Source organism: Phaseolus vulgaris, chromosome 4, assembly GCF_051622355.1.
Source record: "Phaseolus vulgaris cultivar YP4 chromosome 4, ASM5162235v1, whole genome shotgun sequence".
Lineage (NCBI taxonomy): Eukaryota > Viridiplantae > Streptophyta > Magnoliopsida > Fabales > Fabaceae > Phaseolus > Phaseolus vulgaris.
In genome coordinates this window covers 39,020,757-39,164,935 of record NC_143501.1, presented here as the reverse complement: position 1 = coordinate 39,164,935, position 144,179 = coordinate 39,020,757, and the positions used below count along the sequence as shown (strand labels likewise).

General features: G+C 30.4%; 13 protein-coding genes, 2 non-coding genes and 1 pseudogene across 24 annotated transcripts; 13 read left to right on the top strand and 3 right to left on the bottom strand.

Moving 5' to 3' along the window:
• The first annotated feature begins 1,905 nt into the window (after positions 1-1,905).
• On the top strand, positions 1,906-3,101 carry LOC137837571 (heavy metal-associated isoprenylated plant protein 12-like). The gene is made up of 2 exons (XM_090301699.1): positions 1,906-2,554; positions 2,645-3,101. Exons 1-2 carry the CDS (start codon positions 2,494-2,496, stop codon positions 2,878-2,880), a joined length of 297 nt encoding a protein of 98 aa, XP_090157825.1. The 5' UTR covers positions 1,906-2,493; the 3' UTR covers positions 2,881-3,101.
• A 4,584-nt stretch (positions 3,102-7,685) lies between these two features.
• On the top strand, positions 7,686-8,717 carry LOC137837570 (heavy metal-associated isoprenylated plant protein 39). Of its 2 annotated transcripts, XM_068646596.2 has the most exons (3): positions 7,686-7,817; positions 7,994-8,069; positions 8,178-8,717. In XM_068646596.2, exons 1-3 carry the CDS (start codon positions 7,812-7,814, stop codon positions 8,417-8,419), a joined length of 324 nt encoding a protein of 107 aa, XP_068502697.1. In that variant the 5' UTR covers positions 7,686-7,811; the 3' UTR covers positions 8,420-8,717. The 2 variants fall into 2 exon arrangements, with proteins under 2 accessions (XP_068502697.1, XP_090157824.1); XM_090301698.1 differs by lacking the exon at positions 7,686-7,817 and having other exon boundaries at positions 7,830-8,069.
• A 24,182-nt stretch (positions 8,718-32,899) lies between these two features.
• Positions 32,900-33,801, top strand: LOC137837569 (heavy metal-associated isoprenylated plant protein 12). Its single transcript, XM_068646595.2, has 3 exons — positions 32,900-33,030; positions 33,141-33,216; positions 33,341-33,801. The coding sequence occupies exons 1-3, from the start codon at positions 33,025-33,027 to the stop codon at positions 33,625-33,627; spliced, it is 369 nt and encodes a 122-aa protein (XP_068502696.1). The 5' UTR covers positions 32,900-33,024; the 3' UTR covers positions 33,628-33,801.
• Positions 33,802-40,336: 6,535 nt separating this feature from the next.
• On the top strand, positions 40,337-41,843 carry LOC137837568 (heavy metal-associated isoprenylated plant protein 12). Its single transcript, XM_068646594.1, has 3 exons — positions 40,337-40,734; positions 41,087-41,162; positions 41,274-41,843. The coding sequence occupies exons 1-3, from the start codon at positions 40,729-40,731 to the stop codon at positions 41,576-41,578; spliced, it is 387 nt and encodes a 128-aa protein (XP_068502695.1). The 5' UTR covers positions 40,337-40,728; the 3' UTR covers positions 41,579-41,843.
• A 472-nt stretch (positions 41,844-42,315) lies between these two features.
• On the top strand, positions 42,316-57,096 carry LOC150028054 (uncharacterized; annotated as a pseudogene).
• Positions 57,097-60,899: 3,803 nt separating this feature from the next.
• On the bottom strand, positions 60,900-61,751 carry LOC137837567 (transmembrane protein, putative (DUF3464)). The gene has a single exon (XM_068646593.2). It carries the CDS (start codon positions 61,677-61,679, stop codon positions 61,155-61,157), a length of 525 nt encoding a protein of 174 aa, XP_068502694.1. The 5' UTR covers positions 61,680-61,751; the 3' UTR covers positions 60,900-61,154.
• Positions 61,752-61,875: 124 nt separating this feature from the next.
• Positions 61,876-65,656, bottom strand: LOC137836488 (DUF21 domain-containing protein At5g52790). Its single transcript, XM_068645177.2, has 12 exons — positions 65,313-65,656; positions 65,151-65,227; positions 64,748-64,831; positions 64,545-64,658; positions 64,210-64,296; positions 63,990-64,129; positions 63,812-63,899; positions 63,484-63,557; positions 62,868-63,049; positions 62,483-62,724; positions 62,248-62,294; positions 61,876-62,139 (listed from the first exon to the last, which is right to left on the bottom strand). Exons 1-12 carry the CDS (start codon positions 65,491-65,493, stop codon positions 62,061-62,063), a joined length of 1,395 nt encoding a protein of 464 aa, XP_068501278.1. The 5' UTR covers positions 65,494-65,656; the 3' UTR covers positions 61,876-62,060.
• A 768-nt stretch (positions 65,657-66,424) lies between these two features.
• Positions 66,425-68,293, top strand: LOC137836487 (F-box/LRR-repeat protein 25). The gene is made up of 2 exons (XM_068645176.2): positions 66,425-67,555; positions 67,704-68,293. Exons 1-2 carry the CDS (start codon positions 66,650-66,652, stop codon positions 67,878-67,880), a joined length of 1,083 nt encoding a protein of 360 aa, XP_068501277.1. The 5' UTR covers positions 66,425-66,649; the 3' UTR covers positions 67,881-68,293.
• Positions 68,294-72,996: 4,703 nt separating this feature from the next.
• TRNAK-UUU (transfer RNA lysine (anticodon UUU)) lies at positions 72,997-73,068 on the top strand. The gene has a single exon. It is a non-coding gene; the product is annotated as a tRNA-Lys (tRNA).
• Positions 73,069-78,094: 5,026 nt separating this feature from the next.
• Positions 78,095-78,166, top strand: TRNAK-UUU (transfer RNA lysine (anticodon UUU)). Its single transcript has one exon. It is a non-coding gene; the product is annotated as a tRNA-Lys (tRNA).
• Positions 78,167-81,123: 2,957 nt separating this feature from the next.
• Positions 81,124-82,267, top strand: LOC137836486 (uncharacterized). The gene has a single exon (XM_068645175.2). The coding sequence runs from the start codon at positions 81,339-81,341 to the stop codon at positions 82,047-82,049; it is 711 nt and encodes a 236-aa protein (XP_068501276.1). The 5' UTR covers positions 81,124-81,338; the 3' UTR covers positions 82,050-82,267.
• A 4,759-nt stretch (positions 82,268-87,026) lies between these two features.
• LOC137837566 (DUF21 domain-containing protein At5g52790) lies at positions 87,027-92,242 on the top strand. 3 transcript variants are annotated; one of them, XM_068646591.2, is made up of 12 exons: positions 87,179-87,434; positions 88,025-88,101; positions 88,377-88,460; positions 88,557-88,670; positions 89,163-89,249; positions 89,318-89,457; positions 89,528-89,615; positions 89,926-89,999; positions 90,251-90,381; positions 91,089-91,348; positions 91,765-91,811; positions 91,889-92,242. In XM_068646591.2, exons 1-12 carry the CDS (start codon positions 87,245-87,247, stop codon positions 92,031-92,033), a joined length of 1,437 nt encoding a protein of 478 aa, XP_068502692.1. In that variant the 5' UTR covers positions 87,179-87,244; the 3' UTR covers positions 92,034-92,242. The 3 variants fall into 3 exon arrangements, with proteins under 3 accessions (XP_068502693.1, XP_068502692.1, XP_090157973.1); XM_068646592.2 differs by lacking the exon at positions 88,025-88,101 and having other exon boundaries at positions 87,027-87,434; XM_090301847.1 differs by lacking the exon at positions 91,089-91,348 and having other exon boundaries at positions 91,889-92,180.
• A 3,066-nt stretch (positions 92,243-95,308) lies between these two features.
• Positions 95,309-103,381, top strand: LOC137837565 (DNA primase). 7 transcript variants are annotated; one of them, XR_011085488.2, is made up of 14 exons: positions 95,309-95,442; positions 95,576-95,721; positions 96,596-96,771; positions 96,900-97,046; positions 97,149-97,200; positions 97,314-97,488; positions 98,247-98,329; positions 98,556-98,768; positions 99,221-99,337; positions 100,143-100,299; positions 100,750-100,857; positions 101,050-101,152; positions 101,249-101,493; positions 102,791-103,381. XR_011085488.2 is itself a non-coding variant. In XM_068646590.2 (14 exons), exons 1-14 carry the CDS (start codon positions 95,355-95,357, stop codon positions 102,893-102,895), a joined length of 1,878 nt encoding a protein of 625 aa, XP_068502691.1. In that variant the 5' UTR covers positions 95,309-95,354; the 3' UTR covers positions 102,896-103,381. The 7 variants fall into 7 exon arrangements, 2 of the variants coding, with proteins under 2 accessions (XP_068502691.1, XP_068502690.1); XR_011085487.2 differs by having other exon boundaries at positions 101,087-101,167; positions 102,791-103,257; XR_016520415.1 differs by having other exon boundaries at positions 99,215-99,337; positions 102,788-103,257.
• A 2,141-nt stretch (positions 103,382-105,522) lies between these two features.
• Positions 105,523-111,338, bottom strand: LOC137837564 (uncharacterized protein At3g49140). The gene is made up of 11 exons (XM_068646588.1): positions 111,057-111,338; positions 110,559-110,655; positions 109,641-109,863; positions 108,645-108,747; positions 108,482-108,549; positions 107,841-108,008; positions 107,616-107,738; positions 107,142-107,474; positions 106,164-106,316; positions 105,930-106,025; positions 105,523-105,797 (listed from the first exon to the last, which is right to left on the bottom strand). Exons 1-11 carry the CDS (start codon positions 111,115-111,117, stop codon positions 105,693-105,695), a joined length of 1,530 nt encoding a protein of 509 aa, XP_068502689.1. The 5' UTR covers positions 111,118-111,338; the 3' UTR covers positions 105,523-105,692.
• Positions 111,339-112,191: 853 nt separating this feature from the next.
• Positions 112,192-116,436, top strand: EMB1417 (Pentatricopeptide repeat (PPR) superfamily protein). The gene is made up of 6 exons (XM_068646587.2): positions 112,192-112,362; positions 113,256-113,358; positions 113,496-113,594; positions 114,653-114,796; positions 114,979-115,191; positions 115,361-116,436. Exons 2-6 carry the CDS (start codon positions 113,275-113,277, stop codon positions 115,853-115,855), a joined length of 1,035 nt encoding a protein of 344 aa, XP_068502688.1. The 5' UTR covers positions 112,192-112,362; positions 113,256-113,274; the 3' UTR covers positions 115,856-116,436.
• Positions 116,437-121,093: 4,657 nt separating this feature from the next.
• On the top strand, positions 121,094-130,406 carry LOC137837562 (Tic22-like family protein). The gene is made up of 8 exons (XM_068646586.2): positions 121,094-121,612; positions 122,663-122,757; positions 123,650-123,729; positions 123,928-123,969; positions 124,048-124,175; positions 124,595-124,775; positions 127,474-127,652; positions 129,572-130,406. The coding sequence occupies exons 1-8, from the start codon at positions 121,221-121,223 to the stop codon at positions 130,086-130,088; spliced, it is 1,614 nt and encodes a 537-aa protein (XP_068502687.1). The 5' UTR covers positions 121,094-121,220; the 3' UTR covers positions 130,089-130,406.
• The last annotated feature ends 13,773 nt before the right edge of the window (positions 130,407-144,179 follow it).

Below are 144,179 nucleotides of genomic sequence, written 5' to 3'. Positions count from 1 at the left end.
CATATATGGTTATAATTGTTTGAATGACAAATATTCAATAATCAATCACATCTCTTATTTATTTTTAATATCTTTTTAATACTTCAACTCAAGTCCAAAGGCCTATAAATACAAACAGATCACACAGGAAGTACTCACCCAAATCTCTAATTCACTTTTATACTCATATATTTTATAATTTGTTTTGCTCTTATTGACTTGAGTGTTGGAGAATCTTCTACAAGTGGATCTTTCATCGGTCTTCATAAACAACTCGACAATCAATTCTCAGAGGTACAACTCAGCTTCCTACGAATATAACTTTTTTCACCTTGAGAGATCCGCACTCATCTCCGATATGAACATTATGAAAAAAATTATAATATATAATCAACATTTTGTTAGAGACATGACAAAGTTATAATATATAAGTAAATACAAACATCACTTTATCAAGTTGGTTTTATATGGCCGAGCTAGACTTAAATTCCACTATTTACTACTATGTATCGGAGTCTTTTATGTGAGGTTGAGTTATACTTCCATTACTTTAATACGACCAACTTAATAAAATAAGGTTTGTACTACCTATATATCATAATTTGACCATATCTACCAATTTATAATATATAGGTTGATGCAAACCTTACCTTAATGAGTTGGTTTTATAAAATTGAATTAAACTTAAATTTCACTACTTACTATTATGGTATGAAAGTAAGTTTTGTAAAGTTAAATTATACTTAAATTTCACTACTTTAATATGATCGAATCATTAAGATAAGGTTTACACTCATCTATATAGTATAATTTGTATGTAAAACCACTTTAATAAATGAGCTTTATAAGATTGAATTTGTAATACCTCAAAAATATCCTCCAACCCTACGTTATAAATCTACTAAAGGGTCTATACAAAACTTATAGTAATTAAAATTAAAATTTAAACATACACATTATATAAGTATAAATACAAATATTTACACAACAAGAGTAAAAAAAAATATTATTCTTTCTAGATGTCACTACTCATCCTGCACCTGTAAAAATAGTATATTTTACTTTTATTTTTTAAAGTTGATCAAAATGATATTGAGATAAAACAAAAATGATTTAGTTTATTTAGAACACGAAATCAAACAAACATTACTTTATTAGATATCCGTCAAATTGAGTTAAACCGATGTACTCTATAGCTCTATCCACATCTCAGATCATTGTGCTTCAACCATATACCATCATTGACTTCTGCAACAACACATGACATAGTTTGGTCTATTGATTAAAAAAATTATGATAGTTGAACTATTATTTTATTTAAGTGTTAATAATTAATGTTTTCATTTTTGAAAGTTGAGTTGTCAGGCTACATTAAATTTTAAATTAAATACTCGTAAGTTAATAAAATTGTTGAGAAAAAAAGACTTTCATTGATTTATGATGTAGATCCCACGTCGACAAGAGATGAGGACAATTCATTGTATATAAGTGGGTGCAATATACACAAAAGTCCCAACTGCAAATTAAAGAAATAAAGAAAATGAAGTGTTTGATAACAATATTTCTAAATAGAACGCAATTATTGATTGCACATACTTTCTTCGAAGGAATAGTGTGAACTTGAAATTTCAAAGATGACACGGTCGCACGGCGTGAATAATTGTATGAACAACAAACTTATACTAATGTTTTGTAGGCGTAATTATAACTATGTTCCAAACTATACTATATACAGTTGACTTGACTTGCTTAGTCTCTGACAACACGTTATCATTGGTCTAAAAATGATGCTGAAAAACTTATCCATGATATTCCAACTCAGCTTCACCTCTTCGCCTCTTCACCTACCTTTGCAATTCTCACAAACAGTGTTCTTGTTTAGTTAGCTCTCATCACTATCAAGCTTCAAAAACAATGAAGGTCAGAACTATACTCTCATATATGAGATCAAACCAGTCTCATTTATTTCCTTTTTCTTTCCATTTCTCTACCTTTCTCCCGGATTTTGTTTCTTTCACTAATCTCATATCGTAGAGATAAATAACATTTTATAATATATAAATGAGTGCAAACCTGATTTTGTAAATCGATTTTATAAGATTGATTAAACTTAAAGTTCATTTCTTAATATGGTATCAGAATCATTTAGAGTTTATTCTAATGAGAGTTGATGGTCTCATCAGATCACCCATAAATATATAGTCTTATATACGAGTTAACAGTCTCGGTGTGAGGAGTGTGTGTTGGAAATCCTACATCGACTAAAGATAAAGATATTTTATAGTATATAAATAAGTGTAAACCTCATTTTATTATAAATCAGTTTTATAGGTAAATTTTATAAGATTGAGTTATTATTAAAGTCTAATTCTTAATAATACTCGAGTATCAAACCAATATCTTTTATTTTGTTTTTCTTTCCATATCTTGACTTTTTTACTTTATCGATGTAAAAGTAGTTGGGTCTGAATTAACATTTCTTTGATGTTTGTGTGACAGAAAGTGGTGTTAAAGATGGACTTGCACGATGACAAAATCAAACGAAAAGCTATGAAGACAGCATCAGGCATTTCAGGTATATATCAGTTTTCACTCTAATAAAACTTGCTTAACTTTTGTTAAGAATTGAATAATAATTTAAATGTATTTGCAATTATTTTTGCAGGGGTTGAATCAATTTCTGTTGACTTGAAAGACATGAAGTTGGTGCTACTGGGTGAGATTGATCCAGTGAGAACAGTGTCGAAGCTACGAAAATGGTGCCACACAGAATTAGTTTCAGTTGGACCAGCCAAAGAGGAGAAAGAAAAGGAGGAGCCACCAAAAGTACCTGTTCCTGTCTATGAACCCTACCCCATTTATTATTATCATTATTCTATGACACCACCATTGTATTCTTAAAATTAATTTTTAACTAGGTTACAAGTTTTGGAGGGAATCCTATGCAGTGGATCTGTGTTACTTATGCTAAAATTTTAGTGTTCGAAAGTTTGTTACGAAGAGAGTCCTAGTATTTTTTTTTGGTTTTACTTATATTTTTTTGTGGTCTAGTAGATTCAAGACCATTGGGTGTATTTTGCCAATTGATGTGTTCATCATATAAAAAAGATTTGATTGGAAAACGATTTCTTCCTAATAGTTCTTGTATTGTTGGAAATTTTAGTAGTCTGTTTTATTAATTTATTGTCTATATACAACCCTCGAAGCTTAGAACAGAGTGTATGATTCGTGAAATTTTGTTGATGGCTAAGAGTAAGAATGGACAAAGTTTTTCTAATCATTACATTGGTACAAATTAATAATTTAAATAAAAATAATCAAATGTTCGGGTCAACAAAATAATATACCATACATGACCGAAATTGTAAAATTGATATCACCTCCACACATCCAGAAGTGAATAAACATATGGATCGGTTGTCACCAATGATATCTTGAAAAACCCATAAAAATAGAATAATTAAGGATTAATCTTAAATTAACTTAATAAATATATATGTTGTGGAACTAATACGAGGTTAATCACAATATTGATACGGATCCAAACTCATTTGTGTTGAGTCTAATACATATCTTAAATATGTTTGTTTGGGACATGTAAATATTACATTTTAATACTATTTATTATTCTCAACTATCCAAGTAGATTGATTTGAGTGTTGAAACATATTTTGTAAGTACATTCACGTCCTGCACCAAGAAGATCATTAGTATTGTGAGGATGACATCTCCGAAGATACAGAGTACTAGATAAGTAAGGAGAGATTTCTTGGTTCATACAAGAACAATTATCCTCTTCACATATTGATGATCTTCTTTGGTATGAGCGACGTTGTGTACCTACAAAAGGCACTTTGACGCACAAGTTAATCTTCTTAAATAGTTGAGTGTGATAAATGTTATCAAAACGTAACATTTACCTCTCTCAAACAAACTTATTTATATTGGGCCTCAATACAGATGGACCTAGATTAGTATAAATATTTTTTTAGCAAATTCTTCCTACACCTTATAAAGTGTCACATGATCCTAAGGCACTTTAAAATTTCAAAAATTGTCGTTCATTCCAGAATTGAAAATCCAGATTTTAAAAAATACATTCTAAAAAAAATTCAAAATAGATTATTGTGTTCCAAAAATAGAATTTTAGAATAGAATTACACAATCAAAATCCTATTCCGGAAAAACAATTTCGGAGTAAAAAAAAGTGTTATGAAAAAAAAATTCCAAAAAAACAAAATCTAAAAATGTATTATAGAAAAGAGATTCTGAAATCCAAAAAAGTGTTTGAGAAATCTAAATCTGTAAATATATTCTAGAAAAGAGATTCTGCAAATGCATTTTGATATGCACCCCTTTTAATTAAGGATATTTTTATAATTTTGCATAAAAACTATATGCGAATTCAAATTTCATCGAATGGGAAGTAATTGTCATCTCGGAAAAAAAGTATGATATATTTATTAAGTTGATTTTAAAATATCGACATGATGAATGATTCTATTTTTATCAATTTCCTCACATGTTTGTTTCAATAGTGCACCCCATATAAATATGTTTATTTACTGCTAGATGTGCATAAATTATCTCAATTATGGGATTTTAGACCTATATGTTACAATAACCTTATTTTTAATACATGATTTTTTTAATTTCTTCGTAACAAAGAATTAAAAATGCATGAAAAACAAAATAAGTAAAAGTTTTAATGTTTGCACCTTTTGGGCTTTTTCTCTTTCTCTTATTTCACTCAAACCCATCAGGCCCATGGATGTCTTGCTCTTGTATATATATTGTTTCGTCTTTCTTGTTTCCTTTTTATCTCATGGCTACCGCACAACAAGACTCCAAAGAATAAATCAAGAATGATCAACTAAATCCAACAAGTGTCGACTACCTACCCAGGTGAGAACCCAACCATGGCCCTTATCACACCGCATCTTGATGGGTCAAACTATCACTCTTGGAGTAGAGCGATGAAGCGCGCGTTGGTCTCCAAAAACAAATTTAAATTTGTTACTGGAGAGATGTCGAAGCCTTTGAGAAATGAAAGTCAGTATGAAGCATGGGAAAGGTGCAACATAATGGTGATCATGGATCACAGGTAGTCTCGCAACACAAATAGCACACAGTATAGTGATATTGATAATGCTAGGGAACTTTGGGAAGATCTTAAGGAGAAATTTGCAAAAAGCAATCATTTTCGTGTCTCAGATCTTTTACAAGAAATCAACTCCATTAAACAAGGAGAAAGAAATGTTACAAATTACTAAACTGATTCCAAGATCTTGTGGGATGAGCTTGATTCTTTACGACCCTTGCCTGTTTGTGTTTGTAAAGCAAAGTGTAGGTGCGACCTGATGAAGATCATGGGAAACTACCGAGAATATCTAAGCGTGTCATGTGTTTCTTAAAGGGTCTTGGAGAAATGTATAAGACTATTAAGACATAAATTTTGTTGACTGGGTCATTGCCAAGTGGCAATCGCGTCTTTTCTTTGGTTTTTCAACAAGAAAGACACCTCAGTGAGAATATTGGAGTTAACACAAAGGTTCTAATCAACAATGTGAACCAACAAAAAGTTAGCAATAAACCCAGTGGTATTAACTATGGATGGCGAAGTTATGGAAGAGGGAGAAGTAAAATTTTTGGAAAGAAATGTTCTTATTGCAACAAGATGAACCATATTGTTGATGAATGTTACTCAAAACATGGCTTTCCACCATGAATGAAACAAAAAAGGGAGTATACTGCGAACACTTTTGAGAAAGAAAAGGAAGACGAAACTAAGAAGAACAAAGTTGTGCATGATGAGACTCTGAGTGAACAAATTATTAGAACCTTTGGATCAAATAAATTACAACAACTTATAGATATAATGCAAGTCTCCAAGAATAGAGAAAAACTTATCAACACCACTGTGACAGGTGGCTCAAGAACTAGTAGCAATGTAGGTAAAGAAGGTAATGGGCATTAGATTCTTGATACGGGTGCCACTGATCACGTAACTTGTTCTATTTCATCTTTTATAAATTAGTATTGTTTAGCTTTATTTCATCTACAACCAAGCTTGTTTGTGCTAAATCCAATATATCATTGATTTCCCCCTTTGTCATCATAAATTGCCTCCTAGACTTCTCATTTGTCCCTGTTCAGTTTTTCTAACCACTAATGTCCCCTCATTTTGAGCTTAATTATCTTTTGAATTTCTAGTTGGATACATATTTGCCTAATCTTTCCTATTGCCTCTGATTTACTCAGCTAGAAATTGTTGCATCCTACATTCCTACTTACTCACTACTGCAATATCTATGTATTCCTCTTTTGCATAACCAACCAACATACTTTGATATATACAACATTTTGTATTACAATCATCCTGATTCCAACTTGAGATTTACACTTGCAATTTTCTTCATGTTATACTACTATTCTCATGCATTTTGAGTGTTTCAAAAAATAACAAGTTGCTTAGTTTTTTCACTTTCAAAGAAGTTATATGTGACATAAAGTAATTGTGTTCGGATGCTTGTTCTGATACGTCTAATAGTCTCATATTACGTAAAAATCAAAGTTTTTTTTATCACCAAAAATAAATGAATGAAAGGGGACACTTTAGGGGTGTCCCAACCCTTATACAAGTACCAAAACTCACTACCTAAGATCCAAACCAAAAGTAGTATACAATAACAGAAGTCGAAGTTAAAGGTAATTTAAATACACATTTCAACCATCTTTTAAGGGAAGAACCGGGTTAAAACTCTGAGTTTCATAGGGACAATACGTCAAATATGGTAATTGACCCTAATAGTGTTATCTCAATGGACACATTGGCAGGGATGGAAAAGTGATTCCAAAGACGAACTCTCTTTTCCTTTGCCCTCGACTTGGAGGCTTTGACAATTTAAATATACATTTCTCTCCTTAACTTTCCAATGCTTTCTGACGGGAGTTCTGAGCTTTAAAACGGACATTACTCAATACTTTAGATGCAATGATTGGTTCTAATGATGTTATCTCAACGAACTTGAAAATGAAACATTTACGTCGTATGTGACGCAATGGAAAAGTGATTCCAAATACAAACTCACTGGAGGATTTGTGCAATTTAAACACGCATTCCTCTTTTATCCCTTCAAGATATTTTTAAGGACAAAACTATGAGAAATGATTATGAATTCCAAAACAAACAATACCTCTAATACAATGATTGAGTCTAAATATGCTATTTCAACAAAGTTAAGTTTAGGGCATTTAGTAAACATCATTTTGCAATAGTTTAAACATTTGAAATATGATATATGAAACAAAATTTGATGTAATAACTATTAATCGCTTTATAATTATAAAATAAAAATAAGCAATCATATAAATAACTAATAAAATGGTATGATATAAAAAGACTTTTATAACTGAACATGGAGGGAAGTTTCTGTGTGCTATATGTTGATTCAACTTGCAGCAGTCATCATTCATCGTATTAATCATTTTGAGACATAACCACGAAGCAACATGTTCAATCGTTTTCCAACCCAACCTGACATAAAGCAATAAAAAACTTCAATTATTACAGTTCTTATAATATTTCATTGCTGCACTTTCCGTGAAGGATCAGAAAAGGAAGATAAATTTGAAGAACACGGTTTGACTTCATTTGACTTGACTCCACTTTTACTATGTCTATGGCTCCCACCTATTAGTGCTGCTATAAACACTCCTCATTTCACCCATATTTCTCACAACTTCCTTCAATTTGAAAAATATATAAAAAACCATCTCTTCTAATATTCCTTCACCAAGCTTAGCTCTCATCACAAGCAAGTTTTGAAACAATGAAGGTCAGAATATGAACCATTCTCTTTTATTTCCTCACCATTTCTTGACTTTTCTCTTATTACTCTGTGTTGTTTCCACTTGGGCTTGCATATATTATTTCCTTTCACTTTCATGTTTTGGATGCAAAAGTAATTTCTGGGTCTTAATTATCACTTCTTTGATGTTTGTTATGTCACAGAAAGTAGTGTTAAAGATGGACTTACATGATGATAAGATCAAGCGAAAAGCTATGAAGACAGCATCTGGCCTTTCTGGTATATATATCAAACTTTTCACTCTATACTACAACTTATACTTTTGTTTCAAGATCATTCTCTTCATGATTTTTTTTAAAATTAACTGTAATTTGAATTATTATGCAGGGATTGAATCAATTTCTGTTGACTTGAAAGACATGAAACTGGTGCTATTCGGTGAGATTGATCCAGTTAGTGCAGTGTCAAAGCTACGAAAATGGTGTCACACAGAATTAGTTTCAGTTGGACCAGCAAAAGAGGAGAAAGAGAAAGAGAAGGTGGATCCACCAAAAGCACCTGTTCCTGTTTACCAAACCTATCCCTTTTATTATTATCCTTATCAAATGGCACCACCACTGTATAATTAAAAGTAATAATTAGATTACATGTTTTGAAGAGCATCCTGTGTATACACTTGCTGTGTGTCATCATCCACTTAAATTTTAGAGTATTAGAAAGTTTGATGGAAAGTAATCCTTTTTGGTGTTATTGGTTTCACTCATGATTTTTGTGGTCTAGTAGACTCAAGACCATTGTGTGTCCAAGGTAGCAAAATGCAGTACTGTGATTAGTGTGTATGGTTAGACTATGTCATTTTGTAACAAATTTTTTATGCTTTGTTCATCATGTTGAATAAGATTTGAGCAGAAAATCTTTTCTTTTTAATACTTCTTTGAATCATTGGATTAAAAATCATCCTATAAGGTTTATTAGTACTTAGTAATTAATTATTATTGTTGAATATTCTGATTCATAATCTTTTCTTCCATTACTTTTTTTCATTCCAAAGGTCTTTTTATTAACAATAATAAAGAGATGATATATATATATACTAAATCCTTACGAATAAAAGAAATTAAGAGGATTCCTACCCTTATACAAGAATCAATTTCTGCATTAAAAGGAGAGGCAACCAAAAACAACAAAAACACAGACAAAAAAAATAAAATTATGAGTTGCCAAGTTGCTGCCAAATTATGCAGAAAAATCCTGCACGTAACCTTTTTGACAGCAAAGCAAAGGATGACCGTGTGCTAAGCTCTTTTAGTTCCCTGATGAAAGACTTTACCATGCATAAACCAGCAGTTGCTCAAAGTTTATCACCACAAAAAAGAGAGGAAACTTCCCAGATGTGCAGGTTGCTGGTCTAAAATGCTGCTGCTTCCTTTACATAGCTCCAGTAACCTGCAGATACCAAACAGAAACCAGATAAACTGCTCGAACCACCAGCAGCATCAACCAGCCTTCAAACACCATTCTACCATTTTCTCACGAACACAGTTGATTTGGCTCACCCTTCAATCTAGTTTTGCACCAACAACATTTCTGCTGCCAGTTCTTCTTTCAAGACCCCTTCCTCTTGGCTATAGAAAGTTCTGCATACACGGCACTTTATGCTACTCAACACAGCAGAAAAATTATTCAGAATTCTACTTGCACATTCTGCATAAATCACTTGGCTTAGTTCCCTACTTCACATAAGCTATGCCACGTTTCATTCCAACAGACCTGCTCCTTCCATTCTGCTCAGACTATGTTCACAACACTGATAAGATTCCACCCTGCATCAAAACTCCCATAGGAAAAAAACCTGTGTTGGTATATACGGTCCAATTATCACTGCTGCCTCCACATTGATTAAAGAAGATTCTTGTCTCCACTCGGTGCTACACTACTGCCCATCCTGATGACAAGAATTCTGCTAGATAGATTTGACCTTCTGCTGCACTAACCAGGCTCAACAAGATTATTTTCCTTTTGACAGCATCAGCACTACAAAATTAACAGCACCAGATTCTGCTGGAGGCACCAGTAATAACTGCAAAGATAGGTGCTGGAGGGCATTGCACCAGTTCTTTCTGCCAAGGAATAATACTCCCTAGCTCCACTTTTACCCCTTCACAAAGACAGATTGCACTCAGCGTAACCTACGCTACTGACGTTTCTAATTTCCACCCTCTTCAATATCTGCTGCCATCCCCTGCATCACTTAAATTGCTTCAAAACCACAGAACCTGTACCCTTCTAATTTACTTCCCTGTGACAGATCCTGATGGTCCACCTGCAGCTCTAGAATAAGACCAATGGCTTGGTCTTTTTTTATTTCTCCCACAGCTAACATCCAATTACTTATAGCTACTAATACATAGTAGTGGGTTCAGGACCCAATCCACAAATGAGAAGTTGAAGGTGTGTACCTTATACTTCATCCATAACCACGACTTTAGCTGGACCATCTGAAATATCTCTTCCGCATCTACCACCCCTTTTTAAAATAACAGAGTTTCTTTACTTCCAAATACATTTCACTATAGCTTCCCAAACACCTTTCCATACCAAATTTTGTTGATTTTGGCTTAATCTCAAGTCCCACATCGGTGGGTTCATTGTTTGGGAAGGAGGTTTGAGGGTTATAAATTAAACTTTCCTCCTTCACTGTTATATATTCCAATTTGTAATATCTTCTCCCATAATAATAAAAGTGGGTTGTTTCAGCTGTGCTCGGAGATTAGTCTAAATTGGCCGAACACCGTTAACAATTTTCTGGTGTGTTTTTTTCTCTTTATCTCTTTTATTATTCTGCTCTGTTTATTCAATATTATTTGTCGGGTAGCTCTGTTAGGGTTAGTGGGAAAATTACCCGTTTTTTCCAACAAGTGGTATCAAGAGCCGAAGGTTCACCTTGGGTTGTTTGAAATTATTTGTAATATTGAATACTATATTTTGAGTTTGTAATGACAAATCAAGAAGAAGAAGCGAAGGATGTATCCAGAGTGTCGGGTTCCTTGTCATCATGGTCGAGGTTCCCGGTGTCCACTTTGAAATTGGCGGTGGAAATATTTGATGGCACTAGACATTTTGGTATGTGGCAAGGAGAGGTCTTGGACTCTCTTTTTCAGCAGGGTCTTGATATTGCTATTGAAGGAGAGAAACCAGAAGAGGTAGAGGAGAAAGACTGGAGCATCATCAACCGGTTGGCATGCAGAACTATTCGATTCTGCCTGTCCAGAGAGCAGAAGTATGCTGTAAAAAATGAGACTTCTGTACACAAATTGTGGAAGGCATTGGAGGACAAGTTTCTGAAGAAGAGTGGTCAGAACAAGCTCCTGATGAAGAAAAGGTTGTTCCGATTTGACTACCAACAAGGTACTACTATGAATGCACACATCACTATGTTTAATCAATTAGTAGCAGACCTATTGAATTTAGATGTGAAGTTTGAGGATGAGGATTTGGCTTTGATGTTGTTATCATCTCTTCCTGATGAATTTGAACATTTGGAGACTACGCTCCTTCACGGGAAGGAGAATATGTCGTTAGATGCTGTTTGTTCTGCTTTATATAGTCATGAATTGAGAAAGCAGGATAAGATGAAAACCAAATCAACGACATCAGAAGAAGCATTGGTGGCAAGAGGTCGTCAGCAAAGCCAAACAAAGGGGAGAAGAGGGAGGTCTAAGTCTAAAGGTCGAGCCGTTGCCAAAGATGAGTGTGCTTTCTGTCATGAGAAAGGACACTGGAAGAAAGACTGTCCAAAACTGCAGAAGAAAGGGAAGACTCCGCAAGATGCAAATGTTGCAGAATGCAAAAATGATGTGGAATCAGATATCTCTTTAATTGTCTCGCTTTCAGCATCATCGTATCCAGATGAGTTGATATTGGATTCAGGTTGTACCTATCATATGTGTCCCATTCGGGAATGGTTCTTTGAATTTCAAGAACTCAATGGCGGGGTTGTTTACATTGGTAATGATAATCCATGTAAGACAGCTGGGATAGGTTCAATCAAGCTGCGGAATCATGATAGATCCACCAGAATTTTTGCGGGATGTACGGTACGTGCCAAAGTTGAAGAAGAATCTCATCTCATTGGGGGCTTTAGAATCTAAAGGCCTAGTTGTGACGATGCGAGATGGAATTCTTAAAGCAACTTCAGGAGCACTGGTGATGTTGAAAGGCGTGAGGAAGAACAATCTATATTACTATCAAGGTAGTGCAGTGGTGGGGACAGTAGCAGTAGCAACTTCTAGCACTAAGAAGGATGTCGAGGCAACGAAGTTGTGGCATATGAGGTTGGGACATGCTGGAGAGAAATCCTTGCAAATTCTTACCAAGCAGGGACTGTTGAAAGGTACGAAGGCTTGCAAACTTGAATTTTGTGAGCATTGTGTTCTGGGAAAACAACGAAGAGTGAAGTTTGGCACTGCAATTCACAATACCAAGGGTATTCTGGATTATGTGCATTCAGATGTGTGGGGACCTGCCAAGACTCCGTCAATTGGAGGTAGGCATTATTTTGTCACTTTTGTGAATGATTTTTCCAGGAGAGTTTGGGTGTTTATTATGAAGAACAAAAATGATGTGCTTGAAATTTTCCTTAAGTGGAAAGCTCAAGTTGAAAAGCAGACAAGAAGGAAGATTAAGGTTCTCCGACCAGACAATGGAGGAGAATACAAGAGTGATCTGTTCCTGAAGGTATGTCAAGATTGTGGCATAGTTCAGCACTTCACTGTTAGAAAAACACCACAACAGAATGGGGTGTCAGAGCGTATGAACAAGACACTTGTGGATAAAGTTCGTTGTATGTTTTCTAATGCTAAGTTAGGCAGAGAGTTTTGGGCTGAGGTTGTGACATACGCTCAACATCTCGTCAATCGTTTGCCATCATCTGCTATAAATGGCAAAACCCCGTTAGAGGTATGGTCTGGAAAACCTGCAACTGATTATGATTCTTTGCATGTTTTTGGTTCTATTGCATATTATCATGTGATTGAATCAAAGTTGGATCCACGGGCAAAGAAGGCTTTTTTCATGGGCTTTAGTCCTGGAGTGAAGGGATACCGTTTGTGGTGTCTAGAGGCAAAGAAGACGATTATCAGCAGGGATGTTACCTTTGATGAATCTTCCATGTTAAAGAAGGTAAATCCAGAAGGAGCTAATAGTACTCCACAACAGGTGGAGTGTGCCCGGCAGCAGGTGGAGTTTGAGCCGACAATGGTGATCCCAACACGAAATACCACAAGTGACTCTCCTATGGCAGAAGAAGAGTCAGATGAAGAAGAGGTTCCTACCCAAGAATCTCAACAGCAATCAGCGCCAATTGCAGTTAGAAGACAGAGACGAGATATTCAGAAGCCTGCTCGTTTTATGGATATGGTTGCCTATGCACTTCCAGTTGTTGATGACATTCCATCCACTTACCCAGAAGCCATTCTGAGTTCAGAGAGTGGTAATTGGGCAGGTGCGATGGAAAAGGAGATGCAGTCTTTGAAGAAGAACAAAACGTGGAAGCTGGCACAATTACCAAAAGGTAAGAAGGCAATTGGGTGCAAATGGGTATTTGCAAAGAAAGAAGGATTTCCTAATAAAGATGTTCGCTACAAGGCAAGGTTGGTTGCTAAAGGCTTTGCTTAGAGGGAGGGAATTGATTATAATGAGGTATTTTCTCCAGTTGTTAAACATTCCTCCATTCGAATTTTGTTGGCCTTGGTAGCACAGTTGAATTTGGAGCTTGCTCAACTTGATGTAAAGACCGCGTTCCTACATGGTGATTTGAAGGAGGAAATCTATATGACTCAACTAGAAGGATACAAGGTTGATGGTAAAGAAGATTGGGTTTGTAAACTTAGCAAATCGTTGTACGCACTGAAACAATCTCTGAGACAGTGGTACAAACGATTTGATAAGTTCATGAAGGATCAAAAGTACAAGAGAAGCAAATATGATCACTGTGTGTATTTGCGCAGACTTGAAGATGGTTCCTACATTTACTTACTCTTATATGTTGATGATATGCTGATTGCAACAAAGAGCCAAGTTGAGATTGACAGGTTAAAGGCTCAGTTGAGTAAAGAGTTCGAGATGAAGGATTTGGGGGAAGCCAAGAAGATTCTCGGCATGGAGATAAACAGGGACAGGGAGAGGGGAAAACTTTGGTTGTCACAGAAGCAGTATTTGTAGAAGGTACTACAACGTTTTGGTATACACGAAGATACAAAACCTGTAAGTACCCCACTTGCTCCTCCTTTGAAATTGAGTAGTTGTTTATCTCCGACGACTGATGAAGAACGAGAATACATGGCGAAAGTCCCATATGCAAATGCAGTTGGAAGCTTGATGTATGCAATGGTGTGTACAAAACCAGATATTTCACAAGCTGTGAGTGTTGTTAGCAGGTACATGCATAATCCAGGCAAGGGTCATTGGCAAGCTGTGAGATGGATTCTACGGTACCTCCAAAATACCTTAGATGTTGGATTGGCATTTGAGCAAGATGAATCACTTGGTCAATGCATAGTTGGATATTGTGATTCTGATTATGTAGGTGATTTGTATAAACGACGGTCTACAACTGGCTATTTGTTCACTTTAGCAAAAGCGCCAGTTAGTTGGAAGTCTATCTTGCAGTCTACGGTGGCTTTGTCTACGACAGAGACAGAGTATATGGCGATTACAGAGGCTGTGAAGGAAGCAATTTGGCTTCATGGGTTGCTTAAAGACTTGGGAGTTGGTCAGAAACAACTTGAGTTATATTCTGACAGTCAGAGTGCTATTCATTTAGCAAAGAATTAAGTCTTTCATGCACGGACGAAGCACATTGATGTTCGCTATCACTTTGTGCGTGAGATTCTCGAAGAATAGGAGATTGTTCTCCAGAAGATTCACGCTATGGAGAATCCTGCATATATCCTCACCAAGGTGGTTTCAAGGACCAAGTTTGAACACTGTTTAGACTTGGTTAATATCTTGCACATTTGAAGTTGGCGCCCGGAGGCGCAAATTTGAAGCACTGCAAAGTTTGTTTTTGTTATGTTTTGAGAATATTTGTTTTAGGTGGAACTTAAAATTAAGCCAAGGTGGAGATTTGTTGATTTTGGCTTAATCCCAAGTCCCACATCGGTGGGTTCATTGTTTGGGAAGGAGGTTTGAGGGTTATAAATTAAACTCTCCTCCTTCACTGTTATATATCCCAATTTGTAATATCTTCTTCCATAATAATAAAAGTGGGTTGTTTCAACTGTGCTCGGAGATTAGGCTAAATTGGCTGAACTCCTTTAACAATTTTCTTGTGTGTTTTTTTCTCTTTATTTCTTTTACTATTCCGCTCTGTTTATTCAATATTATTTGTCGGGTAGCTCTGTTAGGGTTCTGTTTTAGTGGGAAAATTACCCGTTTTTCCCAACAAATTTTGCTTACTACTTACCTTCGCCAAATGGAAATTCTCAAAGTGGGGCACAATGACCAAACACGCCGAGCATATTTGCACTCTAAAAATAGATGCTGACATGATTCTTCCATTGTCTGACACAATGCACATAAAGTTGTGTTCACTCCTCTCTTACTCAAACCCTCTCTTGTTGGGATTCTACCCAACAGTGCTGATATGAAATCAATAGCAAGATAGAGATGATTCTTTGACATTCTATGGAATCATCTTGAGTTGGATATGAGATAGGCACTTTAAGATAGAATTGGATCAATGTTCTATGTTTCAAGAACTCACCAAAACTTGCACCAAACACCAAACTCACATGGAAGACCCATTTCTTGCCAATTGAACCGATTAAAAGATGTAAAAATGCAAATGAACCGATTAAATTGCATAACAAATGAAATGAACCGATTAAAATGCTTCAAAACTGAAATGCACCGAACAAATCCAAGGAGAAAGAAGATGAACCGATTGAAACATGAAAAATAAGCAAGAACACCGAATAGAAAGCAAGAAAGGAACCTAAGACATGTTTAGGAATTCAAATAGGCACGGAAATGGAATGAGAAGATGGAGAAGAAAGAGGACTTATGTGGTTGCAGTTCTTGGTTGATGAACACGCCACTTGAAGTGTGAATGCTCCAAGATAAGTGTGCAATGCCGCCACTTGAGAGAACCAACGCACTCAAGATGAGACTAGGAAGAGGAGAAGACAAGTTCTCACTGCACTCAATCACCAATTTGGGAGAGTTTTGATACTACAAATTCCAAATCTGCATTATGAAGGACCTAAGCCCTCCTTTTATAGGAGCAAGGGCTGGTCATGAAGCTTACAAAACAAGCTAACCAAAAGTCCCTTCCATGCTATTCACTTCTAGCACCTAAAGTGAAGCATGAAGAGTCACCTTCTAGAAAATTCTAAACTAATGCCTAAAGATGCTTTTACAAAAGAGGTATCTAAGGTTTCCCTCTAAGCACCTTTCCTAAAAACTATGTATTTAAACATTCTATATTATTTACAAATTTATAAAAGAAACTATAAAGAGAGATATTTAAATGAAGCCTATTCTTGAAAGCTTGTAGACTTCTTTGGCTTTATGGCTTGATCCTCTCTTTATTTTATGTCTTCTTTTTAATTTTGAAAAGACTAGAAGGAAGAACTTCAAATGTGTAGGTGAATGACCTCTCCCTTCATTAATAAAAGGCTCCTTTATTTGATTCTCATCAAGTGCCCTCCATGCAGTAGTCGTTACATTGGGAAATGCTTTAGCCTTCCATAGGTTCTTAAACGCATCATGATAGGTACCTCTAACATGTTTAGTTAGGCTTTCATATGCTGAGTTCACAATGAACAACCATGATTCTTCAGACCTCCACATCTGGATATCCTTCTCTTCCCTATACATATTGGCCCTTGATATGTACATTAGAAGTTCTGATTCCATCAAGGATTCTCACTCAAATCTGACACGCCTCCACCTTAGACTCCACCGCCATACCGGATCTTCCCACTCACCTACAAATCCCACCTTTTGACCTTGATTTAATGACATAGAGAACAACCTAGGAAACATAGTTTTGAGGTTGATATTGTCGACCCACATATCCTCCCAGAATCTAGCCTTGTCTCCACCTCCTTGTTTCCAACTTAAGTCTTCTTAAAACCACCCATCTCCTCCTCCTTCCCTATATACTTTTGATAAGTTTCTCCACCACCAAGACTGATATTTCACTTGTTCTTGATAGTTTTGAAAATAATTTAAGAATTACGTAGAACTCTGTTTTAAGAAGTGAATTTTAAGCCTAATTCAAACTTACAAAACCAAAAGGTGAAGTTTACACTCACTTGTATACTATGAATTGGTCTTATCTCACACTGAGACCAGTCAACTTGTGGGTGGGGTAATATATTTATAGATGACGCAAACTCATTTATATACTATGAATTGAGCTTATCTCACACTAAGACCAGTCAACTCGTGGGTGAAGTAATATATTTGTAGGTGATATAAGTTTTGATACCATCTTAAGAAATAAACTTTAAGTCTAATCAAACCTTACAAAATTGACTTGTAAGTTGAGGTTTACACCTACTTATATATTATGAATTGGTCTTATCTCCAATTAGGAGTTGCAAAACGGGTTAGTCCAGCTCGCCCTGCCTATGACCCACCAGGTTGACAAATTAGACGGGTCAGACCAATACGGATTAGGGATTCAAAAAAGTGAACCGACCTCATCTAAGTGATGGGCTAATATGTTTTGCCATTCTCCAAGTGGGATCTTCAACACTACAAATTATTTGAATTTTTAAGTAAATCCGTAAACATTTTCCGCGTCCATAATAAATTAAAGAGGAGGACTCGATTAGAGATTAAATACAAGTTCAGAAATTCAATTTGAAAAAAAAAATAGATCAATTTAGAGAGATACGTTGTATTTCTTAATAAATTTTAAAGTATATGATCTGTTGAGCATGAGTATAAGAGAAAAATTAATCGTACTACGTCTGGTAACAATACTTAATCTACATAGGAATGTTAAATAATGTAAACTAATAATACACCTACATATACTACATTGGTAGAAATGGCAAAGCCTTGGTTTTCAAAATTAAAAAATGGTGAATGAAAAAACTTTCACTAATTCGCATAAGCGCATATAATGTAAAAAGAAACTCGGAATCAACTGGTGCGCATAGGCCATACTAATAACTTTGCAAATTGGATAAATGAAGAGGACTCAACAGGACATAGGAGCATCATGCAGCTGAAAAGGGGTGCAAATTTGAAAGTTATAGGTAAAGGAGAAAGTAGTACTATATTATGTTAAAAGGGAATATGTTTTTATTTATGTTATTTTTTCTAATGAAAATACAAATTCTCTAAATAATCTTATAATAAATTTATTAAATTTACATATTTTCTAATAATAACTATATTATAAATTACATTTAATTATTGGTCATTCAAATTTTTAAAACAAAACAAAAACGGATGACGATAATACCATGATTGTGATTTGGAATGAAATAATAACTATTACAGAAGTTAAGTTACATCAGCCAGCACTGAACGAAACAAAGCATGTCACTTGGTCTCAATGATCGATCGTTAGATAATTTTATAGAATTGAAATTATGTTTTAAATGTACTAAAAAAAATTAGCAGTACCAAAACCATCTCCAAAATTTGTCAATTACATCAATAATATTTATTATATTAAAAATATCATTAAATAAAAATTAATTTTAAATATAAAAATAATTATTTATTATATTAATTAAAATAAATATTATTTTAAAATTTAAAAAAAATATTAATATTTAAAATTATTGACTAAGTTTTAACTATCAACTATAAAATCTAAACTAAATGTAATTAATTAAATTTTAATTTAAAAAATAATTTATAAATTTTATTAATGATACAATTATTTTATATATTAATAATGTTTTTAATCTTTAAAATAATATCTAATTTAATTAATATAATAATTAATTATTTTTAATCTTTAAAATTAATTTTTATTTAATGAATAATTTTGATAGTGATTTAAGAGCATTTATGCGTGGAAGAAAAAATGGTGGAAAAGGGGAAGAAACAATACTAAAAGCAGAAATAATATTACTCCAACAGATTGAGAAATAATCCGTGGGAAGACAAAAAAAAAACTAGTATTTATCTTTGAGGGGTGTAACTAGGAAACACCACTATTTAATGTCATTTCCAGAACTGGGCCCTACGTTATGCACTTGTGCATTAAAAGTGAAAGAAAGGCTTCAACGACCACGAGTAAACGTCAAAAAGAAACCTTGACTAGACTGAAAGAATAGTCGTAATAAACATAACAAATTCTCTTACCACTTTCTAAGAAATATGAGTGAAGAAACTTTAGGGTTGTTAGAGGATGCAAAATTCATTGATCACACGCGGTTTGAGTTATAGCCTTTTTAAGTCATTGCGTCATTGCGCTTTTTCTCATATCATATTAAAGATGGAAAGGTTTTTTTTAATGATTAGAAAAAAAAACAAAGGGTTGTTAGAGGATTCAAACTCTTTTACATTCCTAAAAGCCTAAAAAAATATATATCCAAAAACACTTATTAATAGGTAAACTTTAAGTTTATCTCAACTTTAAAAAACCAACTTATAAGATGGGGTTTGCATTCGCTTATATACTATAAAATGTCATTATCACTAGTTGATGTGGGATCTTCAAAACATTCTTTTCATGTTGAGACTGTCAACTCAAGCATGAGACTATATACTTATAGATGGTCCAATAGCGGCTCGATAACTGGTGACCTGATAAGCCCTACAAACTTTCACTTGGATATGCTCTAAATGACTTTAATATCATATTAAGAAATGAACTTTTAAACTTAACTTAACCTTATAAAACTGGCTTATAAGGTGAGATTTACATCCACTTATATACTTGAAATGTCATAATCAATGGTTGATGTGAGATCTTCAACACTTATATCAAGTTTAAGCAACACATTTGGAGACCATATCAAAACCAGTTACATTTTAACCTCCCCTAAACCCCTCCAAAACTTAACTGAGCATTTAAAATAGTTGTTCCTGAATTTACCAAAATATGTTGTTTATCCTTTGTTCATCATAATTCATCCCCTAAAGTTGTTAAAGTCTTACGGCTTCTTATACACACCTCTTTCAAAGATTGTTTTTGTCACTAAAATTGTTTAGCCTTTAATAGAATCATAATTCAGCTTCACAAGAAATAATTTATCTCTATTTTGTAACAAAGATAGTTTTAATCTAAATTTGTTCACAATTTGTCCTAACCCTTGGTTCTCTTGTTATCCTCTTTAGACATTTGTGATCCATAATCCCACTGATAATTCATTGTTGATGATATTTTGTGAAATTCCTGCTTCAATGATAGCATGTGCTCTCCCATTGTTGTTGCAACTGAGACGCATCTCCTCCGATCACAAATATATACCAATACCACCAAATCATACTAGTTTAAATTGTTAGTTCTGGTTCTTAAATAAACCTCTACAAAATTGCACCAAATCATTTATATAACCTTTCTAGCAAGCACAATTACTATCATGCACATGTTTGTTTTATATCGCTAGTTATTCAATCTAATTTATCCATAAACAAAATCCTACCCTTATTCTTGTTTGCATCATAACTGCAATATTAACTTTTTATTGGTTTCAAACATGTTATCAATAAACCAATTCGAGAATGAAAATGACACTTTTGCATCTTCACCGGTTATCTAAGACCAAACATTTAATTGGGCTATTGAAAAAAAAAATCTTAGCATCTACTCTTTCATTTCTAAAAACAATTCAACTCCTTTCTCTTCATATACAAATGTCACCCGATACACCACCAGAGCATGTTTCCTTTTCTAATACCATCATAAGTGTAAATTGTTTAAGAATTATCACACTTATCCCCTGTAGTCCCAGTTACTCTGCAATTAAAAGAGAGATGGTTGATTGACTTGTCTTTTTTAAAACACTTCACACATAACTTACAACCTATTTTGATCTTCCTTTTGTACAAATTATCCTTTGAGGTCACTCTATTTTGTAACACTCTCCATGTCAAGATCTGAGTTGAAGGTAGGGCTCTTATTTTCCAAAATTTCTCATACATTTATCTTTCTCCCCCACTTACTTCATTTTATAATTTCTTCAAAGCAATCTTAACTGTATAACTAAATGTCTTGTCCTCTTTCCAACACCATTTATTCTCTCTCTTTCTATTCAAAGTTTGTTTTTGAATCTCTAGCATCAATGAAGTAACTTGACCCATTTTTCATTCAAATCACTCTCTTCTCCACTCTAATTTCCATTCTCATATATCCAACTTCTACAAAATCTATAAGTTGCTTCTTTACTATTTGTAATTGCATATAGTCTTGGGTACCTCTCTTTAAGCGGAATGTTTCATGCCCACCTATCTTCACAAAATCTTATGTCCTTTCCTGATCCTATTTTTCATACAATATTGTCATCAAGATAGTCTCTCATTCTCTCATAAGAAAAAAATTTCTAATATATATCATATGTAATGAGTCTTGTCTATCATCACTATTGTTATTTAAACTCTTCCAACTCCCATATTTAGACTTTAGTATCTAGTTCCACAATCCTTTTTTCTTCATTCCTAATCTCCATTTCCATTTACCTGACAGTTCCATAATAAACAAGCTTATATCTTTTACACCTAATCCTCCTTCCTCCTTTGGCTTACACACATTTTGCAATTAATTCATGCTATCCTCCTACCTTCACTCCCCCAACCCTATAAAAAGTTCCTTTGAATTTTCTTAATTGTTTTCTTTGTAACACCCAGAAATATAACTAATTATTATTATACAAGTTCTACAGGTTTCTATACAAGCTTAAAGTATTTCAAAAAGGTTCCTAATACATGATTATGACTTATATAAATACAATACTTACAATACAAAGCTCAAAATAACATCCTAAAGCCCTTCAGACTATCCTGCACCTGTATAATCATTTGCTCGTGTACATAATACATTCATTGCAGTTCACAACACAACAAGAAGAGCAAGGGTACGCCAGTGAAAATAAAATTTTATAATATATACAATTCAATCAAAAGAGCAAACCAAATTACATGGATCAATTTCTCAATTATTCAATCTTCTTCAAATCCCAATATAAAACAATCACACAGATCCCACATGGATCTACACATCCAGGATATTCAACAAACAAAATAACAATTGACGTCTTCCGAAAGACCCGTATTAAATAAGTCCTACCACAGACTAACACCTGATTCAATACTCAAAGCTTAGATTATGAGCGAATCCAAGAGAAAGGATCAGGGTAAATTCAATACAACCACCCAAGTCGTGCATCTCATATGTGCGTGAACTCCCCCATCAACTTCTCACCACTTGATATCTTAGTCTATGTGACTTAGATCGTCAGTGAAGCTATGAGATCTCTGTTACCACATAGGCAGTAATACTTAATACATAAACAAACATCAATTCATACATTATCCCAAATGTATGACTTCAATTTCATACAATTTTCATCATACAATATCATTCAAAACGTAATCCACAACATTCAAAAGCCTATTTAACATAAAAAAAAAACTTAAATACTAAACCATCAAAATCCAATATCTCTACAAGTTTAAACAATATATAAACAAACAACACAATATATAAACAAATAACATCCCAACAAGATAAATTGAATTTTGGGACCACGTCCCTCCACATCCAAATCTTTTAGCCTAGGTTACTATTGAAAGTTAAAGTTAACTTCTCTCACCTTAATTTTTTTATTTCCAAGCAACCTTTAGAATTTTATCCTCTTAGTCTGGATAAGCTTCAAGATATAAGGGCCTAATGCAAGTTATTCAAACAAAACAAAAATTCAGTGTATAGTATAATAAGTTGAAAGGATTACTTTTCTTAATTGATCCCATCAAGATTGGTGACTAAATCCTAAGAAAAAACAGAAAATAAAGGATCTTGAGAGCAAATATAAACTTACTCTGTTTGATAATCTATCGGGGAGGAATGTTCCTTAACTCCTCAACTACAGCATGGTGCGATCAGATTTTGAAATAGATGATGTATGGAATGAGAAAAGAAGAGAGAAGGGAGAGAGTTGGAGAGAGAGAAAAAAATAACTAAGTAGGGGGGCCTAGTGTGTCTTAAGGGGCTACATTCTCTGCGATTATAGGTAGTTTATAAAAAGGTAAAATAAAATAAAGGTAGAGAAGTAAGTACAAATTTTATTAGGCTAACTCTTACACCAAAGGAAAGATATTTTCCTTTTCACTTTACTAACCTATTCTTGATTTTGTTTATTATTCCTTTCCAAAATATGTTTTTTTTCTTTTGGTTTCCCCTTAGTATCATTCCCAAATAAGTGAATGGAATATTCATAATAACACAATTTAGTATTGATGCAAACCTATGTACCATATTTGTCTCCACTCACATCCCTCCAATCCTACTCTTAAGGTAGTTCACCTTAAGCCTATAAGTTAACTCAAAGCATCTCAAAACAGTTTTCAGCACCACGATGTTTTGAGTTATTGTTTTGAAAATAAAAGAGTGTCATATGAGCATTGTAGCATATCCATTATGACCTCTTTTCCTCCTACTTGTATACCTTCTAGTAATTGTTTTTTCTATGTTTGTCTTACATTTCCCACAAATCCTTCAGCTACTATTAGGTACAAAAATGGTGCTAAGGATCTTCTTGTTGTCTAATTCCTTTTTTTAGTTTAAATTTATCCATTGGACTACCATTTACAAGGACGAATATAGTTGAGGATTTCGGACATTCTTTCATCCATTAGATCCATTTTGGAGCAAAATCTTAATCTCCCTAACATGTAATATATGAAATTTCAACTCACAAAGTTGTTTTCTCATAATTTACCTTTACAAAGATACAACTTCTTTTTTTCGTCCCTTTCCTTTATTACTTCATTTTCTACTAAAACACTATTCATTAACTATTAAGGAAATAATAATTATCAAATTATATGCAATTATTGTATGCAATATTTGATGATATTGTACCCAATTATATGCAATTAATTTAATAATTATAGAATCTCATGATTAGTATCCTACCTAATTAGATTGTAATTTGGGAGAGAGACTATATATTTCCTATACATGAGTGATGTAATATACACATAAGAGAATAAGAAACATCTCTTCTTCTTACCATTTTTTATCATTTTCTTATATGGTATCAGAGCACCGATCTTGGTGCCCTGACAACCTCTCCATTTTTATTCCCTAAATAAAAAATCATGTCTGACAAAGAAGGCACCAGTAACGAGTCCGATAGAAACCTCGTACAACGCTTCAGTGCCGAGCAAATTCAGCAATTGGCAAGGGCTATTTACTCGCTCAACAATAACGGTAAAAGTGACACGTTTGTTATTACAAGGTATTTTGCCCACTATTGACATTGACTTACCCACTCCTGTCCAACATTCACTCGATCAACCTTCTTCTCTTACTCATCACAATGCACCTGAACCTCCATCAAACCAACCTTTTTCTCCTACTCGTCACAATACACCTGAACCTCCATCAAACCAACTCTCTTCTCCTACTCGTCACAATGCACCTGAACCTCCATCAAACCAACCTTCTTCTCCTACTCGTCATAATACACCTGAACCTCCAGTAGACCAACCTTCTTCTCCCATGCCAAGAAGTTTAGCACCCATTACCAAACCTTCTCCAACCGACCTTCCTGTTCGACGATCCAGTCGCACATCAACCCAACCTTCCTGGCTTCAAGACTACGTAACGGGATCCCAAGCCAATCATTCGACCACTGCCCAAGACCGACCGAATGGAACCAGGTATCCTATGCATCATTTTCTTTCTAATTCACGATTTTCTTCTACACATAGTGCATATCTTGCTAACATTACAGCCACCAAAGAACCTCACACTTATGCTCAAGCTATCCTTGATCCAAATTGGCAAAAAGCAATGGACGAAGAGCTTTCCGCCTTGCAGCTAAATCAAACGTGGACCTTGACACCGTTACCCGCTGGGCAGAAACCCATCGGATGCAAATGGGTCTATAAAATAAAGTACAACTCAAATGGTAGCGTCGACAGATATAAGGCGCGCCTTATCGCAAAGGGGTACACTCAAATTGAAGGTGTCGACTATTCTGAAACTTTTTCACCAACAGCAAAATTAACAACTTTGAGGTGTCTCCTCACCATTGCAGCAGCCAGAAATTGGTTTACTCACCAACTAGATGTGCAAAATGCCTTCTTACATGGCACATTGCATGAAATTATTTACATGGACTTGCCACCCGGACATCATCGACAGGGGGAGAACATTGTATGTCGACTCAACAAATCCCTTTATGGTCTCAAACAAGCATCTCGAACATGGTTTTCAACATTTTCTCATGTGATTAAATCTATAGGATTTCAACAATCCAAGACAGATTACTCTCTATTCACAAGACAGAATAACTCATCATTTACTGCCCTTTTGATTTATGTGGATGATATTCTTTTGACAGAAAATGATTTGACAGAAATTCAGCGTGTTAAAGATTGTTTATTACAACAATTTTGCATTAAAGATCTTGGAGACCTAAAATATTTTCTAGGGATTGAATTTTCTCGTTCCAAAGCTGGTATTTACATGTCCCAAAGAAAATATGCGCTTGATATTTTGCAGGATACGGGACTCACAGGTGCTCGTCCAGACAAATTTCAAATGGAACAATACCTAAAACTCACACCAAACGATGGAGAGTTATTAAAGGATCCAGTCAAATACAGGCGACTCGTGGGACGACTGATATACCTCACGGTTACTCGGCCTGACATAGCATTTTCGGTTCGGACCCTAAGTCAATATATACAGGATCCACGGAAACCTCATTGGGATGCCGCAATTCGAGTCCTAAAGTACATCTAAGGATCACCAGGACAAGGATTGTTATTGCCATCCGAAAACAATCTGACATTGACAGCTTATTGCGACTCAGACTGGGGAGGTTGTCAGACAACTCGGAGATCAGTATCTGGATATTGCATTTTTCTTGGTTCCTCTATTATCTCATGGAAATCAAAAAAACAGACAAACGTATCAAGATCATCAGCGGAAGCAGAATACCGCGCAATGGCCAATACTTGTTTGGAGATAGTTTGGTTGTGATATCTGTTGCAGGATTTAAAGGTGTCATGTAACTTGCCAGCTCAACTTTTCTGTGACAATCAAGCGGCATTACATATAGCAGCAAACCCAGTATTTCATGAACGCACAAAACACATTGAGATAGATTGCCACATTGTGCGAGAAAAATTACAAGCTGGGATAATCAGTCCTTCATATGTACCGACACAGTATCAGCTCGCATATATTTTTACGAAGGCATTGGGCAAGGAACGATTTTTGACGCTACGACAGAAGTTGGGGGTTCTTGATCTTCACCTACCAACTTGAGGGGAGTATTAAGGAAATAATAATTATCAAATTATATGCAATTATTGTATGCAATATTTGATGATATTGTACCCAATTATATGCAATTAATTTAATAATTATAGAATCTCATGATTAGTATCCTACCTAATTAGATTGTAATTTGGGAGAGAGAAACTCCCTATATATTTCCTATACATGAGTGATGTAATATACACATAAGAGAATAAGAAACATCTCTTCTTCTTACCATTTTTTATCATTTTCTTATATTAACCCCTACCCTCTCTAAAAGAAGACTGTTTTTTATCAATAACATTTTTCAACCTTAAGATAATTTCTTGGGTATTATCTTGTACATACATCCTACCAACAAAATAGGTATATAGTCATGTAGTTGTTGTGGGTTTTCTATATTGGGAATGGAAATAAGTGTTTAAAACCTTTGAGTTTAAAAATGAGATAAACTCAATCCAACTTAACAAGTAAATATTCTAAAATGATATTCATTATAAGTTGCACACTAGTGATATTGTGATGGAAATCAAGTTAAATTACAATTTAGCTTATTATTTTGTTGAGGAAAAAAAGTTACTAGTTATATTCTTTTTGTTTAGTGATAAATACTCAATCGGATAATCTTATACAAACTTGGTATGCTTGAGGAAAATTGACCTCAATCGTGAATATAAAAAAAACATAGAAGCAAACATTTATGGATAAGAAAGAATACCAAGCAACACAATAACTTGAATGCTCTAACTAGGCAATTTCAAACATAGAGAAAAACCTATATGTTGGTACAATTTTGAAAAATATATATTTTAAAACATGCACATATATTAGGTAAGCATATCTATCTATAAAAATTTGAACTTCAATTCATAGTTACATGACACTCGGTAATTTTGCTACAGACAAACACTATTATTGGGACGAAATGTAAGTATATTGCTCAATTTCAATAACTCTTATCACAATTCACTAGTAAAGGAAAATTAAAAACTATCTCCTACTATTTCAACTAAGCTTACCTCATTGGCTCCTACACGCCTTTCTGTGCAATTGTGACTAAACAATAATTGGTGAAATCTCAAACATTAACACAATGATGGTCAAAACTAGACTCTCACGATCAAACCAGTGTCTCTCTTTTTTACCCTAATAAATGCATGAATAGCATCATTGAGTTTTCGCGGAGTTTTACGGTTATAATTTGTTTCCACTTGAGCTTGTATATTTAACTACAATTTTATTTCATGTTTTAAAGGGAAAATTAAGTAATTAATTACAATGTTCTAACAGCTCTTTGATATGTTGTGTAACAAAGGTAATAATGTTAAAGGTGGATTTATATGATGATAGAATCATGCAAAAAGCTAAGAAGATAGTATATGTCCTTTGAGGTATCTAAATTTTAATCCTACTACAACTTCGCTCTTGTGTGGAGAAAGAAAATCCTTATCTACAGAGTTAAGGATTCATTGATTTTTTAACAAAAAATTCAAGAAGAAATATTCGTTATTGACAGAAAGACAAGAAATTGATCTTATCTAAGCTAAAGACTTCACATAGGTTTCAATTGGACCAGAAAAAGTGGACAAGGAGAAAGTTTCACCAAAAGTATAGCCTTCATTATTGTATGTGGCACCACAATAGTCAAGTTCATCAAGAACAAACATTATTATAAAAAATTATTAAATAAAAATTAATTTTAGAAATAAAATAATTAGTTATTGTTTGACTAAATTAAAAATTATTTTATAAATTAAAAATATTATTGGTAAAGTAGTTTTTATTATTAATAAAAAATTATAAACTAGTTTTTAAATCAGTATCTAATCATTAGTTACTAATTACTTTATATTATAAATTAGTGTGTATTAGTCTTTTAGAGACTAATCTAGAATATAAAATATTATTAGCTAAAATTTTAGTAGCTAATTTAGATATAATTTAGAAATCAGTTTAGAAATTTTTATTAATAATATAAATTACTTTATATACTAATAATTTTTTAATCTTTAAAATAATATTTAATTTAGTATAGTGACTAATTATTTTTTGTCTCTAAATTTGGTTGCTATTTAATGATTTTCTTGTAGTGCAAAAGAAAGTATTTTCCTTCCAACTTCTAAAAACATATCTTCGTTCTGTTCGAAGTTTTGGTCTTATTGAAGAAGTTTTACAAGGTCTAGAATTCCTACAAGATTTCTTTCTCACTATTTGAGAAACCCAAAATCGCTCCGATAAAGAAGACAAAGAGGTTGAATCGGGTGAAGACACCCAAAGCTTTGAAGAAGAAAGCCGCAAGAAGAAGAAATTTGTGGTGGTGGTGACAACCTCTAGAGGAGGGAAACTAAAACATTTGAGTCGGGTGAAAATCCTCAAGACCATGAAGAAGAAGCCCAATTTAACAATGTATAAAAAAAGCAAGAACACTCTTATATCCCAAGAGCACTCTAAAATTAGAAAATGAAATGAAATCAACATATTCTACACATGGACAATCCCAACTTTAACGTTATTTAGAGTCGTTTTGGTTAACACTACACAGACTACATATAATTGACCTTCAAAATCGACACTAGTAATTTAGTGTGTATAAATAATAAAATTCATTATCACTACAAGAAAATAATTAAATAACAAATAATTTTAAAAACAAAAAGTAATTAGTTACTAAGTTAGATATTATTTTATAAACTAAAATACTATTGGCATTTAAATTAGTTTCTATTAATAATAAAAATTTATAAATCAATTTCTAAATTGATATTTAACATATTTACTAAAGTTTTAGCTACTAATTTCTTTAGATTCTAAATTAATCACTATAAAGATTAATTTAGAATCTCAAATATATAGTAGTTAAACATTGATAGCTAATGTTAGATACAAATTTATAAACTAACTTATAAATTTTTTATTAATAATAGAAACTACTTTAGATACTAATAGTTTTTTAACTTATAAAAATAATATCTAACTTAATAAATATAGTAGCTAATTATTTTTTGTCTCTAAAACTAGTTGTTATTTAATAATTTTCTTGTAGGACATGTGTAGCACAAATTTAATATATATATCCATCAACGTTGATTTTTAGTAGTTTGAATCGATTTTTTAATATTGTTAATTTTCTTGGTATGATTAGAAATATACAATTATGTAAAATCTTTTAGAAAATTGATGGGTTAATCAAACCAATAATTACCAAAATTTGAATGAAGAATGTTCTCTTAATACTTATTACCATTAGAAATTAAAATCATCTATATTTTATCAATATTCCTGTCCAACGTATCTATATAACAATAATGTAAAATACAACTTCCACTTCAATAATTGATTATACTATTATAAATGGATTTGTCTAACTTTTCAAAAGAAACTAAAAAGAAGAATTGTCTTCGTCTTATAAGAAGTATTCATCACCACTCAAAGCCAGGTACATGATTGATTACTCTTTTTTTTTTCATCCAATACTAATATATTTGGTTTAAGAAAGAAAACATAGAGAGAGAAAGCATTAAAAAGAAAAAAGAAAATAGTTAAGATTTTAGAAAATGGTTTGATTGTGTATAAAAAGTGAAAGGATAAAGGAAATAAAAATGTTAATTATATACGCAAAATGACATAAATATTTGTTGTAGAAAATATAAAAAGCTAGGATAATTTACTCTATTTATTATGACTACAAATCTTTGATTTTTTTCTCTCTCAAGTTTGAGATGAATGCTATGTGAGTGGGAACTATGTTGTTTTTATTGTTTTTAGTCTTCTTTTTTTCTCTTCATTTTGAAACCAAAGGAATTGGTTTTCTTTCTTTCATTAATCAATATTAAATGCTAATTTAAATAAATATAAAAATCAATATGTGAGTGATATTTTCATCTTTTTCTGCATTAATCCTCATTCTCTTTTTATCCAGTTATATATATATATATTAAGTCATTCTTTATTTTTCCTAAAAGCAAAAAATTACAGTAGACTTGGTCTTTATTTCTTTTGGTATAAGACTCTCCCTTCTCACTACAAAATCATTTTTTTTTTTAAGAAAGCAAAGAAAAAAAAAATAGAGAAAAAAAAAATTAAAAGCGAGATGCTTTTAATGCTGTTTGGTCGTCTGGAGAGTGAAACAGAATAAAATATTAAAATATTAAAATATTAAAATATTAAAATATTAAAATATTAAAATATTAAAATATTAAAATATTAAAATATTAAAATATTAAAATATTAAAATATTAAAATATTAAAATATTAAAATATTTTCCCTACTAGAAAAGTATATCAAATGAGGATGTTTTCCTTTATTTTACCAACTCATCTCTCTCTTTCATTTTTTTTTTTAAATTTTGATCATTCTTTAATTTACTCAATTTTCTAAATCCTAAAGATTGCATTAGACATTGTTTTGTTTTCTTTCCCTAATTTTTATTTTTGTGAAATGTCTTCAAAAGAAAAGAAAGAAAACCTTAAAAAAATTAAGAATCGACGCATGGTATGAAATAGGAATATGACAACAGATTTTAAAAAAAACAAGAAATAACAAAAGCCTTCAATGATTACACTTTTTTGTAACATTCATGGATGGGTTCACTTTGCACTCTCGAAGTAGACAAGCACGCATTGGGACACAACAATAACACGCTTTCTGCCACGTCAATACTCTAACAAACTAACTTTCTATTATCACCAAAGACCATTTTATTTTATTTTACTTGGGTTAAAAAAACATACGTTCATTACTATTCCACTCAATTTTTTTATGTAAATATGATATTTTTATTTTTATTTCTCCATTTTTTATTTATTTATTTTCATTCATTTAAAAGAATCATTTTCTTATATCTCTCCACTAGTAAAATCTTTTATAATTTTAACAGTAATGGCCATGTTATGATGTGTTGCGTGTTATATAAATAAAATTATCAGATCAAAGATACTCACGTTGATGTTATTACAAGATAAAATAAAAAGAACAATATATTTATAGGAAATTATAAAATAAAACGTAACATAATTGCATAGACTAACAATAAAAAATAATATATTTATAAAAATAATAAATTTAAAGAGACTAAAACAATAATATATTTACAACTAATAAAATAAAAATACCATATTTATAAAAAGATAGAGTAAATGTTTTTACTTATTCTTTTGTTTCATCATCCTGTTTTTTTCATTCTACCCATTAAAACTAGTAAATGTTGACATCATTGCAGCAACTCAAAGGTTTAACAATCATCACATCATCATTATTTAATGTTTATCTTGTTGTTTTGTAAATGAAGCACCATGTACTGTCAGTTTCTCGAATGCTTTAGAAATTTTTTTAAAAAGGCCTTCAATTATTACACTCTTTATATGATATTAAGATTTATTTGATTTCCCACTTTCTTTGAAGGAACTATAGGGTAGGTAAAGTATGCAAATTTAGAAGTGTGTTTGAATGAACGAAGTACTGTTCCTTCGGATCAAAAAATGAGTTAGGGTAGTGATATGGGGTCCTTATTTGTCCACGCTCTATTTTTGTAATATAATTAAAAAATGGCTGAATTTTTAAAACATAATTTTTTATTATATATAATTAAAATATTAAATATATTTTTTTAGTTTTTAATACATTTAAATTATTGTGATTTCTTAATAAACCTTAAATAAATCAAAAAACTTTAATCGAAAAGTTAAAACAGAAAATGTTAAACAAACACATGTTTGAAAACACACAAATATAATAATTTAATTTAAAATTTACGTAATTTAATAACCTAAAGATAAACAAACTATCTACGAAATTTGGTAGACGTCTAAGTGGAGATGGACTATCATCGTCATTGTTTTCTTCATCATTATCGTCAGATGAAATATCAAACTTCATAGAAAGCATTGTGGATGATAACAATGTATGGTACAAATTTGATGAAATGCAGAGGGTGGTGTAATTATTGAAGTACCAAACATTTGTGATGGATCAAAGAAAAAATATTTCTGTATGATGAAAAATTGATGTAGATTGATAAAATTTGCTGTAAAAAAATTGAATAGACATATTGCAATGGTGGTCCATAAAGCTAAACATTTATGATGATTGATTGAGAGTGAATTGAAGTTGGACTTATTCAGTCAAAAAAATATTTTATAAAAAATTAATTTTATTTAAATATATAAAAAAAAATTATAAATAGTAAATTAAACTTATCTAGTTTCCTATTATTTTTAATTTTAAATATTAAAAACATATATTAAAATTATTACATATTAAAAATTATTATTATGAAATATATGAATTCTAGGTTTTGTATTTTTTAATTTTTTTTTAGTTTTATATATTATTATATATTATAAAATTAGAACACGTATACGAAATCGTATATTTCATGTACGATTTTTTTTTAAATCATAACTGTTATTGGCGATTTTAACATTCATTAAACGTATTTCATTCTGACAATTTACCAATTTCGGGAAAAAAAAATTATACTACTTTATCCTTGAAGTAATCTTGTTTTCTGCAAGAATTTGGTGACACGGTTTACTTCACCGTGTGTGGCCCAACAAATTGTTCTGTAATGATTTGACTCCACTTGACTTTGTCTCTCAGTGCCACCATATGCTACTATAAATATTACTCAATCTCAACCATTCTTATCACATCTTCATCTACAAAATAAAAATCACTTCCTACAATATTCCAACCCAGATACCCTTTTGGCCTTCCTTCGCCAAACAATTCTTGCTTTAACTCAGAAGAAAGCTTTAACAACAATGAAGGTCAGAAATAAACTCTCTTGCTTGTGATGATACGAATAACCCTCCTTTCATGTTTAGAACTTAGAAGTAATCATTGGATCTTAATAACTCTTTGATTTGTTCTTTCACAGAAAGTAGTGTTGAAGGTGGACTTACATGGTGATAGAATCAAGCAAAAAGCTATGCAGACAGCATCTGGTCTTTCAGGTCTCGAATTTCTATCCCTGCTACAATGATTTTGTTCCAAGAAAACAAAATCAATAACATCGTACTGTGTCAAGTATGCAATGATTTTTAGCAAAACTAATAATCTTAGTTGTTTTAACTGCAGGGATTGAATCAGTTTCTGTTGATGTGAAAGACATGAAATTGATCTTGTTGGGTGACATTGATCCAGTGAATGCAGTGTCGAAGCTGCGAAAGTTATGTCATACTGAAATAGTTTCTGTTGGACCAGCAAAAGAGGAGAAAGGTAAGGTAGAGCCACCAAAATTACCAGTTCCTCAGAAACTCAGTGAAGCTTATTATCCCATTTATTATCAGATGACACCACAGTATAGTCAAAGTTACTATGGCACAAGTTACGATGAAAATCCTAATGGTTGTGTAATTTGCTAAAGTAAACATAGAAAAGGTTGGTTTTATTAGTATTTTGCATGATCATAGATTGAAGATTATGGTGTGTACAAGGTAGTAATTAAATATTATGTACACTGTAATTGCTGTGTGGTGTATGATTAGACTTTGTCTTTTTGTATCTTATAATAAATTGTAAGAAAGCTTATGGAAGCAGACCCACAAAAAGTCTACAAAGTCTACACCTAACAAGGATCTAGATTCCTAACCTATTGGGATATGCTGGTGATATATTAACCCTCTCAAGAGATATACTTCTTAATAAATTAATATTTTATTTTATTTTTTAATTTAAAAACATTATTATATTATTACAAACCATGCCAAATATATGTATTTTAAACAGTATCAATAAAACTTTTCTCATTGGAATAGGATGAGGGGAAAAAAATTATGTTTATTAATTAACATGGTAAAAAAAAAGAAAATACCAATATATTATGTCTGTGATGATCGACAACGTGGGGAGTGTGGAAATTTTGACATCACAGCCACAGTAAAATTGAATAAAAAGGCCTTCAATTTCCGTTTTTTTTCAAAATTTCCGTTAATTCACTTTTGAATGACATGTTAGTTAGATGGTGCAAAATTAAAGATGAAACCGTCTTCGCCACCTTTTTTTAGTATAACCAATTCTATTACTGAGTCTTGAAGAAGATTTGGGTTGACTTGACTTCATTATATTATATAATAGCACTCGCAAAATAAAAAGTTGCGAATTGATTTAGAATAATTTGAAAAGAAATTTAATAGAGTGACATGATTTAAAAAAGTAATTAATATTACTAGAGAATTTATAGTATATTGAGTTAATTGAATTATAGAAGGTTAATAGTTTATTTTTTAATATAATGTTAAAATTATCGTTACGTATATTTTTTTTAACTTTTTTTTTTCAAATGTCACTATTTTTATTTTTATTGTTTTTAACTTTTCTTATCAGGTACTATTTCTACTTTTAAATATTTATAAAATTGTAGTGAATTTAAATATTTATAAAATTAAAATAAAATAAAATTTAAAAACATATAAAAAAATAATAGTAAAAATTAAATAAAATTGTTTGGATATTTTATAAAAAATATATATTAGCTGAATGGTTTAAAATATTATAAATAAAAATTAAGTTATGCATTGATGAATGTATGTAATAATAAAAAAAATTAAGTAAATAAATTTATTATTAGGTTTAATAAAAAAATGTATAAATTATAATTCTAAAATAAAAATTAAGAAAAAAATCATATTTAAATTGAAAAATTATGTAAATAATGAGTTATATATATATATGTCATAAATTATAATAACAAATATGTTTATATAATATTTTTTATAATTTCTTAGAGTTTAGGGTTTATATTTATTTTATCCATAATATTTACTTACATCAAAATACATACAAAATATTTTATTTCATTCTCTTTGTATTGATATTTCTTCATAAATTATATATTTAATTTTTAAATTTCACACTTTTTTCTATTTCAATTTTATAAATATTTAAATTCACTACAATTTTATAAATATTTAAAAGTGGAAATAGTGTTATCTGACGAAAAAAGTTAGAAACTGTGCTAGATAGAAAAAAAAAACAAAATGGTGTTGGATTGGAAAATAAAAGTGGAAATAGTGTTATTTGAGAAAAAAAATTCATATATTTTTACATATAAATATTGTTTATTAAACATAGTAATAAAAAAAATAAGATAAATTATTTATTAAAAAATTATTATTGATGTAAAAATATTATTTATTAATTGACAATAACCTATACCTATATATAAAGGAAATTCTCCTCTGCTCACAATTTCTTTCGACCTTAAGGATGTAGAGACAACGTACCAAAGACTGATGATGGATAAAATTTTCCATAACCAGGTCGAAAAAACATGGAGGTGTACGTGGACGACATGGTACTTAAACATTAAGTGAATATTATTTAGACATCAACTACAACATAACACATAATTGATTTAGTTGAAGCTTTCTCTCAACTAAAATAGACATGAGGCTAAACCCCAATAAGTGCATTCTGGGAGTCGAGGGGAAATTTTTTAGATTTATTCTTACTAATAAGGAATTGAGGCAAATCACAACAAGTACCAAGATATAATAGACTTGAAGAGTCCAAAAAATCTTAAGGAGGGTCCAAAGATTGGTGTAATACTCACATCATTTTCCATTTTCTCCCAGCACTAGCAGAAAAAATGAAGCCAATTGTAAAGTTGGTGAAGAAATCAAAAGTCTTTAAATGGGATGACAAGTTAGAAAAAAATTCATGGAATTCAAAATTTTCCTCTCTGCCCCACCCATACTCAGAAAAACAAACCCAGAAAATTAATTTATTTTATACCTAGTTGTTTCCGAGAAGTAATTTGTGCATCTATAGTCCAATAATTATTGGAGCACAAGTTGATATATTTCGTCAGTTGTGTGCTCCAGGACATCGAGACAAGATATTAGTTGGTGGAAAAGATCGCCCTAACACTCATCCACGTAACTCGAAGATTACAATCATATTTTCAAAGTCATAAAGTTATCATCAGGATGAACTACCTATTATAAAAAAAAATCCTCCAAAAGTCAAAATTCACAGGAAAAATGTTAGTTTGGTATGTTAAGTCGTCAAAGTTCCAACAAAATACAAATCAAGGATCCAATAAAAACACAATGAGTAATGGTTTTTACTGCCAATTTACAGAAAATCTCAATTCAAATAAATAACCTCTGATTTTATATATTGATGGATCCTCTTAGTTACCGAAGATCTTAGTTCAGATAAACAATCTTATGTTTTTAGATATTGATGGACCTTTTTAGTGTTTAGTAAGTATTTGATCATTATTGTTGTGGTTCTTGATCAATATCCAAAATTTACAAAGATTTTGGTGGTAACAAAAATTAACAAAAATAATACATAATAATAAATTCTTTTTATTTAAAAATATAATTAAAATTTGTATTATTTATGTTTGATCCACGAGAATCAAAATTTAAGCATTTTAGTGATTTATTTCTCTAAGTAATTATTTGGAATTTTGTTTTTTACATAGATTAAACAACAACTTACGGAAAATATTTTATTATTTCTATAAAACTGTTAGACATATTTTTTAAAATTGTTATTTGATAAACAAACAATATAAAAATCTAATATTGAATATGTTATATTTCATGTGATATAGTTATACAAATGTCATGAATTTTATAAAAAAAAAAATCCTTAAATTGACATTGAATCTCTAATTATAAATTGATTTATCCACTAGTACAAAATTTTAATACCACAATTTCATACAAAGACGGTTATTACAAAATCATCATTAAAAAAAGTGATGATAATTTTGTAATTATTTTGACTTTTTAACGACGATTCTAGAAAACCGTCGTTATAAGTTGGCCTAAGAGAAAAATAACAACAATTATTCATTGAACGCGCAATGAAGACCAATCCGCGAGCTAAACTAGAACATCCAATAGCAGACAAGCTTGCATATCCGTCTTGTCCCGAATCCTTATTTTATTTCTCCTACAAGCCAATCATGCAGTCTATAGCTTACTTTACTACGATATATCTTGTTATTGTTTTGTTTTATCACAAACAGTCAAACCAGCTACCAGAGATACTCAATTCGTTACCATGACTGATAGGATGATCAAGCAAGGCAGTCCATAGACAGTTCCGCTTCAGAATATACAATATTGAGAATTAATGACAGTTTGGAGAATTGTCGTTAAAACTCTTCTCGTATTGCTCCTCTTCACTCCGTTGCACAATCGCCCGTGCTGCCAAACCCGGTCGTTTGTGTCGCTGCACACACCCGCCATTCACGTCATTCGCACCTGCGCCCTTATGTCGCCACATCGCGACCACACGCTCAAGCTACTGCACCTCTCCTCCATTCAAGCACCGCTCACATCAACATTCTTCCATTGTGCTCCACTTGTGCTCTGCACCCCTTTTGAGGTTAGTGTTTTATTTATTATTTAATAATATATTAAATCTGATTATGTAAATGTTGAATGTGTTTATTTTGAGTGTGTTGGTATCCGACCTTCGACAATTTTGATTTAGTTTTTAATTATTAGATGTTATTTTTATATATTGAACACATTGATTCTGAGTTCGAAGGTGTATGACCTTCGATAATTTTGATTTATTTTAATGAATTAGATGATATTTGTATATATGGAACGTGTTCATGTTGAGTTTGGAGGTGTTCGATCTACGAAAATTTTGATTTAATTGTATATGATGAATTATATAGTATTTATATGTATTAAACACGTTTATACTCAATTTGGGAGTGTCCGATCTTCGACAATTTTGATTTAAGTTTTTTTAGTTTATCAGTTTTATAGATCGAAGTTGGATTAATACACCACGTATAGGTGATGGTTATGAAAGAGGAACGAAAAGGGTGCCGGTTAACCCACCTTTTTGGTAGCAAGTTCTGGGCTAGCATGCATTATCATTCTATATAATAACTAATTTTTAATTTTTTAATCAATGTTGATCATCTTTAAAGAGGTATATCTTCTCTAAAATTTTAGAGAATTATTTTCTTATTCTTATTCTCTTTATCTTGTTTATATGAATTCATAATCTAATGGTGATATGAAGAAAATATATAATATGATCATCGTAGCCTAATAGATGTACTTAAAGTTATTAAAATGGACCAACCCATCCCACTATAATTAAATTATATAAATATTTTATAGCAAACTAATGAGAAAAGGTAAAAATATAAGAAAATAATATCACTATAAGAAAATCATGAAATAGAAACCAATTTTTAATAAACAAAATAATTAGTTATAATAGGAACTAAAATAGAGACCATTTTAGAAACTAAAAAAAAAAACTGGTTTCTAAACTAGTTTCTATTATTTTTTATTATTGTTAAATAATTTCTAAATTTGTATCTAATTAGCAACTAAAGTTTTAACTACCAATTATTTAGTTTCTTTGGTAGCAAAAATCTTAGTTGCTAATTAGATACCAATTTAGAAACTATTTAACAATAATAGAAACTAATTTAGAAACCAAATTTCTTTTTAGTTTCTAAAATGGTCTCTAATTTAGTTACTATTGCAACTAATTATTTTGGTTTCTATAAATTGGTTTCTATTTCATGATTTTCTTGTAGTGTATTTAAACTTTATAAAATGAATTATAAATTTAAATGTTACTTTGTTTTATATAAAATAAGTACATTTTTTATTTTGGTTATAATAAAAGTTTTTGTTAGATGTTCATCCCCCACTAAAATAAAAATCAACACATTTAGTTCTTAGCATATAGAATAACAGTTAACTACTTATATCTAAAATTATATCTAAGTTTCACTTGAATAAAAATATATGTAATAGCATGAGATAACTCTCAAAATTATGTTTTAATCCTAAAATAAATACTATTTATCAGCTTCTAAAATGAACGTAAAAAGTATAAAAAATTGGAGAAATGAAAAAAATTATAAAGATTTATGAAATAGCATGACATAACTCTCAAAATTATGTTTTGATCCGAAAATAAATATTATTTATCAGCTACTAAAAGGAACGTTAAAAGGTAAAAATTTGGAGAAAAAAAATTATAAAGATTTATAAAAAAAATTGATTTATTATAGAGGATTAAAAAATCATAATTTATAATTTTAGAAGAAAAAATTACAGAAATATTTTTTAAAAAATCACTATTTTTAAAAATTTAAAAATACCAATATATATAATATTTTGTAAAAAGATCATTTAACCCTATGTTATATTATCAAAGTTATTTTACTTAGCGTTGGTGGTCACAAATGAGAAGCACTTGAATGTTCCACGTGGCATTGATCTGGTCAACATGTCAATGACCTGAAAATTAATTAAAAAGAAGGCGAAACCTCTAAGAGGGTGAACCTCAGAAGAAAATAAAAGGTATAATGATGTTAAATAGAATTAAAACCCAAAAATTTGACTTTGGTGGTATAAGAATTGACTTTAAAAATACTTTTGATATTTTTTTCATAATTTAATAATTTTAAATTAAAAATAAAAAAGTTAAGACTTCAAGCATCAATCTGAGTCTCACCACCTTAAAAATATAACAATTAAAAAATAGAAAAAAAAGAAAGAATCATAAATTTATTAGTTAAATTTCTAAATTTAAAAGATATAGATTCAAGAATGTAACCAAATAAGATTTAAAAAGATTACTTTGATATTAAAAAAAATATGTTAATAAAGAAAATTTTAGTGAGTCATAGATAAGTTCTAAAGATGTCTAATTCTGATCCGTTTAAATTTCTGTTTGGATATAGAATTGGAATACGAATTAATTACTCATGATTTTTACTGATCTATATAATTTTATCTCCTAATTATTAAAATAAATAAAACTATTAAAATAGATAAATCATATCAACATGATATAATTTTATTGAAAATAAGTTATATCAAAATGACCATAATTTTAATATATTTGAATAAAAAACAGAATTTTAATATAAATAAATTTTAACTAAAATTGTGTTAAGATAAATATAACTTACACATTTTTTTATCATTTTTAAAAAATTATTATTTTGATAATTAAGAAGTAAAATTGGATCAAATTAGTTAAAGTTCCTATGAATACATAATTCAATCACTTTTTGATGAGTTGAACTGTTCTAAAACAATGAACAAGCTCCAAAACTTTAATCATTGTAGTTCAATAGCATTGAAAGAACTGATGGTGCAGAGGCAGAATGAGAGCTTCAAAGAAATTGAGGGTCAGATTTTCAGGGACACTATCTTGAATTCGTCGATGATGTTTCTTTCGTGGCAATTACAAAACCGAGTATAGACCCGAAAATGACTTTTCGAGTCTAAAACGGGTGTACAATGCTGAATAAATGACCCGACCAAACACTACTTAAAGTTGACTTTGTCTGTATTACCAGTTCTCTTGCTACTATATAAACTACCTTCTGATCTTGAACTTTTCAACAGTTCAATTTGAACAATCTCTTCACCTTCTACAAAACTCCCTCATAAGCCTCTCTCTCCCCACTTTGATTTTCTCCAGAAAGCTCTCATCTTTGAATCACTATGATGGTAAGAATTAGTAACTCTTTCAAGTTTTCTATATTTTCTATAAAAACATTACCATATAAACACTGCATCTCAACTATCTTAGTAACCATGTAAATTCAATTCTTTAATTGTTTTGAGTTTTGCTCTGTTTCCATCCTCAATTTGCAAACATGATTTTCAAAACTGAGTTTAGCTCTCCTTAAGTACTGTTTGATAGTGAAAATTGGTGAGATCAAGTTTCAGAGTTCAAATTGCAAATCTTTCTATTCTTTTTTCCCTTCTACTATTTCAAGTCTTAACTTGTTTTGGAACTTCATGCTTAGAAATGATTACAACAGTATATCCTTAAAGTTGTCTGCATTTTGTCTGACAGAAAATAGTACTAAAGGTGGAACTCTATGATGACAAAATCAAGAAAAAGGCCATGAAAACAGTATCTGGTATTTCGGGTAAGGAATCTCAACATTCAACCATCTTTGCCATGTTAACAACTATCTGTTTTTTCATGCTTTGTTTGTTATTGAAGGGTAAAATTGAATTTTTTGGGGTGATTTTTTCAGGGGTTGAGTCAGTCTCTGTGGACATGAAGAACCAGAAAATGACCGTAACTGGGGATGTTGATTCTGTTAAAGTGGCGATTAAGCTTAAGAAATTTTGCCATGCTGACATACTTTCAGTTGGACCCGCGAAGGAGGAGAAAAAGCCAGACCCCCCGAAAGCACCTGAAAACAAAGATCAAAAGGAGGATTATGCTAAAGCTCTCAAGATGTATGAAGATTACTTTCGCCAACTTAGACAGCAACCATATCCACATTACTATTACAAAACAGTGGAAGAGAATCCAAATGGGTGTGTTATTTGCTAAGTATTGGAATATCATGGAGTTTAATGGATAATAAAAAGGATTAAGAAAAGAGGACAGTGGTTGGAGTTGAAGAAGGGGAGTCATGTTTCTTTTGGAATTTCCATTTTTCTTCTTTTCTCTGTTAAGTTTTGGCCTTAAAGGTTCACAAGAAAACAGAAGTCTGAAGTAGAGAAATATACTATGTACATTATTTTGTTGTGTAATACAGTGTATTCAAAACTTTAGCATGGCTGCTATAGAATTAAGAATTCAGAGTATTACTAAATTGAGGTAAACTGTGTAGAGCCCTTTAAGTCTGTGGTTGGTATTGTTCCTTTTGAGAATGGCAAGCTGTCACCAGAGCAAAAGAGTAGATAAGACAAAACAAAGGTTTTTGAAAGGACATGAGAAATGAAATTAAAATTTAATGGTTGTGTTAGAAATTGTTATTAAGAAGTGAACACTAAATTATAAATCACTTTGATATCATTTTAATCCTAATTAATATTGGAACACATTGAATGACTTTACCCTTTGTTGTTTTGTTGTATCAGTTTCACTGCAATGAAGGAAGAAGAGTACATATGAATGTATAGTAGAATCGAATAACAAAAACAGTGTACATGGTAAAAACAGTATACATGGTTCCTCAGAAAAAAATGAAAACCAAGATAAAGTACAACCTGTCACAATAATTTTTGACAATGACAACATAATTCCATATTTAGCACCATGAATTCTATTCTAAGCTGATTAGGATGAGTATAAAAGTTGAAGAAGACAATAAGACAACATATTTTAGTGGTGCGGGGCCTACAGAGACAAAGTCACAGATGCCGTTAGTGCACATTTTTCCATTCTATTCAATGTTCGTGGGGCAGACAACAGCAGAATTTCCACAGGTATAAAATCAGCGTCGAGTTAGCATTACTACATTAAACAAAAATAAGTGAGATAAATAAACATGTCTTTTTACTTTAGATGAAGAATCATTTAAATACACATTTTTTTTTAAAATCAAATTATGATAAAACTTTAAATTATGATAAAATTATTTTTAGTTTTTATTTTTATTATTATTATTATTATTATATATATATTTAAATATAAATTCATCTGTATTTGTATGAGAGAGACAAAAATTAAAAAACTTATCTACAATTAAAACTGTTTCTATAACTGTTTTAAAGGGAAGAATCAAAATTTTAAAATTAAAAAATTGTTTATTTAATAAAAAAGAATATTAGTTTAAAACAAAAAAAAAAGTAATCAATCTCTCAATTCTTTTCTCAATTCTTTTATCATTTAGATGACAACAAAACAAAATTAACTTATCAGTCTCTCCAATCTCCGGTCACTTAAGTGTGAACAAATAAAATAAAATTTTAAAATTAAAAAATGACTTTATTAACTTCTAAAATTATAAAATTTTCAAATAACCAAAATAAATTAATAAAATAAAATATTAAACAAGAATAAAATAAAATAAAAAACAATTTAAAATAGTTAAAGTGGAGAATTTCTATATAGGTATAAATGATTATATATAATGATTGAATTTAATTATATTATTTCAATAAATAAATTTGAAGTGGAAGTTATTCCAAATATCATAATTGATGTTGGAACCATTTATATAAAGAAAAACACCTAAATTTTCTTAAAAATTTGGATTAGAAATAGTGTTACATGATTTCCATGAGTTAACTCTAGTGAAACAACCCTACACAAATTTATTAAAAAGTGAGATCCCATGACGTGGACAAAAGAAGGAACCTTTGCATGTGACAATAAATCAAAAGCATGTTGATATGTGACCATGGATTTTTCTGATTATGGTATCTATATAGCTCCACCCTTCATCGATGATGAAACTGGTGAATGACAAAGCTTTTATTGGACGTTAACTGAAGAGATTATAAGATTGGAGTATTACAAAATAGCTTACGTCAATATGAGAAAAGGGTGTAGTATGAAGGAAGTGGTGTTCGTCTAAAACACTTAAGCATGAAAGGGACATTGATGGTGGTGCAAATATAAAATGGGTCCAAAGAGAAGTAACTGGACAAAATATCTACCAGATTCAGTTTTCTCATGTTAATTAATTACTTTTAAGATGTTAATATAGATGGGTAGAAACTTGTCCATTAAAAACCAAAAAATTATATTAAATAAAAAGGAAAATTAGCATTTTTTAACCATTGTTTTTTTTATCGACAATAAAAAATCATTGTGAACCACTTTATGGGTGATTCGCATAAAAAAAAAAACTCAAGTCAACTCACTTAACTGGATCCTGAAATCCCACCTAAAAGAATAAATCCTTGGAAAAAACATCAACAAATCAAGGGTCCAAAAAGCCACTTTAATTTGTTTTTTCAATTTTTATCTTCTTACAAAAATTCAGGAAAACTACTTATAAAAGATTACTAAAACTTGATGATGTTCCAAAATATTTATATTTATTAAAAAAAATAAGCGAGACCTATTTCAAGACAACATGCGAGTTTGAACATAAGATTACTAAGGCTGGCTGCAATAATTATATTATTTCAATACAATATATATATATATATATATATACATTTTATTTTCTTTTTATTATTCAAATTCTAGATATTACAAAATATTAAATCTATTTTTTTTCATAAATTAATAGTAATAAAGTGTTGTGGTCTTTTCACATACATTTATTCACCAATCACATGAAATCATAATAAACGCACATAAAAATCATAATAAAAACACATAAATAAGTGAGTTAATATTATAAGATTTACTATAAATTTATATATATATATATATATATAATATTTTTTATCTCACACTGGACACTCTTGAAAAATTAGTACTAAGCATATACTAATAGATTTAGTATCTAGAATTTAGGAATATGTCATTAGGTCCTCTATTCTAGATCACCTACTATATCACAATATAATGTAAGATTTTCTTCAACTTCTCCCTTCTACTAACCTTAATTTATGTGAGTAGGTTATTATTATAGTTAGGATATTATTTTTATTCGATAATGAGTATTAAGTTTAATTCTAATGGTCTCACCTACTATCTTCCTATGGGATTATGATATATTTCTAAGTATCTCACCACAACACCCATAAAAGGACAACAACATTCATAAAAGGGTCACATAAGTACCATATATAATTTGATATCATTTCATGTTCTCATACATATCTTCTTACATATCACATATATGAATATTACAATCCTAAATACATATAAACCTCAATTACATATAAAAAAAACTTATGAAAAAAATGTCGCTTAAGTGAAAGTACTCATTTTTTTTTATCTTGTTCTTTCTTGAGTGAGAATACTTTTTGCTTTAACAACAAGTTGTATCTTGAGTGAAAAACGATAGAAGAGAAAACTTCTCTTTCTCTCTTTTTTTTCTTGAGAAAAATACATAAGCAGTTTACACAACAACTAAAAATTTGTCTAAAACATATTGAAACCCTTTTTTTCTCCCAATTCAATAATTTTTAACAAAGTTTAAACTATTAATTAAGAATCACTAATTCATTAAAACTCATATAACATTAATTAGTTCAACATGACTATTCCAAACTCAAAATCACAATCAAACTTTAACTCAAACAACTACATATAAAATCATTCATTCTACTTATACCATTTCAACTCAAGTATTTATTATAACATACACACCAGCTCCAATTATAACTAATTTAAATACATCATTTGATCAACAACAATTCCAAAATTCAAAAGTTATTGCTACAATCATCCAATTTCTCCTAACTGTTCACTTTCTAAATTTTAATCTTAAATCATCTTCAATCTTTCAATCCAACCCCAAAAATCCAAATATAACTGAATATAAAAAAAACCGGAAATAAATCAGTTATTAACTCTTCCTACTTCTAATCACGTGCTCCTAACAAAAAACTAAAAAATCAAACAAGTCCTAGCTTGTTCTCCTATAACATGATTCATAAATAGAACATATCACTATAATCCTATAACAAAAATATTAAATTATACCCAACTTAGATCTCGTATCCGTGCAGAAAAACCTATACGTGCAAATATTTTTGCATAAAAGTAATATGAGGAAAGAAAAACTTACTCAAAAATGCAATATGATTAGTTTAGATTATTCTAGTTTTTGCTATCTTCTAAACTGTGGTTTTTTATCAAAACAAAATGTGAGAAATAATCTTCAAATCTTAAAGAAAAAAAATACTGAAAATTTAAGAAAAAAAAGTTTAGAGATATGATAATGTTTTGTAAATAAAATAATTAAAACTTTAATTCATATTTTTATATATATATATATATATTAAAATCTTAATATATATATATATATATATTTTTTTTTTATTCATTTCCATCTAACTTGATAAAATTGGGTGTTGTTGGATAACATTAACCCCCCCTCCACGGTGTCGTTTCCTTTTCTTTTTTCTTTCTCCATCTCTCTCAACTTCTATTCTCTTCCTTCTCTTTTAATTTCCTTTCTTAATCTTCATGTATTTTAGAATCTAATTGCACCACATTGTAGCTGATGAGCTAAGGAACATTTCTATCTAATTAGATTTTCAAACAAAGTAAGTTCATTTTTTTTTCTAAAGATCATTTATTCTCTATTTTTCCTCAGGATTTAGTCATTAATCTTGGTGGGGTCAGTTAAGAAGAGTAATCCTCTCAACTTATTCTACTATATAATGATTTTATGTTCTATTTTGGTAACTTGCATTAGCCCTTAAATCTTGAAGCTTATCCAGACTGAGAGGATAAAGTTCTAGAAGTTGCTTAGAAAGAAAACAATTAAGGTAAGGGAAGCTAACTTTAACTTCAATAGTACCCTAAAGTAGAATATCTAAATGTGGAGGGGACATGGTCCCAATACTCAATTTCTCTTGCAGGGATGTTGCTCATTTATATATTATTTTAACTTGTAGAAATATTAGATTTTGATAGTTGGAAGTTAAATATTGTTTTTTATGTTGGAAAGTTTTTTGAATGTTATGAATTTTAAAATGTTATGTGATTGAATGATGAAAATTGTACGAAATTGATGTCATACATTTGGAAAAATGTATGAGTTGTTGTTTGATGCCATTAAGTATGAAAAGTTTATGTTGAACAAAGATCCTCTAACTTCAGTGATGATCTAAGTCATATAAACTAAGATATCAGGTGGTGAGAATTCATACACACCGGGTCCCGGTGTAGACACTTGATATTGGATGTTTGAACTTACCCTGATCCTTTCTCTTGGATTCGCTAGTAATATTTGGATTAGGTGTTAGTCTTTAGTAGGGGCATACTTAATAAGTCTTCCAGAAGACGATGGATTCATATGTAGTCAGTGGGATTGTAATGAAATCCAATGATTGTGATTGAAAATAGATCCATGCGTGGTTTATATGAATGGTGGAATTGGTATTAAAATTTTATATGACAATATTTAAAGAAATGTTTATAAATGATTAGTTTGATTGGTTCTTTTTGCATGAATTAGATATGTTATGGAATTTCTTTTCATTAGCTTATCTTTGTTTTTCTTGTTATGTTCGAACTGTGATGAATGTACTACGTACACGAGCATATGATCATACTGGTGATAGAGGGTCTGAAGAGCTTTAGGGTGTTGTTTTGAAACTTATATTATAAATATTTGTATTTCTATAAGCTCTAATAATGTATTAGAAATGTTTTAAAAAATTCTAAGCTTGTACAGAAATATGTAGAACTTATATTGTAATAGTCAGATGTATTTTTTAGGTGTTACACGATACAAGTTTGATTCAAGTTTAATATTCAAACCAACTTGTTATATTGATTCAATTTAAAATTATAACTATTTTACATAACTTATTTCTTTATTTTATAAGAAAATAAAATCATATATATAGAGAATATTAAATTATGGATCAATCTAGTTCATAGCTTACATTTGATTCATTTTATTTAGCAAGGTTGAATTTTAAGCTAAGTTGGAGTCATTTGGTTCATTAAACAAAATGGTCAAATCAAGTTTTGAATTATGTTAAATTGAGTCATATCAATAATAAATTTATATGATATTGTTTTGTTTGGTTTTTTATGTTTTGTATGGTGAGAAGTGAAAACAAAATATAATTCTAATTCTAATTTTTTTTATATTTAATTATTGTTAATATTATTTTACTATGTAAAAAAGATTTTAAAAAGTAGACTCTATAATTAATCACGAGAATGTTGGAAACAATAAAATAACTACAAAACCACAGTGTAATTTATTATATGTATAACATAATAACTATGTTGTACCGAGTTTCAATTATTTTTACATATTATATGAAGAAAGATAAAGAAGTATTGAGAATTTTTACCAATTTATTTTCTCAATGAATATTATTTTAAATAATTAAAGTCAAAATTTCATTAAGAATTGTTGAAAGTTCCATCAAACCATGGATAGGTTCACTGTCTTAGTCTTCTTCCTTCCAAAAAAAGTCATTTCAGAAGTTTTATTATTTCAAAACTCAAAGACTACACGGTTTCAAAATTTCTTGCATGTCATTTTAATCACAATTTTTATGTTTTTGGCATTATATTATTTGCATCCAAACCAATTTTCTCTACCTTTCTTTTTCCCCTACATTGTTTGTCATATTTTTCATTTTATTTTTCTTTCTTTATTACTATGTATAAAAAAAATGTTAGTGGTTGATGTCTTCCCTTTTTCTAACGGGTCAACTTATATATATTACTCACTTCCTTTTGCAACTTTTTAAAAAAAAGTAAGCAGAAATTGTAAAACAAAAATATTATAATAGAAAATATCATTTTAAGTTTAGACTTATGAAATTTTTTTTTTTTTGAACTTATGTAAATAAATGTAAAATATTATTTTGTTATAATTTAATAATTTTTGCAATTATTTAGGATTTTAATAAAAAAATAATATTAAAAAAATAAAGAAATCTTTTTAAATATTTTCTTTATTATATTGGAAAGGTAAAAACTATTTGAAATGATTATTAAAAAATATTTTATGTTATAAATTTGGTGATAAAGGTTGAAAATAATTAATAATAACTATAGAGTTAAAATTTAATTTTAAAATTATAAAAATAAAAAATTATTTATAATTTTCATGAAATAATTATTTAATTTAATTTAATTTTATATATTTACTGAAATATAATAATAAAATTATGTAATAATTTTTTGAAAAGAAATTATATATAAAAAAATATATATCTTTAATATTTAAGAAAGATAAATTTATTTACAAACCATTATAATAATAACAAATTTTATTCTCAATGATATTACAAAACCATAATTAAAATTACACTCTACTTTTTCTAAAATTTATTTAAAATATTTTTGATTTTGTTCTTTCTTCCAAATTAGTCTCAAAATTTTATTTGATCACTTTAAATTATTTTTCTATATTATAATTTTTTTTTTAAATTTCCTTATATTTTTTTTTTTAAAAAAAATTAAAAAGGAAAAACAGGTTAAAACTCTGTTTTCGATTAGCTGAATTTCAATCTGTTTTTTAGTATCAGGAATTACCATACATAATTGAAAATTCGATTATCAGAAAGTGAATTCTAAAGTTTGAAACTAAATAAGTACACTTTAGAAAATAAAGTGAGGATAGTTGGAGATTTTTTTTTAATTTGGTTTATTGTGGAAAAAATACCTCGCATCTCACAATTATTGTTTTTTTTAATTGAATTAAACTATATTACATTTTTAATAGCATAATTATTAGTTACTTTTAAATTATTTTATGTATATATGTTTTGTCGTTTTCATCTTTGAAATATGAGCTTACGATGATGTTGACACATAGTAGTTTCGAATTAATGGAATATAAAAAAAGTAAACTAATTGATAATTAATAAGAGATAATTTCTTAAAGTAAAAATACATGGAAATAGATTGTTAACAGAAAAAGTACTATAATAATTATTTTAATTAAAAATTACAATAATAAAGTAATAACTTTTAGTGTTAATATATCACTGTTATAATTAAACCTTTGGTCATGTTTCAACAGGTTCTGTCTTTTGACCATTTTTACGAGTCATTTATGATGAAATCTTGTCGTAGCATCTCATCCGTCAATTTTTATATATATTTTTTTAGTATAAAATTTTATTTTAAGGCCAAATTTTGGAATGTTCTGAACTATAGAAAGAAATTGATTTTAATGTTTTGGCCTTTTCAGTTTTCAGATAATTTTTCATTGCAAAAAGTCTAATTCTTTTATGTAAAATCATGCACTTACCTAAATAATTTGTATTTAATTCCAAGAAATATGATATTATACATATCAATAAGTTGTTGTTTTTGTTCTTAGTGATATTCATCTTGTTTGAGTTTGAGTTTTGTGAATAAAAAAATGTGATTAAAATAATTTTAGTTAAAAGTAGTGAATTCGGTTTTCCAATAAATATTGATACAGGTAGTGAATATTGTATATAATAATATAATTACTCAAAATTTATTTATAAAAAAAAAACTAAAAACAAAATATAATAATTAAAAAAATGTAAGCACTGATTATTGAAAATAAATAACAGCGTGCAGGATAATTGAATATTTTAATTCATGTCTTTTCTTCCAACAACCTTGATTTCTTTTTGCCAACAACAATGAATACCAATTCAATTCAACATTCTCTCATTAATTTATCCCAAAAACAGTGCAATTATTTATTTAATTTTACCACAATCTCAAACAAAACCATCCAAAATTAATGTACTAATTAATAGAGAACTTGTCAACATTAAAACCTAACCCTAGGTTAAATTCTAATCACAAGCTATTAGTAATCACAAGTTAAACAAATAAACTAAAATTTCATCTTAAGTTTAAACTTTATTCAAACTTATAAAATTATATTAATGAGATAAAATTTTACATTTATTATATATATTATAATATAATTATAGAAGACTATGTCTAGATATGAGAAAGAGTCAAAGATTTTGGTTGCGAAAGGTCCACGTAGCAGCTGTTCTGAGTCTTCTTTTTTCCCTTAATATAATATAATCTAACCATTTTCTTTTTCAAATAACACATCACTGTCCAAGTGGACTCTCAAATTTCTTTCATATCCTCATTTAATAATAATCTTATCACTTTTCAGCCTTTTTCATAATATTTTTATCACCACCACAAACGAAATGTATACATATTCTAGAATATCTCACACACACACACATATATATATAATTTAATTTTTTCTTTAATACATAAAATTATCTTAAAAGTATCTAAAACACATGATTATTTAAACAAGTTATTTATTTGAAATTTGTAGGCTTGTATTAAGCAATCTACTAAATAATTATTCTTCCAAAATTCATAACTAAATTAAATGGTACCAGTCACCTATTCACAATTTCAAAATAAAGAAATGATACACGTGTATATAATACATAATTTTATTGATACAGTGGTTAAAAATTTTAATATATTTAAAAATAAATATTTTTTATAATATATAAGTGAATGTAAATTTTATTTTATAAATTAGTTTTATACAAATAAATTAAACTTAAAAAACTAAGTATACAACACTACAATAAAATCATGAAATGGAAACTAAATTTAGAGACAAAAAAATAATTAGTTGATATAATGACTAAATTAGAGACCATTTTAAAAACTAAAAAAAAATAGTTTCTAAATTAGTTTCTATTATTATTAAATAGTTTTTAAATTAGTATCTAATTGGCTACCAATGTTTTAACTATCAATTATTTAGATTCTAAATTTGGTAGCAAAAATCTTGATAGCTAATTAGATATCAATTTTGAAACCATTTAACAATAATATAAACTAATTTAAAAATCAATTTTTTTAATTTATAAAATGATATCTAATTTAGTGACTATAACAAGTAATTGTTTTTTTTCTTTTAAAATTAATTTCTATTATTTGATGATGTTTTATTATATGTCATTTACTTGGTGAAATATCCTCTCGTCATCAACTTATATTATTATACAATAAAAATGATGAATTGGAACTATATTGGTCGGTGTGAAAGTGTTGGATGCTACGGGAATATGTGACTTTTCTTGCTTATATTATTTAGGTAGAGGAAAGTAACATTCAATCTATCTTCAAACCTTCAACTTTCTTTAAATGGCTAGGTTATGTACGTATCAAGTTGATGATTGAATTTTTTTCTCCTGTATCAGATGTTAAAGTTAGTAAAATTCTTAAGACGTAGAAAAAAAGCTTTACTAAAATTAATTTAAAATATTTTTAGAAAAAATTAATTATTTAAAAATAGATTTAAACCTAATTCAAAATTTACAAAATCACTTTGATATTTTTTAGGTGGTCAAATATGGCTAGCTAGTTGGGATAAATCTTTAATACATTATATCAAGTTAAAAAGTGAATTTAAGTTTAATTTAAGCCCACAAAATAAACTTAATAAGACTATACACTACAAGAAAAACATGAAATAGAAACCAATTGTAGAAAGAAAAAAAATTAGTTGTTATAATAACTAAATTAGAGACCATTTTAGAAACTAATTAGCAACCAAGATTATTTAGTTTCTAAATTTGGTAGAAAAACTTTGGTTGCTAATTAAATATAAATTTAGAAACCATTTAACAATAATAGAAACTAATTTAGAAATAAAAAAAAATTAATATCTAAAATGGTCTCTAATTTAGTCACTATAACAACTAATTATTCATGATTTTTTTATAGTGATATATATATATATATATATATATATATATATATATATATATATCAATTTAAGGAATTTACTTTAATCGTTTTCTAAACTTATGTAATTAATTATATTTCACTTGTATATATTTATCTCACATATAATGAAAATACATGTGATTTAATATTAATTTATCAAATCACTTTTTATAATGATTTTGTGATTTTTTTGGTTGCATCATGCCAAATAGCTAGTAAAAACATGTCTTTTTTTCTCCAACACTATTGATTTGGAGAATCCTTATTATATTTATTCTTTAGATAATCCTAGCTAAACACTTGTGAGTGATGTTCTTATGGTGTCAACAGTTACAATCCATAGGATTTTGGCATTGTCGATTTAGTCATGAGAATGGCTTTAAAGGGCAAAAACAAATTTTGTTATATTGATCACTCGTTACTCGTTCATCTTCTCATAAGGATTATCATCGTTGGTTACGTCATGGATTCTTAACTCCATTGATCGCTCTTTGGCCCATATTGTGCTTATGTTGAATATGCCACTGCTGTTTGGGCAAATTTAAAGCCTGGTTATCTTCAAACATTGGGCCTTATATATATAAACTGTTTTTTCCTGCACCACCATATCTTCTTCTGCCACCTCCATACACAACATGAAAATACATTTTTATCCCTCTCGTGTCACCCCCATAGAATAGCTTTCAGATTATGTAATCTGGAAACGCATTTGAAAAAAAACTTCCGAATCACATAATCCAGAAGCTAAAAAAAACTTCCGGATTATATAATCCGGAAAGTAATCATGCATTTGAAAAAAGACTTCCGGATTATGTAATCCGAAAGCTAATTACAAATTTGAAAAATAACTTCTAGATTATGTAATCCAAAATATTACAGAGAGACATTTTTTAAAATACGAAAATTTATGGAGGTGAGAGAAGAAGGTATGGAGGTGCAGGAAGAAACAGTCATATATATATATATATATATATATATATATATATATGTATATATATATACACACACGAGATTGAGAAAAAATTTGGGTTGTTTCTTCCTGCACCCCTACATTTATTAAAATATCAAGATTAGTCTTGTTATTTTTATTTGAAAAGGCATCATTATGGGGTTTATAGGTTTTCAAAATGTGGGTTCCGCGAAATGTATGGATTGGTTGATCTGGAATGTATTTTTTTTTTTACTTATGGATTGGTGAATCCGAAATACATTTTTTGACTTATAAATTGGTGAATCCGGAATGCGTTTTTTGACTTATGAATTGGTGGATCCCGAATGTATTTTTAGACTTATGGATTGGTGAATCCAAAATGCATTTTTTGACTTATGGATTGGTGGATCCGGAATGTATTTTTTGATTTTTGATGTTTGGTTGTGGTTTTCAATAATTTGTTGGAATTTCATGGTAAGATGTAAATTTGTAGAAGTATCGACAATGACGAAGGATTTGTTGAACTTCATTATTAATCAATTTAAGGACTCATTGGAAAAAATAAACATAAACGTTCTTATGCAATCGCCAAAGTTTGGTCTTCATATGTAGTTATGAGGTTGTAATCGAATTCATAAATTAATATCTAAACATAAATTGTGTCTATTATTAATGTGAAAGAACAAATTCACTCATGATTGTGTAAGAACTAATTCCATTACCCTTTAAAATAATAATGTAAACAATGTGTAGCTTCATCAAATTACAAAACAAAAATACAACTAAAAACATAAAAGATATAAATAATCATCGACGTCCATGTCATTGTTTGTGAACATACACACACATCATACAAATTGGCCACATGGTTTTCAAAGTTGTCAACATCTACTTTAATATTATACTTTGGGTGTTTCTTCGGTACTCCGTCAATATTTTACAATCCAGTGGATGGGTCACTGTTGTCAGCTTATTGATTTATGAATTCAATAACAACCCCATAACTACATATGAAGACCAAGCTTTGGCGATTGGATATAAATGTTTATGTTTTCCAATGAGTCTTAAAATCGATTAATAGTAACACTAGTACAAAGCAATGCTTTAACGACGGTTAAAAAGGCATATAAAGATGATTTTGGAACCGTTGTTATTGTGGATGCCGTTATAAATCAGTTATTTATAGAGAGTTCTAGAACCGTCATTATAAACCACATTAACGATACGTGAAAAAATTGTCGTTATTTCGCCAAAATAAATGAAAAATAAAATAAAAATGTACTTATAACAAAAGTTCTAGACTGGAATCGTTGTTATAACCCTAAAAAACATACTTTTAAAGATGGTTTCATGTTATAAATGTATTTTTTTTAATATATTTTATTATTATATATTCTCTAATCTTGCATAAAATATCAAATTTCCAAAACAATAATGAATGTAATATCATAATTTAAATATGAAAGTCTACAAAAAATTCTATAAATATATGAAAAAGTTTTATGTCATTTTAAAGTGTTATACATTCTAAAGTGTTATACATGGTTACCTTACGGTGCATCCAAGTGAGTTTCTTTGCATTTGCACTTGTACTTCTCCTCCCACTCAATATGTTATATCTAGAATAAGCACCGAAATAATAAGATTTTATGTTAGAACACACACATAACATTATGTAATGTAATGTATGAGTAATAAATTTGTGAATGTAATGTTATCATAATGGTTTGATAAACTCTAATTTATACTAGGAAACATCATGCAAAATTTCAGAATTTTATCACAAGTGTGAGTATGAGAACTAAAACCTCAAAATACTTGAAAAATACCTAAATAGTACTAAAAAAATAAAAAAAATAATAGTAAACGGTGGATTTTTTTGGAATTTTGGTGGATCACAATCTCCTTCGGAATTGGTCACGTGATTCGTTACCTGGTTTCGAGCAACTTTCATTTTTTACGTGCTTCCATCTGACTTTTATGTCAAAAGTTATGGCCATTTGAATTTTTTTCACACTAATTTTTTGCAACTCCAAATCTATCACTATTCTTTTCAATGTCAGGACTTCTTCATCAAATATCCACCAAATGAAGTTTCCACAAACCCTAACTATTAACTAATCAACACATAATTCAAAATATTTATTAAAAAAATTAAAATCCTAAACCCTAAAAATACTCACCTTCTATAGTGGAGTGTTGAGTGCAGCCAAATCCACAGTGGCGATGTGTGGGCATGCGAAGGTGAAAGGTTGTGTGCACATTGTCGAAGGTCAAACACCCTTTGACTCAGAATCAACACGTTGCATACACAAATTTATTTAAAAAAAAGTAAAGAGTATTAAAACCCTAACCGTAATAAAAAAATATTAAAACACTAACCTGACGAGAAAAAGTCGTGCGGACAAGAGATGGTAAGGCAGGGTAAGACTAGCGACAAGGCAACACAACGGTGGTAGCAGGCGATTGCAGGAGGAAGGGAGGCACGCGGCGGTGGTAGCATGTAGTTGTAGGAGAAAGGGATGCATGCGGTGCAACCTTAGGATTGGTCGCACGGTACGAGCTTAAGGTGCGACGAGTTTGAGGGTGAGTGGTGCAGTCGGACGTGCGATGAAGGTGAAGATGAAGGTGAAGGTGAGGGGAGAGACAAAAATAAGATAAGTGAGAGTGCACAAGGTGGAGAGAATTGTCGCAGTTTACACCGAAACACATATATAACAACGGTTTAGGTGAGAATCGTCGTTAAAAACACCAAAAATTTTGTGAAAAATTACAAAAATATCACTGCCTCTTTTATAACGACTGTTCTTTATGAACCGTCTTTATACGGAGTCGTAGAATTCGAATTTTGTATTAGTGTAAAGTTCAACAAATCCTTCAGTATTGTTCATACTTTTACAAATTAACATTTTACCATGAAATTCCAACAAATTATTGAAAACCACAACCAAACATCAAAAGTTAAAAAATCTATTTCGGATCTATCAATCCATAAGTCAAAAAAATACATTCCGGATCCACCAATCCATAAGTCAAAAAATACATTATGGATTCACCAGTCCATAAGTAAAAAAATGCATTCTGGATTCGCTAATCCATAAGTAAAAAAAAAATGCATTTCAGATCCACCAATCCATAAATATCCTGGAACTCAAATTTCTGAAATCTACAAACACTATAATGGTGCCTTTTCAAATAAAAATGACAAGGCTAGTTTTGGTACTTTAAAAAATGTAGGGGTGCTGGAAGGAAGACCCAAAATCTTGTTGTTTTGAAGCAACAAGATTGTTCCATTTCATAATACTTCAATCAACTTTGTTGCCTTTGTGCTGAATTATCCCTTATTATTCTTCACCAAATTATATTTGCAATAGTTGTACATGTGGAACCAAGCAAGCTTATATTCCTAACAATACAAATGACGTCTCATGCAATTTTTAATGGGACTCAATGAAACCTTTATTCAACCACGAAGTCAATTGCTTCTTCCTACATCATTTCCAGATGTTACTCATGATTACTCTCTCCTCCTTCAAGATGAGGCTCAAAGGACTCTTCACTAGCTTCTAAGTGAACAACACTTCAAAATCCAAACAGGATCTTCCGAAATCGCTTGAATGTTATCGGTCAAATATGTCTCCTTTCATAATCATATTAAATTTGCACATTGTGGCATCTTTTGTCACATAGAACAAAAGTGTTTTAAATTTCATGGATATCTGCCAGGGCACAATACTACAATAAGGGTAATACACTTGTACAACAAACATTTTTTGTTTTCCACTCCAACAATGCTACAAACTATTTTGTACTTGTAGAATCAATTAAACAATTTTTTCAATTATTAAACGAGGAAAAACAACTTAAAGTTAATTAATCTCACAAATGAGTGTCTACCATTTTTTTCCCTTTGTATGCTTACTGAATGGTTCATTGATACTTGTGCAACATATCATGTTTCTTTCAATATCCCATCTTTTCATAACTCACATCCATTCACACTCCTTCAATATCTTTATCTTCTATTAATCCAAACTCTAATGAATCCACACCTATTTTTGATCCTCCTATAACAGTTAATCCTTAACAAAGACGATCACAATGTGTCACAAAACCTCTAAATCACTAAGTTGAGATTACTTATGCAATATGACCTTTACTCAATCTTCTTCATCGTCATCAAGTACACAACATTCCATATTAGACTATTTGTGCTCAAATACATACTCACATGACCTTCTTCATTTTATTAATTCTATTCTAAAGCAAAATGAACCCGCCTCATATATTGTTTGCAAAGATCCACATTGGAGAAAGGCTATGGAGGATAAGATAAATGCTTTGAAGGCTAACGATACTTGGACTTTATAGCCTTTTCCTCTTGGTAAAATAGTGATAGGTTGTAAATGGGTGTATCGTATTAAATATAATTATGATGGTTCAATTGAAAGGTTCAAATCATGCTTGGTGGTTAAAGGTTTCTCATAGCTAGAAAGATTTTATTTTATTGAAATTTTTGCTCCTGTTACAAAATTAACCATTGTGAGAAAAATTATTAGTGTTGCAACAAAAAAAGATTGAGCAACTCATCTTCTGGATGTTTCAAATGCCTACGTGGAAAATTATAGGAGGAAGAAGTTTATATGCATCTTCCTCCTGGATTCCATAAACAAGGGAGAATTGAGTTTGTCGACTTTAACAAGTTAATTTATAGATTAAAACAGGCACCTCACATATGGTTTACTACTTTATCAAGTGCCTTAATTGAGGTTGGTTTTATACATTACTGAATGTTTACTTTTTTCTTGTGGAACATATACCCCTATTTTTACTTATTAATGTTGATGATATTACAGTTACAGGAGATGATGCACTGGTTATTTCACTTCTCAAAAGATCTTTGCCATTAATTCAACATCAAAGATTTGGTTCCTTTGAAATATTTTTTGGGAATAAAAGTGACACATTCTAAGACTGGATTGTTTCTCAATCAACAAAAATATACCTTAGAAATTTTGTAAGATACAAGTATTCTTGCTAGCAAACTAGTATGTACTCCATTAGATCATAATCACCCTTTGGTTGTTGATATTGGTGAAGTCTTATATGTGTTGAACAAAGTGGTTTTGATGATTTCCAAATTTGTCATGAAGAATTTTGTTGTTGTGTGTGTCTAGTTAGGTAGATTTTGAATTGTTAATTTGTATCTAGTTATGATCCAAGTTCATATGATTTGAAATCTCTTTTGAAAGTTTTGTTTTTCAAATTTGTGTTAATTTTAGTTAGTTGATTCGTATTTTAAATCGGTTGAAATAACTTATGTTAAAGTCAGATGACTACAACAAGTTTTTTAACAAATTGATTTATTGTATCAACCGATTGAAAAACACTTAAGGTTTTTAAAAGAATTTAAAAATGATTTGTTTTCTTTTATCTTTTTTGTTGAGTAAAATCAACCAGTTATTTTGAAAAATGAATTAATTTTTTATGTTGTGATTTCAACAGAAAATGAAAACAATCAGTTTGTTTTAAAAATGAATTAAGTAATTTTAACAGAATCTTGTTAAGATAAAGATTCTCCAACTTTTTTTAAATGATTTCAACAAATTTCATTAAATGATCAAACTAATTTAACCATCTTTTAAGTCTATATAAAGATAACTTTTAATAAGAGATACTACAAAATATGTTTTTCAAGAGAGAAAATAAAAAAGCTTTAGAATCATTATTGAAATCTTGAATCATTGTTAGGTGTGAAGTAGGATTCTGGGTTATTCTTTTCTATTGTTCTTTATTGTGTAATGCCCAGGTGTATTCTAAATTCATTCTTTTATACTGTTTTGTGTTGTAAACAGTTTCAAATAATGTTTCTGAAATCTGTATTATTGTTGAGAGTGTTGTGTGTTCTCAAAGGGTTCAAGATCAATACTCTTGGTTGTTTTCGCAATCTGGTTTGATTGCATTAGTGAATTCTCAGTGGTGTGCTAAGAACTGAATGTAGCTCTTGGTTAAGAATGAATCAGTATAATTCTTGTGTGAATTCTCTCTTCCCTACTCTGATATTTGTGATATATTATGTTCTTTATGTTCTGCGCATAAAACAATCAATTGATTTTTAAAAAAACCAAGTTTAAATTTTGATTACATAATTGTTGTTCTTTTAAAAACCACTTGAACAGATTAATCAATTGTTTGATTTAATTGATCTTTTCAATCTAACACCAGTATTTGCAAAACCAATTCACCCCTATTGTTTCAAGCCATATATTCTAACAAAATAATCTTATTGTATATAGAAGATTATTTGGAAGACTATTATACTTTATAATCAATTGTCTGAATATCACTTATATTGTGAACCTATTGTCACAATGTATGTCTTCTCCTTGTGACTTCCATTGGCAAACGACACTTTGAGTGGTGTGATACATCAAATCTGCTCAGACCATGACATACTACATTCATCCAACTCTTCTCTATTGGGCCTTTTGTCCCACATCTAGAATATCCACTATCAATTATCGTATTATTTTGGATCCAAGTCTTTTTCATGGCGAACCAAGAAACAATCAACAATATTTCACTCATCTACTAAAGCCAAGTATCTCGCCATGGTTAATGCCATCAGTGAACTCTCATGCTTGCAGACGCTTCTCCATGAATTGGACATTCCACAGCATCCTGTCACTTTATCTTGTGATAATGAAATTGCTCTTCATATACCAAAAATCTCAGATTTTTTTATGAATGAACAAAATATATTGAAATTGATTGCCATTTTATTCAAGATAAAATTCAAAAGGGACAACTTCGAACAACATTTGTCCAAAACTCTTCTTCTAACTTCACATACAACTTACAAACTCATGTATCGTCCTAAACTTTGAACTTGAGGATGAGTATTACAGAGTCAAAGATATGTTACAATTATAATTACTCTCAAATATTGTAATTAGCTTAATTTTAACCCTAATTAATATAAGAAAGTTACTTGCCCAAATTTTTTTAGAAATTTATCTTAATCTTCCCTAAACTTATGTTTCACTTGTATATATTTATCTCATATATAATGAAAAACACACACCGAGCATTGACCTTCATTTCATATAATAAAACACACACAAACACATACTCTCAAATTTACCTTAATCTTCATTTTCTAGCATTGATTATTTTGAGCATATATATATATATATATATATTATATTCAAACATTAGCTATTCAACTCGATGATATCAAAGGCACTTTCATATTCTAATACCAATCGTTCGTATGTCAATAATAAATATCTGATAATTGTATCATAATGAAAAATCAATCCAAGCCCCTTGAGTTTTGAAAAGGAGCATCTGCCATCAGAGACAGAACAAGCATGAGTTCTGTTATAAAAACAGATAACAGAACTCAGAAATTGAACCTTTTGGCATTGGCTTGCAGATCAACATGGTACAATATTCACATATATCTAATGAACACTGCAACTCTAAGAAATTCTGCAACTAGTAAGAAAATTGTAACTCCTCTGATTTCAACATCCTATCAAAAATCTTACACACACTAAATCAAATTATTGTACGGCAACGTAGACCAATACTACTTAATGTTTTCACTTAGAAATTAGAATAACAAATTTTCGCACAGTGGTAGCAAGTAAGTCAAATCTAAGACACGATGAAAACTTATCAAATATTTCATCGATTACACTAACAGCTACTACAATAGTCATGATTCTGACTTCTAAGTACACAATTCAATTTATCTCATACAACATTATGAACCCATCTGCAAAATCATCACCTTAATTAGGAGAAACTATTATATATTCTGGAATCATCATAGTTGTGAACAATCATTATGGCATGTAGTATAATTAGAACTATGAATAGGTGGTGACAATTCGAAAGTATCTAATAATTTCTCCTTCAGTAAGCCATCTACTTTGCAGCCTCTTCTTCCTGCCACATATCTACCCAATTTTTCTGAATCTGTTCCACCCCAAGAAAAGAACCATCCTTTTCTTCCATACTTGCGGAGAGTGCCCCATATGCAATCCCAACAGAGGAAGCTCCAAAAGTCAAGAATGCAGTGATAAAGGCTAACCACCGTGGTGCATCATACACTTGGTTTTCCCTAAGCACCCCAAAAATGTGCAAGAAGATCAACCCCAACCCCATTGGCACCCCCACAGAGAACAAGATCCTACGTATTATCCTGTAAATAACTGGTCTGGGAAGCTCATCATCATCATCATTGTTTTTCTTCCTAATAGGCCTCTCATTGTTATCTCTTCCAACAGGTGGAGGAGTGGAAGAAAAGCCTTTGGCACTAGCACAAGGCTTTAATGTGCTGAAGGGGTGGTTGAGCTTTTGTGTAGGGTAAGAAGCTGGGAAGTTTGGTCTGCATGGAGAATGTTTTGAGAGAATAAGAGATGAGTTTGTTGCACAAATCAGAGTTTCCATTGCTTCTGTTGTTGTGTTTGGTTGTTCATCATGCTTGGAGTGGAGATATTTTATTCACGTATATCTTATCCATAAAGGAAATGGTTGGTCATGAGCCTCACCATCTATGTCATCATGGCTTGGGATATTTGTTATAATACTATGGATATTTTAAATATAGTTATTAAGTTTCATACATGAACAATTAAAATATATTTACAGGGTTAACTCATTAAAAATAAATCTTATTGTAATAATCTATAATTAAATGAAAATGTATACATCTTTTCCAATGAATTAAATTTTATTGTATTGATATCTTGAAAATCAAAACCATGATGTTGTGAACTTGTGGAATCTTCAAGTCACTGAGACTAAATGAAATAAATAGTAGAAAGTTCTTTATCGATGACCAGAACCAGAAGTCCTCCATGATGATCTTGATTGTGACTTAAGTGACTGCAACAGATTAATTCTAATGCTGAAAATAAGAAAAATTGAAACATGGAATTTGTCAATTGCTATGAATTCATTTGGGTGAAGCAGAAATGAACAATGTAATATTAAAATTTAATGCAAATTTACTCACTTCTGTTGAACGTGAACATATTCATCAGTTTCATCCAATATGTCTCCCTTGTAAATGAAAAAAAAAATAGATAGTAATCAGCATTATAAAACATGATGAGTTTGATATTTCAAAAAATGAAGAAACATTTCACTAAACTCCTATGGATCAAGTTGTTTAGTTGGTAGCTAAAAGTTTTAAGAATTTGAAGTGTATTCTGCATTTTTAACACTATAGAATAAATCACCATTCTAACCTGTAACAGTTCCTCCATGACATCTTCCATTGTGATGATGCCAATAACCTCGTCGTCTATGACATCTGGAAGAGAATCTGTTTGTTCTTGTGAGAAATATTCATTTTCTTGACTCGCTTCACTGTCTAGTTCCATGACATTTCTTAATGTTGGACTATGAAATTCTGCATCACTGGAGTTTAAACAGGATTCATGTACAGAACTTCTCTGACTCATGTCAAGGACAAAGGAAGAATCAGATTCTGCATATTCCAGATTGAAGAAGATAAATGATTTTTTCTCCTCCAAGAAACTAACTTTTTTCTACTTTTGTTTTGCAATTCATCTTAAGTAAAATGTTGTTCAGTTTGACATGATACCATGGCAAAATTCTGTAAGATGTTACCTCCAACAACTTGAGCCGGATTTGATATTTTATGAGTAATTGCATTAAAAAAGGTGGGTGCGCCCATAGCATGAGCTGTAGGGATCTCTCTGTCATTGTTGGATTTCAAGACCATAGCCATATGACTGTGACCCTTCTGGAATTGATTCAATATCTCATATAGAGGCCAACTTTCATAAACCCTGTTACACAATTATTAAATGAACAATATCTTGTAGTTAATATAGTAGAGAGTCTCTGCATGAATGAAGATCACAAGGGATCTTCTAGTCTTCTCACTTTTCCTTAAAAACAGTTGTTTTTCAATTTGTACAACATTAAATAAGGATCTTTTTGTCTCACTGTAGCAATATCTTACATACATTAAATACTTGATATGGTTTCAGGTTTAAGTCTTATAAATGGAAAAAAATAAACAAGGTTAGGAAGGAACACCCCTCACTAGAGGTGGGTCTATCAGGTTCTCCTACAGAGAACAATTATTAGTGAAGTTGATGATACTTTGCACTATTTACCATGATGACTAGAAAAACATCACTATGTGTGATGGTCAATCCTGATGTTAAAACTCTGATGGAATCTGGCTTTTATGTTCCTGTCAAATTAGCTCTATTACCTTGGAATTTTCCTAATAATCAAATTCTTTATGGGGGTCTCATCTTCAGGGCGGCAGAATATCAAGTTTTTAACCTGTAGAAAAGAATTCACGGCACTACTATATGAATACAAAATATTACTAAGCAATGTTGAGAAAAAAGCTAATGTGTGCATGTAACAACATTGTCTCAAATGTCAAATGGAAGCTTTCTCTTTTGTCTTTATTAATTGATTGGACATAATGACAATACTATACTTCCCAAGTTTATATATTCAAGATTTATTGCAGAAAATACTTAAATGCACTATATTTGCCTTATGTCATATCTGGTTCTTCAATTTCTTACCAATATGACGCCAATGACACTTCTTCGGTGTCCAGAATGGATAGGTATTCGACTGTGACCTTTGCTCATTATTTGTGTCATTGTATGCCTGATGACAAAGGTGAACTGCATTTATAGATGAAATATTTGGAGAAGAAAGTTGATGTATATGACCTCAAGTTGAGTTATGACAGATTACATGTCAAGTTTAGAATTTATATCTAGAGAAAAAGTTTGAGATATGGGTGTCATTGCATCTTTAGCTGTCTTCTGAGTCAAATCTATAGCACCTGTGATTATAGAAGTTTCATGATGTGACAATTCTCCACCTTTCCCTGCCTGCATGTGAATATTTTAGCAACTAATCTCACTTATGATTAAGTTAGGTCAGAGAGAATATACTAGGATAGGAGGAAAACCTCATTTGCATGTAAGTGCACAAATGTCTTCAACTCTGACCTTCTGAGAAGAACTGATTGTTCTTTCCCTAGAGCCCAATCCAGCACCTGCCAAAATAGAAGAATACTTGAAGATATTAATTTATTTTTCTTAAAAGATGAGTTTTTCCTTGAGAAACTGAAATAAATGCTTCTATGCTCTAGATCTATATACTTTTTTAGCTTTTAATTTTGTTAATATAACCATGAGTTGCAGAAAGAAGCAGTTCTGTTATTTCTAATTTGTTGCAACTTGACAATAACATTGAATAACAAAATAAATATAGAAGCAAACACAAACATAACAAACACTTTACCTTACTAGCAGGGTAGGTTATAGGGAAGAAGATCAGCAGAAGCAGTTGAACAATGGGAGCCATTTTTGCTCCTAAAGTTAGTCCATATCGAGAGCATACAGCTTGAGGTAAAATCTAAGATAATAAATGTAACATGAATTAATTTAAGAAACAAGGGCCTCATCTCAACATATTGTTGGTGCATCTTTCAAAACAAGCATTACCTCTGCAAACACAGTCACCAAGGGTGCCGACATGAGAATGGTAAACCAAGAAGGGATGATTGTGTCCATAAAAATTGGCAGTGCCTTGAACAAGAACAATTGGAATCACTTTTTTGTAAATTTTAACAAAATCATTTATAGTACCTACCTTCATTTAACAGCTACAAAAATTGTTGTTTCCAAAGAATGTTATTAGACCCTCCTTGCATGAGCATATAGCATACAAGTAATGTGAGTATTTGTTTTATCATCAATTCAAGTCAAAAGGGATTTTGTCTAAAGGAACATTTTAGAGAAAGAAAGGAAAAACCATTTCTGGGCCTATTACTTCAAAATCTAGTGCCTGTGCTTCTTTAAGTTTAATAACCACATCAACTAACTTCATGTGCTATATAAAACATACCTCTATAGCCAGTGATTTTCCTAGAAGAAGGGTACACAGGACAAAATGACCATTCTTTACCAAAGGTCGAATCCTTTCTGCAGATAAAGTAAGATAGTAATACCTATCATGATGAAGATCTTAAAAACTGCATAATGTAGTGACATGTGTTGCGATGGTAACCTGCATGCTTTCTGTCTTTTGGAAGACCAGACTTACTGATGACTTCAAGATCAACTTGGCTGAAGGACAGCAGTCCTAGAGCTAGGCCTGATGCAAGGCCTGCCAGTGACACCAGCAATAGACATAGCATTAAAAGAAGCCAAAAGTCAAGCTCACAGCATGGGAACTGATATTCTCTCATTGTGTGAATGGAAGAAATCTACTAATAATGTGTAGTATGGTGAAATATGTAACCATATTTATTGAGTGGTTTATCCAATGGCTTGGATTTTGAAGAGAACTGGCCATGAGTACTTGTGTAGGGCATCAACATGTGACAATGAGGAAGAAGATAGAAGATAGATACAAATAACATTCGGCTCAAAGACTGTGAATGGGGATTCTCAGAAAAAAAAAATCGCATCAAATGGAATGAAGTACAAGAGTGTCACTGTATATTAAGAAAAACTATTCTATATTAACATCAACCCTTAAAAGATTTATGTTTAGTACTCAAACGTATAATTTTTTTCTTAAAAGGATACTATTTTGTATGTAAAATAAACTACTTTTCTTTTTTCATACTTTCAGTTTCTTAAAATCAAATTATAAAGATTGGAATATCGACTAAACGTATACAGAATGTTATCTGCTAATGAGAATTATAATTTGACAGAAGGAATGGTTTGGAATTCTTAAATGCAGACAGCAAAAATTGACTTGATTGCACAAATGCTTTTTGTTATAGTGAAAGACAAAGAAGGAAAAAAAGTTTAGGGCCTGGTGGAGATATCATAGTGAAGACTTTGATTAGAAAATAAAATGAGACAAGAATTGAGGGGTTGAAAAAGAGATTGTAGATACAAATAATGATGTAATGCAAATATTCAATGCTTAAGCAATAATTTATTTCCCCACTTTTTGTTGTTGGCCAAAGGAACAAATCCTTTGACTCAGCATTGTAGCTATACTCCAATTAGTGAACACAACTTCTGAGCACTGATTGTTGTAGAATAATTTTTAATTTCTTGGTGATGGTTGACCAGAAAAATTAAAATTCCAATATATATATGAAACTTGATTAGAACCAATGGAAAGTTGCTTATATGAAGTTTGATTAATAAATAAAAATTGGCTTGAAATACATGGTAGGTTGTTTGCTTGCCCAGGACGGCCTTAGAAAATTTGCTTAGTTTCTCTTTAAACGGAGCAATTATTATGTAATTATAAGCCTTTTTGTAGTTGGTTTCTATAGATAAATAGTTTTACAGCATATAAAGAAGGGTTTTGGAGAACCCTCTTCAAACTCATTTTCTCTTCGGTTTTCAACTGATATCATAATACACACAGTAAAACTGATGGAGAGGGATTGGATCAGTGAGTTGCCTGACACCCTTTTGCTCCACATGATGAGTTTCATGAGCACAAAATATGCTGTTCAGACTTGTGTCTTGTCTAAAAGATGGAATCACCTTTGCAAAAGACTCATCAACCTCACATACTCTCCTGTTCCTAATCTCCCGAAGAAAAGTGGGGTTGAAAGGTTTAAGAAATTTGCAACCTGGGTCTTATCTACACGAGATCACACTTGTTCCCTACATAATCTTGGTCTTCACCTTTGTTGGACAGAGCCTGAACTCTTAGATAAGATCATTAAATATGCTTTGTTTTGTAATGTGCAACAGTTAATTTTAGATGTGTATTCAGGCTTTAGACCTGATTTTGAGTCCCTCCCTTTAATATTTTGTTCTCAGTCTTTGACATCTCTTGAGCTTTGCATTGCATGGAACTATGCTCTCATAGTACTTCCAAAATCTCTCCACTTGCCAGTATTGAAAAAGTTGCATCTTCAATGTGTTAGATTCACAGCAAGTGACAATGATTCAGCTGAGCCTTTTTCAAATTGTCACTTGTTAAATACTTTAGATATTAGATATTGTTCTTTGGATGATGATGCACAGGTGCTTTGCATATCTAATTCTACCCTTTCTAGTTTCACAATATATGAAGGACAAACTTACCAAATTCTGCTTTCTACTCCAAATCTTAGTTCTTTTACCATCAGGGGTTCTGCTAGTCACCAACTCTTCTCCACATGCAATCTTTCTTTTCTTGAAGAAGTAAATATTGACATGTCTTGGGATGGACGTTGGGCTGAGAAAAGTTCAACCATCAGTTCAAACATCATGAGATGGCTGCAAGTGCTTGCCAGTGTAAAGAAATTGACCTTTTCTTCTTGGTATCCCTTTCAAATAATGTTACATGTAAGTTACTTCAGTAGGTTTTTCCTTTGTTTTGTTCTTAATGTTCATATCATGTTTGCATTCATATGTCAGAATTTGTGCCTGCTTTCAATCTTGCATTTCAAATATATCCATTTAATTATGTCTCCTACTCACTTTAATTGTGTAGGATTTCTCCAATCCCATTTCAGTGAGATCTGAACCTCTGAGCTTAGTAAGATTGGAGTCACTGAAAGTGATTAAGCATTTCTTTGTAAACGTATCTGATGAGAAAGTAAACACAGTAGTGGAGTACTTGCTTCAAGCCTCTCCAATGGCCAAAGTTCGCATCATAACCAGGGCTTAATTGATATACTTGCTTAGGTTTGGAAACTCAACCTTTCACTTTTAGTTTTACATTAAGTACAAATAATAAAATTGAATAATATACAAGGGATAAGGAACGAGTCAAGGTTTAAGGACGGTTTAAGGACGAACTCCTCCTCAACTAAGGAACGAGTCAAGGTTTAAGGACGGTTTAAGGACGAACTCCTCCTAGTTGAGGGCTAAGAACATCATGTCAATATTCCGACTTCAAATCCATTAAAATAGCATTGATAGGGTCAATCATTGTATATAAAATATTGTCCGCTTTGAAACTTCAAATTCCTGTCATGATTTTGTTTTTAAAAAACACTCTATTTTAAGAGAAGAAGACTTCTAAGTAATGTAAGATGTACCAAAATATTTATTAATATAGTTGATTCATGTTCAATGTCTCATGCATATCTCTAAAAAAGAATTCAACAGAAAATATTATACTTAATTCTTTTGGTAGAGAGTTTCTTCTTTGCCCTTTCTTTTATACTTGCTTTCTTCTATCCTAAATATAACTTTTGTATAAATTATAGGTAAAACATTGTATGTGTCTTGTTCTTGTAAGTGTCTTGTTTGCAACGTATGTTAGATATTTTATTTTATTTAGCCTGGACGAATAGCTTTAAATACTTAAGAAACTTGTACTCTCCAAAAAAGATATATGTTTTATCTGAATTGTATAAACCGAACCAATTTGATAAATGCAACTTTTATTAGCTTTGATCAATAATTGTTAGAACATGTTCGGATGAAGTTTCATAAAACAAGTTATAAATAGAAATTTTAAAACAATTATAAAAGAAAGTTTTTAGTGTATGTATAAATTAATTTTAGTTAACTTCTTATTTTTTATTATTATTTTTATTTTGAAAAAAAATTTCATGTTATACATCACTTTAAAAACTGACATATCAACTAGAACTAAACAAATATTTTAGACTTCAAAATTATTAAATAAAGAGAAAAATATTGTTAAAAAAAATACAAACAAATATCATAAGTCAAGACCCATAAATAAAAAACAACACAAAATTAAACTAAACAAAACATTAGAGTTTAATAACTTCTAAACAAAACATAAGAGTTTAATAACTTCTTATGTTTTCTATCTTAAAATGTTTATGGAGAAGATTGTAAAAGACTTTACTAAATGTATCCACTACAAAAATAAGTTTATTTTCTATATTATTCTATTTCTTATTCTTGTTAGCTATTATTCTACCTCTTAATTAGATTTCATCTTTCAATTAGTCTCTTTCACGACAACTTTTTATTTGAGTTTTTGTTTTTCTATACAAGTTGTATTAGTTTTTTTTTCATCAATAAAATTTCTCTTTCATCTTTTCTAATATGACGATTTTGCTTCAATCATAATTATTAAAGATTTTTGCTAATAAAACCTATCAATATTTATCATATTATTTTTCTCTCATCTTTATCTGATTTCAATCTTTTTGGATACCAACTCTAATATAGATAAAATGGTTGTCATGAGAGAAGTCTCACATAGGAAAAATCTACTTCAATCACTTATTTTTCATGTTATAAAAACAGGAGAGTGTTTTATTGGAAAGATATACCAAAATCTCTTATTAATGAACTAAGAGATAAAATTAGTAATTTTCTTTACATTAAATTTTCCTATTTTGAAATATTGGTACATTATTGATTCCTTTAATTAAATTAACAACATACTGCATATGCTTTCTAAATCAATGTTGATATTTTATGATGGTTGTTTCTGCTAAACCCTAATATTTTATGATGGTTGTTTCTGCTAAACCCTAAATTGCCTTCTGAAGTTTTATTTACCTTGTAGGTGCTTAAGAGTTAAATCTTTAAACTTTATATTTATTTATATATATATATAAGTATAAATAAATTAAAGTATATTAAGTAATTTGTTATAAATTTATAACACTTTTTCTAATATTTATAACACTTTTTCCAATAAAAAATGACAGATTTTCTTTATATATATATATAATTTTAGATTGTCTTTTAAAAAGAATTCATATAGTTGTTGTTCAACATCAGTTTTTTGTTCGTGTTTTATTTACTTTTACTTCTATATAGAAAGTTAATCTATTTTTATTTCTATAAAAAGTTAAAAAGTTTAGTTAATTTTGCTTTACATTTTTATTGAATTACAAGGTTTTGATAAATATTTTTTTTATGTTATTCTTTAACATGTCTTTATGTATAAATATGAAAGGTTCTTCAAGATTTTTTTTTTTTATGTTATTCTTTAACATGTTTTCATGTATAATATAAAATATAAAAGACTCTTCAAAAAGATGAATTTGTTTTAATTTGAGTATAATGTTAGAAAGTTGTAGGAATTTTAAATAATATAATAGATTGTGGTTATGTCTATGTGATTATTTATTTATTATGAGGTTGTTAATATATATATATATATATATATATATTATTTTACTTTTTGAAATTAATTTTTGAAAATACTAATTACGTAGTCATGTTTTGTTGATTAAGGGTATTATTTTAAATTATTTTTTTTAAACTAAAAGGTCATACATAAATAGTTATGGTTTAAATTAACGTTTTTATAATTATGGCATAAAATATCAATGTTTTTATATGACCGTGATTTTTTATATATTTTAAGTCACTTTGCTAAAATTGTGATCTTTATTATGTTTTAACAACACTTTTATATCCGTAGTCTATTTCAGTGTTATCTAAAGTAAAAAAATGTTGTAATGTTCCATAAAGGGTGTTATTGTTTTCTCTTTGAAGTTAAAGAGAAAGGTGTGTAATTTTTGTTCATTTACTAAAATTACATATTACCTATTGTTTGTTTTCTTCCTTTTTTTGTCTTTTATTTTAGTTGAGTTCTTTTGTTGTTACTTTGTACCTAAGAGTGGTATCAAAGCTTGGTTTCTGATTGTATTATGTTATTATCACTAAAATAGTGTTATAGAAAAATTTGAGTATGCTCGGTGATTGTAGTTAGTTTGATCTTTCACATTAGAAAGGATTTATTCTTGTTACATGTATAAGTCAGTTTTAAAGTCATGACAACAAATATGAGATAGAGAAGTTTGTCATTGTGAAAACTGAAGATGAAAACCATTTTGAAAAGGACAATTGTGCAAATAAAATTAGACAAAGACCTATGTACATCATGAATCAAAGGTGAAAATAAATTAATCACAATGTTATCGCAAATTTGCATTTAGCAATGACAGATGCAGTTTTATCCAACATTGCAAGGAAAACTACTACGAAGGAGATTTAGGACACTCTTCAAATTGTACAAGGTTTAGTCACTTCACACAAGAATAATCTTGAAGAGGAAATTCTATACTCTTCGAATGAGAGAGTTCACATCAATGATGGACCACATCAACAATATGTTATTTGCCCAACTTTTAGTGACAAATTTCAACATAGTTGAAAATGAGCATGCAGAACTTCTACTTTAGAGTTTAATTGATTCATATGATCAACTCATTGTCAATATAACAAATAACAATATTGATAGGCAACTACAGTTTTAGAATGTTGTCGAAACTATTCTTGAAAAAGAATCCAAGCGAAAACACAAGGTACAAAGGGTGGAAATTTCAAAGCAATCATATGCTTTGATGATAATGAGAGGTTGATCAAGAGAACATGACTCTCTCTAATAGGATTTAAACTCATGATAGATCAAAGTCTCAAAGTAAGAAACATCTCAAATGTTATCATAGTGGCTAAAGAGGGCATGCAAAGAAAGATTATTAGCATAGGAAGAATGGAGAAAAACTAAAATAATTTATTAACATGTGTAATAACCGATTAAAACAAAGAACGTGTCTAAATGATTTTCAAATTCTACTAGAAATAATTATTACCAACTTCAGATAATCAATTAAATCCATTAAGATTTGTTTTTAATTAGCATTTCAAAAAATTTATAAATAGATCTTTTGATTTCACTTGTTGACATATCTGATAATACTTTGAAAAAATAAATTCCCGATCATTTAAGATTGTTCAAAGAATTATTCCAAAAAAGTTATGTTGTGCTACTTAATTTTCTTGTCTTCCTTCTGCTATGTTGTTTTCTAGTAACATCTTCCTTTTTTTGAGTTGCTAGAGTGTTTCCAATTTGTATCCTCTTGATTGTTCAAGAGTTGACTTTGTTGGTTTCTTTCTTGGTGCGATCTAAGGGTAGGACAATCCTCGAGTGTTCAAGAGTTGATCTTGGGTTATTTTCTCTTAGTGTGATCCAAGGGTAGAACATATATTTTCTTGATTATATTCAAGAGTGATCTTATATTGTTTCATGTTTTGTATATGTTTTGCATGATTGTTTGTATTAAACTTACAAAGATAATTCCAGTTATCCTATAAAGCTGAATAATTGAGAATGAATGTAAAATTGTATGTGATTTGAACAGGTATCTTTGGTGTGATCTCTCTTTCTTTATCATTTTTATCTTGTCTTTGCTAATATTTATCAGTCTTAATTTCACAATTAATTGTATTCAATTTTTTAATAAATTTTTTAAAATAGTTTTAAAAAGTATTAATCTTTTAAAAAGGTTTTAAAAACCAATTCACCCTTTCTTGATGGAACTTAGCCTCGCTTTCTTTTCTAACATATTTAACCTTAAATATACAAATATACAAAAGTTTGAATAAAAAATGGAATATCAGACATGGACATTCAATCAAGGGTTGACTCATGAATTCCAACAAAATATTTGCATGGATTCTCGTATTAATGCTTAAGTACAACTCACACACTATACATGTTGCATAACTAATACACTTTCATTGATCAAATAATTAATTCAGTGTCATTACCTATTGAATGTTATTTGTCTAAGAGATAATATTATCATTTAGTTTTATTATTGCATATAAATTTTATCATAAAGTTGAAAATTATAATATAGAGATATAATTATTAGGTTTATTTCCTTCATCCAAAATATTGTAAATAATTAAATAGTTTTTTTTTTTACTTGTGCTACGAACATATGATATTAGACAGTAAATTCACTTCACTGTCACAACCTTTGAATAATAATCATAAGGTAATTCTTCATATTACACTAACTATTAGCGTTTAAAAGAATAATTTTCATAGAGCCGACTTAGCTCAGTGGTAGACCGTGTGGCTTTTAACCACGTGGTCGTGGGTTCGATCCCCATAGTCGGCGTTTCACATTGAAATCTTGATGTTTACATTAAATTTTTTATTTAAATTTAAAAAAACCTAATTAAATTGATATATTAATACGATAAACAATTAAAAAGTCTTGAGTTGTGAAAAGTATATTAATATCATAACTTTAAATTTTCTCAAATAACTCAATTATGGTTATGTTATGACTAAACAACTAATATATGTTATATTTTTTTTGACCTTTAATATACTTACTATTTTAAGGGACTTTTATAATTGATTTAGCTTAAATATAACAAAAAAATTGAGATTAATTTTAAAAATAAAAATATAATTAGTCATTATATTGAAGAGACTAAAGAATTATTTGTATTTAATTAATTATCAACTAGTTAGATTCTAAAGTTGGTAACTAAAATTTTGATAGTTAATTAAATATCAATTTAGATACTATTTATTAATAATAGAAACTAATTTTGAATACCAATAGTTTTTTTAATCATTAAAATAGTATATAATTTAGTTAATGCAGTAATTTTTTTAAAAAATTAGTCTCTATTCAATAATTTTTTTTAATGTATATATTATTCACTATTTAGTTATAAATATTTTTTTTTAAATTAAGAATGGTGTAAACCCCTAAACCAAAATCATTTTCTTTAAGAACACATGTTAATTATATCGATTACGATAAAAAAAATATTTAATATAATGTATGTCTTTTTTTAAATCAATTATACAATTTACATAGAAAATGAACATATCATATTGGTTAAGTTCAGAATCTATATATATATATTATAAGAAAATCATTAAATAAAAATCATTTTAGAGATCAAAATTAATTAGTTGAGTGATTAAATTAGAAACAATTTTAGAGACTAAATATTTAAAATTAACCATCAAGATTTTTCTATTAAATTTAAAATCTAAATAATTGATAGTTAAAACCTTGAAATATCAATTTATAAACTATTAGTTTTGGAACTATAAGAGTTTTGAAACTTCTTATATTTTCTACCGTTAAAATGTTTATGGAAAAGATCGTTGCAGAACTTTACTAAATGGACCCACTACAAAAATAACTTTATTTTCTATATTATTCTATTTCTTATTCTTGTTAGCTATTATTCTACCTCTTAATTAGATTTCATCTTGCAATTAGTCACTTTCACGACAACTTCTTTTTATTTGACTTTTTATTAGCCTTTTTTTCATCAATAAAATTTCTCTTTCATCTTTTCTAATTTAACGATTTTGCGTTAACAATATGTTGTAAACCATTTAATCGTAATTATTAAACATTTTTGCGAATAAAACCTATCAATATTTATCATACTATTTTTCTCTGAATTCAATCTTTTTTATACCAACTCTAATAATAATGAAATGGTTGTCATGAGAGAAGTCTCACATCGGAAAAATATACTTCAAACACTTATTTTTCATGTTATAAAAACAGTGTTTTCTTGAGAAGACATACTAAAATCTCTTTTTAAAGAACTAAGAGATAAAAATAGTATTTTTCTTTAAGATTTTCTTTATATTATTTTTTCCTATTTTGAAATATTGGTATATTATTGATTCCTTTTAATTAAATTAACAACACACTGCATATGTTTTCTAAATCAATGTTGATAATTTATGATGGTTGTTTCTGCTATACCCCTAAATTGCCTTCGAAGTTTTATCAAACACTTTGTAGGTGCTTAAGAGTTCAATCTTTAAACTTTATAAATTTATAACACTTTTTCCAATAAAAAATGACAGATTCTCTTTGTTTATATATATATATATATATATATATATATATATATATATATAAACTATTAGATTGTTTTATATGAGTTGAACATATTTCAATTTATTTAATTTTGTATTTCTAAAAATCATACAAACTCATTATATTATTAGTAGAAAATTATTGTATTTTAAAAAGAATATATATATATATATATTATGTTTTGAAATTTTACTAATTGTTATTTTAATAAGAATTATAGTTGTTGTTCAACATCAGTTTTTTTTATCATGTTTTATAGTCACAACGTTTTATTTATTTACTTTTACTTTTTTTCTTTTTTACTTTTATATGAAAAGTTAGTTTATTTTTATTTCTATAAAAAGTTAAAAAAATTAGTTAATTTTGTTTTAATTTTCTATTGAATTACAAGGTTTTGATAAATAATTTTTTTTATGTTATTCTTTAACATGTCTTTGTGTATAATATAAAAGACTCTTCTTTAACATGTCTTCCTGTATAATATAAAAGGCTATTAAAGGCTCTTCAAGATGAATTTGTTATAATTTAAGTATAATGTTAGAAAGTTGTAGGCTTTTAAATAATATAATACATTGTGTGTAATTATCTATTTATTTATTATGAAGTTGTTAATATATATATATTATTTTATTTTTTGAAATTAATTTTTGAAAATACTAATTACGTAGTCATGTCTTGTTGACCAAATATTATTTTAGATTTTTTTAAAATTAAAAGATTAAACTTAAATAATAATCATGACTTAAATTAACATTTTTATAACTATGACGTAAAATATTAATGTTTTTATGACCGTGATTTCTTATATATTTTAAGTCACTTTGCTAAAATCGTGGTTTTTATTATGTTTTTATTATGTTTTGACAATAGCTTATTTCAGCGTTGTCTAAAGTAAAAAATGTTGTAATGTTTTAATAAAGGGTATATTTTTTTTTCTCTTTGAAGTTAAAGAGAAAGGTGTGTAATTTTTGTTCATTTACTAAAATTACATATTACCTATTGTTTGTTTTCTTCCTTTTTTGTCTTTTATTTTAGTTGAGTTCTTTTGTTGTTACTTTGTACCTAAGAGTGGTATCAAAGCTTGGTTTTTGATTGTATTATGTTATTATCACTAAAATAGTGTTATAGAAAAATATGAGTATGCTCGATGATTGTAGTTAGTTTGATCTTTCACATTAGAAAGGATTTATTCTTGTTACTAAACATAGAGTAGTAGTTTGAAAGTGTATATCTATGAAAATTTTGGCTAGAAAATTGGTACATAAGTGTGTTCATTAATGACCCACCTATCTTTCATGGAAACTTGTCTAATCATTGTTATAATAGACAATATTACTCAGTGAAAATTGTAAAGTCATTTTTAAAGTCATGACAACAAATATGAGATAGAGAAGTTCGTCATTGTGAAAACTAAAGATGAAAACCATTTTAAAAAGGACAATTGTGCAAATAAAATTAGACAAAGACCTGTGTACATCATGGATCAAAGGTGAAAAGAAATTGATCACAATGTTATCGCAAATTTGCATTTAGTAATGACAGATGCAGTTTTATCCAGCATTGCAAGGAAAACTACTACGAAGGAGATTTAGGACACTCTTCAAATTGTACAAGGTTTAGTCACTTCACACAAGAATAATCTTGAAGAGGAAATTTTATACTCTTTGAATGAGAGAGTTCACATCAATGATGGACCACATCAACAATTTGAATATGTTACTCGCCCAACTTTTAGTGACAAATTTCAACATAGTTGAAAATGAACATACGAAACTCTACTTTAGAGTTTAATGATTCATATGATCAACTCATCGTCAATATAACAAATAACAATATTGATAGGCAACTACAGTTTTAGAATGTTGTCGAAACTATTCTTGAACAAGAATCCAAGCGAAAACACAAGGTACAAAGGGTGGAAAGTTCAAAGCAATCATATGCTTTGATGATAATGAGAGGTTGATCAAGAGAACGTGGCTCTAATAGGATTTAAACTCATAATAGATCAAAGTCTCAAAGTAAGAAACATCTCAAATGCTACCATAGTGGCTAAAGAGGGCATGCAAAGAAAGATTATTAACATAGGAAGAATGGAAAAAAACTAAAATAATTTATTAACATGTGTAATAACCGATTAAAACAAATAACGTGCCTAACTGATTTTCAAATTCTACTAGAAATCATTGTTATCAATTTCAGATAATCAATTAAATCCATTAAGATTTGTTTTTAATTAACATTTCAAAAAAATTATAAATAGATCTTTTGATTTCACATGTAGACATATCTGATAATACTTTGAAAAATAAATTCACTATCATTTAAGATTGTTCAAAGAATTATTCAAATTTGTATCCTCTTGATTGTTCAAGAGTTGAATTTGTTGATTTCTTCTTGGTGTGATCTAAGGGTAGGACAATCCTCGAGTGTTCAAGAGTTGATCTTAGGTTATTTTCTCTTTGTGTGATCCAAGGGTAGAACATATATCTTCTTGATTATATTCAAGAGTGATCTTGTATTGTTTCATGTTTTGTATATGTTTTGCATGACTGTTTGTATTAAACTTACAAAGATAGTTCCAGTTATCCTAAAGGTTGAATAATTGAGAATGAATGTAAAATCATATGGATTTGAATAGGTATCCTTTGTGTGCTTTCTCTTTCTTTACCATTTTTAGCTTGTCTTTGCTAATATTTATCAGTCTTAATTTCACAATTAATTGCATTCAATTTTTTAATAAATTTTTTAAAATAGTTTTAAAAAGTATTAATCTTTTAAAAAGGTTTTAAAAATCAATTCACCCTTTCTTTATGGAACTTAGCCTCATTTTCTTTTCTAACACATTTAACCTCAAATATACAAAAGTCTGAATAAAAAATGGAATATCAGACATGGACATACATTCAAGGGTTGACTCATGAATTCCAACAAAATATTTGCATGGATCCTTGTGTTAATGCATAAGTACAACTCACACACTATACATTGCATAATTAATACACTTTCATTGATCAAATGATTAATTCAGTGTCATTAACAATTGAATGTTATTTGTCTAAGAGATAATATTATCATTTAGTTTTGTTCATTGCATATAAATTATAGCATAAAGTTGAAAATTATAATATAGAGATATAATTATTAGGTTTTTTTCCTTCATCTTAAATAGTTTTTTTTACTTGTGCTACGAACATATGATATTAGACGGTAAATTCACTTCATTGTCACAACCTTTGAATAATCATAATATAATTCTTCATATTACACTAATTATAGAGCCGACTTAGCTCAGTGGTAGAGCGCGTGGCTTTTAACCACGTGGTCATGGGTTCGATCCCCACAGTCGGCGTCTCACATCAAAATCTTGATGTTTAGATTAAACTTAATTAAATTGATATATTAATAAGAAATAAAATAATTTCCCCATTAGAAATAAGAAGATGTAATGGCATGATTTTAAGATTTATTAATCAAATTGTGTATGGTTAGTCTTTAATCAAATTGTCATTGACCTTTAATATACTTACTACTATTTTAAGGGACTTTTATAATTGATTTAGCTGAAATATAATAAAAAATTTGAGATTAATTTTAAAAATAAAAATATATTTAGTCATTATATTAAAGAGACTAAATAATTATTGATATCTAAAGTAATTTTTATTAACAATAAGTTTCTAAATTTGTATTTAATTAATTATCAACTAATTAGATTCTAAAGTTGATAACTAAAATTTTGATAGTTAATTAGATATTAATTTAAAAACTATTTATTAATAATGGAAGTATATAATTTAGTTAATAGAGAGTAATTAATTATTTTTTAAAAAATTAGTATCTATTTAATAAAAAAAAATTAGTACTGTATATATATTATTCACTATTTAGTTATAAATGTTTTTTTTAATTAAGAATGGTGTAAACCCCTCAACCAAAACCATTTTCTTTAAGAACACATGTTAATTATATATATATATATATATATATATTTATTAAGTTATAAATCAATGTTGAAATTTTCTCTCTTTTGCTAATTATATTGATGAAATTTATATCAGTATTTCAACCTATAAAATATTTAAAATAAGTGATATAAAAAATATATAGACTAATTGTTAAACAAACTAGAAATAGTTGGATATAACATACGTTTCTTGGGTACGAGTGTTTGTTCTTGGGAATGTTTATTTAGAGACATTTTGTTTGTGTGAGAGAATTAGACAATGAACTTTTGTCTCATAAAAAAAGTTAATTACATCGCTCTCTTTAGAAAGAATTTAAAAATAGCTGGTATACCAGGCCATCAATTAAGTAATATTTTACGTTTAAAATATAATTTTATTTTTTTTCATTATTAAATCCTCGTGTGGATGAAAATATTTTCGGTGGAAAAGAACGTACATTAAAAATAATGAAAAAAAAAACATGTTCCGCCATATTATATAAACTCTGCAATAAGTATTAATATATATATATATATAACTTTTAGTAAGATTGGCATAAAAACATTTGATGATCATTTTTTATTGAAAATGATTCAATCAAGCACAGTTTCAATATTTAAATTTTTTCAAAATAGAAAACAAAAGGTAATATGCAATTTTGTTAATCTTCAAGTTTTGAAAATGAAAAACTAGAAAAAAAAGGAAAATCATAATAAATGAAAATTGATAAGAAAAACGTCTAATATGTCAAAATTATAGAAATATACAACATAAAAAATTTAGAATTATACAAGATAAAAAAAGTTTAAAAAAATGTACTAAAATGGGATGGGTTCGGATTTATTGTGTTTTAGATACCCACTTTGCAATTTTAAAATCTAAATCAAACTATAGTTAACCCATCCAAATGTAAATGGTTGGTTCAAATTGATGGGTTGACTTGAATCTGTGTACATTTCTATAAATAAAGAGCTTATATATGTGGTTTAATTAAAAAAGTGTTAGATCATAAATCATGATTCTCGAAAGTTTTGTCTAAAACAAACTAAGTTTTAATATTTAAAAAAGCTGACTAAAATGTTAGTTTATAGACAAAACATTTGTTAAGAAAAAGATAAATTAAGAAGTTAATGCATTGGATTAAAAGTAATTCATTAAGTATATTATTGTTATATCTTTTACTCCCTTATGCAATATAATTTCTGGTCTACTCAAATACGAAGAAACACTGCCGAAAATAATGAAATAAAAACCAAACTTTAGAGATAAAAAATAATTAGTTATTATAGTGACTAAATTATATACCATTTTAGAAACTAAAAAAATTGGTTTCTAAATTAGTTTATAATATTGTTAAATGATTTCTAAATTGGTATCTAATTAGCTACCAAAGTTTTTGCTACCAAATTTAGAATTTAAATAATTAGTAATTAAAACTTTGGTAGCTAATTAGATACCAATCTAGAAACTATTTAATGATACTAAAAACTAATTTAGAAAAAAAAAATTAATCTTTAAAATTGTTTCTAATTTAGTCACTATAGCGACTAATTATTTTTTATTTTTTAAATTGGTTTATATTTCTTGATTTTCTTGTAGTGAAATAATGATAATTGAATTTTTTTCAAATAGTATGACTTACGGTAGTATTAGAAAATTATTAAATAAAAATTAATTTTAGAAATATAAAATAATTAATTGTTATATTGATTAAATTTGATATTATAAATTAAAAAAAATATTGATATCTAAAATAATATATATTATTAATAAAAAACTATAAATATTTTTAAATTGATATATAATATAGTATAACAAGTGAATTAAAAATGTTTTGGAATAATGGAAAGGAAAGGAAAATATGTGCTGCAAGTCCAATGCAACTGTTAAAGCAAACTATAGTACTGGTTGTGACATGAGCTTGAAGTCCTACAATAATTGACTGAAATTGGTGAAGCAACATCCAAAGCATGCAGAAAAAAACTATTCCTTATGATATTTTCTGGATTGCAATTTTATTTTCCACAGCCTAAATAACTGAATGAGGTTATAGTTTTTCTTGACACCTTGAACCCTTTACCAAAGGATAAAGATAAAGTGTCAAAGGAAAAAGCAAAAGAAGAAGAACTTAGCAGGTATATCTTAAGTCCTTTTGCTTTCTTCCCTTCTGTACTGGGACCAAAATGAATTTTGAACATTTTTCCTCTTTTGTGTTTCATATAAACACTTGGTGAAAAAAAATATGCAGATGCATCATTTGCTCATCTTTTGATTTGTCAGTATCTTTTGCAACGAAAAGGTTTCTATATATTAACTTATACATATTCCATTGTTTGTAAAGAAGTTTATCTGAACATATTTTTAACTTTATAATAACCTAAGGATGTTGTTATTAAATTGCTGTAACATTCTTCATCAGAATTTTTCCCCAAGAAGAATCTATCAGTGAACATCTTTTTCTTTTCAACACCACTAGTTTCCCGCTCTTGAATACCCTCCAAAGCAGAAAACTATAGTTATCATATATACTTACAACATCACTATTTGCTTCACAAAGATTTTCCAAGTTCATCCAACATGGGAAACTGTTTATTGGGAGGCATGGCAGATCCTGAAGCAGTAATCAAAGTCACAACATCAGATGGTGGAATCATGGAATTCTATGCTCCAATTACTGTGAGTTTCATCACCAATGAGTTCCCGGGGCATGGCATATTCCTAAGTCATGAACTGTTTTGCAAACCACTTGGCCAATTTGATGAGTTGATGGCTGGACAGTCTTACCACTTACTGCCACTTAACAACCAGCCGGAACACCCTCCGGCTGGCGGTGACAGCTGCGCCGCCATTCGACAAGGGCATGTTCGTTCTCATAGTGTTCCTACAACCCCCTACCCTCCTCCATACAGAATGTCCTTGGACTACCAACACCACCAAGGAATGAGGTTTCTCAACAAAACCTCTATAGAGCCTTTCTCTTGTAGGACTAGTATTAGTAATACTAGTAAATGCAGCATTGTTACTGGTTCTAGTGGTAAAAGCAGCAGGTTCTGGAAAGTGAAGTTGGTGATAACTCCTCAACGGTTGGTGGAGATTTTGTCACAAGAGGCTAGAACCAAGGAGTTGATAGAGAGTGTTAGGATTGTAGCCAAATGTGGGGTTGCTGCAGGTGCCATTTTACCTGCATCTGCCGCAGCAAGCATAGTGTCTGATCAGTGGAGCCTCTCCACTAGTGGTAGGAGTGCCTGTGATTCCTCTAAGATTGATGCATTGGTGGTTGGCATTTAGTATAATGCATGAAAAAAAACTTAGCAACCCAGTTTCACTCTATCTTTCTGTCTCTACACTTGTATTTGGTTACTTAGCTCCTCTTTTTTATTGTCATATATGTTTCTTTGTTGATTTTGTATGCTTGTAAAAGTTCAGTCTAGACACATTCTGTCATATCATATTTGTATAGTGTGAGTTGTTGTGTACTTATGGTGGTGGCATGTCCAAGGCACAAATGTGTGAACCTTTGCTTGTTTTTTTTCACTGTTTGGAAGAATGCCAAATGAAGCAGAAATTGATAGTTAAACTTCTGCAGAAATGGTGCTTTGATTTGAACCTAAAATGATTAAGTGATATAGCAGTGAATGTTGTCAACATTCTTATGAAATTTTTTAATATCCTATTTTCTCTTTTATTGAGTGATGTTGCATACTTTTTAGCATATTCCTTTTAGTAATTCTTTCATTACTTTAAAAAGAATATTAATAGCACATTAAAAACACTAAATTTTTTATACACTCCATTATTGTATGACATTCCACCCTTATTGCTTTGCAAAGAATGTGTTGTAAAGATTGATCATCCCAATAAAAACAAGTTTTACAATACCATATTCTAGTCTTCCTCTTTAAACTAAATGTTCCTAGGTTGACAATTTTATTAATCTATACCATCATTCTATAACTTTTTTTTATTAATTTTTATTGAATAATTTAATTAAATATCTCAATTTAATACTTTATTATTAAAAACTAGTTATTCTTTAATTATTTAGAAAAAAGTGGTTATGTACTAGATGTAGTCTGCTTGCAGTATAAAAATATCTTGTTTTCGCTTTATCTCTTTAAATTGCATTTTCTATTATCATCTATATTAACTTTGGAAAGGAGAACTATGGTGAGAATACCTATTTGAAATGCTTTATTCTAATAAATTAGTTAAGTTGTAAAGTTTTATTATACTCTATCAAGGGAATAAGTCCCTAAACTATAATTATAACGATATTTTTAAAAAATTAAAATTAGTTAAAACATAATTCAACTTTTTCTTTTTGTGTTTTTCCGTTTTTCACATTCTTTCTTCAATGCCTTATCAACAAGAAATAGAATTATGAGTTTCGTGACTTTGTTATTTATTTCATCATTTCGGTCTTTCTTTTTTTTAGACATAAACATTTATGTTTGTTTGATCTTTTAAAGCTTCAATACATTTTTGTTGTATCACGATTGTCTCCATCTTAATTCTTCATAATCCAAAGTCGTTCTCCACAAAATCTTATCAAGTTTGGTGGTTATATCTTCAATTCTTTGACTTTTATTTCTTAACCCTACGACTGAAATCAATTATTGAGTTAACAAATAACCTAAATTAAGGGTATAATAGAAAATTATTAAGACAATTAAGTTTAATAAATATCTATACTTTTAGAGTATATCATACCACTTCTAGTAAAAGTTTTTCTCCCTTCCATTAGACTATATAACCATTTGATTGACTTCTTCACTAAATAATTTGTTATACATAATTGAAAGTGAGTCATCACAATTTATATTTCATGTTCCATTTAGATTGGTTGAATTATTGTCATATGATTTGATTAACTTTTAAGTCTTTCTTTCTATTTCTATTGTTATTTAACTCTTTTTAAGTTGTAAGGTTATATTTCACTACCTTTCTCCCTTTCTCTTCAAACATCTTTTGCTATCTTTATTTCATTAATTTCATCATTTAGATAATATATTCGTAATATATGAGTTTCTGGTTCACGTTTACTTAAAAAAATTCACAAAAATAAGTATAAAAATAATTTCATCAAACTTAAATTGATTATTGCTATTTCCAATTTTTAATATTTTTTTAATAAGTTTAACTAAGCATTTTATATGTTCTTTCATTCAAATTGAATTTTTAGCTAGTTGTCAAAATAAATAAAAAATCAAATAATTAATATTGGAAATCCCACATCGACTAGAGATTAGAGCTTTTCATAATATATAAGTGGGTGCAAACCTCACCTCATTGAGCCGGTTTTATGGGGTTGAGTTAGGTTTAAAGCCCACTTCTTAACAACTAAAAATTTTATTTTATTGAATTTATTTTTACTATAGAAAACACAAGTATTATCATCTTATAATTTATTTTTAAAATTAAACTTCGTTATGCATTTTTAAAAAAAAATTGGAATTTAGGATTTTCTTTAACCAAAATAAATGTCAATTGTGAACTCTTTTTATTTAGATTAACAATTTTAACAGTTTTCAATTTTAGTTAATGGAAAATGTATAAAGTAATTTAAACTTATAGAAAGCAATAAATTTCAATAAAACAGCTAGATTACAGGAAAAAGAAGTTTACGTTAGTTCATAAAAGTTTTATTTTTTAAACATATATAAAAATAAAGCTTATACATATTTTGGGTAATTCTTTTCATAAACGTTAAATAGTAAATAACAACACTAGAATTAAAATTATTTGCAAAAAGGTCAATATTATTGAAATTAATATTTTCTTAGAAAGAAAATAACTTACATTAGGAAAAAAGAAGAAAACAAGAAGAATTATTGAGATTCAATAATAAGAAAGCAATGAAAAACAATCATTTTGGAACATGCAAAAAAAAGGCAAAAAAAATTGTAAATATGATGAAATAAATAATTTACCAAGGTGCTATAAAGAATTTAAATAAATGAATTAAAAGATAGAAAAAAAACACTTTTTTTAAATTAATAATTACAATTTTAACCTGATGAAACTTCTAGTGTGATTAAAAAAAATTATTAAATTAAAAAGAAAATTAGTAACTATATTGATTAAATTAGATATTATTTTAGATGCTAAAAAAATATTTATGTCTAAATTAGTATTTATTATTAATAAAAAATTTATAAAATAATTTTTAAATTGATATTTCAATTAGCTATTAATATTTTAGCTACTAATATTTTATATTTTAAGTTAATATTTAGAAGACTAATAGAGACGAATTTAAAATATAAAATAATAAGTAGTTAATGGTTAGATATCAATTTAGAGACTATTTTATAAATTTTTATTCAAAATAAAAACTACTTTAAATACCAACAATGTTTTTAGTTTATAAAATAATGTCTAATTTAATTAAATAATAATTAATTATTTTAATCTCTGAAATTAATTTTTATTTAATAATTTTTTTAGTGTACACTTTTTATCTTAAAATATTATATGTAATCTCTATTTATATATTAAACACCACAATTACTTTCCTCCAACATCACATGTGTCTTAAATGAACTCTAACTTATATGTAAATTCTCATAACGTCTTTTCGGATTCTTCCAAGTAATTTCTTTTAACTTTTTCTCAAAAAATAATTTCTTTTTCATCAAGATATGAACATTACTTTTCTTGATTCAAAATTTCTTAACCTTAACCTCTTATTAATAAAAATTACATTAGTGATTACCACCTCAAAAAATATGATGACATCCAATAAATTATTTTTTACCTTTATCTTTTTTTTTTGTAAAAAATCCTTAAAACGCTCTTCTCTTCTACCGATTTTTATATGCACTTAAAAAAGGTAAAAAAAAAATTATATTAATAAAATTTATTGAAGGCTGGTAATGTCATGCAGTGATATCTAACAAGCAAGATTGCTAAAACAATTGTAGTGAGATATTAAGGTTGGAAGAGTTTCTACATAAAAATTGTTAGGAGAGAAAAATATTAAAAAAAAAATGACATAAACTTTACCATAAATTACAATTATTTTATCAACAAATTAAAATTAAAATTATTTAAAAAGTATATTAGATTTTTTAAAAAAATTAACTTAATATAAATTAGTTTTAATTTATGATAATGAAATTGGTTCTAAGGTATAAAATAATGACAAATAGAACTCCTTTGCTTAGACAACCTTGTTTGTAGTCCCAATATCCTATGCATTGACCATCTTTTTCTAACATATTCGATGTGTTGTTTTAATCCAAAGTCCTATGTACAAAAATAAAGGGAATAATCCAATTAGTTTATGAGGCATATAAATTCCATAGATAACCAAGCATGCTTAAAGAATATGCTACCTTCTACATCAACTTTTGGGCCACTAATCAAGTCAACCAACAAAATTCTTCCCACAAAATATTCGTTTTGTTCTTAATAATTTAAAATTTTTATCTTCTCAATATTTATATCCATAAATCAAATCACAAAATTTCGGATATATAAATCCGAAATTAATATGTCATTTCCAGATTTCGTCATCCGGAAGCTTATCCAGAAGCTTATTTGTACAGCATAAACGACTCCTAGATATCAAAATCAATAAACAAACATAAATAATTTATGGATCTCGATCCTCAATACTATTGACACTACATCATTTTAAATATGAAAATTCATAACTCATAATTCACTTCCGAATATGGACATCCAGAAACTTAAATAAAGTATGAAAATGACCTTCTGAATATCAAAATCCAGAATATATAACAATTATTTCCGAATTTCTCCGTCCGTAAGAAAAATGAAGTTAATGACAATATTGAATTTTAAATTTTTGATTAGATGCATGTCTTAAATGATATGGTAAGGGAGAAATTGCCTCCGCATAAGTTGCAATTTGTTTTTTATCACATTTTTCAAAAGGACACTTTTGAAAACAAAACTATATTGATAAAAAAATAAATTAAAAAAATACTTCAAAATGTTTAATATTAAATTATTATTTTCTACAAAAGCAACTTCAGTTATAATTTTTAAAAAATGCAAACAAAACTCCTTTAAATAGAATACAACCCTTTTATGGATTAAAACTTTCATAATTACCAAGAAAATATGCTTGTCATATTTTATTTAATGTCTGATGTTTTATTTTTAATAAAATTCCAATTAAGAAAAAAGTTTTATTAGAAAATGTTTCTTAACCTTTTTCAATTTTAAATTTAAAGATTAAATTCCCTCCAGCTGAAGGTTATATATATATATATTAATCTTCTGAATTGCAGAGCTATGTATACAGCTTTCAACTGAATTTTTCTGTCAATTGTTTAACTTTGCCTCTTACAACTCTCCCAAGAGTTGGGAATTCATTTGGGACCTTTGATCCTAATGGTGGGGTACCCCTTTTTTATATTTAAGTATCTGCAGACAATGGCATCCTGCAGTATACTTGGGTTTTGCTTATATTCTGCTTTGTTACATGCCATGTTGCAATTCCTAAGAAAAAAATGAGTTCATATTTTGAGGAAAGGGCACCTTGTTGTGGATCTCACTTTTGGATTTTACTTAGCACGTGTTGGGGTTTTGTGTTATTTGCTGCTACCACATCTGGTCTTGCTCTAGGACTCTTGTCTTTCAGCCAAGTTGATCTTGAGGTTCTTGTTAAAGCTGGGAAGCCTCAGATTCAGAAAAATGCAGGTAGTTTATTGCTTTTTGTTTAGGGTAATTTTCTTCATTTAAGAGTACCTTAATACTCAAGAAAATAAAAGACTTAGCCATGTGCATATTGGTATACAAATTTAGTCAAAAAATAGGATAAGGGTGTGTAATAGGATATGATACGGTTATAACACATCAAAAATTACATCTAGTCTAGTAAAACATATAAAAGACATCAAAACAAACTAAGCAATTTGGTCACTACAACATTCCTCCGGAGAAGTTCATATTGTATACTGAGAAACTTGAACAGTACACCGCAGATAAGTCTTTATATATCGTGATTATCACGTCTCAGGAAGTCAACCTTATTCGTGTTTTTTCAGCCTACTTTAAAAATAAAAGTTTATTTTCAAGCTTAGTCTCAACTACAATACAAACTTGCATTCATCAAAAGACTGTTGAAATCGTATTTATGGTGTCCATTGACTTCAAAGGGGCAAATATCAGACCAAAAACAGAACATGTTATACTTAATAAGTTACTATTGAGGAGGAAATTTGGGGTATGAAACTCAATTATTTATTGCTTCATCTTGTTAAGTGATGAAAACATATTTTTATCTGCAGCGAAGATTATGTCAATTGTTAAGAATGAGCATTTACTTTTATGCACCCTCCTTTTAGCTAAATCAATGGCAATGGAGGTATGTTACTCAGATCATTTCAAGAACCTCATCTGATTTAAAGTAAACTTCTGTATATTGAATACCAGAAGTTTATCTATGTGATGTGACCATATATTATTCCAAATCCAAACATATCTTTGGCACAACTTATCTAAAATGAACAAGAGTATTTTTATTCCTTTAATCATTTACAAAGAAAAATTGTATGCCCTTTTAAGATTCAATACTTGCCTATACACATTTTTATCTTGGTTATGGTTTGGCACCACTGAACAAAACTTTTACTATTCAAGGTGGTTTCTGTTTTTATGGAGAAAATGTTCCCAGAGTGGCTTTCAGTATTAATATCAGCCACCACGTTGGCTATCACTGCAGAGGTATACAAAAATTATCTTTACTATTAATATATTTAGTTACATACATACATTTGTATCTTTTTTTTTTTACTTTCTCATCCAAGACTTTGATCTCAGATTATCCCTCAAGCTTTGTGTTCTCGATATGGTTTAAGTGTTGGTGCAGCATTGTCTCCCTTTGTTCGAGTTCTTATACTGATTTTCTTCCCAATTGCATATCCACTCAGTAAGGTACTCCTATCTTTACTCAAATAATAAGTTACCACAAATTTAGTATCTTCAGTGAACTGGACAACCTTTTTAAGATGTGAAATAAATCTGCAGTGAATTACTAGACTCAACCTATTCCATTAAGTTAAAGATGTGAAGTAAATCAGTGTTTTTAACTTGTAATTTATATTAGGATCATTGCTAAAAGATAGTTAGACAATCTCTATTACATGTAACAATAATAAAGGGAAATCCCATTTGGTTTACACTTTTTTACTCTTCAATTAGTATTGCAAATTATATCAGTACTTTATTTTAACCTCTCACATTAATTACATTCATGAAAAAATCACTCCAATCAACTACACATTCAACAAATCCAACTCCAAGAAAAAATAATGCAGATTCCACTAGTAACATATCAATAAGATAAACAATATAAAGCCTAAATGTTGGCTTTTAATTTTTTAATTCTCTTCTATTTATTTGTTGGCAAATCCTGCTATGAAATAGTTGTTAGATTGGCTTCTTGGCAAAGGGCATACTGCACTTTTAGGACGAGCAGAGTTGAAGACTTTAGTCCATTTACATGCAAATGAGGTTAGCTTGTTTTATTGGCTATAGAATTTTGATAACATATTTTTTTACATGCTTAAGTTCACTATCAGGCAGGGAAAGGTGGAGAATTGACACTTCATGAAACTAAAATAATTGCTGGAGCTTTGGACTTAACACAGAAGACTGCTAAAGATGCTATGACACCTTTAAGTGAAACATTTTCTCTTGACATAAACTCCAAACTTGACATGTATGTTCCTCATGTCTTTCTGTGATGTTTAAGCATTACCTTACCTAAACTTATTTTTTCTACTTTTCAGACATACAATGGGCTTAATAATGAGCAAAGGTCACAGCCGCATACCAGTCTACTCTGGAAAACAAACAAATATTGTTGGTATCATCTTGGTAATCAAGCAGTTTGTTAAGTTGAAGTTTATAGCAACTTCTTTTTGAATCATTTTCTGAGGACCACATTTTATTGATTAAACATCTTGACATTTTCATCTGATATGCAAAATGTTTATTCAGTATTAGTTCAGCCATTTCAATGATAAAGAACAGTATATATTTTGTGGTTTTACATGAAACTTGAGATGCCCTTCAAGTAAAACATTTATCAAGTGAATAAAATAGGAAGGCTTTGCTATTCTGAACAACAATCAAACCTTATACTTCATGTTGTATATGACAGAACTGTCTGTTCAACTTTGATTAGGTCAGGAATTTAATCTTCTGTCGTCCTGAAGATGAAATACCAATCAAATATATGACTATCAGGAGAGTTCCTAGGTATGAAACTTCTTGCCCTATTTTGCTGATAGAGTAGCTTTGAATGGAACATATATTTATCATAGGAAGATGACAATGCTTATGATGATGAAGGTGAAGGTGAAGGCAAAGATGAAAAAAGAAAGAAAGGAAAAAACAACATAACTATTAAGCCACCATAAAGTTCATGTGTCCATTCAGAATGCTCTACTAACGGATTAATCTCAGTTATTATCTGTGTAGAGCTTATAATGTTCCACTTTGGTTATCAGGGTTGCTGAAGATTTGCCACTGTATGATATTCTGAATCAATTCAGGAATGGTCAAAGCCACATGGCTGTTGTTCTCAAGTGTGAAGAAAACATCAGAACTGCTGCAACTGAGAGAGAAGGAAAAACTCCAGGTATGATTATGCACAAACAATTCGAATTCAAAATCAATACCATCTAGAAGCCAAACCCAGATCCCATTATCAGCTTTCATTTTATGCAAAGATATTAGGGGTCCAGTATATGATTTTTTGGACTTTGCTAGATATAAAGTCATAGCTTAAACCCCAATGAATAAGTTTTGATTTTGATTACATAAAAAAAAATTGTTTATCCTTGTAAAATATTTTTTGTTAATGTTCATCCCTCCAAAATTAAAAATTTTGATGCTAAACTTCATTTTAACTTAGATAAATATCATAAATCTTATAAATTTTCAAAGGCTGCATTATATTACAGACACTAGTGGAGTCACTTGACATTTTGATCATTACAAGCATTTAAAGAGTGTCACATGGTACTAGAAATTAAAAGCAGATATTTACAATTTTGCAAGGACAAAAAGCAAAACAAAATAAAAAGTAGTTGAATGAAAATAAAAGTTTTCTCATTTTACTGGAAAAAAAACATATTTACATCTAAAATCATTATGTATTGTCGCTTAATAGCTTTAGCTTCTGGATATTGGCTCTTAACATCATGTTAAGGGGTTTATACCTAAATTAAATTCAGTATCTGCTACTCCACCCTTTGAGCCTAAAGGGCTCTTGCATGAACAGCTTAAGCTTTTAGCATAGTTGGTTCTTGCAAGCATCTAAGCTTGTAGCTATGGACTTTATAGGACTTCACTCTTCATGTGAACCGGGAGATTATAGTCGCATCTCAACTGATGCATCATATTGGCATTCACAAGAAACAGAATATTATAGTGCAACACTGAAGAGTGCCATGAATCGAGAGGGTGACTCAGATCTTCCACAAAGAAGATCAGAACAACCTGATGCAAGTTCATCCTTTGAGAATGTGGAGTCTTTTCCAACAACAGATGAGGAAGTGATTGGGATAATCACATTGGAAGATGTCATGGAAGAGTTACTTCAGGTTAATATTACTGACAATGATCAATACTCCCTTAGAAAATTTGGTTTTCAATTCAATGGTAACAACCATATTATAGTTACATATATAGCTATATTGTTACTCTCAACAAGATAATTTGGTTGTTAGTTTACACCATTGAGTAACATAGAAATCACCATTGAGTTTCGTTAAAGCACACTTGATAGTATTAAGATTGTTATATTATATACCATCTAATCATAAATTGTCAGCAAGATAATTGATTTTGCAGTAGTTACTTAAAGAGTCATACTAAACTTACTTCTATTTGATAGAGTAAAACTCTTTGTATTGATGGTACATGAACAATTAAACATAAACGTGCATAGCTCAGCTACTGATTTTCTGTTTCTGGTATTGCAAGATTGCTAATATTTTTGTTCTTTTCACCATTCAAGGAAGATATATTGGATGAAACTGATCAATATGTTGATGTTCATCAAAAGTGAGTACAGTTTCAAAATTCCAACTTCATAATCATTGAGTGTATATGTTATTGATTGATCCTCTATCTTGTTTCAGTATCAAAATAAAACTGCAACATGCAAGAAGAGTGTCATCAGGGTCATCCAGAAGGGCTTCAAGTTCTCGTCCACAACGGAGAAGTTCAGATGCATCTCGAGTTTACTTTTTAACTCCTACATATGTTTTACCTGTTTCTCCTTAACCAAAATTATTCATCACCCATGTTTCTCCTCAATGAATATTTGTCATGAATTTCTAAGAGGAGTATTATGACCTTATGTGCTTCCTCTTTATTTTTTGTTCAAGAGCATGATGATATATATAGATGTATAAAATCGTATAAATTTTCAAATTTATAAAGTTACATTTAAAGTTTTTTTTATTACTAATCAATCATAACTCATTTTAAGTAAAAATGTTTTGAAGTAGTTTTATCATAAAAAATAACAAAATTATAACAATTTTTTCCAGTTTAAAAAAAAATGGTTCAGATTATAACCATTTTAATTTTAGTATTACATAATTTATGCATGTACAACAACAATATATAATGTAATTAAATGTATGTTTTTATTTTATTTTTAATTATATTTTAAAATTTCAATATTTTATTTTATAATTTAAACGATAAAAAATAATGACTATTTTCTTTTCTACCCTTTTTCATACATATTTCTTCAACAGTATTTTAATTTAAACTACAGAATGTTACATATTAAAAATCACAAGCTTAATTCAATATATATATATATATATATATATATTAATTTTAATCCATTTAATATCACAAAGGGTAAGTTTGAGATTTTAAAATCTATGGGGTTGTAAAAGAAAATCATGAGGTGCAAGAAGAAATCCTCTCTCCTTTAGTTAAGAGAAGAAATGGATTATGTTTTTTCTCACCCTCATAATTTTTGTATTGAATAGTAGTGCTCGGGACCTCGGTCCAAGCACTTTGGTATGGTCAACTTGACTTTTGAGCCAACATAGCCCCAAAGGGTGGATCATGAGCTCGGTCCAAGCGCGAGTAAGAGAACTCGAAAAGATAATTAAAATAGTAGGAATTTTCTGTATATTTATAACACATACGCTAATTAAATGTAAAATAAAAGATGTTGAGAATAATGGTGCACGTATAAACAGAATATTTATCTGTTGTTAGCATCGGAAGATAAGAGGTGCACGTGAACATGTTGTTTTTATGTTATGCTTTATGTTGAGATTATGTTCTCATTAGTAGAAGTCGTTGAAGGAAAATCTATAAAAGGGGTTTGAGACCCCTGGTAAACGTACATTGTTTCTGAATACTCAAGACTGAAACTGAATACTTATTTTGTATGCTCTCATTGACTTGATTGTTGGAGTGTGATCAACAGGTAAAGCCCCCTCTGTCCCAACGTAGCGTTGTTCCAATGCACCAAGAGGAGACAAACCAAAAGCAGAGCTCTCGATCCAGACCAACTGAAGTCAACCGGCGACAACAATTTCTTTTCGTATCTTCATAGATATGCAAATTTCTTTTTGTCTTGAAAAATAACTTCTACATAATCTAAAAGTCTATATGAATTAAAAGCTTATAGAAAATGACTTCTAGAATATGAAATTTGAAAACTTTTTTTTATTTATGAATTGTTTTAACTTTCGGATTATACATTTGATAAGTTATTTCTTTATGAAAAAAAGTTTTAAATTATACAATTTGAAAGTTATTTTTTACTTTTAGATTATACAATTCATAAAAAAATATACTTTTGAATTATGCAATCTAAGAAGTCATTTTTTTTGCATGAAAAAAAATTCATATTACACAATTTGAAAGTTATTTTCTAAAAACAAAGACTTCTAGATTGTCTAATTTGAGAGTACTTTGGATTGTTTAATCAGATTTAGATTCTTCTATAACACAATTCAAAAGTTTTTTTTTATGCAAACAATGACTTTCATATTACATGATTTGGAAGTATCTTCTAGATTGGACACATAAATCAGGATGGCGCAACAACAATGGACAACCATGACAATTGGACAATCCATTACATTTTCTTCTTTGAACGCATCATGTCACAACACATAAATCAGGGTGACGCGACAACCATGGAAAACCATGACAAGGGGCAATGGCAACAAGGGGTAATTTGATTTTTTAACCACTCCCAGTGAAGGTTCACACAAAAATTATTGGGGTAAAAAAAACAAATGATTTTTTTTAGACTAAGATTGTTAGCTTTATTAGGTCAACCTGAAGGAAATTACTTCCTACACCCTTCCTTTTTAGACCTGTACTCCACAATTGGGTAAAATGACTGAATTGTCCTGTACGGTTCTCCCTCAATGCATCTCACCACTATTATCATTAACATTATTGTTCTTGCCGGTTGATCTGGTCGCCAGTTGACTCTGGGAATAGGTTGTGAATTCGTGTGCCTCTGCTCTTTCCCTAGGATGTTGGAATGCGGCTCCGTTTGAAACAGAGGGGGCCCTACCTGTTGATTGCACTTCGACGATCAAGTCAGTACTGGGTTAAGTAACAATGAGTAAGTAAGCAAATAGTTTAAGTCTTAGAAACGGTGTACCTTTACCAGGGATCTCAAGTCCCTTTTATAGACTACTCTTAGGTTACTCCTTGTAACTACCCTTCACTCACGAGAACCTTATCTCGAGTGAAAGTAGGTTTGATGGGAGGAGAGTCTGTTACAATGTGCACAATCTTAATGCAACAACCTCCCAGAATCTCCCTTCTAGGAGTGCATAATCTTAACAACATGGTCGTCAGGGTACCAACTCATGTACCAACATCATAGGGCTCATCTGTTTACTGTAGGCGCACTAGCCTTCACGTATTGTGCATGTAACTTACTCTCGAAAACCCTAGCGCTCTTGGGCCTAAGTGTCTTTGGGGATATTTAATCGTGCTAGACCCGAATGTACTATATCCACCACCTGCACTTTCTCGCTGATCAAGCCTTATATATATGAATGAACCTCAACGCACGCATTCCTAGAACCCACTTAAGTGGCCTAATAACTCGATCAGACCACCGAACCGACCTGCCGATGCAAGTGCCGATGTACGATCACCTAAGCACTGAGCTTAGCGCTCTGATCTAATACAATTATCGTCACTTCTGCACCGTCACTATTGCAGAAGAAAAATAAGATAAGGAAAACACTGGAAAAAAATCTCGATGGAAAGCTTTTTCTGAAACATGAAATGTATTCTTGAAAACGTTTTTCAAAAAATTCATTCTAAAAAGCGCATTACAAAAGGTATTATATATGTTTTGAAAATATTGTTCTAGAAAACTTATTACAAAATGTATTTCACAAATTTTATTTTAAAAATCTTGTTCCGATTGTGGAGGTGCAAGTTCAAATTAAGGGGATGCAGGAAGCAATTTCCCAACCCGAACCATTTAGGCCGAAACGGCCCGATCCGGTCGGAACCCTCCATTTTCTTTTCTCTCCGAAATTCAAATTCCCGCTGAAAGGTAAAAAATTATCAGAAAGAAAAAACAAAACGAAAATGCCATCATCAACTACCACAAGCGGCAGCAACATGAACGACGTTGATCGCTTGTTCGCGTGCTTCAAGTGCGGTTTAACACCTCCCAGTACGTTCTTCTATTTTCATCTTTCTTCCACTCTCTCCCAAATCCCTAAGAAACAATGAAGTTCCAATTTCTTATTGTTTTGTATGAAATTAAAAAAAAAAAATTGTTAAAATGAAATGTGTTGTTGCCTCAGAATCTGCTACGAGGGTAAGGAAACGAAGCAGAGGAAGAATGGAGCAAGATAGTTTGGAATCTCCAGGTCCAGAATCGGTTGGAGAAGAACTGAAAACCCCCCTATCGCGCATCAGAAAAACCAACATTGAATCTTCCATGGAGAAAGTAATGTAGTTTCTGCTGTTATTAAAGGACTAAATTTAGATAAAGCTTATAGGTACTTTTGGTGCTGTTTTTCTAATCAAATTAGAGTTTCTTTTTAGTGATCATTGTCATAAAGGTTCATTAGATGTCAATATAGATTAGGAATTAAAACTTCAATTCTGATTGAAGAACAATTCTAAAAGGTGCACGAGGAACTGTGTCTAAGATTTTTTCACCCAATTAATGTCAGTACTCATATGAGTCAGTCACCAAGACCAACGGAGAAATTTGGAACATATAAGTCATCAATGGAACACATGATACACCTTCAATCCAAAGCCTTAAGGCTATAGGTTTTTGTGACTTTTTTCCTTATATGTTGCTCTTCTTGCATTATGTTTCTCTTCTTGCATGTTTTCACCCAATATGAGACTCGGACTCTCCAACGCACAGTTGACTCCAACAGTATCACAACTTTTATCCCTTTAAAATTTTTGTCTACTTTAAGTAACTAGGTAACTTTAGCTTGCTTGTTATAGCTTATTATTGGATTATTGGAATTAAAATGTTATGGAATTTAATGTATCTTTCAGTTTAATTGGCGAGTGTTTGGTTTGAGAACATATTTCCTGTTTTCATTTTTAGTTATAATTATACTAACTTATTTTCACTTTGTTCTGTCTTTGAAAGTTGATGATTTTAACTTTGCTATACAAACTTTTGGAAATGAAAACAGAGGATGCTTACATTTTTTATATGTTGTTGTTCAGTAGATTGCTTCCTCTTCAACCCAAGCTGTTTTTAAAATGTTGTTGTATTTCTACCCATATGTGTGCAACTTGGCTCATACACTATCTTTCCATGAAAATTAAAATACTTTGCATTACAATTTCAGCTTAAATCAGTAGTAGCCAAAAAAGCACAAAGTATTGGTCGTGGGAAGCAATTCTCTCCAATAGTATTTTATGGATCTCCTCATGGCGTGCCTCCCAAAAGGCCAACCCGTATGTTATGGCGATTATTGCGAGAGATATGTCCTGATCTCTCTCCGAAAAAGAATTTGAACGTGAGGTATTGGTTTGCCAGATGCTGCATGTTGGTTCTACCCGCTACACATTCCATATGTTTACTGATTTACTCTTTTTTTACTTTATGTATGATTTGGAATATGACTTGAATCCTGCTTTGTGTTTGTATAGAAAGGAAGTTTGGATGACATTCCCTAAGCAGGATGAAGCAATGAATTTTTCCAAAGGACAAGCAGATGTTCATGTTTTCAGCTATCAAGACCACTTTAATGGCCAAAGAAGGTTCCTCGTGTCTACTTATACAGAATTCTGGCAAAGGTTTCCTTCACATTCCTTTCTCATATGATTCATTATTTGTTACATAGCAACTGATTAGTAATATCCTTGTGTCAATATAATTGCTGATGACTGTACACTCAGGTACAAGAATATGAATCCGAAATTCCGACATCATTATGAGGTTATTCAAGAGGTAATAATCTTGTGTTTTCTATATTCACCGATTTAACTATTAAAATGAGGTCGTGGTTACATTATCTCTAAACTAGGTGCTTATTTGGTCTTAATGTTTCCTTTTGCTTCCAGGGTTTACCATGTCACCTTTATTTTGATTTGGAGTTTAATAAGAAAGTCAACAAAGAAAAGAATGGAGAAGAAATGGTTGATCTCTTGATATCAATGGTTCTAGAAGCCTTACTTGAAAAATATGCAATCCAAGGAGACCACGATTGGGTTTTAGAACTTGATTCTTCAACTGAAGGTATGTCTTTTGGTCAGGTCTCTTACTGTTATGTGTGTTGCCTATATCTTTGATGAGCTTTTGCTGTTTGCTTATACGAATTTCCTTTCAATATATTACTTTGTCACGTGACATGAATTCTTGATCCTGTAGCTTTCTTATGCCTTCCATCTGTGTACAATTTTTTCTTTCTTCTGCCAAATATAATTTACCAAAGAATTTGTGGCTAATCTATGTACTTTAACAGTTGCAGTTTGCTTTGGCACATATTGATTAAACTTAGGGATCAGTGTTGACTTGTTCAATATTAGATGACAGCTGTCATTGGTGCTGTTTGTTGACCAAACCATTGGAAGTAGTGAATATAAAGATTGTTTGTCTTGTCCAGTTTTCACTGAAATGCTCTGGTTGGAGGATTCAGTCCCCAAGACTTTGTGCCAAGTGCTAAGGGCTTCATCTTTTGAACCAATGGACCCCTGAAGCACTTTCACATTCACTATCCTAACTAGTTAAGGATACATATCACGAGATAAAGAGAAATGATAACAAATTCCAAGAGACAATGGGAAATATAGAGAAACTACAACTTAAAGATAATCCAAGATACAAAACAATTTCTCATATATTAAAACATATTGTTAATTCCAACTTTGTTTTACAGTAGTTTTTCTTTATTCATTACTTTTTACATGTAAAACAATTGTTAAGTGCTTCTATGACATGAATTCTGATTTTTCCCATGTTAGGAATGACCCTTATCTCAGTATTTGCATTTGCAGATAAGTTCTCTCGTCATGTAATAGTTTGCATACCAAAGGCTGCATTTAAGGACAACTCTCACGCGGGTGCATTTGTTTCAGAAGTAAGTCCGAGTATTTTCAACCTTAGCTATATATAATTTTTTGGATTAGGTTGGTTTTCTTTCTATTGTTTAGATTCAGTAAAATTATGAATGACTCAATGTTAATTACTTTTTATGAAAATGTTTTTTTTAGCTGGTAAAAGGGAAAACTGCTCTATTATATTTATTTTGTATAGCATCCAGTATCCTCTATCAACCATTTCCACTCTAAATGACATATTACCAGATATGCTCAAGAGTTCGAAAAGCAAGGGCGAAAGATAAAAGTTTTGATAAATTGTTTGTAATGAAAGATTCTGGCAGCGAGGAATCTGCAGACCAACTTTTTGTGGATACTGCAGTATATTCTCGGAATCGTTGTTTCCGTCTTGCTCTTTCTTCAAAAGCAGGAAAAAGTTCAGTTCTTCAACCGACAAAGCGATTTAAGTGCAAGGACTTGGTATGGCAGTTTTATTACTAATATTTGCTATTTGAATTATTCCATCAAAATAATGTTATTTGGAAAGAGTTTCTCCAAGAAGAAAATTACATGAAATTTGAAAAGTTTAGTTTTAGTATTTGTACTTGCATTGCATCATTAAAAATGGAATACGAAAAGCCATTATATGGACATAGAGCTCCTTTAAAGGAACTGGTCATCATGATTCTTCTTTTAGAACCTGTGGGGCATTTTGTATATGAAAAAAAATTATTTACCATGTCAAAAGGGTAATATCATGTATTGTTGTCAATTTCCTGTTGAAGACAGTTGTAGGATCTTATTCATTGCAATGCAAGCCAAAAATATGCATTATCATAAGCAAATCAGTGTATATATGTCTTCATTCTGCCTTTTATTCATTTTGTGCAATTTTTTTACTTATTTTTCTGTTTGATTTTGTTAAGTGACAGGGTGAAGAAGACATGTTCATGGCTTCCTTGATATGCAATATTGATGTTGATTGCCAAACATATCTGGTCTGCAAAACAGACTTAGATTGTGTGAAAACTCTGCATTTTGATACAGAGGTAGATTTGAGCTTTAGATTTATAAATCTTTTATTGCTTCAATTTTATTTCTTTTAGTTCAAAGATGCTCGGATAATGTGCAGGTATCTGAATAGATGCCTTTGTTTGGGCAGTACGATTATTTTTAAAATAATAGAGTATTATATATATATATATATAAATAGATAGATAGATATAGATATATATTTAAAAGTGTATAAAAATTCATGAAGCATAATAAGTTTATAATTGGAATTCTGCAAATGTACATTAAAAGCATAGTTTTTAAACGTTTCTAAATAAATAAAGTTATAAATCATTATCATCATAAATTACTTCCTGGGAATAGTACTATTAATCTCATGTCTTTATTAAAATAATTTATAAAGAACAAGTTTCATCTTCTCTTTATCACGAGACGATATTTTTTTGTCTTTATATTATACATATTTATATGTTTCATGTAGTCGTGTTGGATATAAATGCTCTAAGGTGAAGTATCTAAAAGTATCGGTATCAAATACATGAAACAAATAGAAATTCTGGTCATTCATAGATTTAGATAATTCATTGATATACACGGATAAAACAACCTATATCAGCGTCAAATACAAACATGTCAAGCTAATTGAAATATTGGTGCTTCATTCTTTGGTTATTATTTTCAACTATGTAAAGTTTACTTTCTTTACGTATGAAGTGTTATCATGTTAAATCTATAGATTTCAACAAAATCTTTTTACTATGTATGCACATACCCATAACTGGACAGCTTGTTTGACTTTTAAACTTTCATGCGCTTAATATGCTTTTTTAACTTTGACAGGAGAGTAGTAATGTAGAAAACTCATGCCAAATTCTTCAAAAATTTGCATTGGATGTTGGCACAAGCGATGTTTCTACTACATACTTCATGGGAAAGTCACCGTTCCCATTTCTGGACAAATTTATACTCTCTGTTGCCTCTGTCGGGAACATACCAGGTGATACATGTCAACTTGTAATATTGACTTTATTACTTTAATCATGTTTTGGCATAAGTAAATGGACCAACATAATAAGTTTGATCTTGTTCAATGATTTAGTACTTTTACTTTTAGTAGTGACATTCGCATACTATAGTTTCCTAAGTCACATACACACACCCATAGAGGAAGCATATCAGGTGAGAGATGAGATGAGAGTGAGAAAAGTAAATGTCAACTGTATAAAAACTAATTAAAACTATCTTAACCATCTATGTATGGTTGTATAGTTAAGATTTACTCCTCTCATAGCTGTCACTAGATAGTAGGTACCGTGTGTATATATATATGTATATATATATTTATGTGTGTGTGTATGTTTGTGTATTCTTGGTTTCATGTTTTCCCTGACTTGAGATTTCAGCATAACCCTTCTCATTGTGTTGATTTCTTTTTCTGCAATTATAGGAAACATTCATAGCTGGTATTTTTTCTCGGAATTTGGACTGATGGTCTACAGCATGACAAAAAATAGATACTGTGAGCGAATTGGAAGACATCATAAAAGCAACAATGGTAAATCCCCTGGAAGTGCTTTGTTATTTTATCATGAAAGCTGGAACTGTTGTTTGTTTGGCCATCTCTGAATGTTAAGTATCCGCTCTCAAATGACTGTAAATTTAGCGAAGGCAGGGATGTTTTTCTCGTTTCTATTGTTACAAGTGTGGTTGCATCTTGTCTTCAATTTTGCTGTGTTCTCTATTATAGGATTGCAACATATTAATTTGATGATTTACTGGTCCAGTGATATATGTGGTTGATCTACGAATGGCAGTGTATTATCAGAAATGTCACGATCCTGACTGCAGAGGTTAATATATTTACAGTGAAGTGCTTGAAGACCCTTTCACACTCAGTTCTCCATTCTCTTTTAACATGTTTATTAATTCATTATTCATGGAAATAGGTTACCGGTCTCCACTGCGACAAATCCCAGTTCATGTGTTCTCCAATCCGTCAGATGTAATTGATTCCTCCTTTGGGTTGTTAGATGAACATTCAGTGGATAATAAGTGGAGACATCAACTTGATGATTTTCTACAATATGAGGACACTGTTGAGGAGAACTCCAACGATTCTTGGTGGCTAGAAGCCATGAGAGTTGTTGAAGATATGGAGAATAAGCAAACAAAGACAGAGCCAAGCACTATGGTTAGTAAATCTTAATCTTGATTTGAACCCTAACATGTACATACAATGGCCATAAGACTCCCTTGTCCGTTGTTATCTTGCTCCACTATTGGACTAATGCCCTATGCCCTTTATTATAAGACCGTAATGGCAGATTGTGTTTTCCGATATGGTAGAATTTTGTTGGAAAACTATTGGGTGAAGGAGGATCAAAACTAAGTTGTGCATTCAACGAACTCGAAGTAATCCAAATTGGTTCAATTGGGTATTTTGCTTAGATTGCAATTTTGATTGTAAGGAATGGAACGTGGTAATTTTATCCAATCCAATTTGAGTTTGACATATTTGGTTCTGGTCACTTAAAATTATTTGTTTCTGGTCACTTACAAATTATTTGTTTCTGGTCACTTACAAATTATTTGTTTCTGGTCACCTAAATAACTTTGTTTAGATTTCATTTTATTTCAAATTTGACCAAACTTGACCTTTCATAATCCTTAACATTGTGACTTTTTTCAACGGGTCTTTAAATATTGAAGTAGGGTTATATTTGAATTGAAACTGAGAATCAAATGGGTTATGTTAGAGGTGTCAACTAGCTCAGCTGGTGGTGAAGTCCTTTGCAAGCGATTGTGAGGACCTAAGATGAATCTTACCTTTCACTCATTTGGAGTAAAATTTGACCCCTGTCCCTCTCCATGTGTAGCGTGGTGGGAGGATTTGTATGTATTCCGGAATTGCCGTATTGGCGTGAGTCAATTACTGGTTGTAAAGAATTTCCTAGAGCAAATATCTCTTCGAAAGAATATAACTTTCTTAACATTGCTTGTTTTTTTCTCTTTTGAGTTTTTTTATTGCTGTAGTGCATCTGCTCACTTCCTCATTTTATGTTTTTGGTCGTACCCCCTCTTGGTGAAACAGAGTGTATACATCAACTACTTTACACCGACTCTTAAACACTGATGTATCATGTATGTCAGTAGTTATTATGTGGGTAAAAGTTGCAAAAGTATTAAACTTGCTGGTATAACTATTCAAATTTCTAATTTTAAATATTTAAGATATTTAGACAAAGAAAAGATATATCTTATCATTTAAGTTTAGGATCTCAATGTAGTTTTAAAATTAAGATACAAGGTTTCTTATGAACAGATAAGGCACCACCCGGAGAGGGTTTTTTTTTCCAAACATAGCTTGCCACTAGACAGACCTTTGTCCTAGAGCATGATTGTGCTAAAGATGGTTCATTTATCTTAATTGGCCACATAATTCCATGTACATAACACTGAATATTATTCAATAAAATATCTTAAAGCAGGAGGTGATTGGTGATGAAGATGAGGAGTGGTGGCTGGCTGTAGAAAGTACGGCATCCCAGGCTGAACGGTCCAGCTTCAGTCAACAAGAGTTTTGCGCCATCTAAGTTCATCGAGTACAAAGAGTTCCTCCTTCCGGGATTGGCAAATAGCTTCAGGACTTGATAGCTGAAAACCCAGAGAATCCTTAACATATCTGCTGCAAGCAACTTTGGGATCCTGTGAACTGATCCTCTAAAGGATACAAAATGCTCTTCAAGAGGATTGACAGCTGATTCTACACACCAGCTGTGTGAGTTTAACTGTAAGTTTTAATCATTTGCTAATGTTAATAATCAAGTCACTTCTTCTAGCCATTCCTATCCATTTCATGACTTTCATAACCTTAGTGAAACAAATTGAGTTTACACGCTAGTTTTTTTTTTTCAAGTCTTCTCAATCAGTTTCAATTTATTGCACTTTCGTTAAAGCCGTTCCAGTATTATAGAATTAATTTTGAAGATTTATATATTTGGAAAATCTTGTTAAGCAGGATTTTAAAACCGAGATTGTGTGCATTCTTGAAATATAATTTAAATAACAGAAAATTATAGAAAGGAATTGTCCTAACTTATGGTTTGGAATTTTACGGGATTTAATTTTGCTTAAATTAACTAAATGAGTCTAAAACTTTTATTGCGTTTAGTGATTTTGTTAGTCTCAAATTTGAAAAGAGCATTGCAAAATAAGTATATCTAATTGTGTAAGTGTTTAGGTAGTATCTAAGTATAGGCATAATTTATTACCTGTTTATAAACAACTGTAAATGATTATAACAATTAGTGCTTAAATTGTTCCGAGCAAAAGTCGTGTTGAAGATGCATATTATAAATAATTTTTGTTGACTCAAGTTGAATCAGACAAGCATCAATTCCATCTGTATATAATCTCCTTGAAAATATTCATCCTCGACAGAATAATGAGAGGTTCACTGGTTTAAACATTAAAATTTGTGATTGAATTAGTATGAATTAGATTGAATTAATACAGTTAATAAAGTATAAAATATAATAATTAAATGATCAATAAAATAATAAATAAATATAATGTCATCCCGTTTTTTATCGCTCTTGTAATATAGATTTCTCCAATCCACTAAGATAAAAACTAATCTCCCTGGAAATATTATAATTATTATTGTTATAACAATTTTTACACTAAAAAATGGAATACGAAACTTTCTGTTAAATATTTCATACGTGAACGTAAAGTGTTTAACCGTTGCATCAATACATCATCAGATTATAATAATAACATTCAAAATAAGTCTAAAAAAATATATCATAATACTTTACTTAAATTGTAATAAAATAAAATAATGTCTACTGACAAATAACAAATTGACATTTAAAATGAAAAACGAATTGACAAATCAATGCAATATAAAATTATAAAAACTCAAGATATAAAAATTACAAATTAGAATGAGTATATAGTTTTATAAAAAAAGATTAATAGTTGACAAAGTAATTATACCTATTTGTAATCCTTATTAAATATGTTTTTATTTATAGCTAAAATATTTTATACTAATTTTAAAAAATAAAAAACTAAATTATAGTAGTTCAAATCGGTTTTTAAAGCAATTCTGCAAACAGTTCACTTTTTTGTAGTCATTAGATTTATGGTTAATCTTTCAATAAAGAAAAAAAGACAATTTCTTCATTTATCTCCTTATGTTTCTACTGCACCCTAATTTTTTTAAAATGTCCATTTTCCCCTTTTTGTTTTATTTTGCTTTCAATCTTTTCATTATTCTACTCCATTAGTTTCTTACTTGTGAACTTTTGCTTTAGAAGTAAAGGATTGTATTTTAGATTATTCAATCTGTACTCTTGCACAATCCAAAGATATAATCGTAAATTATAGATTCTATAATCAAAAATATTTTACAGAGTAGAATCTGGAATATATTTCCAAATTGGAAATGTATTTCAGATTACAAAATTTAAAAATATATTTTAGATTGGACAATTGTTTCTTGCACCATATCACTGCACCCAATTTCAAGAAAAAAGACGAAAATACCCTTAAAAAAATTAGTACGTTCTAGATCCCATTTTCAAGAATATATTTTTGGATAGAACAAATTTTTTGTGTTACGAATTTTCTTATTCAGGCTTTTGATTTTTATTTTCTGGATTTTTATTTTCGGAACACAATAATCTCTTATGGATCTACTTTTCCATAATGTATTATTTTCAATTCTGGATTTTCTTATCCGAAATGAAATTTTGATTTTTGTTTCTGAATTTTTATTTCCAAAAACACAACAATCTCTTTCAATCTACTTTTCTATAATGTATTCTTTCAATTCCGGAACATTTTCAAAATTTTAAAATTATGTTGGGTGCAGGTTCAAGAAATGTTGGGCGTAGGAAGTATTTGCCTTTAGATTGTTTGTTAGTCAGAGAGATGGAACCGGTCCAGTTTTGGAGAACTATTGTCATAATAGGCATTCAACTTACCGGCTTTGCAGTTACATTCACGACACGGCAAACTTTGGGTTCCATGTTGCCGGTGCCGGTGCCACTGAATTGACCATAGCACCCTTTAAGTTCAGCGAATTTAAAAGGCCCAATAATATACTGGGGTCTAATGTCTCTAGTTGTTTGTCCTGTACTTGCAGGTTTAAGATTAATCAACAGAAAGAGATGAATACAAAAAGTGTGGATAAGAAATCAAGAGTCAGGACTAAGGAAGCAACTGGGGAAAAATTTACTTCCAACTAAATAATAATTAAATGTAATTCAAACTACATAACCTGATTGGCATCTACATGGGATTTTTTTCCCTGCCTTTCACTTTTTATACACAATCATTGACCAAAGGCATACAAACCATACAAAAATCACGTAGACCATTTTAGCATTCATTTTGATGCGTTTGTTTCATTTTTTGCTGCTTTGGGTGAATTCTTGGAAATAGTATATCGTTGAGTTGTCTCTCAGCACTGTACTCTGATGTGGCCTGGAGATGTAATTTTCAATAAGTGAAAATAATTGGGAATAAACTACAAGGACATACATAGCAGAACAAGTATCAAAACTTATGAAATGTAAAAGTATTTAAACTTATATCTATTAAAAACGACTTGTGTACCCTTTTCTTGAATGAAAATCTCAGTGTTTGAATCTGTGTCCCAGAACAAACTCTTAGGTCAAATCCGAGCGAGTCTAGACAGATAAGTTGAGCCTCCTGCAATAAATTGCAATCAAAGTGATAATTGATTGGAGAATACGTAAATGTGCATATGCTTGTGTACAATTGCTCTAGAGAAAATGAAACAGGTGACAAGTGCTCTAAAGAAATAATTTTCAAGAGTTTATGTATTACCTCCACTTGAATACTCTTGCATCTCCAACACAGGGACTTAAGGGCTTGCAAGGTCTTTTCTCCATCAGCTTTCAAACGAGATATGATTTTGGAAGCAGAGTGTGCAATAACATCAGGTTGGGCTTTCATGTAGTCTTCTACTTCAAGGACAGTCTACAAAGAATCAGAAGCAATAACTAATATATACTTCATATTATGACAATAAGTGCCAAGCAGGTCTAAATTATTCATATTTAATCTGGGGAAACCAAGGAGTTGGACACAGGTGCTTAATGTGTTGAACCCTAAGTTGAATCATTCGGGCACTGCTGGATTCAGTTCTTGACGGAAACAATTCTTGGTCAGACTTTACTTACCTCTCGGCTGAACCAGACAAGTCTAAAAAGCCTTGAGACACTAGTTGACCATGTCTATGGACCAAAAAAATAACTTGAGATAGACAATCTTGTATTACTTCTTCCACTAAGCCACTACATGGGATTTCTTTTCCTCAAACGCTATTTGTTTAACAATTTTAAGTTTCTAACAAGTTAGTTAAATTACAATTTCCTAACTTCACACTATAGAACACGGGAAACAAACTCTGGTAGATATATCTTGATATTATCTATGCTCTTCTTTATCTGCTCGTGCCTCCATCAATTTATAGCTATTCTGCTGTGCATTCACTAGAAGTATAAGTACAAATTAATCAATTCTGATGAGACACCACTTATCATACTGAGGTTGTTCCAGAAAAAAAATACCAATTGTGCCAAATTTAAGGTCAATATCTATAAATTATTGTACAAGTTGCTTTTTTCGGTATTTTACCGTTTTCAGTAAAACATTCCGTATTACTTAACTTGGTTAAGGTAGCAAATTGTGTGGTAAGGCACCAGGATCGGTTAATATGAACAAGATGAATGATCTAGTGCATGAATTCATAGTAGTTGTGTCTAAACAATCACAAGAAAACATAAAAGTCAGTAAACTTACAGGTTGCCCTTGTGCAGAAAACACTTGAATTTTAATCATCTCCAATTTGTAAAATGGAGCTTCACTAATGGGGACAATACTATTCCCATTGTTTTCCACCTGCTGTGACTCATCATCTCCAGAAGATCCTGAATCAAGCACATGACCATTAATCGCACCAATTTCCCCATTACTTTCTATGGATTTACTTATGTCGGTGTCACTGGATTGACCAGCAGATAGGTGCTTCTGTATTGTGGAATGTTCTTCAACAAAAGCAGCTCTTATAACCCCTTGGATAGCCACACAAGCCGGAGGCTGCTCCATCCAATCAACAGGATCATCTGAAGCAATCTATAATAATAATGAAGCCAATTGATAACATAAAACCAGGGAAATTTATGATATAAAGGATTTTAGAATGAGGTCTCTTAAAGCCATAAACTAGGTCATAAAAAGGCATTATATAATCAACATGTTAACATCAATATCTACCTCAGCCAACTTTTTGGCAAAGTACATCGGATGAGAAGCTTGCATGGTCTCCAATTTTGCCCAGTCTGCAAGTGTTTCATCATCATCTTGCTCATCATCATCTGTAAAAGCAGCCACCCATTCCTGCAAACAATAATATACAAATAATGAATACTCTTTCCTATTGAAGGTGTTTATAGCTCAAAAATGAATATAAGCCTCAAAGTGATATAAAAAAATTCAGACCGAATCATAATCTTCATTCTCATTTTCATCTTCATCCTCTTCATCGCTTTCGTCTAAATCATCTGTGTCTTCATCATCAATTTCTTCAAACCCAAAGTCAATTTCTGAAGGACCAGATAAGTCCATCTCGGAGATCATTTCCATGGAATCAATACCAACAATGACTTGCTACAAGATGCAGAACAAACAATCCATAAACCAAACATTATAACATATCATGAGACACAAACTTTGCAATTATGCAACAGAAAAGGAGACTCGAATGAAAGATGAAAGTGAGATGAAAAAGTAGCACACAAATTATGCAAAGGGATTGATTGTTTGTGCTTCAAATAGTATAATGAAACACAAAAAGCAAGTAGTGTAGAATATAAAGAGATTGTTGAGGCCCAAAAGTTCACAAATTACATTTTCAACAATATAGAATGATCACCAAGAAAATGCAGGAAATTTTAGTAATTTCTAGTGCATAAAATGTAATTCAAAAAAATCAGGAACTCAAATTCAAGCAAAATAAAGCTTTCCATTAAATAGACGTCTACATAAACTGCATGCCAGAACACTTAATGTTAAAGCTGACTGTAACTATTTGAAAAAACAATATTCCAGGGCATTATCTAAAATGTTAGGCATGGCCATACCACAAAATTATTTTCTGTTGTTAGGGACTGCAGGACATCTTCACCGTTCTTCACTTGGAAGTATATATCTGCAATGCTTACAGAATTTAATTAAGTGGATTAAGCTTCCCAAGCCCAAGATAATTAATACATAATAAATGACAATCATGTAGCCGTCACTTACTTCCATGCTCATCAGTCAAATAAGGCAAATCTGGCCAAATAATATTTTCGTGAAATTCATCACTAATCAAACTTGAGAACATCAGTGTTGCTTTGCTGTTAACCTAAAAATGATATACCGCAATCATTAATTGTGATAATAAGAATAAATGCAACTGATAAGATTCTTCCCTCCAGTTCAGAGTTTTTGCTGAATGAGTTAAGCCTAGGGATAAAGGATCCAAGGCTCACAGTTTGTTACTACCAAACAATTTCTTCTACAATAAAAATATTTAATAGAATAGAATATTTTCATAGTTTTGGCATTAAACTTTCAAAGATAAATTCAGGAATGATGAGTTCAATAATTCTTTTAATAAACTTCTATAACTTTGATAATTTTATTAAAAAGAAACTTAGTCGATTATTTTGACTTATAGTTGGCAAACCCAACAAAATTTTAATTAATATTTTTTTCATATATAAATTTCTAGCTATTATTCAGTAGGATTGCAAGAAACCTTGTCAACTTCTATACTTACCTTGAGTCAAAACAAAACAGAAAGAAAAAAATTATGGTAGGGTTCTTTCCAATAGTTCAATTAACACCTGGGTCCAAAAAAAGAATAATACCACACAAAAGAAAATTAATTCTCTTATTTTATCTGGTAACTAACTACATACCCAAATATCAACCTAAAAATAAAATTGTCTTCCTTATTTTCAAATTTTATATACATTTTGAAAAACAAGTAATGCTAAATCAAACCTACTGAAGAGAACAGAACATTTTTTTAAAAGAAAGGGGGACACTAGCTATTTGTTTTGACATCTACTTCTACCATCATTAATTTCTTCATATATGAACACTACAGATTTTGGAACATAAGGGCATTTTCTAGCAATTGTTTAATCCAGAAAGAAAGCTATTCTTTCTCTGTTGCGCAATTTAGCACTAAAATGAGAAAATCTAAATGAGGTTACATTGTTGATTAGCAAAATTAATACAACTGAGTACCTCAATAATTGTTCTGCTTGTTTCTGCAGCGGTAAGTGTTGCATCTTCAGTACTCTCTGATGACGACACCGCAAGTTCTTCAAATGGATGATAGGATGACTTCTCATTTTTCTTTACAGGATCCTGAGCTGAGCCCAGATGCTCTTGTGATGCCCTAATTCTATTCTTTAGAAGTTTGTTTCTTCTTGTGAATGGAGTGCCTGTGTATATTTTACTTCTTACCCTGTGTAATTATATTCATTTATTATACATTTCCTGAGAAACGTTTGGTATTTCTGGGCATGAAAGTTAGCCAAAATTTTCAAAATAAGCTTCACAGATAAAACAAGACGTTTCTGAATTCATCAACACACTTTTCCACTGCCAGATTAAAGAAAAATATAAGTTTTGAAAGTATGCTGCTTTAGGGAACTGCAACTGACATTGCTTCAAGACATGCACCCTTTCTAATGAAAACTACATTATAGCTTCTTTTAGATTTATGGCCAGCAGTTCATCCAACTGAATATTAATACTTGACTTGACATATCATTCAGCATCAAATGTGGAAATGGGTGAACACATTATCTCTAGATCTCATTGAGCTTCATTCCAAAGAGTTTTGGCGGTCAAGTTTAATAATTCACTATTGTAAATATTTTTCATCGTCTACCAATAAGAAATCATCTTTAATACAACATTTAAAGTACCTATTACAAAAGTCACTATCACAGAAATCAACAATTTTCAATTCTACAAAATCCATGATTGGAAGTATTCTAGTTAAATTCATTTGAGGTCTCCACTTTAGCAGCATCCTTCCACGATTATCCATTACTTTCGTAACCACAAAAAACTACTTAACTAATTCCCACAATTACACTCCACAATCATCAAACACACTTCTCTACGTCATAAATAAATACAAAATCGGCATACCGAGACACATCGAAACCGCAGCTCCATGCGAGCCGGCACGACGCAACACAACGCACACCGTTCACATCATCAGCACTCCACATTGAACGGTTATTATCTACCAAAAAGAGCAACTGAATCAGCGAATACATAATAACTACTTTTACTCCATTCGAACTGCAAGCACCGCCGTTTTAAATTAAAACATCTCACAGCATCATACTCAACGTGTCAAAATCAAAGCTAAAGTGAGTCACAGAAAGCATTCGAAAAACAGAACCAAACACTTGAAAGAAAGAATATCAGCCAAAAAAATTCAACGAGCGAATTAATAACAACTACTGTTACTCCATCAGAACTCCGAAACACTGCAAACGCCGCCGTTTTATCTCCAACATCACATTCCGTTAATCGAAATCAACCGCTAAGGTGAGTCAGCGAAAGCATTCGAAAAACATAACCAAACAATTGGAAGAAAAAACAGAGAGAGAGAGAGATTGAACAGTTAAGAGAGAGTACGAGGTAGCGCGGCGGCTCCGGCGTGGAAGCGGGCGGCGATGGGAGGCTCGATTATCATCATAGTATATTTTTTATTGGCGTGGTTTTTGGTTGGCAGAGAATATTATGAGAGATCCATAGTGATTTGAACTAGAAGATGAGGCTTTGTTTTTTGCTACGGTTCCTGATGATCAGCTACGGACTAAACCATTGTAAGGTTTCTACGCCTGGTCACGAGTCCTACTTTTGCGGGTCGATCCGATCCGATTTTATTCCAACGCATAGGAAAAAGTAACCCAATCTGCTTAAAAATAACCCACCCCAATCAGCTTAAATTTTTCCAACCCAACTTAAAAATAACTCAACCCTTAAAAAAACATAAGCCAACCCAATCGAGTTAAAAATTCTAAACCTAACCAAAAAATCACTCTCAATCTATGAATCTTAGACACTTTTCTTAAATGACGTATCGGTGTTCGATACCGACACTCGTATGACACCTATAGGACACGTATCCGTGAAGTGTCTAATTCAAAAAGTATTTTTTAGATTTATGATAATTCTAATAGAATTCTAACACAATTTTAAAAAAGAAAAATATATTAATTTTCTAAAAGTTCAAATTTTATTGTATAAATTGTCATTATGATTATAAAAATAAGAAACAAATCCTTGTGAACAGTCATAAAAAACTTCTTTCTGCTCCAAAAAAAAATAATTTGAAACATACTTGTGCACATAAATATTTATTGTCAATTTATATAATTCATAATTATATAATTTATCCTTGTCCGTTGTTAGTGTTTGTGATAACTTAATCCTAAATCTAACCTTTCCTCCAATTAATCCACAAACTCACAACCAACATGGCGCGGCGCGGTGTGTTATGACAACGAACATCTCAATCGATTTTGGATTTTTCTCAGTTGACTCGACCTCGAACTCGCGAGTTTAACAAGTCTGTCCGAGTCTACACCGAGTTTTCCAAAAAAAACAAGTTCACTCAAGGTTCACTAGCCAAGCTCCAATTGACTCGTAAACTCGAACAGGTTGACCCGCGAGTTTGATAACCCTATTTAACGTATCTGACCCGACCCGAGTACACGCACGTGACACCACAGCCCTACCTTACAGGAACACAACGCCGTCGTTTCGCGTCGAGCAATAAAAAATATCCATCCCAAACACCTTAGCGGTATTTCATGTTCGTTGTTCTTCGGTTACAGTTAGAATATTGTTTCTCTCTCTGAAATGGTGGAAAAGAGTAAGAGTTCTAAACGCTGAGTTCCGACTTCCACAACACTGTGCTCAAGTGTATCAGGCCGTGGTTAGTTTATTTTCTTGTCTCTCTTAAATTTAATTTCTCAGTGCAATTGCATGCTGTAACGATGGCTGTTGAGTGGTTGTGGTTGAAAAAAATGATTAAGATGACAAAAATGCGAGGATTTAAGCTCGTTACTTGGAATTATTAAGTTCTTCATTGATTTGTTTTCCCTCTTAGCTAATTAATCGTCAATTTGAAACTCATAGCAGCTTTTAATGTCTAAAACAAAATGAAATGATGTAGTTCATAGAAAAACATGTTCCTTATGTGTGAATGATGCTTGGGAATGGATTTATAAAAAATAAAAGAAAAAACAAGACTCTTTTTTTAAATATTTCCTTTGTTTTTTTCTATATTGTAATGCATTTAAAGGTAACAATTTGGTATTTTGAATGGTTATCCCTTACTTTTATGCCTGAAGCTTCCCTTGCAATCTTGATAATCCCTTATTTTATTTTGTGAATATCCACAATGCTTAATATCTTGTTATTCACAAAAATCTAAGATAAAATTGAACTCCCATTCTCGCCAAGTCCCTCCCTTAAAGCATAACCATTCTTGCAATCATGTTGTTTTTATGTATCAGGCTAGCTGTCACTTAATCTACTATTTATGTTGTGCTACACTGAAGCTGGAATATGAAGAATCTGCTATAAGCAAAAATTGGAATCAGAAACTGACTAAATTGCTTTGTCTCTGTGATGATTAGTATGAAAACAGTTTTTCTGTTTAACATTTGTTGGTTTGGCAAAAGTTTCATATTGACACCAAACATGCAGTCAATCATTTTTTAAGGCAAAAATAACTTATATGCTAACAAAATTAACTCTGTACTATTTGTAAGTCCTAGAAATTGTTTATGTCCTCATGATGTTCTGTCTTCTATTTTATTTTAGAGTTATTCGGGTTCTCAAGATGCTTGCACTGACAGATTCTCCTCTACTTATTGCTAAGACATTTGAAATCATTAAAATACCAGCAAGTACACGAGGCACTGTGGTAAGATCCAAAGAACTATGATTATTAATTTCTGGAAACCAAAATTTGCAAGATTGCATACTTTTAACATCAGACGTTTTGGCTCTAGGAAATGAAAGAGTGAGTGAACTCATCTCAGTTTTTTTTTTTAATATCAGGTATGTGCTGCAAAAGGTCCAAGACCAAGGTATCCCAGAGTTTGGAAGACTAATAAAAAAATTGGGACCATTTCCAAGTCTGAGAAGCTTGTTAAGTCTGTAAGTCCTTTCATATGGCATTTCCTTTATTACAAGAGAGAAAATATAGGACATTCAGCATAAAACTGTTAGAATACACCATAGAAGCATTATTATAAAGACTTATTCCATTTGATACACATGATGAGAGGGTATTTTATTTCCCCTAAATGAGATATTCATGCCTATAAACTTAATTTATTACAATAAGATTTAAAATATGATGATTTGATTCCCAACATCCCCCTTGAGTTGAAATGTATACATCATTTATGTATCCCAACTTGTTACAAATATAATCAATCGTCCTCTTAGGAATTTAGTAAAGACATTTGTCCATTGGTCAGTAGAGTTGACAAATCTTGCCGTAATATCCCTTTACTTTATCTTTTTCTATGATGAAATAAGAATTAAGTTCAATATGTTTGGTCCTCATGACATACTAGATTTGAAGCAATATGAAGACCAACTTGACTACCACAAATGAGTGTCATCAGACTAGTATCTTCGAACTTGAGTTCTTTGAGCAGCTATTTCATCTATAAGATCTCATGTGTTACTGATGCATGACTCTATATTATGCTTCAACACTTTATCATACTACGACATTTTGTTTCTTATTCTTCCACAAAATTAGGTTGACTAATTAGCGTTCCAATTTGCTTTGTTTAAGGGAACTCAGCAAAATAGTAAAATAAGTCACAGAGAATGTTGCTGCATTGATACCATGTTACAAGAGAGAAAATGGAGGCATATTGAGCATAAATCCACATGTCAGAATGCTCCACGGATGCATGATTGTATAGGCTTATTGCATTCATTACATATGATTAGATCATAGGATATTGTGTTTCCCCTATATGAGATATTCTTGGCTATAAACCAAATTTATTACAATAGATTCAGAATGATATTATTTGATTATCAACACCATATATTCATTTCTGTTGTTAATTTAAGCTTCATTTTTGTTTTCTCTGGGAAGTTGTGGCCTTCTCATTTAATTTGGAAACTTTTGTACTTATTTTTCTTGGTTGCTTTGTGTTTCTGAAAAAGTATTTTCTCTATGTCTTATACAGATTAAGGAACTGTCAAATGTCAAAGAAGAAGTTTATGGAGCTCTTGATTCCTATGTTGCTTGGGAATTAGAATTCCCTTTAATTACAGTAAAAAAGGCGCTCAAGACCCTAGAATTCGAACAAGAGTGGAAGCGTGTAATACAGGTACTTCTAAAATAGTAATGCAACATTATTTTGTATGCTTTCTTTCTTTCTCTAAAGTTGCACTGACCCATTGCTTTTGATATCCCTAAAAATAGATGTTCAGCCCGAAATTAGTATGTTTTTCTGATGTTATTTATTTATTTATTCTTGTTTGTTTCCCTATTCTTTGAATGGTACTGTAGGTAACAAAATGGATGTTAAGCAAAGGTCAAGGAAAGACAATGGGAAGCTATTTTACATTAATTAATGCTTTAGTAAATGATGATCGACTTGATGAAGCTGAAGAGCTTTGGACAAAGTTATTAATGCAGTATATGGAAAGTTTGCCTCGTAGATTTTTCGATAAAATGATATCTGTCTACCGTAAGAAGGGCATGCATGAGAAGATGTTTGAGGTATTATGATTTTCAACTCTATCAATTTAAACTATTTACTCAGTAACATTACTGAGTAATAGTTGTCAACTTAACATGTCCCTATATTAATATGAGTGGAAGATACTTTATTTGAAGTTACTTCAGACTTAACGCGTCATGGATATTCACTTCTTGATTTCTCCTGTAGATATTTGCAGACATTGAGGAGCTTGCTATGCGACCTAGTGTTTCTACTGTCGCAATGGTTGGAGAAGCCTTTAAAGAGCTGGGTATGCTAGACAAATACCATAAGTTACATGCAAAATATCCACCACCACAATGGGAATATAGATACAGCAGAGGAAAGCGTATAAAAGTCAAAGTGCAATCTCAATCTACACAGGTCAACACATGGACAAAAAGGCTTGAGAATGTTGAACCAGACTCAGACTTAAACAACAATTATAGATCTTCTGAAGAGACTTCGGAGATGATTGATGACCAGCAACTCGAACAGGATAATGATGGAACATCCATGGAACTTGAACAAATTTCAGACATAAACGAGAATTATATATCTGAAGAGACTTCAGGGATAATTGATGACGAGCAACTCAGGCAGGATGCTGATTTAACATCCATGGAACTAGAACAAATTTCAGACAGTTCATATGACATTATGGAACCTATTTTAGATGTCTAATGGGAGAAAGATGATATAACATATCTATCAGGTGACTCTGTTGGCAGTTAATGTCATTAGTTGGAATCGTTGTTTCCATGTCCATCTCCTACAAGTTGTTCGAAGGTTAGAATGAAGACACTGTAGAAGTAGAACAAGAAATTCATGTTTTTAAAATTTTCACAATGTGTGATTGAGAATCTGCTAATGGCCATTTCATTTGAGGATGACAAATACATCATTTAACAAGCCTGCAATCAAACAATTCAGACATCCTGCAATCAAGAAGCCAAAGAGTGGAGGATCTACCAAGCCAGTATCAGTGCATAATTAGAAGTGGGTGCAAGGACTTGAAAATTTCCCAGATGCATGACTTTATATCGAGATTGGGTGACTTTTTCTGCATTAAAGAGACTTTGATAAGACTATTATGCAGGCTGATGTTATACTGTTGCTCATATGTATATTATTCAAGTTCTGATTTATGGATAACATTTTCAAAATCCAGACTACTGCATGGCATGATGGCATGGTAGCCTTGGACTATTGGTTGCATAAAGTTGTCCACCTTAGATCAATTTTCCTTGTCTATAATGCTCTAAGTTTGTCCCCATACTCTACTATGCATCATGTCCAACGATATGTCACGTGATATTTGTTGTGAAATCTTAATGTGTGATTTTCATGGTACTTTAGTTGTTGGGCTATGAAGAAGTTCATCCAAACATTTTTCTTATTTCAAACAAGGCCATTTGTAATATTTTTTGGGGGCTTTGAGCTAAAAGCAAGTAAGTGACAACATAGTCAATCATACTCCATAGCTACAACATGCATATTTACACTATCTGTTTTTCTTTTCCACTTTTTTTTTTCTACTTACTCTTATTAAAGTTTTTTTTCCTTTTCACCCATAAAAATAAGTTTTTCTTTTGGTGGAAGTTTGATGATTTAAAGATTAACTTCTGCTTTTGATTTCTAGCAGATATTTGAATTTAGCTGTGTACTGTCATCCAAATATCATATTAGACCAATTTTGATTCTCCAATATGTTCTTTATTAAATATTAACTATGAAATAATAATAATAATAATAATAATCACTGTTTTTTTTGTTTTAATTTCTCTTTTTTTACTTTCTTTATTTATCATAATAAAATATTTTCACTCATTTCTTACAATTCTTTGTTTTTTTCTTTCCTTTCTTCTATTTATTTCCACTTTGTCAAAGAAAACATTTGTGGATTTTAATTATACTACATATGGTGATGACATGACTTTATTAAGTTAGTTAATCAAGTAAAAAAAACTTATAAATCAATTCATTATTGAAAAGTCATAATAATCTCTAATTATGTTAATAAATGTATTAAATATTCAACTAAACACAGATATCAAATTACATAATTGTGATTTAAAAAAATCTAATTCACTTTGTTAGGATAGAGAAAAGTAAAGTTACAGAATAATAATACCGAGGACCAAAACTAAAAATAATCCAATTCAAAATAACTTTCATCATTTATTATATATAAAGAAAACATAAAAACAATTTCTTTACATAAATATTTTATTTTACGTAGTAATACAATTTAATTGATAAAATCATTTTAATAAATTCTCCAACAAATAAACATTGTATTATTTTTTATATTACAAAATCAAAATTTGAGGGAAAATATTTTTATTTATATTAAACGCAGTTCTACAACCGAAATGAAAACATATCGCAAGGTATTTTCTCTCTCTTTTAAATTTAGAAAATAAAACACTATTATTGCTTTTTACCTGAATATAAAAAAATAAAAAATTAAATGAGTAAGTATTTAATATAATTTATACAAAGTCAATCTTAGAAGAAAAAAAACTAAGATTATGCTAAGGTGATATTTAGCTAAAAGTTTCAAAAATTTCAGAAGCAATAATTAATTAAGTTTTTCAAAATTAGTTTTTTTGAAAAAAAAAATTTAAAATAGACCCAATTTGAAGTTTTTGTACAATTAGTTTAAAATAGTTTGGGTCTAGCTTTACTTAAAACTCTACTTTACTAGTTTAAAAGTTTAATATGTAGAAAGTTATTTTAGACTTTATTTTGTGACAATTTTACATCAAAATAAAAGTAACAATAAGTGTATTTTCCTAAAAAGGAAATAGTTATATCATTTTATTACCCTAAAATATAAAAAAAAATCATAAAAGGGAATAAAATAAAACAATGTTCTTAAAACCAACCTTTAAGTATCCTCTGAGCAACAGTGTTATTTTAACATACACATTAAATAAAAATTACTATAAAAGATTTTGACGTCGGAAAGAAACATGCTGTGATCCAACATTGATTGAGTTGTTTAAAATAAATAAAAAAAGTGGTGTGTCATTATAAAAGTTTAAGAGACTTTAAATTTATATAGCTCGTATTAATCTCTAAAATATATATAGGACACAAATAGATGAATCTACATATTATAAAATTATATAAATTAATAATAAAGATTTATCTGTGTTAATTTTTCTTTTGTAGTAGAAAAATATTTTTCATGGTTGATTCAAAAGAATTTGTTACTTGTACCGACCAGTCCTCGGACGTCGTTGACCGCTAATAATGATGATGGGGGCACGTAAGCAGGGTCCCACGAGCGGCGTGGGTCGGTGTCTTGCAAGGCACGTGGGCCAAGGCGCCGAGGAGTGGTCAAACGTCGATCACCAGAATGTACTGAGGTGTCCTTGGCGATGAGACGTCAAACATCGATGACTCAAACAGCGAAGCTAGGCCACGAGAGGTGGATCCCAGACAACACGTCAATTATCAGTTAGGGAGAAGCCTAGATCACGAGAGGTCCATGCGTGCAGTATGGATGCCGTGCTCAGGCGTAACACAAGTAAAGAGCCACTGGGAGAGATACGACCCGTGAGGGTCACGTTCCAGGGGTGAGCTGCATGCATGACACATGAACAACTAGGGCACTCCCAGGACGGATGACCCTAGAGATTAGGTGCACGAGTTGGTACCCAGGTGGTCATTCCGAAAGAGGTTGCACTCCAATAAGGGAGCCTTACGCGCTAGATTGCCCTAAGAGTGGGTGATAGCGGCGCTAAGGCACACCCTCAGTAACCCTAATTGCGGTTAGCGGAAACCGTAGAAACCCTAGAGTATATAAAAGGTAGTAACAAACCTAAGAAGGTACGCTATTTTCATACACAATTTCTTACGCAACTTTTACGCTGATACACACAGTTTACACAAAGAGCTTTTTACAACTTACTTTCGGTGTTTCCTAGCCCTATACTGACTTGAGCGTCGGAGTGCAAACGGCCTCTAGGACGCCCTTTGTCTTTGTGATTTCAAGTGTTAGATTGAAGGAAGGCATGAATGAAGGCAAAGACAATTGGGCGTGTGATCGTCGTAGACGTATGAAGACAACAGAGTCAACCAGCAAGAACATTACTTATTTTTGTAGTCATAATAAAAATTTATATAATAAGTTTGAGTTTTTAAAAAATTAATGTATATTTCTTATTTTCAAAATTATGTTAGAGTCGTAGAATTGTAAGAAATTCAACAAATATTTTTTTTAATTAGACACTTTATCAATATGTGTCTTATGAGTGTTGGTATCAATACGGATGTTCAACAGAGACGATGTCCGAGCCTCATAGCTTTAGATTGATCAAATTATCCCCCATTCACTTGGTGCATGATATACATAATATAGAATAACATCCATTAGATAATCAATTTCTAGTATCTCTCAGCCAATATGTTTCCCAATCATTATTTTTCACCACCCCATATTTCATCTAACTCTCTTTTTAATAGCCACTATCATATTATTATTAAAAGAGATATAATATATTAACTACCCTACATTATATTACAATTAAAAAATAATAATTTTTAAATTGTATTGATAAAATCACATTGTTATCTTTTAATTTACCATTATCAAACTAACATTTTTCTTATCATAATTATAAAACATGGACTATGTCTTTATTGAACACCAAAAAATCTCCATATAAAAATAGTTATTTTTTTTAAAGCACAAGAAATTATATTTTGGTTGCAAACTTCCAACCAAAAATTATATCTGGCCAAACAAAAATTATAAAGATGATGAAAATCCATTCCTTCTTACTATTAAGTTCAATAGCTCAATCACAAAAATTAATTTTCATATCAGCCTTACTAAGCTTTTTCTTTGTTTGGAATTTTATAAAACTTGAGTTTTGTTTATATGAAATTAACATTTTTTTAAAGTATAATCTAATGACATTTAAAAAAAAATACATGATAACTTATTTAAAAACATATCTTACAACAAAATACTTAAGTTTAAAAAAAATCATTCAATTAACTTTTAAATTGTCTTCTGACGTGATTATTACTAACTCATTTAACACTTAAAAGTATAATTAATGTATGATATATACTATATTAAGAAAAAATTGATTAATATAATAATGTGCACTTTATTTATTGTAAGTCTAATATAATTTATTTAAAATCAGTTATAAGACCTATTAAATATTAAAAAAATACAAAATCTTAATAAAAATAAATGAGTATATACTAATTTATAAACTTTAACTATTAAATAATATTAATTAAAATTAAGATGATATTGTATTATATAAAATGTATCCCTTATTATGAGTAGAAAATTCAATTTGAATGCTTTTATTTGAGATGATTTAACTTTGAGCCAAAATATTATAACAAAATTCATTAAAATAATAATAGTATTTACTTTATTTGTTGTTGGTATAATGTAGTTGGTCTAAAGTTGGTTATAAAATCTCTTAAACATTAAAAGAAAGTTACAAGATCTAAATCAATAATAAATTGTGATACTAACTTATAAACTTTAACCATTAAATATATTGGTTAAAATTCAAAGAATATCATATAATATAAAATACATCCCTTATTATAAGCACCAGAAGACTCAATTTGAATATTCTTATTTGAGGTGATTTAACTTTGAATTGAAATATATACAAATAATATTATCTGTTTATTTAAATAAGTCACTCTATCAAAATTGAAAAAGTTTTTTAATAAACCAAATTTCTATTTTTCTAAAGATAAAAACTGATATATTTAATTAAATAGATTTATCTTTCCATTCAAATATTATTATTATCTTAATTGCTTATTTAATTTGAATAAGGTACAACTTTTGTCTTTTAGTTTCTATATTTCAAAATTATTTGTTATATATATAATATTTTGTTTATATGATAGGTTTTATTTTCCAAGTGATTGGTAATAAAAAAAAGGTGAAATTAGCGTGAACTCATGTTCCTTTGAAAATAACAGAATCCTGAACAGTCTCCCTCCGTCACTGCCTCACCTCAAAAGCCACACTTCATCCGTCGATGCTCACTGCATGGCTCTTCCGTCAGAGCCTCACCGCCGTCGCCGCCACCACAACAACCACATCGCCACCTTCCTCCAATCCACCGCATCCAACTTCGCCTCTCTCTTCAACCCCCCAAACCCTCCATCTCTGACGCTTCCGCACCCGCCCTCTTCACTTTCTCTCCCTCTCTTCTTCGCGCCGCCGCTCTCCGCCTCCAACGCCCTAGACTCCGCCGCGACCGCCTCCGAGCCCGCGCGCCCCGCCGCGAAGTCGGTGCGCGTCGCGCGGCTGGGCGTCAATGGGAAGGGCGGCGGCGGGGGGCCCGCCTTCGTCGGGCAGGTGTTCAGCATGTGTGACCTCTCCGGGACGGGCCTCATGGCCGTTTCCACGCACTTCGACATTCCCTTCATTTCGAAAAGGTTCCTCCCTTGGAATTGTATTGTTTTTTTGTTCATTTGAATTAGTTCAAGATGAATAGAAATAGGGATTTTTAGTTCCTGAAAGTAAGGGTTCCCGTGATTTTTTTTTTTTAAATTTCGTTTTGTGTTTTCATTTTGAATTTGAATTACGAGAATGGCATCTTTCATTTTGTTTGCGACAGGAGAAATTTAAATGTTAAATCGATTTTGGGGTGGATTTGAGTGGTAGGAACTAGGAAGAGAGAGACAGACAAAAATATGAAAGGTTTGAGAGAGAAAGTGAAAAACGTGACAAGTGATGTGATGAGAGTGGATGAGTGGTGGGAAGAAAATGAAGTGGAATGAGATGGATGATAAAGTGATTATGTGAATATAATTAGCCAATACAAAAAATGAAACATTTGAACACAGAAGATAAAGTGAACAAAAAGTAGCATTTTTATAATAAAAGATGAAACAAAAAATAAAACTAGAGAACTTTTTTTCAAATAAAAACTGTCTAGGACTTGTATAAGTATTTAGAAGAACTTATTTAAGCTTATCTTGCGGCGTACGTATTTGTGAAAAGAAAGCTAATGAAAATAAAATGTTATGTGCACCAGCATATTTCAATAAGCTCTCTAGATGCCTGTTTGAATTTGTGTTTTAGCACAATATAATTGTGTCAACTCTGAAGCTTAGTATTTATAATGTAAGTCTTATGACACATGCTTAATAAGGGTTTAATTAAGTATTTAACCAACACAACCATATCATATGTGAGGCTTGAGTTTGGTTGCTCTTAGTGATCTTACTATCGGAATGAGATGCTAAGATTTAATATGAGATGCCAGTGAGATAATCTCTTACTTGTGTAGCAAACGTGGGGCCATCTTGCAATGGCTTCGAAGAAGCTTAGGAGTTGCTGATTATAGATTGGTGAACATTGAAAGGAATTTTCAGCTAAGATAAAGATGGCTTGGTTGAAATTGTTAGTCATATAGATTAAGCTTATGCGTTCCTTATTTTTTCTGGAAATATGAATTCTCACCTATTATATATCACCTGCAGAAGCCCTGAGTGGCTGAAAAAAATCTTTGCAGCTATCACCAAGAGTGAGAGGAATGGCCCTGTATTTCGCTTTTTTATTGATCTAGGAGATGCAGGTTAGATATATAAATATTCTGCTTTTCTCTATGTATTATTGTATGTTGTAGCCTCTTACCAATCCATTTCTTTCTTATCATTTGCTTCAAGGTTGTTTTGATCAATATTCCTATCTAGTTTTTTCTATAAAACTTGATGAAATTTATGTTTATGATGGTACATAAATAGCATTGTGTCCTCTAACTCGTATCAAGGCCGATTAATTTTGCTAGCCTTTGAATGTTCATCAGTATTTTAAATAGAAAAAAAAACATTTTGCTAGAGTGGATTGAGTAACCTAAAGGTAGGGAGGAATAAGATACAGGATATGAAAAACTGATACAAGGAAAAAAATAAAGACTCAAGAAAGCAACAAGGCTGTCCAATCTATGGATATCTGAAAGATGGCAACTAAAATTAAAGTGGCCATGTGCTACACACCAATTAAAAGCCAAAAAGCAAGTGGCAGATTGGCACCTTCAACGATGCAAGCATTTGGGTCTAATCACGTGCATCAAAGGGTTTCATATACTACATGCTGCCATTAATTAAGTCTTATCTTCCTTATTTTACCATACCTTTTTATGAAGCCAACAAAAACTGTTCCAAAGTGAAGGAAGGAACTAATAAACTGAGTGAACATGCCCCAAGAATCCTAAAGGATTTTTCCATGCATATAGCTACCCGCAATGCAAATATACAGGCCTACGGTGTCAGATAGAGATCTCATGATGAGTAATATATTCCCGGAACATAGAATATATTTTGTATTTTTTTCTATGTTCCAATTTATCAGTGTTAGCTCCCTGCTCGTCCATGAATTGACTCTATTATCATCATTAGTTTGGTTAATGATAATATCTAATCAATAATTATTTTTTCACTTATTACTGACCTTTTAAATGGCATTAGTTTCATATGTCAAAAAGCTGAATATTCCAAGCGGTGTAGTGGGTGCCTGTCGTCTTGACCTGGCTTATGAACATTTCAAGGTAGTGTTGACATTTTCAATTAAATGTAGTTGTGTTGATTTAAGCATGCCCAGTGAAGGTTCTATGTAATGAGGTTGTTTAGACATATCGATGCATGCAGATTTATGTTCCTAATTATGGAATTTGATATGTTAATGTTCTTTCTTACTTTTATATTTTTTGCTTAATTTATAAAATGGTACATTACACTTCATGCAGGAAAAACCTCACTTGTTCCAGTTTGTTCCAAATGAGAAGCAGGTATTATTAGTTTTTCATTGTTGCATATCTTCCAGTTTTGTTCACTGTCTGTATTGATAATAAATGCATCCCCATTAGGTCAAGGCAGCCAATAAACTGCTGAAGGCAATATCACAGCATGGTATCAGGAAAAAGGTTGATGGGGTTCCTGTGTTTAGTGCCGAGAACTTAGATATTGCAATAGCAACTACAGATGGGATTAAATGGTGTGTGTTTCTCTGCTTCTTCCTTGTTTCATGTGAACTATAGTTTTTTACCACAACTTATTATCTTTTTGATTTGAAATTTAAAGTCAAACAAATAATTATTTTGGCTTTTCAATGGATGGATACCTCTTTTTTTTTTATTAAAGTAAGTAATTCAACATGAATCTCTCTACTTGTTTCTTTTCCAATTGTACATGGAAAGCTTTAATATATGATTTCTTTTGGGATTATTTTGGTCAGTTTTTCATCCTTGCTGATAGTAGTTTGTGATATGCTATTTGTGTTAGGTTTTGTGCTTACTCTCAATTATTTATCCCTTTCTATTTCATTGATACAAAACTCTTCAGATAAAAAAATGTTTCTACCAAAGCAGGGAACTGAATATATTATGCTTACATTATTTCTCTTTGTTCAATCAGGTATACTCCCTACTTCTTTGATAAAAATATGCTTGACAATATTCTCGAAGAAGCTGTTGATCAACATTTCCATACCTTAATCCAAACTCGGCACATGCAGCGGCGACGGGATGTGGTTGATGACAACTTGGCAGCGGAAGTGATTGAGGAAATGGGTGATAATCTAGGGGAGCCACCAGAGGTATGATCAAATTCAAGAAAAATTATTGTTTAACGAAGTACCTGATAGAGAAAGAAAGTTTTCTTTTTCCAGCCGTAGTGCAAAATAATCTCATAGAATGGAGTTTTGGATAAGAATCATTTATGAATAATTTAGAATTTATTTAAAATACAAATAAGCAGGGTTGTACATTGTTGGAGATCCCACATCGACTAGATATAAGACTAATTTATTGTATATAAGACAATCCTCATCTTATAAGTTGATTTTGAGGTTGAGTTAGGCATAAACATAATAATATGGTATCTAACCATTAACAGATTATCCACACATATCTAGTCCCACGCACAAGATGTCTATGCTTCGGCATGAGAGGGTGTATTGAAGATCTCACATCGACTAGAGATAAAACTAATATACAGTATATAAGTGGAGACAATCCTCACCTTACAAGCCATTCATAGTTGTGTAGTTCAAGGTCATTGCTGTGGTAACCCAAATAGCAGCTGGGATAGGGCATCTATTCTATTTTTTTCTAATGTGTCGCCTATCTCTTGATTTGACACCTCACTCTCACATCTCTTCCAGCCATCTCCGGCAGTATTTTGTGACCATCTTTGGTGGCGTGGCGTAGTCTGCAGTTGGTTTGACCCCTATTTTGACGACTTACGCTCTTGTCTACGGTTGCAGAAGGTTTTTTAGAGAAGAGAAGATGATTGGAATTCTGGGAGGAGGTGGCATTAAAATGGCTGTGTGAGAAAATGATTAGGGTTTTTTAATCGCTAAAGTCTCTGAGTTTTGGGCCTGAGTCAAATTGGGCCCTTCTATACCCAAAACTGTCCTATAAGAAACTTTGTAATGGTTAAGAATATTTAAAAATATATGGAAAAAACATTAATACATAATTATGTATTACATAGCTATCTAGTATTATATAATAGAGATAAATATGAAACATTAATCTTGTTCCGGCCGGTTGACTTGGATCACCTTCGTGTGTATCTACGAATTGCGCTTCAAGAGCCTCTTCGCTTATGTTCCAACGTTCTCCTTCCTCCGCCGTGAGCACCTGAAACAGAGAGACAAATGGCGCCCTCGCGGCCGTTTGCACTCCGACGATCAAGTCAGCTATTGGACAGGAAACACCAAACACTTCTTGTCGCAGAACACCGTAAGATCAATGTCCAGAGAAATGTGTAACTGAATTCTCTCAAATGAGTTAACTGGTATGCGAATATGTGAAAACGTACCTTGTTCTGTTTACCGTAAAACCTTATATACCTTCCCAGTGTTCCTGTCCACGTGTCAGCTTGAGACTTGCGTATTCTGTGGGCGCTCCTTAGCAACACCGTTCCTAGTCTTAGGGTCTTCTCAGTGTGTAGGATTGCCCTGTCGAAGTGCAACTCGTGCGGGGGGTGACTGCATGGGTGCCAACTCATGCGCCCATTCTCTGAGTCACTCGTCCTGGGAGTACCCTGCCTTCCTTACGTGCCATGCATGTGGATTACCTTCTGGGACGTGACCTCTTCAGGGGTCGTTTATGTCCCAGTGGCTTTCCAGCGGTGGTGCGTACTGCCGCGTCCCTACACCTCATGTACAAATCCTTTGTGAGTTGGGTCTCTCCCTTCTGGTACTGGGGGTGTGGCTTGAGAACCACATTTCTTTACCTATTATTGTTGTCGGGGATGCCGAGGCCCGAGGCCTCCACGCCCCTACCGTGCCGCTTCCTACTGTGCCGCCTCCTACTGTGCCGCCTCCTCCACGGTTATCCTTGCCCGTGGGTATCAGGAGGGGACACTTCCCTAGCATGCCAAACTTCCCGAGTGCCTTTATTATGCTGAGCCTGGGCGACGCCCGAGGCCGTGGACCTTAAAGAAACTCCTTCCTGTCCTGTAGTACTTCATAATGGATCCTTCTTTTGAGGTCCCACTATGTTGACTTTGGTCAACGCCCGAGGACCGTACGGTACAAATCTTTTGATGGTTAAAACCTTGTAAAAGATACCTTTATGCTACAAATAGACACAATACAAAGAATGAAGTTAATATATTGTGAATAAAGTCTTCAAGGCTTATTACACACAAAGTGAATATGAAATAGTGTGTTGTTGTTCGGAAAAAAAAGAGAGTTTAAGCTTAAAACAAATTTTCTCAAATCTTTAAGTCAGATAAACAACTTCAGATGATATATAATAATTTGATAGTTTGTTAGAACATAAGTTTAAAGGAGTTGTTGTGTTCAGAAGCTTATGAGTATAAACATGCTAATATGTAAGAGTGGAATATGCAGCACAACATTTTGTCCTAGTTCTCCTCCGAAAAGGCTAGAGGCTATATTTGCATTTAGTTTTCTAATACGTGATGATGATGCTAGAGGAAGTATTCTGAAAGTGTTATATTTAGAATCCTGTCTCAGTGACTCCTTCATCCAGACTTCAAATCCTGTCTTTTTGAATACATTCAAGAAAAAACTATCAGTAACATAAATTTAGAAATACTTCAAATTCAATATAGAAGGCGTATCAATTCAAAATGCTATTCATGAGACCAACAATTAAAGGCACCCGATATGATCTGTGTATATTTAATAAAAAGGTTGGTCTGAGATACCTCATTATATTTGTTTAAAAGGGATGAACTTGAGTTATACATAACATTAATATCTACTAGTCCTGTTTCTCTCAAAAACATGGGTTACTATTGTTGATTTTTCCTGACAGGTTCAGGAGTTGCTTGACGAAATGGGTCATCCTAGTATACCACTAAGTGTTATTTCAAAAGCTGCCGAACTCCAGTTCCATTATACTGTTGACAAAGTATTTCTGGGTAATAGGTGGTTGCGGAAAGCGACAGGCATACAACCTAAATTTCCATATTTGGTTGACTCATTTGAGAGAAGGTATATATATTATACGCTGTTTTCAAGCCTTTGAAACTGAAATGTATAATTCATGACTTTGGAACTCATGTCTTTACTTCAGTGGTTTCCTTGTCTAGGGTTTTCATGCATTAAGAAAAAGTTTTTAGCAAATCTTGTCTAAGAATAAATAATATTTTTACTAAATTCAGATAACTTTGGTTGGATATGTAACTAATTTAGCATAATTTAGTGTCCGGGTTTGTTGTACATAAGTTAAACTCTGAAATCAGGAGCTGTATTATTAGATTATTCAGTTGTTTGTGCTGTTCATTGACGGTAGTTTTTCATCTTGTGCTTTGCTTTTTTTTTTTCTCTCAACAGCTTGAATTTACTTTATCATTGCACCTGCGGAAATGTGCAAATTTGATTCAGATTTTGTTAAACTTGTATCATTGGTTTGTTAGGCTCCCCATCTAGAGTTTTTTTGTCTCATGTGCAGTCACTGCTTAAAAGAAGCCTTTCCTATTAGTTATAACTGTAGAAATGCAGAATGGACAGGATTATGTAGGGATTTAAAATGGGAGTCTGTCATCAGTCATCCCCGTTCCCTTCTCTAGAATTTGTCTGTGAAGGTTTAAAATCCACTTATATATGACACACTTAGTGTAAGCTCAATTTGAGAAAGTTTTATTGTTCTGAAAGTACTTTGATGTCTTCTTTTTGTCATCTCAAATTACCATTTATATATTTCCTCCCACTTTAATAACTAAACTTGAACATGTTTAGTCCAGTTTCTTATTTACTGCAACTTTTTTGACGAGTTTATTTGATTGGTCATTCATATATATTGTTATTAATACTGGAAAATAGATTGCAAATTCAGAGTCAAGCTCGACTAGGAAAAGAACTGTTAGGAACTATGCTTTGGAAAGGAACTGTTGAAGATCGCAATCAACTATAGATATGCTAAAATTATAGAATATAAATGGGAGAAAATTTTACCTTGCATGTTGGTTTTGCAATGTTGAGTTACTCTTAAAAAAACCCACTTTCTAAGATGGTATTAGGTCAATTGTAGTGAGGGTTGTTGGTCTATATGGTCAAATTATAGTATATAAATAGGTATATAAAACTCATTTTACAAGTCCATTTTGTTAAGTTGAGTTAGCTTTAAAGGATCAATGCTAGAATAGGTAGATGATCAAAGCTGCCAATTACATATTCTGCTCCTTGCCCTAAAGCCTACCCAAATGATTCTTGTGCCCTTTAAGTCTCTAATGTAGTAATTACATTAACAATGTCAGCTTCTAAGGAAATAACGAAGAATGGGCTTAGGCCCATATATTTGTATTTTCTTATTTATAAATGCATAACCCTATGCCCCTCTCTCTCTCTCTCTTATCTTAATAAATATCAAAAACAGAATCAACATATTATTAGAAAATAATCTGCCTATAATCAGATATCGTCTACCCAATAATTTACCCCATTCTAGAGCTTGCAGAATACCAATGTAAGTGGCAGCTACCAATTAGCTTCTGAAAAAGTGAGATTGCTGTTGGTTTGGCATGCCTGTATGTAGCACTTGAGTTGGGCAAAAGTAGGATAAATTCTTCTGATGGCAATGCCATAGATGATACGGCACTACCCCAACCACCTCCACCACTTCAAAAGGCCCATAAAAACAAAGAGCTAATTTCTCATTGAGGTGTTGAGCCAAAGAACTTTTAATAAAGGCCTTAAATAACCCATCTGCCCTACGTACGTTAAAGTCAACCTCCCTGCACAATTGATCAGCCCTTATCTGATCCATAGTTGTTCTTAGAGTAGGTTCTGTTTCAGCTCCTCCTTTGTACTGTCTCTGAGTTACCGATCTGATAACTTCAGCTACTATATTGAACAGAACATTTAAAGTTGGATGTCCAATGATTTGTAACATTATATTTGTTATCCTGCAGAAGTGAAGCTTCTTATCTGAGAGCTACCGAGTCAAGGCGTTGCCTTGAGAACCCTAAAGTGGAAGATGATGGGAAAATTTCTGAATGCGTAGACTCTTCTGATTGCGGTTTGGATGATAATACTGAAGCAATCAGACAACCTAGTTACAGGCTAAGTCTACCATTTGGTAATTGGTTTAATCACCTATGGCCAAAACAGTGTCATGAAAAAGCAAGATCATTTAAAAAAGGTGTAAATAAGGAAGATATGAAACCAACTCCCTTTCTTCCAAAAGTTACAATGGTTGGTCTCTCTACAGAGGAAGCTGGCCAGATGAGCAAAGCAAATTTAAAGAAGACAATGGAGGATTTGACAAGAGAGTTGGAGAAGACAGAGCTAGATAATATGGCAGGTGGTGGTGGTAAAGAGTGCACAATGGAAGATAGGGATCCACTATTTGTGGCAAATGTGGGCGATTACTATTCTAGTTTGGGAAAAGCAGGATCTGGTCGCTGGATTAGAGGAGGATCCAACTAAAACCTTTTTGTCACAGAAATTCAGTTTCAGGTTATCTAATAACATGTTACAGTGTTCGAGCTAAACATAAACCTCGGTTGCGGTGAATACTGAAAGTGGATGGATCAAGCTGAAGATTATGATTTATCTATGTTGTAAATGATTATTTTTGTAATTCATCAGTGATGCCCATTTTGCTCTGGGAAGTTAAATAAAACTGTTACAGAATGGCAGTAGCTATGTATAAACTTGATCCTGCGTAAAGAAAGAAAGTGTTATCAATCTTGTCTTTAGTTAGGCAGTATTTGGTCATGGACAATGGAATTTAACTTTACAAAATCCACTTTGGTAAATGTCCAATTTTTGTTGAAGAAGTTGCTGCTATTTTTTTTTTAATTTTCTTTTTCGAAAGTGTTTATGAAGAAGAGGTATCTTAAATCAGTAGTTAACATCTACTTGGTTTTCCATGATGAGTGGTTAAATAATTTAGTGTTCGAAATTACATCGGAATTAGTGTTTATTAGAAATAATAAGGAGCACTAATGTTTTTGCTATTAAGATCTCAACCTAACAGTAAAGAGAAAAGAAAACGTCTTTGGTCTTATTATAAATGTCCTTTTTTACAAATAATATTTTAGAGAGATTATGTTTTTTATAAAAAATTGTTGCAAATTTCCAGTTAGACGCACCTTTTGTATTAAATATTTTACAGATGGTTTTCTTATTAACTTTAGATATGTAATTGAAATTTTTTATAATTTAAACTTATTTTGGATTGAATCAATACTATTTTTTGTCACAGGTTTCAGACTGATTTTAAACCAAATTGTTATATTTGAAACGTTTTTTAAGTCAAGTTAACATTATTAAATGTCAATTAGAAAAAAATTGTAAGCAATTTGTAGATGAAATAAAACTATTTTTTCTTGCAGGGTTCCATAAAGATGAGAGGAAAATATTTAACTATTATCTTAGACAAAATTGAATTAATAATGGTTTCTATTAATTTCAAACAAATAAAAATTGTAAATATTAACATTTATACTTGCAATTCAATATACATGTATATTCTTATATTTTGGAACCTGCCATAATAAAAATGTATTTAAACAGAACCTAATTTTATGAAGAAATCAAAATGTTCAAACAAAATTTAAATATACTACACAGATCCACACAAACATCCCAGATCCAATATTATCGGCTAAATTCGAAAATTAGAATCAATTCAACTGTTTTTCTTTTCTCTCATGAAGGACACATTAAAACATTCACAAATTCAAGTTGTCTCTTAGACCCACGTGAATAGAGACAATTGGTCATATATTAATTAACAATGATCATTAGAGACAATAGTTATATATGAAATTGTCAGGTTTCTCACACCAAAACCTTTGAGAAGACCAACAATTGCTCTAACTTTAAGCTTGAAATGGTTTCAAATATAACTTAGAATCTTCTTCCCTCATTTTAGGTTAATAATATAACACCAGTTTCATTCACTTACACCTAATAACCTAAAAAACTTATTACTTTATTATAATATAATATTTTATTTAAAAAAAAAAAAGTTGTAGAGTGATTGTTATTTTTTATTATCATGTCATTCTCTATCTATTGCAGTTACAAAATATAGGAAAGAGCCTTGTTAATATACTCTTACATAAAAATTTAACTGTTCCTAAAGAGTAAGTTTCCTTTTATCTATGTATATTTTTACCTATGTATCAAACATACACGAACACAAACACAGAAATACGTATAATCTCTAAAATGTAAGACACGGGGACACAAATATACATATTGTATAATTATGACTTATATAAATTGACAATAAAGATTTATGTGCACAAGTATCTTTTAGATTTTTTTTAGCCGAGAAAGATGTTTTTATGACTGGTTCAAAAGAATTTGTTTCTCATTTTTGTAATCATAATAAAAATTTATACAATAAGTTTGAGTTTTTAGAAAATTAATGTATTTTTTTTAAATTGTGTTACACTACAAGAAAAAGAAAAACATGAAATAGAAACCAATTTTAGAGACCAATAATAATTAGTTGCTATAGTAACTAAATTAGAGACCATTTTAGAAATTAAAACAAAAATTGGTTTCTAAATTAGTTTCTATTATTGTTAAATGGTTTCTAAATTTCTATCTAATTAGCTATCAAGGTTTTAATTACCAATTATTTAGTTTCTAAATTTGGTAGCAAAAACCTTGGTTGCTAATTAGATACCAATTTAGAAACCATTTAACAATAATAGAAACTAATTTAGAAACCAAATTTTTTTTAGTCTCTAAAATTGTCTCTAATTTAGTTACTATAACAACTAATTATTTTTTGTTTCTAAAAATTGTTTATATTTCATCATTTTCTTGTAGTGTTAGAATCGTGTTAGAATTGTCAGAAATTCAACAAATATTTTTTTGAATTGGACACTTCACGGATACGTGTCTTACGAGTGTCATATGAGTGTCGGTGTCCGATACAAGTAAACGACACCGACACGTCATTTAAGAGAAGTGTTTGAGCTTCATAGTTTTTTACTAATAGTTATTAAGTTAGGGACCGTGTCATCTTTTTTATTGAGTACAAAATATTTTTATATATATTAATTTAGTTTCTAATAACTAATTTTTTAATTTAAGTTTAAAGATTATAATTATTCAAATTTAAAAATTGGATTATTTTTTTTAAAAGCATTTTAAAACTTAACCATATATTATTTTCATTTTTAAGAAATATATTACTTATAATTTTATGAAATACATTATTCGCATTTTTAAAATTTCCAAATTCTGAATATCAAACACAAAACTTTAAAATAATTTTAAAACAATACTCAGAATTGTAAAATTAAAATATTAATGATTTTAAATTAAATTATCTTAGTCAATTAGGACTAAATTAAAATATGTAGTAATGTCATGAATAGGTATGAGTGTGTTAGAAATTAAAGGTTATGTGTATAAGGTGAACACTAATAAGATATTTAAAAGGAATATATGAGTAAGATTGAACTATGGGGAATGTTGATTTACTAAGGTTTCAAGTTATTCTGTAATCCTTAAAAGCTATTTTGTCACCCAAATTAATAAAATTTTGATTAGATTCACAATGTAATGTTTATGTTAATTATATCTATAGAAGTCCAAAAAAATATATAAAATATATATATATATATATATATAATATAATATGAAGATTAATTATATAGTATGTGAAAACCATATGGAGAAAACATGCATGGCGTAATGCATATAAAGTTGTAAGCATGTAAATAAAGACGTAGGAACATAAATATTGTTTTATACAATTTTTTTTCATGAATTTACACTTTTATGCATCTTCAACACACATCAAAGATCCTTTATTAAATGGAGTGATATCAGCTAAATATGCACACGATTTTATCCCCCACTACTACTCTAACTTTTCCTTATAGTATTGGAGTCAATAAGCTAAGAAGGATTGAATCAAAAGCTAATTAATATATATATATATATATATATATATATATATATTAATTAAGGTTCTCCTAAATATTTTTAAGACAAAAAAGTGAAATAATTTTTTTATGGAATTATCTAGAAGAGATTTCTCTATATTTTAGAAGAGAATAAATTAAATGAATTTTTGCATAAACTAGGTGAGTTAAAAATCATATTTTAACAAAACTAATATATTGTATACATGAGTTAATTTTAATTTATAAAAAAAATATTTTTTTTATGGGTTGGGAAAATCCATCTTTTATGTTTTTTTGGATTCCTTATTGCCAGTTATTAATAGTTCTTGATGTTTAGGTGTCGGTAAAAGTAAGAGAATCCGGTAAAAAGTCTTTCAATACTCAATTAGTATTCGATTACTGAGACTATTAAATATTATTAAATATCTACTTTGATATAACATTGATAATTTATTTATAAAAATATGTTAGAAACTTATATTAATAGGTCTAAATTAGCACGAATATCATAATTAATTTATATACTAGTATGACATTAAGTATAAATTCTTTGAAAAATACATGTTTTACATATGTTCGAGACGTTGTCGGTCATGTTCTCAATCTTATATAATATTTTTTTATTATAAAATTATTAGTCAGAAAAGTTTCTTAAAAGACGGTATAGATTAAAACTAACTTGTCATAAGTTAAGAATCTAATTTTGAAAAAGTTAAATAGAAAAGTTTTGCATACTAAATAATTTTAACCTATAAAAAATCCAAAGACATATTAAATCATAGTATCACTTTTCAATTCCTTTTTTATTAAGTGGGTTTTGTCACAAGAAGGAAAACAGAGAGAGAAAGAGAGAGATTCAAGTTTTGTTGGGTATTCCATTGGCAAAACCAACCAAATTTAAATGGAATGAAGAACTATACTTGAAATATTTCATTCTTCCACAAGAAAAAGAACCATGAATTTGGACCCCTCCTCCGATTAAGGACATGAATCAAAGGGTTTGCATCTAATAAGATAGTGGTGGCCCCATTTTAGCTTCCTTGAGGTACCAGCTATATGCTTTCATGTCCCTTCTTATAATATTTTAATCATTACCAATGTCAATGAATAACTTTCTGCATCACCCTTGATAAAAAAAAGTTTGATAAACTTTTCTCACATTCCTTCCTCATCAATCATCAATGATGTCATAATATTACTATCCACCCATATTTATATTGTTTTATATTACATTTTTATAAAATCAATCTAATGATATAGATTATCCTTACTTATATACCATATATTATTTCTTTTCAAAAACAAAATTCTTTCAAGTAACATTGAGATGAACTTGTCTTTTTCTTTTCTAAATTAAGGTTAGAAACCATGCACATTTATCATAAGTATTGGAAGATAAGAACTTTTCTTTAAGACTTACGACATATATATAGATTGAGGACATGTAGCTTTAATTTATATATGTCATTCAAAATCTAACATCTTATAAGACTTATACTTCATTCCAAAACAAGTGTGTAGTTATTCTATAGATTTAATGTTATACATCTTTTTTCCAATTCTACCAACATGATGACTTGTTAATTGTTTTTCAATTTTATTTATTTTTTCTTTTTTTAATCTTAATGTTTTATCTTGTGTTATCAGATTTTATACAATTTTTTATCGATAAATAATAAATTAAAAAATGAAATATTTATGGGATGTTTCAACCCTTATACAAAAATACAAAGTAATCTTCCCACACAAACATTATTACAAATATAAGAATCCTTCACAACAAAGTTTTTGTTTGACTCCCCACTCCCAAAATTTGGAAACTATGCCCGACACTAAGGTGTTTAGAACCCTACAAACCATAGATAATATGTAGATCATAAATTTACTTATCTTTTACATTACTAAGAAATGACACCTCAGGTATAAACAACCATAATTGTGCCTTACCTAGGATCTAGAGCCGACAAAACTCAATAAACTACAACTTACAACTAATGCACCTAATCCTACTAATGCACCTTAATCCTACTTGGATAGATCGAAAAACACAACAACTATAGAACATCACAACAAAATCTTGGATAATTAACATAGAAACTTTTTATTGCCCTAAACTAAATATCCTCAAGAAGCACCTTTAACAACCCACATAAAAAACATACAGTTAAAAAGAGCGAGCTTTCGAGCCTTGTGAAGTTTGAAAAACATCCACACTTGTCATAACTTGCATAAACACACTCAGAGGAAAGAAATTCTAGGCTAGAAGCCTGACGAAGATATATTAGATATTACTAAACTCCTACTAGATGCACACATTTACTTCGCCTTAACTACTTATGCTTTCTCTATAGTAAAGGTCACTCAAACCCATATAGCTAACCAGAGCCCTCAAACTACAATCTTATCAACCAACCATTCTAGTCTTTGAGTCACCTACACTCAGACAAATTTTAAGCACTCATAAAGGCACATAAACCACTGCCATAAGAGAAGTTTGCTTTTGTACACTTTACATTGATTCACACCCAAGCATTTAATTAAGCAGTGCATAAAAATTCTTTCTCATCTTGTTTTGTCCCTCTGAAAATAATTGCTTTTATCTTCTGCCAAATATTCCTCACCATAGCAACCCACATAGTTTTTCCACAACCTATTTCTCTCATAACTCAAACCCGTTAAGAAAAATGATGCAACAGGAAGATAATAAGAGACAATATGTACCCCACCCATTTGTAACACATATTCCATACCCTCCCTAAATATTTACAAGTACAAAAATGGTGAATAACAAATTCGTCAACAAATTCACACATAACACATACATATATGGAAAATATTATTCTCTTTTTTCTTAAATTATCTTTTGTCGGGACTTTATTTAGGGTAACTGATAAGTGTTAGATTTCAGTAACATTTCATATTAAAATACAAGTACTTATGGATATTAATTGATAAAATAACTCTAATATAACCCTTAATTTATGAATTTATACTTTTTTACATATTTTGTGATTTTAATTCGAATAAGAATAATTTATTCCAAATTTGTGTTAATTTCAGGATTCTAGGGAATAATGGAGATGATTCGGCAGAAGGAGAATATACAAAGCTAAAAAGGGAAAGTTGGAATGCTCCAATACTCACCCAAGCTCGCCCAAACTCGCCTAGGTCAGAAGCTCTCAAAGGATCTCTTCCAAGCGAGCCCTACCTCGCTCATGCGATATCACTCTAGTGACGTTGGGCCCTTTTTCGTGCAACTCGCCCAGACGAGCCTAATTACGCCTAGGCGAGAAGTCACTTAGCCTAATCCCAACTAGGTTAAATATGAGGCTTGAGGCACAACCCTAGATAATCATTGAGTGGATTTGAATTCAATGGGGGAGAATAAAAGGTGTTAAAAACCCTAGAGGAGGCAGTCGTCAAAGAGAAACATCCTGGATCTTCTTTTCTTTCTCTTTATGCTTGTAATAGCCAACATGAGTGGTTGATTCTACCCTTTGGGTTTAGGAGTAATCTGTTCAAACTCTTATGTATTGAGGTGATATTTAAATATAATATTTTGTTCTTGATTGATGATTGGTATTGTCATTTTATTTGTAATGCTTGTTTCTATGATCTATATCCTTAGATATGACTGGAAAGTACTTCTAAGTTTCTGACCCAAATGATAATGCTTAACATATTTGAATGTTAGGAATATATTTGAAATGTTAGTTGTTATCAACATCTAATCGTAATGATAAAAAGTTTTTATAAATGTGCGATGAATTGATATTTATGAGACTCTCTTAATAACTTTATATGCGAGGAATCGATATAAATAACTTTTATACGAGCATCAATATCAATCAAATGATAGAATATTACCATGCTAATCATAATATAAAAGAGTAAGAAGGATGAACCCCAATCCCAATTTTCCCAATTGAACCAACAAACTCTTTGGCTTGTTTTCTTTATAATCATTACAATCATAACAAACTCCCAACAAACTTTATTATTCTGTTTTATATTTAGTGAATCTTTTACTTGATTATTCAACTGTTCCTTGTGAGTTTGATATCCGTCCTTAGGGACAAATTATTACTCCTGATAACACGGTGCACTTGTCGTAAATAAGTCATCAATAACTCTGCAAACCAAAAGTTAGGTTGAAGGTATACCTTTAACTTCCAAATGTCTTGCACACCAAACACTTTCTTTATTATCTTGTTCAATAGAAAAATTTTGTAAGCAAATCTGACATAATATCTAACATCAACCTCACCCAACCAGATCCCCTAATCTTCTTCACTAATGACAGGTTTTACACGTTGCACCTCTTCTTGTAGCTTCTACACTAAACTATGTTCCCAATCAAAGCATTGTCTCTTCCCCTTAAGCTCCCACACCCATCCCAACTCAGTCCACTTGCCCATCGTACCCATATTAACCTTTTTTGCATCAGATAAATGGTATAACCTTTGGTAATTTCTTATTAAAGTTGTTTGGCCCAACCACCTATCCTCCTAAAAATTTATTTTGGAATCATTTCCCATTTTCCACCTAATGTTCTCTCTAAACCATTGACCATTGTACATCTTACCACTAAGTTTTTTAATATCCTTCCATCATTTAGACTCCTTTTTCATAACCCCCTACTATCGAGCATCCTCCAAGACTCATACTTAGATTCAAGCTCTTCCTTTCACAAATCATATTTTTCAGATCCTAAGCGTCATTTCCACTTACTGAGAAGAGCCATATTAAACATATTTATGTCTTTTACCCCATACCTCCCTTCTCCTTTTTTGGCGTACAAACCTTTTCTCATTTAACCCAAGCTATATTTTTCCCCTTCTTACCTCAACCCCATATGAACTCCCATTGTAACCTATTATTCTCCTTTCTGACTTTCATTGAAATTCTAAACATAGACATGTAAAAAAGGGTATAGTTGTTAACAAAAAAATTAATAAGACATAGCCTCATAGCTATTGATAGCAACCTCTCTTTCCATATAGAAAATTTTCTTTTTAACTTCAAAAAGATTAGCTCCTAGAAGCTTAACTTCCTAGGGTTACCCCTAACACACATACCCAAGTGCTTACAAACATGATACCACAATTTAGGATATATGCATATGTAATTAATTTGACCAACTTCAACCTCTATCTCACTCTTAAGAAAGTTCACTTTGAGATTGGAAGCCAACTTAAAATACCTTAAGATAATTTTTAACCTCTACCCCACTCTTAAGAAAGTTCACTTTGAAATTGGAAGCCAACTTAAAACACCTTAAGATAATTTTTACCATTATGATGTTGAGGATATTATTTTTAGTGAAGAAAATGATATCATCGACATACTAAAGAATATTAATTTTAACTTTTCCATCCACCTTAACCTCTTCTAACAACTTTTTTTTGCCTCTCTCACAAGTCCAGTTAAACCCTCAACGACAATGAAAAACAAAAAATGTACTAAAGGATCCCCTTACTAAAGTCCTTTTGATGGAATAAACTCCTCTATTGAGTTACTATTTACTAAAATAGTTATGATTGTTGAGTATAAACATCCTTTAATCCAAAGTATCCACTTTGACAAAAAAAAAAAATCAAACTTACCCAACATATAAAATAAAAAGTCCCAATTAAGAGAGTTAGAGACTTTCTCGAAATCTATTTTTACAGCAACCCTTTTTCTTACACCTTAATTCCTCAACAATTCTTTTTACATTATTATACTACATAACTATTTTATCATATTTTTAGTGAAGAAATTAATAAAACATATGAAGTCATAACCATAGAAAAAATATTAAATAAAATAAATAATAAGCCAGTAAAAATAATAATTAATTTTACCTTAAATTTAAGCTAAATCCAGTCCATAAATATGCCCTAAAGACCATTTCCATCTCCAACCCCCATTGTACTACGATTTCTTTCTTTGTTGTTTTTTCTTCTTCTTTTTAACTTACTCAAAATTGATATGTCAAAACAAACCCTTTTTTTTGTGTGTGTTTTGTTCTGTCGAGAAGAAAGAATACCAGAAGAAAAAAAATATAAGAAATGAATAAAAAGAGAGCTAAGTGAAATTTTATTTATTTATTATTTATTATTGTTGTTATTACTGTTATTACTGTTATTATTATTTTTGTTTATTTATTACAATAAGAAACAAATCAGAATGAAAAAAAAAATATTCATACTAAATTATGGATGTTAAAAAAAAACGTTTATTTAGGTTTTATTGTGGTAACATAATCAATATATATGTTATATCTCTGCTTATTTCTCTACACTAATTAAGTGTGTAAAGGTTTCTCTCATTCCCTTTTTTCTTCTCTCATTCTTTTTTTATATATACATTTACTCATTTCTCTACACTTAAGTGTGTAAAGGTTTCTCCTCGTTTTCACTTATTGGATTCTTCTACTTAAAACTTTGTAACACTCTGCACACGTATCCGTTTTTGTTTCTGGAGGTATATGGTTCTTTCTATTCCTCTCCTTTTCCTGTTTAACCTTTTATTCTATTCTGTGTGTGATGAATATCATAAAAAAATTTATGAGAATGATTCTGTTCTTTTGTTAAGAGTATATTATGTAAAGCACTTACGTAGTATGATTCTTTCCCAGATTTAGCTTGATTTTTCCTTTTGAAAACAGTTTTAATTTTCTTTCCACGATGACACTTTAAAAAGGTGATAGTTTATGTCTTAGTATTAAAAAGTGAACTTTAAGTCTAACTCAATTTTATAAAACTGATTTATAAGGTAATGTTTATGAAATATTCTATCTCTAGTCGATATGGGATCTCTAAAACCTTTCATGTTGAGATTTGTCAACTCGTGCATGAGATTATATATTTATGGATGATTCGATAACGGTTTAATAACGAGTGGTTTGATAAGATCAATAAACTCTCGCTAGAATAGATTCTAGATGACTTTGATACCATCTTAATAAGTGAACTTTAAGTTTAACTCAACCTTACATAATCAACTTCTAAGGTAAAATTTGCACTTATTTATATACTATGAGATATTACTATCTCTGAAATCCCCAGTACACTCTATGTCAACCAATTTATCTCTATACACACAAAGTATAAGGTTAAAAGTAAATAGGTGATTTGAAAAATAAGAACAGTAATTGAAAACAATAAAATTAATATATATATATATATGTTAATTTTTTAAAAATTATATCAAAATAATAAATACATTATTTGACTGAGTTATATACTAAAGTAATCTAATTTTTTTAATTTAATTTTTATTTCCTTTATATTAATTAATATTCTTTATTTTGTTAGTATGTCCATTAAATAATCGTACTATGGCTTATAATAAAGACTAATAAAAAATAATCAGATTAAACTATATTATACGATTTTATTAAAAATATTCAACGATAATATTCCTAATTATGAAACATTACATTGATTTGTTTAATTTAATTACAAATTTTGAAACTTTGGATAATATATATATATATATATATATATATATATATACTACATAGTTTTGTGAGTCATTATTTATATCTAAATAAAATTATATATAGTACTAAGTGAAATCATTATCTATTCTATTTTTTTTTATAAATAGTTATGGGTTTGAATCTTATTGTCATTCATGAATACCTGTGTTTTTCTTCCCCTATAATCTTTGTAAAGTCACTAGCGTTAGAAAATTAACGACATTAATTTAAAACCATTTTTTTTTAAAATTTGAAAGGAGTTTTTTACTTGCATCGGAGAAAAAAATGATATAAACTATACTGTGTCTAAAGTGGAAATATATAACATTTTAATTTAATGGTCATAATATTAATATCTAACAAACAAAAACCTTTAAAGTTATGTTAGGTCAAATAATCCACAAGAAAAAAAATGTTTTTAAAAACTAATTTTTTATTTTCTAAAATGATAAAATTAGTCATTAACTTAATTAGATACTAATTTAGAAACTAATAGTTTTAAGTGGTTAAAATCATGATCGCTAATTTTAAATAATAATTTAGAGTTTAATTTAGAAATTAATTTAGTTACCATTAAATAAAAACCAATTTAATGACTAAATATGTAGAAACTAATTTAGTTACCAACAATATAGAAAGCAGAGTCCCTATATTATAAAATTTTATTATTCTAAAATTAGTATATAAATTTAAATAATAGTGATTAAAAATTTAAGTATATGATTATATGAGGATTAGAAACTATAAAATTAGTTTTTAATTTTATTATTTTTAAATACTAAAAATTAGTTTCTAAAATAGATTAAAAGTGATTAAAAAATGTTTCCAATTATATTTTAACAAAAGAATAAAAAAGTAGTTTTTTTTCTCATTAGCTACCAAATATATAGTATTTAATTATATTATAATTTTTTTATTAATAATAGATACCATTTTAGTAATTAATAATTTTTAGTTTATAAAATAGTATCTAAATTAGTTATTATAGAATTTTTTATTTATTTTTAAATCAGTTACTATTAAAAATATTTTTTTCTTGTATAGTGTGTTAAAAGAATAAAAATTATTTTTTTATTATAGTTTGAAGGGCATAAGACGGATTATTGAAAAGGATGAAAATGTTGTTTGGTTGTGACTTTTTAGAAATGAATTCTGAATAGAAATTCACTTATACAAAATTATCTGACTATACTAAAGTTAGTAAAAGTGTAAATAATATGAGCAAGTGAAAAGAAAAATATTATATTTAAAAATATGTATTTATAGACTCTTTAGACCTTGATAAACAGGCTAAGTAGAAAAAAAATCTCTATCACTTAATTATGCTTTTTGCGTTCATTCAATTGAACAAATAGTTAAGTTGTTAGGTATTGGAATCAATTCCACTTATATGATATATTCATGCATGAACAACATATTAATTTATATTCCTCATGAAAACTATCATCATTAAAATGATGATAGTTATATTATGAATCTAACTCAAAAGTTCTCCTAGATAAATACTTTGTGTAAATACATCTAGATTTTCGTATGCATAAACTTTCTATATTTACCACCATTCATTTAAAATTTATGAATGATTTTGTTAAGAATATATTTTCTTTTATATTCTTTAATATATTATTATTTGATTTTAGTATAGACCACAAGTTTCCCATGTGGAATAAGAGATATCAACCAAACGCATTAATAACGTGAACAAATGTCATATTTGTGATAGATCATCATGAAAAATTGAAAAATAACAACATAACCTATTAAATCTAATTTTGAAGCAATTAAGTAAAGTAAGCCCATATTTATAATATCCGTGAGATATCAAAATATATGTTTTACTCCAATTCAATGACTTCTTATACGCGAAGAATTATATATTGCCAATAAATTTATAGTAAATGCTATATCAGATCAAGTATTGTAAGGAAAACAGAGAAGAAGAAACAGAGTTTTAAGAAGGAAAAAACAGTAATTCTGTATTATATGAAAATATACCACTAAGGGTATATTTATAGAATACAACAATACAGTATATTCAGAAAACTATAACTATAGCTGATGAATACCCTAAATACCCCTGTATAAGGCTAACATTAGATGGGTTCACATACATACTTAACATCCCTCCTTAAACTTATGGTGGGATTAATGACTACCATAAGTTTATCTCTGAAATGAGTAAAAGCTGACTTAGAGAGGGGTTTGGTAAGCACATCAGCTACTTGATATCGTGCAGGAAGGTGAACCAAAGACACTTTCTTCTTTTGAACATAGTCTCGAACAAAATGCATATCTAGTTGAAAGTGTTTGGTCCTGGAGTGCATAATTGGGTTAGCACTTACGAGAACAACTCCCAAATTATCAGAAAAAATCTTAGGCAATGAAGGGGGAATGTGTAGCTCATTGAGTAAGGCCAAAAGCCATATAATATCTGCTAAGACTGCCGCAATGCTTCTATACTTAGCTTCTGTACTGCTCCGTGACACAACTTTTTGTTTATGAGAACTCCATGAGATAATGTTTGAACCAAGGAAAACCGCATATCCTGTTGTTGATTTTCTATCATCCAGATCTGTGCCCCAATCTGCATCAGCAAAACCAAGGATGGAGAAATGAGAATTGCGTTTGATAAGGAGGCCGTGATTGGTGGTACCAGCAAGGTAGCGTAGAATTCTTTTGACTGCTTTCCAATGATGATCTTGTGGGTTATGCATGAACTGACATGCTTTGTTCACTGCATAAGATAAATCGGGTCGAGTGATGAGAATATATTGTAAAGCTCCTACCACAGATCGATATAGAGTAGCATCGGAAACAGTAGTGGAGCCATCCTGTTGAAGGCGAAGAGTAGACAACATAGGGGTTGGTTGAGCTTTTGCAGTGGTCATATCAGTACGTCGCAAAAGATCATTAATATATTTAGTCTGAGAAAGGTGAAGACTTCCATCAGCAACCTTTGAAACTTCAATGCCAAGAAAATAATGCAGCGGACCGAGATCCTTAAGAGCAAATCTGGAACCTAAATGAGAAATAATAGATTTAATGGCATGCATAGATGATCCAGTGATGATTATATCATCCACATAAATGAGCACAAATATCGTAGAAGTATCAGTAAACTGAATAAACAGAGAAGTATCACTTTTTGTAGAATGGAAACCAAGATCTTCA

What these genes read in the sequence shown, in the direction of transcription:
- LOC137837565 (XM_068646589.2), top strand. Translation starts at nt 95,355, where the DNA reads ATGCCATCATCAACTACCACAAGCGGCAGCAACATGAACGACGTTGAT. An exon ending in GTGCGGTTTAACACCTCCCA is followed by an intron (nt 95,443 to 95,575) that starts GTACGTTCTTCT and finishes TTGTTGCCTCAG; the next exon opens with AATCTGCTACGAGGGTAAGG. An exon ending in TTGAATCTTCCATGGAGAAA is followed by an intron (nt 95,722 to 96,595) that starts GTAATGTAGTTT and finishes TTACAATTTCAG; the next exon opens with CTTAAATCAGTAGTAGCCAA.
- LOC137836488 (XM_068645177.2), bottom strand. Translation starts at nt 65,493, where the DNA reads ATGAGAGAATATCAGTTCCCATGCTGTGAGCTTGACTTTTGGCTTCTT. An exon ending in AAAAGACAGAAAGCATGCAG is followed by an intron (nt 65,228 to 65,312) that starts GTTACCATCGCA and finishes CTTTATCTGCAG; the next exon opens with AAAGGATTCGACCTTTGGTA. An exon ending in TGGTGACTGTGTTTGCAGAG is followed by an intron (nt 64,659 to 64,747) that starts GTAATGCTTGTT and finishes TTATTATCTTAG; the next exon opens with ATTTTACCTCAAGCTGTATG.
- LOC137837570 (XM_090301698.1), top strand. Translation starts at nt 7,976, where the DNA reads ATGTTTGTTATGTCACAGAAAGTAGTGTTAAAGATGGACTTACATGAT. An exon ending in GACAGCATCTGGCCTTTCTG is followed by an intron (nt 8,070 to 8,177) that starts GTATATATATCA and finishes ATTATTATGCAG; the next exon opens with GGATTGAATCAATTTCTGTT.
- LOC137837564 (XM_068646588.1), bottom strand. Translation starts at nt 111,117, where the DNA reads ATGATGATAATCGAGCCTCCCATCGCCGCCCGCTTCCACGCCGGAGCC. An exon ending in TGCGGTTTCGATGTGTCTCG is followed by an intron (nt 109,864 to 110,558) that starts GTATGCCGATTT and finishes ATAATTACACAG; the next exon opens with GGTAAGAAGTAAAATATACA. An exon ending in CAAGCAGAACAATTATTGAG is followed by an intron (nt 108,748 to 109,640) that starts GTACTCAGTTGT and finishes TATCATTTTTAG; the next exon opens with GTTAACAGCAAAGCAACACT.
- EMB1417 (XM_068646587.2), top strand. Translation starts at nt 113,275, where the DNA reads ATGCTTGCACTGACAGATTCTCCTCTACTTATTGCTAAGACATTTGAA. An exon ending in CTGAGAAGCTTGTTAAGTCT is followed by an intron (nt 113,595 to 114,652) that starts GTAAGTCCTTTC and finishes TGTCTTATACAG; the next exon opens with ATTAAGGAACTGTCAAATGT. An exon ending in TGCATGAGAAGATGTTTGAG is followed by an intron (nt 115,192 to 115,360) that starts GTATTATGATTT and finishes TTTCTCCTGTAG; the next exon opens with ATATTTGCAGACATTGAGGA.
- LOC137837562 (XM_068646586.2), top strand. Translation starts at nt 121,221, where the DNA reads ATGGCTCTTCCGTCAGAGCCTCACCGCCGTCGCCGCCACCACAACAAC. An exon ending in ACTACAGATGGGATTAAATG is followed by an intron (nt 124,176 to 124,594) that starts GTGTGTGTTTCT and finishes TTGTTCAATCAG; the next exon opens with GTATACTCCCTACTTCTTTG. An exon ending in ATCTAGGGGAGCCACCAGAG is followed by an intron (nt 124,776 to 127,473) that starts GTATGATCAAAT and finishes TTTTCCTGACAG; the next exon opens with GTTCAGGAGTTGCTTGACGA.
- LOC137837568 (XM_068646594.1), top strand. An exon ending in AACAGTATCTGGTATTTCGG is followed by an intron (nt 41,163 to 41,273) that starts GTAAGGAATCTC and finishes TGATTTTTTCAG; the next exon opens with GGGTTGAGTCAGTCTCTGTG.
- LOC137837567 (XM_068646593.2), bottom strand. Translation starts at nt 61,679, where the DNA reads ATGGAAACTCTGATTTGTGCAACAAACTCATCTCTTATTCTCTCAAAA.
- LOC137837566 (XM_068646591.2), top strand. Translation starts at nt 87,245, where the DNA reads ATGAGTTCATATTTTGAGGAAAGGGCACCTTGTTGTGGATCTCACTTT. An exon ending in TCCATTTACATGCAAATGAG is followed by an intron (nt 89,250 to 89,317) that starts GTTAGCTTGTTT and finishes GTTCACTATCAG; the next exon opens with GCAGGGAAAGGTGGAGAATT. An exon ending in ACTATCAGGAGAGTTCCTAG is followed by an intron (nt 90,000 to 90,250) that starts GTATGAAACTTC and finishes TTTGGTTATCAG; the next exon opens with GGTTGCTGAAGATTTGCCAC.
- LOC137837571 (XM_090301699.1), top strand. Translation starts at nt 2,494, where the DNA reads ATGGACTTGCACGATGACAAAATCAAACGAAAAGCTATGAAGACAGCA. An exon ending in GACAGCATCAGGCATTTCAG is followed by an intron (nt 2,555 to 2,644) that starts GTATATATCAGT and finishes TTATTTTTGCAG; the next exon opens with GGGTTGAATCAATTTCTGTT.
- LOC137836487 (XM_068645176.2), top strand. Translation starts at nt 66,650, where the DNA reads ATGGAGAGGGATTGGATCAGTGAGTTGCCTGACACCCTTTTGCTCCAC. An exon ending in CCTTTCAAATAATGTTACAT is followed by an intron (nt 67,556 to 67,703) that starts GTAAGTTACTTC and finishes TTAATTGTGTAG; the next exon opens with GATTTCTCCAATCCCATTTC.
- LOC137837569 (XM_068646595.2), top strand. An exon ending in GACAGCATCTGGTCTTTCAG is followed by an intron (nt 33,217 to 33,340) that starts GTCTCGAATTTC and finishes TTTTAACTGCAG; the next exon opens with GGATTGAATCAGTTTCTGTT.
- LOC137836486 (XM_068645175.2), top strand. Translation starts at nt 81,339, where the DNA reads ATGGGAAACTGTTTATTGGGAGGCATGGCAGATCCTGAAGCAGTAATC.